Genomic DNA, 142606 nt, shown 5'->3' with positions numbered 1-142606 from the left:
GTGGAGAGCACCTGGCGCAGGGCAGAGAGCCTGAGCTCGGCCAAGTCCTCCCGGTGCCGCTAGGAAGCATGCTAGTAATAGTATTTTCTCTCATCAGCAAAAATTTTAGCAAAAACTTTAGATGTTTCTACTTTATCCATGGGAGCCTTGCTGACTCTGAAAGAGGAAGCTTGCTGCAGGTGTAGAACAGACGTGTTCCCCTCTGTCAGCATCAGTCACCTGAAATACCATCTCCAAAGAAATGTCTTCATCAAGACTGATGGTATTTACTTTCTGCCATGAATATGATAATAAAATACATCTAAGCACACTGTAAAAATGAAATAGGACATCCATTACATCACAGCTACCACGCTGCCAGGGCATTTGTTTTGTTGGATCCACAAAGCTTTAGCAGGAAAGGTTCTTAAAATTCAGTCAGCTTGTGATCCTGCAAGATGCCAGGTCATGTCCCTAAAATGTGTCATGTCCTTGTGCAGATTTGGCTTACAGGAGGTGAATGAACCAGCCACTGCAGCAAGAACGTGATGGTGTCTCTGGACACCACCACCTCAATGTTCTCCTACATGGATGTAAGGACACTGTTTGGGGTTGGTCCCAAAGATGGTGCTCAGTTAGAATTATCACAGCTCTGGTTTGGAGCTTGCTGGGGCTCACAAAGACCCACAAAAGTTTTATCATATTATTTCACAGAAACAAAAAAGGCTGGCAGCAACCCACTGGGCAGAATCCCCGTTGCTGGAGGATGAAGCAAAGAGAGGAAAGGCTTGGGCAGCCTCCGAAACCCCCACTGGTCATTGGTTGCTCAAAGCTGGGCATGCCGAAGCAGTCAGTGACCCTTCCCAGTTACAAGATATCAGCAGTGCTTGTCTGCACCAGACATTTACACAGCCCTGACATGGCATGAGGGCAGCAGTGCCCAGCAAAGGGTGTCAGTAGGAGCAAGAGCCTGAGCCCAAACACCTGAACACAGCTGCAAAGCACTGACACTTTTTTGGGTTGTCATCATCTGAGCTTTTCTCTCCATCACCCATTGCTAACATTTTTATTAATCCCTCCCACTCCACCGAGTGCTCTAGCTGACCTTAAATCCAGTCCAAAACTCATCGGAGCCTTTTTCCAGCCTCCTTTGTGGGGCGTGATAAACTTGTGCTAGTAAAACTGAACGCAAATGGCTTCAGTCTGACCTGATGTAGCTCTTCTGGGATCAGTCTGACTTGGCCAAAGAAAAGACAAATGCTCACCCCGCACACAAAGCAAGACAAAGCTGCAAAAAGTTGTTCGACAGCTTTTTGTCATACAGAGGCACTTTCAGAGTTGTCAGAACATGAAAGAAAGCACTATTAAATAATATTTGACTTGAGTATTATGTCACATGAAGTAAACATCATCTGTTGCCCTGATGGCTTGCTTCGGGTTGGAAAACAACCGCTGCTGCCAAGGCACCCAGGCAACTTTCTAAAACAGGCTCTTGCCCAAACGCTCGGAGCAGAGTTTTTCCAGCTCCACGCTGCAGCCGAGCCCCTGGCAGAGCCAACCTCCCGGCTGCGGACAGACGGACAGGCGCAGCGGACGCCCAAGCGGCTGCAAATCCTGTCGGGCTCAGCCAGATAAGCAGAGCTGCATCCCACTTGCACCCCGATTCCCAGCCCTGGGAAAAGCCGCAAAGCTCCGTGGGCAGCCTTTGGGGCTGGGCCCCAGGTTCCAGCTATGGGACAAGCACAACCAGTGGCTCAGATGGAGACCACAGACCTACAGCCATGGGAAATACGGTGTCGAGTATGCAGAGCCACAGGGAAAGGTAGAGGGGGCGTGCAGAGATTTTGGCTGCACAAGGGTCAGGTTTATTCAACATTATTAGCAGAGAAATTAAACCAGCAGAGGAGCCACTCCAAAAAATCACCTGGAAATAAAATTGCTGTAAGGGAGAAAAAAGCTGCAGGGGGAAGAGTCAAAACCAGAAGGTGACGTTTTGCCTGGGAGAGAAATTCTACATGATGCCTCAAGGAGAAAGTAAACCCAGGCTGGGAAAAAATCCTTAAAATGAAGAGCTGCTGCAAAGAGCAGTCTGGGGGGTGCACGCACCAGGAAAGGTTTTTGCCTCCCACTGAGAGTGTCCCCATCCAGGAGCCACCAGGAGGTGCAGAAGGACAGACACTGTCCCCTTTGGGCTGGCTCTTCCCTCTCTACAGCACATGGAGAAGACATGAGCATCAGGATGCAGCAATGATCTGCACGGTTACATGGACAAGCCCTTGAGCAAATCGGTCCCTAAGCAGTGTGGTGAGCAGCACGGTCACTCAAGGAACACCCAAAACATTGCAAATAATGGCAGCACCTTGAAATCAGGACATACAAAAGACACCTGAAAAAAAAAATCAGTTTTCTTGGAAAAATTCCAGCAAAGTGCTGTTGAAGTGACTCTACCCCAGGGAGGTTTTGTACACTTAGACTCACTCCTGCATGGAGAAGTCACAGTCTTGGGACACGCATGGTTCCCCCGGAGGTCCCTGCACCCCAGGAAAACTCCCACTGCCCAGGGAAGCTGTCAGAGAGTCTGAGCCGAGCCCAAGACAATGGGGTTGTCTTGGGAATCGCTATGATTTTTACAGCACTAAGTTTGATAGATTACCAAGATTTATTCTGTTTGTTTTTTTAAGGAAAACCTTTTATGGAACCCAAAAATATTTTGCTAACAAAAATGAAAAAGCCACTTACAGAAGGCTTTGTGAGCCACCACATAGACAAATGTTACTAAGCACAGCGTTTAAACTGGGATTACTGGCATGAACATTAAATACCAAAAGGCAACACAACCTTTAGCCTGGGAAGTCCCCAAGCCATCGATTGCCGTGAATCAAAATGATGCTGAGGGTGGTATCAGGGCACTCTTGCCTTGTCCTCAGACTTTTTCTCTCTGCATCTGCTCCATGGCCCCAGACACAGGCAGTGCTAAACTTTGGTCTGGCCCAGGAGAGTGGTCCTAACCTACGTGCAAACACCTGCCGCGTACAGCACTCCGTTTTGCGGTCAGATTGCAAACAACTCCTGGAGATACCGGGGCTTTTGCCTTTGGATTCAGTACAAAGGCCTGGTGGCAGTTCACAAGTCAATGCTTTAAACGCATGAAGTTTTTGTAGGAAAAGATGTTCTTGCAGGAAGTGAAGGAAAAGCAAATGTGAGCTAATCAGGGCAAAGTCAGAACAAATGAGTTCATGGCCAAAAAAACCCTAAATTCATTGCCATAAAAGATAAAAATTGAATGAGTAATGAGAGCACAGCTCTGTCACAGCGGGTGGAAAACTGCATAAAAATGCAGAGGTCTTTTCACCAAACAAATCTCTTCCACAGGAGGAAAAAGGGGAAAATATAAGAAATACAATTATCCATCAACTGCTTCGCCAATTTTCTTTTGGTGTCCTTTACAATAAATGCAATCTAACACTTTGGGAATACAAAGGGAGAATTGTGTACAGGACCTGACAAACACGTGACGGACGTTAGTAATGGAAATTCAAGTCTTCCCAGCCAGGCAGACATGCCCTGGGAGGGGGCCACACTGTTACTAATGGGAAAAGGGGAGAGAAGGAAAACGAGCAAAGAAATTTATCAGTGACATTGGGGGAACAAAACAACAACAACAAAAAATCTCTTAAATTAGGTTTGGCTACTCTCCTTGGTGTCTTTGCGCTGGTCCAGAGGGGCCGGGGAAGTCTGAGCATCTCTCCTAGAAGTGCTTATATAGGGCAGGGCGGCATCAAACCACACTCCAGAGGGGCTCTCCCAGCTGGGGTCAGCCTCTGCCAGTGCCCAGCCCACCCTTGCAGCAGACCCCAGACACTGCACATCTGGACTCTTGGGTGGTTTTATGGGAAATGATGTTTTTAAGGCAGATGAGGAGAAGAGAGCGGCTGCAAACCACAGTGGAGATGGAGCAAATGGGATGCTGGCCAAGTCAAGGTTGAGGCTGTGCATCATTGTAATCTATGCTAATGCTTCCCTGGATAACAAGAGCGTGGCTTGGTTGCAGCCAGGCTGCCCCACTGGCTCCCAGCCCCACTGGCCGGTATCAGTCCAAAAGCAAGGAGAAAACCACACGCCTGAAGATATCCTTCCCCGTTTATCCATTTGCATAGACTCCCTTGCATGCTAAATGATTTCCCAGGGTTTATTTTAGGTAGTGTTTTTCAATGGTTACAGTTGTCAGATGCTTTCCATGACAAGACACTGGTTTTTCATTTGCTGTTGCCAAAATTCAGCTATTGGGGCTTCAATTTTCCAAGTGAGCATCTGCTTCAGTCTAGATTTTAGGGGGGAAAAATCTCTTGAAATATGTCTGGTGTTTCATAGAATGAGCTCATGGAAAACAGGGTTGTTTTGTCTATGTTTAAGGGGAAAAAAAAGAAGAATCCTCACTGTTTCACAGAGCAACACTAACATTCCCATACAATAGAGTGAAACATTAAAGTTTGCCGGAGGAGAGAGGAGTTTGCAAGTTCAAAGCCGTAAGAAGGAAAGCATCACTGCTGGGGAGGCTGAGCAGCAGCCAGGATGTTTTCCCCATTGCTCCAAACAGGAATGTTCCATCAGAGAGACCCGCTCCCAGGACAAACCCAGCACCCCACTGGGGACCAGGGCATGCCCTCCATGGGGCAGTCACTACACCCTTGCTGGATGGAGCAATTGCACATGTCCATGTGTGCATCTGTGAGGCTCTCCCACTGATGTTTGGTCCGAGCATGGGCTTTTTCACAGGGCAAATGCAACATGGTGATGCCTGGAGTGCGCGCAGAGGTACTTTCAGGCAGGCTAGTTCAAGATGCAGCTGTGATTACATCATTCATTAATTTGTGGTAGAGACAAGTATCCCATAACTCAAGACCAAGAGAGATTTCTAGTGCTTTGACACTAGAGATTAAACAGAAATAAACACATGAGTATCAGTAAATGTGACTCAAAAATACCGGAGTGGTTAAGAACAGATAAAAATCAGCTATGTTAGACTGTAATAAGGATTTAACTGGCGGGAGGGGATATAGAAACCGTGGTAAATCAACAAGTTCTTCACTGTTTATGAGTAAAGGATGTATTTAAAAGAATAAAGAACATTTTTGGAGAGGGGAGGTGTGGGCAGGAGTATAGTTGTGTGTAGTCCATTAAGCTGAGCGTGCTGCATTTTAGACTTGCCTACCTTGAAAAATGGCTCCAAGGTGCCTCTTACCAGCATGTGCTGTTAAACCGAGCAGATCAGTTAATACCTTATCTTCTAAAGGACTCTTTAACAAATGATGATGTTTCCACTAGACTCAGTAGCTGCCTCCGAGGTGCACGTATTGGTAATGAAATCCTACTGCTTTCTAAATGTTTTGTGAAAAAGTACACGAAAAAGGCCCATAAACAAAGACAGTAGCAGTAGATACATTCTTCTGATTCTTTATAGCCTGCCTGGGAACAGTTGCTTATGGGTCTGCCATGCACTCCACCAGGGCTCAAATCCTAGATAAAGCAACGCCAAAACCATCACATGTTCCTCGGGAGCCCAGCAGCCAAGGGACTGACAAACCCTGTCCCTTTAGCAGCATCCCTGGGACCACATCAGCACTGCCCTGGTGACTGTGGCCAGCAGGACCTGCTAACTCCAGCTCCCCCTGTTCCACCCTTCAACCACTTTTATTTCTTTTTAAGATCAGCAATTTCAGTACTCGATAACGACCCAACCACTGTCTGTTTGTACTGGGGGGGGGTGGGGGTGGGGGGGCTGGGGCACTGTGCACTTGGAAACAGCATCTCCATAAGCTAAATATCAAACTAAGGATGCTGCACCACTCTTGTAGAAACAGAGACAAGCAAATCAAGTTTTAAAGTCAATGACTAACTAAACAAAGTAACTTAAAATTACCTATTAACCTTAAACCAAAAGGAATGTTGCAGAAAAACACTCATCTCTCTTCCCTAGCCTTTGAAAGACTTCAAATAAAGTCTTCAATACATAATGTGTTTTTTCTTGATTCAAAATAAAATAGTCTGTTTCATTTTTGGGTTACTCAGACTGTGTTTTCAAAACTTTTCTGCTTTTGAAATTATTTTTAGTGCTGACCTAAAATACACTCAAACCTGAAGGATGACAAAATGAAGCATAAGGATTTTTCAAAAGCTTGAGTAGAAAAATTAAAGACGTAACAAGTTCAGTCTCTGTTCACAAAAGCTCTAGACCTTCCAAAACCTTCTTTTAAAAATAAATGCGCCCTTCCCTTCAGTGATCCACCTGCCCCTTTGTGGTGTGTTATATGTAACACGATGAGAGCAAGACTCAGGGAAGATGCTCAGCACATCAGCATAGGCACAGTTCAGGTCCGTCTTGCATCTGCAGGACAACATCGTCTTGCTGAAGGAGGCTGGTGGCCCGGGAGCACCCACCGCAGTGCCGGGAGTGACTGCTGGCTTTGACAGCCTGCCGCAGCTTGCCCTGACCGAGGCAGCACTTCCCTACACACAGAAGCACATGCTTAAAAAACCCTCCAGGATTATGCAAAAACCATAAAAGTGCATAGGCCTGAGGAGTTTCACTGAAAAAAATGGGTATATTTGCATGAATGAACTTCTTCAGATTTTTCCGTGAGTTTTAAAGAAATGCCAAGAGTGTCCAATAGGAAAGCGCTCTGCTGCATGCAGGACCACGGGCTCCGTGTCCTGAAGAGCTCGGAAAGCATCAGGCTGCAGGGAGGACAGGGACAATTCCCCGGGCTGTTTTGAAAGAGTATTTTAAAAATATGGCCAGCACGTGGGAAAAAAATGGGCACAGCTTTCATAAAAAAGGTTTTGTTCTATCTGTTGGAGTGAAGATATTTATGGTGTCTGCTGTGTCATTCCAGATTTGTCATGGGCCATTAAATATCCACCTGGATATTGCATCATTTAACTACTGGAATGCGTAAGCATTTCTGCTGCTCGTGAAAGAGCAACTATTAGCTGTATAGAGCATAAGTGCTCTGCTATACTTTAACAAATAAATCAGAAAGCGGAGCAGATAATACAACTGTGTTCGGTTGTGGTAGACTGACAGTTATGTGTATTTATTTTTTTAACTGATCATGACAAGAATGTCAGTAGGGGCCACATATATTATTTCTGGCCTTCCCTGGAGTTTGTTAATCTTCTCCGGGTGTCAGCAGCATTTTGGACATCCATCTGAGGAGGTCCCATCTCAAACCAGACCCTGCACAAACACGGTCAGAAGGCAGCCCCTGCAGCCTCACACACAAGCAGATGCCTGGTATGGACAAAAGAAAACATCCCATCTCGCTTCAAAAACATGCTCTAGGCTTTGTGCATCCGAAGGTGGAAAGCCATTGCTCAGTCAAGGTGGCTCCGAGCTGTCAGGATCTAGAACAGGATTCTGAATCGGGGTCTCAGATTCTGCTTTTGTGCATGAAACGTCCACCCAACACCCAACCTTTTTTCAGAACCGCAATGCCTCAGAGATGTGTCCAGCCTTAGGCAATGTTTTTCGGGCTCACCCCTCACACTGGCTGGTCCAGCTGCTTCACACTTGTGTTTGAGAACCATCCCCCTCTCCTTAGTGCAGCTGGTGATGCACATGGTCCTCCGAGGTGGACTTTGGGAGATGTGCAAATTCACTGCAAACACCAGCGCGGTATTTAAAGAGGAAGAGAAGACTCATGATTACACAAGGCACTGAAATGGATATCTCCTAAAGAGAAAGCATCTGATGACGTATCTCATAGCTACAGCCCTCTTTGGTGGTCCTGGTTTATCCAAGGTTAAAAAAAGGTTTTAATGCCTCAGACTGAACTGTGGGAAACAAGGTGGGGAAACAAGGTGAGACTGCAGCTGTACTGCAGCTGGATGTTGGCACATGATGTACAAATCCAGCGGCCAGGGACAGCACTGGAAAGGGCTGACTCTGCCAAATCTAGGGGGTTTAAAATACATCCATTTCTTTCCAGTCCTCGGTGGGGATTGTGGAAAGGAACCTAAACCCTCTCAAAAAAACCCCAACCAAACAAAAAAACCCAACAACAACAAAAAAACCCAACCAAAAAGTAGCTGTAGAATGTTTTAGGATAATGAAGTGGTTTCAGTGGGAGGGATTTAGGCAGGCTGGGGGGGATGTGGAGTGTGGATTTGGGGGCTGGCTCTCCCAGGGCAGCCTGTGAGCCCAGTGCCCTGCTGGAGGGCCAGCAGCCCCACAGCCTCTGGCCACAGCACACATCATCTCACAGAGTCCCTGGGGGATGTGGATATTGGGAGCATGTCAAAAAGGTCAGAAAATCTGGCAGGTCTCTGCCCAGATGACATCAGTTTTGGAAGAACTTTGTAGGAATCAAAATCCTGCTGAGGGGGAAGGCAAATGTCTGCAGATCTGCAACTTCAGAGGGAGAAACTCTTTCTGCAGAAGGTTTTTTTGGTCGCTCTGCAAGTCACCCAGCACACCTAGCCCCATCAGATACCCACGTAATACCTCCTGGTTGTCACTAGAGTGGCAGCAGCAGCTGCAGAGGTGCAGGCTGGTCCCAAGTAGGATGTTCCTCCCTCCCAGAGCTGCAGGAGGGTGGGTTTTTTTGTAATTCTGAGGGATCAGACCCAAAATCTGCCGTGTTTCCTCTAATAAGGTGCTCATGACAGAGGCCCCCACCCTCCTCCTCCAATACCGGCAGCACAAAGCAGTGAGCAGGAGGTGGAAGGAAACTGAGCAAGATCGAGTTCCCTTGCAGAACAATTTTATCAGCAATTTCAAAGCCACTCTGCCCTCCCCCAGCCCAGAAGAGGCAGGTGCTCACAGTTTACTGTAAACCACAAGAGAAGCGTGAAACAACTTTTACAGTACTGAGCCATACGGATAGAAAATCTCCCTCCGGGACAAATATATTTCAAATAAACCCATCCTCAAGTCACACTCTAGGTTTAGGAGAAAGCAGGTCCTATAAAGTAAACTGTGCCACTCATCTTTGGAAGGGAGGGGGGAATTGTTTTCCTTGGCATTTCCCATCCATTTTTGCCTCAGTTGCAGACAGGAGGAAAGCAAAACACACGTGTGGTCCCCAGGATGGTGGTGGGGAGAGGAGAGGGAGAGTCTGCAGGCTGGGATTGGCATTAGGATGCCGCAGGGCTCTGGAGAGCCTCTCCAGTGCCACCCAGCATGAAACCAACAGTTCACTGCAATCAACCACAGCAAGGAGCACTGAGCTCCTCCCTTAAAAACAGATATTGCAACACTTAGAAAAGGAAAGCCTTGGTAAAATGCGCCAGCAGTCTGTCAATGCGAGGTAAAGAACAGGCAAACAAATGGCACCAAATAGGAAAACGATATATCAAAAAATCCCATTGTAACAAAACTACTGTCTCACTACTGCCTTTCCCACTTAGGGTATTACCTGACTTTCTCCAACAACCACCAAAGTCCGCAAGGTGCTTAAAAATGGTTATTCCTTTAGCTCAAATTACAGCAAAACACCACACGGCCAGGCATTTCAGGGGAAGCAGGAACATTGGCAGCAGGACCCGTCGTAGGGCAACCTGACCCAACAGCTAAACGTCAGCAGACAGCACCAGGTAAAAGGCTGATACTTGCTTTGCTTCTTTCCCAGGCCAAGATCTGACTAGTAACAGCTGCCTACTTTATGGCTGTCTCTTCTTATTACTTTATTCCTCTCCATGCCCCCCAAAAAAGGAGGGGGGGGAGGGGAAAGAATGGGTAAAATTTATGGCTAGAAGAAACCGATTACTGTTGGCAAGTGAACTGAAGGGATCAATTGTTCCATATGGCAAAAGCCAAAGAAGTCAGGGCTCTATTCACAAGGAAAGACTGATGTGCTAAAGGGCATGGAAATGCCACTTTTATTGTGTGGCGGAGAATTTTCACATTTGAATCCAAATTCCATAGGAAAGCGTGGTATGCAAGAGACCCAGCTACAAGGGCTGGCCAGACGGCATGTGTGAGCAGAGAGCATGTGCGCGGGGAAAGCATAATACCCTGAGCACAAAGGTTCTGTGTTCATGTCCTCCCGGCACAATGTCAGGCTTTCATGCAGGCAGGGGATTATGTGCAAAATGCCTGGAAGTCAGCGCCAAACGTGCTCTGAAATGGGCAAAGCCAGAGCAATGTTCTCCCCTTCCCCAGCCAAGCATGGAGCGTTAGGTCCATTGCTGGTGGTGGTGCAAGAGAACTTGGTCAAACTCCAGAGAATCTGTTTTAAGGGTGGAAAAGTAAACCCCGCATGTTTCTGTGCTTCAGGAGAAGGGGAGGCAATTCCCAAGCTGAGCAAGCTGAGGCCACATCAGATGGGAGCAGGGATGCGGGGCAGGATGAGCGCAGGCATCGCTTACGGCGTATCAGGAGAAGTCATCAGAGGTAGGACACACAGAAATACAAGACCCTTGGCTCGAGGACAGACATGCAAACTGTTTATGTATTTGTACCGTGGGGCATGTTGATGAAGCAGTTAAGCACGATGGATCCAAAGAAGCCAGTTCACGCTGTATTTTTGGACATGCATCAAAGGCAGCTCCCGATGGGGAAGTGGAGAGCACCTCTGCCATCTCGCCCCCACGTGCCACGCTCGCAGGTGCACCGTCTCCAAAGGCTTTTGGTGCTGGGTGCCGCACAGAAAATGGGAACAGATGACTTCAGCTCAATACCAGGGACAGCTATTAATGACCAGCTGATCTGGTGCTTTTCGATAGACAGCTGTACAACAGCAGAGAGCCAGAGCGGAATTTTGCTTTGCAGTTTTTCAAGCAGAAAATGGGAGTTGGGCCCAAATTTAATAAACCCCCCGATGACAGCTAGGCACCTCACTCCGCAAAAGGCCTTTGAAATTGCAGCCCTTGCTCAATTAAGTGAACAAAAAAAAAGTCTTCAGAACAGCCAAGTACAAATTCTTCTAAAGCAAATGCCAACATTTCCCAGGTTTTGTTTTGGGATGCTGTCTGTGGGCATCTGAAACTCAGGACACACAAATGTTTATGCATTTAGAGGGAGGTTCATGGCTAAATTTGGGCAAAGGTTTGTGAACTGGAGGAGGGGGAAAAAGCTCTGGGAATGACTTCAGCCTGTGCTAGCACAGACCCAAAGATCGGCGTTAGCAGCACAGCTCCCATCTGGGGCTGGCGCAGCGGGAGCGGGCAGTATCGATGGCTCCCTGGACGGCTGACAGCACAGATGTCCTGCAGCTTAGCCTGTGACTAATTTTAACAAGCTGCTTGCACGGTTACAAAAGGCAGATCTGTTGGCATTTTTGCTTTCAACCACCTGGTCTTGACAAACATTTTCTGCAAATAGCACATATGTCATGAGGCTGGACTCAGGAGACATGCAACGCAGGGAGGAGCTTAAATCCCGAGGGTGGAGGCAGGGGCTCAAAGTGATTGTGGCCAGGGTGTCCCACCATACAACCTAGGTCAGCATAACCAACAGCGGTCAGCAGGCTGAAAGAAGGCAGTATTCATAAGAAAAGGCAATGCTTTATATATATATATAAAAAAAATACAAATGATGCAGTTGGACAGGTCTACTGGTCGGGATGGACACGCTACCTTCTGCAGGTGTGAGCTGGAGCAGGAAAACCCACAGTGCGTTGACATAAGCCTTGCACCGATTCCTGTTCTTGCTGGGTCCATCCCTATTAAATGCCAGCTTGAGAGGGAAAAAGCCCAGAAGATGACACAGGTTTGACTCTTTCAAGGAGAACATGTTGATCAGTTTTCATAAAAGGCTTGTATTTAAAATAGGTCCCTCTGTGTTAAAGCCAGCAGGGGAGCACACAGCTACAGAGATGTGGTGCTTTCAGGGGTAAACCTGACATCCTCAGTTCATACTCTCAAGGTGGATACCTTCAGAGTGCCGCTGGGCTCCTGTGGGCAAGGCTACTCTTTTTCCATGAGATCCAGAGCACAGGCTGCTCTAAGGGACCTAAACAGCCAGCAGTGACCTCCACAGTTCTTTTCTCATCCGACAGTGACATCCACTGCCAAAATTCAGGGAGGAAGGGCCAGCGTGAATTAGCTTTAGAAATGAACATAGTAAAATTCAAGCATCATAACTAAGCACAAAGATAACAAAGGAGCTACTAGCACAGTCTCCATCCCTCGACATCTTCACTGGCAGGCCATTTTGGAATAAGAGTTATTGGGCTCGTTGCCAGGGTGACTGGGTAAATCCCATGATTCATGAAACGTAAACTTCCAGTTGTTGATCTTGTGATACTCTCTGCCTTTAAAACTATTCCAGCTGTTGACAGAAGTTTCTTCTGGTTTCCTGGGGCCTGGCACAATGAGGGAGATGAAGTGCAGGAGAATACGAGAGTACAATGTCAAACCGGTGGGGCCACGTCTTGGCTTGACTTATTCCTGGGCCTCTTTGTGCAGGTGAGGATGGTGAGGGGCTGCTCAAATGCTGGTCTTCCACCAGGGGAAGGAAGGAAGGGAAGGAAGGGAAGGAAGGGAAGGAAGGGAAGGAAGGGAAGGAAGGGAAGGAAGGGAAGGAAGGGAAGGAAGGGAAGGAAGGGAAGGAAGGGAAGGAAGGGAAGGAAGGGAAGGAAGGGAAGGAAGGGAAGGAAGGGAAGGAAGGGAAGGAAGGGAAGGAAGGGAAGGAAGGGAAGGAAGGGAAGGAAAGAAGGAGGACACCGAGTGGTGCAGAAACAGTTGCAATGAAATCAGGTTTTCCGCCTTTTAGGAGAATAAAGCTGGTTCTTCTCTCTATATTTTGAAATAATTTACATCCGATGGGGTGAGGAGGAGCAGAGGAATTATGACAACCCCGGAAATTTGCAGACCCATGTTCCTGTTTAAACGTGTCCTGGCTCACCAAGCTGAACTGTTCCGGCCTGTTTGGGCTGCGCTAGAGCCATTTTCAACCTTAAGGACAAACCAAAAAGTAAAACAGGCAAAAACAACCCAAGAGCTTATGTGTCAGATCAGCTGAAATTCTGGGTCTCTCCTCCCCAGAAAGCATTTCATATTTTTCCTGCAGGGTTACCAAAACGGGTCTCTGCTGACCTGTTCTATAAAGCTCATAGTCAAACCCAGAGCATTATAAACTTTCCACACACAGGCTCAGCCCCGAAAAAAGTCAACCAGAAGTTTCTAGTTGGTAAAACTTTTTCTAGTTGGTAAAACAGTTTCAGTTGCTGCCGCAACACACAAACTCTTCACAGGTCGCTTGAAATTAGTCACGGGACAGCAGAGAGGAATGAGAAGGATTTGAAATGATGGGGATTTAGGAACAAATGATAATTTATGTCTTCCAGAAAATGCAAGTCAAACCTTGCCTGTTCTGGCCCTTCAGCACTCCTGATGGGAACAGGATATGCGTTTAGCATATCTCCAAGGTATTCTCCTATGAACGTGACAACCAGGTGCCTACTGTGAGGACAGCTATAACAAATCACCCACATTCTTTTCAAGCCAACGCTGCAATTGTTCTTCTCGTCGGATCATCTGGCTTCAGTGTGGGCTCCCTTCAATTTCTAACGTGGAAAGTATTTCCAATAGTTGACAGATGTCTTTCCTCACTTTACACTCCTTTCTTACCCTCTTCGGTGTTAACCTTACAGGAAATACCGAGTTAATTGGAAAGATTAGGGAAGGTCTCCTTCAGCTATTGGAGGAGAAAGTGGGTGCAGGCAGAAGGCAGTAGAGGGAGAATCGTGCCTTTAATATTTTATTTTAGTATTAAACTTTAAATATTAAAAGCCAGAGGAAGGAAGGACTCTAAAATTATGTTGGATATTTGTTATCACTCAGCACAAAGTGACATGATCTCTCTCATAATTATTTTAAACTAGTAGCTTAATTCCTTGCCTACATATAGAAGACATTTTCCAAGAAGCAAGCATTTGTAAATAGTTACTAGAAATACAATTTGGTCATGCTGTGCAGTACCGCAGTGTATGGTCCAGCTCACTGGGTCATCCCACAGGCAGACCTCAGATTTTTTGCCTTTTAACTTCTCTCCCATGACAGATGCAATATTCATTCTCAGCAGCAAAAAAACACCAAAAAGAAACACACAGGGGCATTTTTGGAGCACGTGGGTAATGAAAATTTCTATAGAAGTTGTCCCTCATGAGCTTATTCAGTTTGGAAGGAGTCAGGGTTTGATGCCAAGATTTCTAAAGGATGAGAAGTCCTCCCAAAGGATCCAGGAGTGGGATCCAGGTTTTCACCCCAGCCTCCTCTCCCCCATTTAATTTTGCCTAAGAAATGAACACCCTCACACCAGTACCAGTTTGACCTGGAGTCTGATCTGTTCTGATTTACAGGCTATATTCAAGTGTGAGTGGTTCCAAAGGATTTTCTTCCAAACACACCCTGTCCTAATTATTTTCCTAAATGTACTGGGGCCATCTAAGCTGTTTGGACAGCAGGAGCCTACAGTTGTAACGGAGATATCTAAGCGCCTCTGAACTAAATATATTACTCCTTTGGTAGTGCTGCTCTTGCAGTAAGACAAGCACCATCCTCCTCAAAAAGAGATTTGTAATCAGAGGGAGAGGGGGGAATGGACACCTCTATCCTGCTGAGACCAGCTGCAAAATCCCTGCACGAGGAAAGCTCACCAAAGGAAAAAGCTCTGCATGAGCGATGCCGAACGTGAGCACTCCGCTCCTTAGGTCCGGTATGAGAGGATGCAGAGATCGGACACAGCCGGAGCATGGATGCATGAACAGATAATAAATTAAAAATACGAGGTTTGTATTTAGACCTAGATGAGGAAGCACAGACAATGAGCAAAGACGTGGTAACTCAAGGTACAAGTTGGTGACAGTAACTGCAGGGCCCCACAGTATCCTGGCAGGAAATGGCTTCATTAAGGCGCAGGTCTCCGAGCTGTTACCACCATTACAACTGGTGGGGATAATTTGGGATAATTTTCAAGATCGGTATTTTTTGTGTCATGCCAGCCAGCATTTATCCTGCAGGTCAAAACTCAGTGCTCATTTAAGAGACATTTCAAAGCATTACCTGCTCAGGCATCTGGAAGTGCTTAGGCACGTGAACCTGTTTGCTATTTATGCTGCTTAACTGTTCCCATGTCAGGGTGTGGTGGAAAGTTGGGTGACGGCAAAGGAAACGGTAAAGTGCAAGATCCAGCACCTTTCCCAAGGCAGGATGTTAAAAGTCCACTGGCAGCTTTGCTTGCTTTCTGGTTTCTCCTTATCTCATGTCTTGAGACTCCTGGGAAGCAAGTAACAGGGCAAGGGAAGGAAAACAAGGAGTAGCTGTAACTTCAGATGAGGAGCTGCCCCAATGACACCAGGATGAACACTGCCAAAGGCTGATGGAGAACAGGAGCGTCCAGAAGGGAAACTGCAAGGAACAAGACCTTAACAAAGGATGCCTCAGCTGAGGACACTGAACACATCAGATCCAGTGAGGATCTTCTGCCAGGAGCTGTAAAGCATTCAGAAAGCCCAGGAGAATTGTGATGAAGGGCTGCAAGAATGCTTCATGAGCATTACTGAACTGCCAAAAAGTCGTCATAGGCCTACGAGTCATAGGAAAACTACCCATGGCTCATCCTGGGTAATTCTGACTTCAAGTTCAATGCAGTTTTGTGTTAATAGATCAAACCTCCTCATGCCATGTGTGGTGGCTGGCAGAGGAGAGAAATGACAGCAGAAGGAAGGCCATGGTGTGTAAAAGCTCCCTAACAGCTGCACTCCAGAGGCACGACTGTTGCCTTATGCAAAGAAAACAACAGCAACCCAAGTCCAGCGCTGACAGAGGCAAAGCTGTACACGCTGGAAGGTGCTCACGTCACTGCGTGGGGCGGAAGGGGACCGGCAGCACCAAAGCAGGAGGATCAGGGAAGACCTCAGCTGAACACACAGGCATGGTGAACATGCCTCAGGGAAACTCCATCACCGAGAGCGACACGGAGCTAAGCAGGGATGTGCCACTCCACCACAGGACGCTCCATCCCTGGAGGACGCAGGGCAAAGAGGAATTCAGAGGAGCTGAGCAAACACTGAAGCAAGACAAAAGTTCTCTGAAGAGCCAGTGCAAGCTACCTTAAAAGGAGATTAAAAAAAAGGAGGAGAACAAGGAATCTACTTTCTGTTATCTGAAGAAAGCTGATGAGGGGGTTCTCTCTTCCTTCTCCCACAACTCCAGAGCTACCAGAGCAAGACCAGTCCAGAGGATGGCAAAAGGCAGTTTCATGCAGCCTTACCACTGGGACATGGAGATGACTACCATAAGATGTCACTGAAACTGCAGCCCCACTAGCTTCAGGAGACAATGCCAGGTGAAATATGTGCGAATATCCAGAGTTATCACACAGGCCCTGGGCTGGGCACACAGGCTACATCTTGGAATTATTACATAGAGCAGCTTTAGAGATGCTGTGCATGGATCTGCCTGCTGCAGTGCCCTCCCCAGCGGCAGGATGAGTCCCCCAGCGCAGAGGCAGGGGAAGGCAGCAGATGTGGCAGCGCTCAGCGCCATGGTTTAACGCTGCCTCGGTAAGACACGTGCGGCGGCATGAGGACAGACATTTGCCAGCTCCCAAAGCCAACGAATCCCTGAGCCAGAGGCAGGAAAACAAACAAATACAACAACGACTTGCCCCAACAGCAGCCTGGGGCAGGAGTCCCAGCTTGTCTGAAGTATCAATAAATTGTTCTTCGGAAGAGCGTGAGGTGTATGTGCTCTGAGAACACCCACACAAATATTCAGGGGCATGTATTTCTCCTTAGCTTTAGAGTAATTTTAGAACTTTGCTTTGCCACCATCCCTAGGCACGCAGCCCATGGCGGTGCTCCCCTCCCAGCCTGCTCCACTCTGCATGCCTCAATGTCCCCAGGGGATCTTCCAGCCAAGGTTGCCCATCATCCCATCTCCAGATCATTTTCCAGCTTGTGAATGGACGCAAGGCGAAGCCACAGCTCAGGAAATCTTGCACCAGCCTGACCTCCACATTGTGACACCAACCTAAAAAACCCTTCAACTTTCACCCTTCAGTGCACATTAACGTAATTCAAATTTCTATCATAAAGGTCTCTGTTTTCTTGTTTTGCTCCCCTCGAGTGCTCCACAGGATAGCTGGTCAGCATTTTTCTTTGCCAGGTCAGCTCTTTAGCTCTTGCTCTGCCAAGGCTTATATGCAAATCTCAGTTTTCCTTTGAATCCCATCTTGTAATTACCATTGTTATCTAATTCTTTTTCAAGAGAAAGGAATGCCCCTTGGTCTTTAAATCAGCTCAGATTTCTGACCTGACTTTAAAATACGTTCAGCTGAAAGCCATTAGCAATTATTCAATTGCCTTTGCTGTAAAATGGCTTAAATTACTCAACTTTGTCCGTTATTTGAAGAAAAAATATCAATTAAACCTTCAGGTTTAGAGAACTTACATTTATACATTAGAGGCATTTAACAGTATTTTGATTCTAAATTTTTTCCACCAGCTTCAAGCAGAGGCCTTACTGACACCACAACTTTCCCGCACGTGAGAAAACCTCCGCAAGCTTTGCACCCCCTGAGGTGATGCTGAGTCTAAGTGTGCCATGGACCTCAGATGATGCCAGGTCCAACAGCTTGCTGGGGGCCATGGCTGAGCTTCCAGCTGCGGGGCAGAGCACCGGGGCTGTGCAACTCCACCGTACAAACCTCCTCCAGCTCCACCGTGCAGAGGGAGCATCATCCAACCCCACTAAACACTCTGCCCCGATGATGTTGGCAGCGTGGTTTGCTGTGATGAAAAGATGGGGGGGGGGGGGGGGGATGTGTACGAAAAAAGGGTAAGGAAGGGAAAGCAAAAGGAAGGGGGAAAAAAAGGAAACAGTCAAATGACTGGTTGCGTGGCAGTGCTGACTAGAGCACCTGTCCTCCCTTCTGACTGCTGGCAGGGAAGAGGGCTCAATTTCCTCCCTTTCTGCTCTGAGTTTGACTCTTCTTCAGGGCCTGGCATGTTAAAATTCTCAGGTCCCAGCCCTTAAAATCACCAGTCATACACAGCACACCCACCTGGCACTGGCCACAAGAAAGGGTGGCTGTAATTTTAATGCAATCGATTTGATTTCAGGAATTCAGTTTTTAACACCCCTAAGAAACTCTGAGCTGCACTTCATCTCTGTAATCCATAGGAACAGATATCAAAATTTGCCAAAAGAGGGAGCATTCCCTAAACACTCGGAGATGGAGGGTGCGCTGTTCCTGCTGCCTCCACCCAGCCCAAAGCCTGCGAGGCTTTGCAACACGGGGAGCTGACAAAAGCCTACAGCTGGGCACCAGCGTGGCCATATATCCCAGCCCGTTACCATTGCAGGGCTCCAGGTCATCGCCGAGCGAGCCAGCGAAGCAAGGTCGGCCGGCTGAATTAGGTGTAAGGGGGCACAGACCAACCTGGGGACCACAGCACGCATCTGCCACCCCAATGGAGACACCTAGACACAAGTTCACCCTTTGGGGGCACCTGAGGCTGGGCACAACTGCTTGGGGCAGCCAGGCTGCAACACGGGGTGGGTATGGGGCAGGAGGCGACTTTGCACGAGGTTTTGGGCCAACAGCACCTTCTTTTGAAGAGATGCTCTGAAACCATGCTGCTTCAATAGCAACTTTCCCCTGCATCCATCTTCAGCGCAGTCTGAAGGCAGAAATAGTCAGTACCTTGATACAGAGCTGGTGTTAAACTGAAACGGAAGAAGGAAGATCAGGTACAATGCTGTTACAGATGCCATGGGTGATGCCACTGCAGAGAAACACTTGGCTCACAAATGTCTAATTCAAACACTGGGCCAAATTCAGATGTGGCTTCTGAGTGGCATGGACCAAAAGACATTAAACATTCAGAGAGACAGAACAAAAGTTTGCAAGGCGCTAACCTTCCCCCATGCCCTCCTACCAGCTCCATCTCAGATATTTTCTTAATAGCATTTTCTGGGGCTGACAGTCACTGCTGCAGAGGAGGCCAGCATGAATCTCTGCACCGCAGAGGTGGTTTGGCAGCTTTATGATGTTTTACATCACTTTTGCAAAGAACACCATAGCTATAAAATTTGTAGTTTTCCTAAACCCCCAGAATCTATTTAATCAAAACAGTCCGGTGGCCACACCAGGGCATAATGCAAGTGCATGGCTGCTTCTCCTTGGGCTGCCGGAGGAGGAATTTGCTGACAAGTCAAGATTAAACTTTCAGTTCCTTCTGCTCTCCCCAGTCATTATGTGCTGTTAAGAGAAATTTCAAGTTAATTAATTCAATCTCAGGAGAGAAAAATACATGCAGGATTTCTTTAATGTGGTGCAGCTATGGAAGGGAAAGGCTGAGTGTGTTTACTGCTGAGCGGAAAACAGTTCATGTTCTCTGAAACTCCCATCTCAGCTGCCACTGCGCAGGGTGTAGTCATGGGGTAGGCTCGTTGGAAATCATTTCACTTGAAATTAGTTTTGCAGCCTCTAAATGGATTTGCACCACCAAACCCCTTGATTTCTGAGCTACTTTTCGTCACACGTTTTGTTTTCTTCCTAGGAACCGCCTGCATTCATGGCCCGTAACTTGGCACGAGCACCAGGAGCCGCACCTCGCCGCCTTCCAAGCCAGAAACTGGTAGGCAGGCGATACAGCCCTATAAAACACAATTAACCTTTTCATTAAACAACAGCTCCCCAAGTGAAAACCAGGCCGTATTGAAAGGAATGAGGCTGCTTTATGTTAACGGCATGTCTCAAACCTTAAAATAAAATATTTGTGCTTACATAAATAGTTGGAAAGGTAAAAGTGTCATAACACTGGGTGTTTGTTATTGCAGCCGGAGCTTGCCTCCTGCCTGCAACAAAATGTCATAACAAAGCCCACGTTGGGCTCACTGCGTTTACTCCTCACTGCAGTGTTTAAAAGTCAAAGACAATCCCGAGCTATAAACAGATTGTGTGATAGCTCACGCAAAGGCTCCTGTCAAAGGGGGGCTGTATTTTTGCATGCCATGGACCCAGCTTCGTCTCAGAGAGCTGGGTCAAGGGCTCTGATGCTGCGTCCAAGGGTGCTGTGGACCTGAGATGATGCTGGGTCAAACCATGTTGTGGACCCAGCAGCTCTGCAAAGCTTTGCACCACCTGAGACAAGACTGGGTCTGCAGCTCACTTGGGACCATGGCCCAGAATCATCCCAGGTCCGTGGCACACTTGGGACCACAGGCCAGCTTGGGACCTGGATGAGCCTCATCTCTGCTCCATGGCATGCTCAGACCCAGTATCACCTCAGGTGCTGCAAAGCTGCAGAGCTGCTGTGTCCACAGCATGTTCAGGCCCAGCACTGTACCACACTTAGACCCAGCGTGATCTCAGGTGGTACAAAGCTTGCTCCACAAGCTTTGCGCCACCTGAGACAATGCTGGGGTCCATGACATGCTGGAGACCAGGGCTAATCTGCCAGCTGCAGAGCACTCTGCTGCTCCCCAAAGCCTGCCCTGAAACACCACCCTCAACAGAAGGTTGCCTGCAGACTCTCAATGCCCTAAAATCTGGCTTTTGCAGAAAGCATCTTCAGCCCCAGCACAAGCTAAGCCGGGCTTTCCAACCCACCCAAGCCCAGGGGAGGCTGGAGGGAGACTTTTATCACACTTGGCCAACAACAGCTTCCCAGCTGCTCGCAGCACCAGAGAAGCCAGGGCTGGGAGCTGCGAGCGCTCGTTGCAGCTCCTACCCGCCAGCAGGGCCCACCTGCTACAGCAGGATGGCTTGGCAGCATTTCAGCCGTGGAGTCAATTGATCCCATGGCTGGGAGAGGTTTTGGCCATGGAGGGACTAATAAAACTCAGGTGCGCTGCAGAATGGGGCAGGGGGATCTGCAGAGTCTTTGTGGATGGCCAGTGTGTCCCTGCACCTCTAAAGAAGAGGAACTGGGCAGCAGCGGAGCACGAGGGGGACTGCACAGAGCTCCCATGATCAGCTTTGAAGTAGCTCTGCCCCGATGGTTGCTCCGAGGCCAGGGCCACCCCCAGCAGTTCACTGCCACCCACCTGGCTCCACCGACAGCATGCAACCCCAGGCTTATGGGTTCCTGCGCCCCACGCTCGGTGGCTGTCCCTTTGGTTTCTGTGCCTTGACCCACCCTGGCCGTTCAGAGCCTGGATAAGAAGCAAGGAGAGGTGTAGCGCTACATAATGGAGGTGGGAAAACCCAGCGCGCATTCTGCCACGGCGAGGCTGGGCAGGGGGCAGGTAAATTGAAGGACATCTATATCCAAGAAGTGGCATCCTTTTTCTTCAAAAATTCTTTAGGTAACCTACAGCTTATGACCTGCTCTGCTAGCACAGGTAGGCACTGGTCACTGTCTTGTGTGAGCTGCATGCAAATGGTCTGGGAGGGCAACTGGCATTTTCCATAAACCCCAAAGCAGGGGCAGCCGTGCAGCTGTGCGGGACGACACAGCAGAACCTGTCCTTAGGGCTGCACCCGACCAATACACTCCTGCAGCTGTGAGCAGCCAAGAATTAACATTTAGCATAAAGCAGCATGATTCTCCCAGAACAGCTGTAGAAATACTTAGCCTAAATTAAATAAGCATTACCATAGCAGCTAGGTGCTTATTTACAAATGAAGACCTGGAGGCTGCAGCCAGACCTTCTTGCTCCAGTCCCCACAGACCCCCAGAGCCAGGGCAGGCAGCTTGCAGGTTTTGTGTGGGGACAGGACTGGATGATGGGTTGGAGGATCAGGGTTGTAGGCTGTACTGCCCTCTCTGTAGCTCTCGGGGTCATTCAAGAGCAGGGTGATGACCTCCAAAGGTTTGGGGACCTTTCCCTGAAGGGCTAGCCTGTGGCAGAAGCCACCCTGCCGCCCAGAGGCCGATGCTGTGAGCAGGGCTGACATCTTCATACAAGCAGCTCCGTGGAGAGGGAAGTCCTCCCTGAGCTGAGGCATCTCCCTGTTACCCACCCAAGACCCTGTCTGCTGAGCAAGCAGGTAACCCCTGTACCTGCACCCAGGACTGTCCCCTCTCCAGCTCCCTCTGAGAGGGACCCTGCTCTGCCCCAGCAGTCCCAGACCTACTCAGCCTCACAGTTACTTTCCCACGTCCTTTCCCCACTGGTGCCCTTGGCATGTATTTTCAGAAGCAGGTGTCTGTCCAGAGGCTCTTAAATCCACACAAAAGCCCCTTAAATCGTCCAGTTTCCAGAACCCCTGCCCACTCAGCAATCTGCTCGAGTCCCCAGAGAGGCATCAATCGTGGGTAGCAAAGATCTGCGGTGGAGCGAGACCCTGCAGCTCCAACCCCTCCCTTCGGGAAAGACCCCGTTTATTTGCCCAGCACAGTCTGCAGCTGCCCCACGTAGACCCATCTGCTGCCCCCCACCCCCCGGGTTGTGTGGGGCCAGGGAGCAGCCGCAGGCTCATCCCTGGATGGGGCGAAAGCAGGAGCAGACGTGCAGTGGTGAGCAGAGCGTGGCTGTGAGATATTGGGGCAACAAGCCGAGGTTTCTGTTGCCCTTTCCCACTCCACAGGAATTTAGGGTCACGTCATTCCCACTGGGAGAGGGCTCCACAGCTGTACTCCTGTGGGGCTTCCCTGGTCCCAAAAACCTGCCTGGCTGCAGCAGGGCTTCGAAAGGCTTCACTCCTCACCACCTGCCTGGCAAAGAGCAGAGGAGCTGGGAGCCAGTGACCCCAGGCTCCGGGACTTTAGCAATGTCCTGAGGGACAAAGAGAAACCCAGATGCACGGGAATGCTGATGGGTGAAGGACTTTCCCATTTACCAAGCTCAGCTCCCACCTCCTCATTGCATCACCTGGTGCCTTGAGGTTTAGTCAGTGCAAGGCTTCTGGCACAGCATCTGGGGGGCTCGGGTGGACCCCCGGGGCGATGCAGGCACAGGTGGGCAGCGCAGGTGGGGCCAGGGGGTGCCAGCAGCAGCCGGCTCCGGCAGGCAGGGAGCCATCGCCACTATCGCGCTGGAATCAAACCCTCTTCTGCAAAGCGCCTGGGCTCCAGCGAGCTGGCACCCTCCTATGGAAGAATGTGCTTGGAAGCTCTCCAGCCATCGCTGCACCAGAGAGTAACTGATAACCCTGCTGCCAGGCAGAGACCCCAGGATCGTCCTTTTCCTCCCCACAGGGAAAGGACACCTCAGACCCCATCCCCTCCGGGTCCAGCCTTTCAGTGTCTTCCATTTCTGAAAAGAAATTCCTGCACAGCCAGAAGACTTTACCACTTTGTTCTCAGAATATCATAATATTTTCTTTTTTAATTAAATCGCATTCCCCATCTGCCTTGCATACATGTTTTGGGTAGTCTACTTTTGCCAAACATAAGGTCAACATCCATGCTACTAACTTTCTATAAAAGCACACTAATGCTAGAACAGTGTTTTATCTAAAACCGATGTCTGTTCACAATTTTGACCGCACCCAGGCTAGGGCTATGTGACTTCACTGCCCTGGATTCCCATCAAGAGCCTTTTAACATGAGTTCACTCATTTAGCAGCATACATTGTCCTGCTTTCTTCATTAGCAAACTCAAACCTCACACAAATGATTTATAATATTTCCGTAACAATGATGAACTTGCAGAGAGGGGCTGCTGTGTTGGATTTGAGCTGTAAGCAAATGAGCAGGGATCTCCCAGACCTTAGTCTTAAAGCTCCAGAACTGACTGAAATCAAAGGAATCCAAGGGGAAAAAGTTAAAGAAGGGGCATTAATAAGGGAGGCTGAAGGGGACACAGCCAGGAAAAGCAAATCCCAACCTGCAGCATACAGACCAAAAGAAAAAAAAAGCCCATAAAGCTGGCCTGAAAGACAAATCACATCAATATTGACATAGCAGGGCTTCTGTGATAGATGCACTAAAATGAAAAAACTCACAGTACTCTTGCCCAGAGTTTCCAACATTTTCCAGGGGAGGCTGTAACCTCCAACTCTACTATTTTACAGAACTGAAGTGCAAATATTAATAATTCATACTGCCTTCCATCTATATCCTGCAGTATGGGAAGGACAGAAATGATCACGCACCGGTCAGCGCATTACACAAGTTCAGAAGCTGTGTCTAATCCACAGGGGAAGGACTTTGGACAAGAGCTCACCCATTCACATGCTGTTGGGAAGCACAGCGCTTTCCCTCCCCATCCCGAAGCTGAAGAAAAGACTGCACTCAGCTATAAATCTGGACTAAGATCTGCAAGGCCAAATCAAGATAAGCGCAAAGCAGAATGCCTGCAAGTATAAACTCATCTTCTTCAAAGCATTTCAGGCCCCAGCTGCAAATTGGTTTATTCCGAGAACAAATTGTTGCTCAACTGCTTGGAAGCAGTCTTCAGAAAACTTCAGGCTAAGTATCTTTGATTGAAAAAAACATAACATCAGTAATAAATATCACATGAGAAAAAAAATGGAGGAGGCCTCGACCACACCCCAAAGTGAGATAATTAACTACGAGACATGTTCTTTCACTTGCTGCTCCACACCAGCCAGTAAGTTGCCCAAGAGACTTCCCCATGGTATCGTACAGTGTCCTTCTTCCTTTGTGCAACTCATAACAATCTTCCTCCACCAAGATAAACTCACACTAAAGAAGGGCAAATAATCTCTGTTAACAGAGGGCTGGCTGGCCTGGGAATTTGGGGTGAGCTTCGAGGGTGCCCAGAATAAAAAAAGAGGGAAAAAAAAAATCCTGTCAATATAACTCCTGTCCTTGCCAAGGAGAGCACAGTCATACCCCAAGTACCTAACTCTCTTTGGGAGAGGAGATGTTACACAAGGACAGCTCAGGTCATCTGTGAATTCACCCTCCTTGTGGCACTCTGACTTTGCCATCAGAAACACCGAGGTCCTCCTGAGCACCCGCCACCTCCCACCTGGACAGGCATGACTCTGCTTGGACAAGAGGAGAGATGGAGACCATGTCTCTTCTCCTATTGTTCCACTCGGTGTTGTCCACTGACATGATCTGAAGTGCGTGTTTGGAGACTCATGGGGCTGTGCAGTCAGATGGCACAATGCTTTCACAAGTTATTGTTTTATTTTTCCTTTTATTTTTTCCTGTGGACTTAGAGAATTGCAAAAATAGTATTTTCTCTCCAACAGTCTCAGTTTTTTAAAGTGAACAAACAAGTGTCAAACCTGCTTCTAAAAGGCAACCATCTCTCCTCCTCTTCCATTCCACATGGGGAAGGGTGCATGAGAAGGAGGGACAGACAGAACAAGGGAGGACCATGGGGGGTGAAGAAGAGCCAGGAGAAAGACAACGTGAGAAGCCAATAAAATAAATAGAAACACATGAGGTAAAACATCCCTCACTTCATCACTAGACAGCTCAGCAGGGTCACAGATGACATAAGGAACAAGCCCAGCAACCTCAACCAAATACCATCCAGGTTGTGTTAAGACAAGAGACTTCCCCATCACAAACTTGGGTTTGCCACCACATTGGATTGGCCTGAGGTGGTGCTGCTGCTCGGGGGGTTGCTCAGCCATACATGTCCCACACAGGGCAGAGCACAGAGCAGATGCCTGTGCTAGCACAGTGCCAGTGAGCTCGGGCACCCCCGGCGCTTGCAGCAGGTCCATGAGACCAGGGTGACGTGCACACAGCTGGACATCAAAGTCAGCACAGCTGGGCTTGGCCCAGTGACTCCTGGGCAGCAAGAGGACCGTGCTGCAGGGGCTCACCTTTCAGGAGAGGTGCAAGATAAGCAATCTGCAGGCAGGACTGCAGCTGGATGAACAGCCCCCAAAGGCAAAGCCTTCCTTTGCATTTTGCTGCTTGAATTTTTTCAATGGAAGAAAATGCATACGAAGCCATCTCTTTAGGGATCAGGCTATGGGAGCTCTCTGGAGCAGCAGAGCATCACCTCCCTGAAAATACTCTGATGCTTATCAGGGAAATGAGAGATACAACAGGGCTGCATGGTCCGCAGCCCCTCTCCCCTCAGTGTCCACACGAGGCTGGGGGCCACATCTGGGGAAGAGCACCCACCTGCACTGGATTACTCTTTTGCACGTTGACCTCATTTTGGCTCTCCCGCTCAGCGTTTGAAGTTGCTCTGCAGAATCAAATTTAGCAAGGTCCGTACCTGGGCTGAGAAATATATGTCCCGTGGGCACTTCCCCCGCTGTCCTGGCTTTCATTAACCCAGCTTCTCCACTGTCCTTTTTTCACACCCATTAAACAGCACCAAAGGGAGCTGGCAATACATTTTCCTTTGCCCTTCTCCTTTGTGCTTCTCCTTGATGAATGGCTAAAGCAGATGCACAGTTGTCTTTGAAGGCTCTGGCGGATGAGCATGTTGAATCAATGATGGATTGGACCAAATGAATCCCAGTGTGGGAGAAAGCGCAAGGCAATGATTTCTAAGTGGCCTTCACATCTTTACACTTCAGAACTTGCTTTAAAAGCCTGTTTTCTTCTTTTTATCTGGTTCCAGTTTCTGCAGTGCCTTTGCATATGTTGAGGGAGGTAGGGGGGAAGGAGGGGAACCTTTACATGTAAACAGAAGATTCCACTTCTCCATCAGACAATAATGAAGCATTGTCATTTAGGGAGTTCAAATAGCTGGGAAACCACTTCAAGGCCATGCAAAACAACTGGGTAGCATCAGAAAGAACAGCAGTTGGCAAACCAAGCAGCAGAGTTTAAAACTCCAGTATAGCAAACTAGGGGGAAAAAAAAAAAACCAAACCAAACAAAAAACCACAGCTGGTTCAGTGGCCTACCTCCCCTCACTGGGACAGAAGAGCTGCTTCAGAAAGCAGCTTTAATGAAACAACATTTTTAGGATACGGTGATTGCCAGAGATTACTGGATATATAACTGCTGCTGCTCGTTCGCAACTGAAACCCTGCGCGCTCAGCCAAGTCCCGTGTGTCCCTGCCCGCAGCAAGCAGGAGGTCTCCAATACCTATTCAGAGCATCGGTTGTTTCCAGCTTGGCTGCTCTTGGGCCCTCCCTGTGACTGACGACATGACTGTGCTCATCAGATGGATGTTTTTCTCCCCACAGATACACCAGGGTGGATATAAGGAAACCAAAGCCACCGATTTTGCAGTGCTGCTAGGAGAGCGGTGCTGCCTTCCTGGGCACAGGAGAGAGGCAGAGTCTGTGGGAAATAGAGATTCCCTTTTGGGGCTGACAGCGGACAAGAGGGAGAAGAACACAGACACATACACACACACACACTTTCACACTCGGAGAATTGAAAAAATCCCAGCAAAACCCGATCCCCAGGCTGGAAAGAGGTTTTTATGGTTAAGCAACACGCCACACACGTTCACCTCCAGGTCTCTACCACTCTGCGCTGCGCGGGCACTTTGTGCCCGGATAACAGCACCACAGGGAGGATGCTGGGGGCTGAACCCTGCCTGGGCAAAGGTCTTCCCACACGCAAGCCTCTGTGGGATCTGCTTTATGTTACAGCTCGGGACGATGCCGCATGTGGAAATACAAGTGGAAGCTTGTTCAGACCACAGAATTTGCAAAGCCTGTTGGCTTAGCCAGAGCTAAGCACGAGCCAAGGACAGCTTGGTTTAACTTCCTTTATTCTGGATACCCCACATGAAGTGCTGCAGCTCCCACAGTAGCATGGAGAGGCTGCAGCAGCAGTGTTGGTGCTGGGCTGCAAATGCTGGGATAAGCCCATGGGGGAAAGTTTTGGTTGGTGCAGATCGAGAAGGACAAATGGGAAACTGCTCCCAAGGTGCTTCTTGGAGATGTGGTCTCAGCAGAAGAAGTTCTGTGAGGCATATGAAGGGCTTATTCACCCAGCCCTCTCCTCCCAGCGCTGCTGCTCATCACTCAGTTGCATTTGCATAGGGGCTGCCCATCCATCTACAGCACCAGCATCATCGCACATCCCGCTGTCTGCCTCCTCACCAGCAGCACCAACAAGGGACAAATCCCTCTGCCCCAGGGACTTGGATGCAGAAACTCTTCTGGAAGTCGCAGGCTTGCCCCAAGCAAACCACTGCCCTGACCTGTGCTCCCCAGCAAACAGCAAGTGCCGGCACCACAGGCAGGGACAGATCCAGCTGCAGCTTCCCAATAACTATTCAAAATTCTCTGTGGCCTGGCAAACAGGGCTCTGGAAATCACCTACTGCTCTCTGCACTGGCAGCGATATTTATGAAGTGCTATGAGGTTTGGAAGTATTGTTTTACCCATGGACAATGGAAGTCAAGATGAGCTGAAACACGATTTGCTCAAGACTTTTCCAGCCTAACACCAAGTTTATAATTGAAGCAGTGGAAAGGGTTGTATGAGCCTGTCTGTGGCCAGAGGACGGTACTGCAGACTCCAGCAGGAAGGGAAACTGTGAAATAGAGGTGCTTAGAACAAAGAGAAGCCTGTTAAAGTAAGAGAAGCCTGAATAAACAGTTTTTTCCCCAATACTACTTTCAGCTTCGTCCAGCCACAGCTTAAAGACAAAAGAAGAAGGAGCTGCTGGTTGTGTAAAGTCAGCTAGTGGCCCCGGGGGTGTATTTATTAAGCATCACAGTTGCACGACTGATCTGATGGGGACTTGGGCCCCATGTGCTCACAGGGGTTAAATCTTCCCTGCTTTGTGGAGCCCTGAAACATTCCCAGCGAAATGAAAGCTCTCCGGCTGGAAACCCCCAGGAGCACACTTCCCCGTCTAACCCCACAGACACAAAGACCAGGGCTGGGATGAGCCAGGGATGCTGCGAGCTGCACACCCCAGGTGAAGCCCTGTAAAACACAATATCCCCATCTCAAGGAAGCATTTACAGCTGTCCCCGCCACATTTGTCACCCGTTCTCAGTGCTTTCAGATGCACATACTGTAACCCGGTGGGATGCAGCCTCTGCTCAGCAACGCCCCATGCATCTGCCGGGCTACAGGGCACCACGCGCTTTGAAGTTTTGCTCCTCCAACAAGAGTGCTGGTTGGTATGAGAGCTCACATACTTATTAGGAGGTGAAGATGATTAATCGCCTCTCCCCTGCTTCCCCTCCGAGGGGGGGCTCCTTGACGTTGTCTCGCTGACAGTGATTTTTCAGGACCATATGGCACTTCCACATCCCATTAGTAACGCGCCTGCTGCACCCCGTCCGCTCCGCACTGAGTTTCGTCTTTCACTGGCTTGGGGAACATGAAATACCAAAGCTCCGACCGAAAACTTCAAGGTCGGAAAGTTGAGGGAAATTTGTTTTGTGAAAAACTAAGCTTTTCTGCCATTGACGGTGCTGGTGTCACACGGCACCAGCATCGCTGAGGTGGGGGGCACCAACTTCACCCAGAGAAGGGTCCCGTCTACAAAAAGACCTTGTGTGGGTGCAATGCTGAGATGCTCTAACAGACACCCAGCTCGCCCTGGCCAAAAGGGCTGGCTGTTCTCTGGCATTACAACATACTTTCATAAAAGCAACCGAGACCCTACTTTTGGTTCTCTTCCTTCTGCCCCCACATTATGGGGCTTCCTTTGGGGTGCACGGGAATATTTTTACTCTTTCTGGGACTGACAGCAATGCAGGGAATATGCCCCGATGCCCACAGTCCCAGGGAGCGGGGAACCTGCAGCCCTCGCGACCAGATGTGGTATGTTGAGGCAGCGCCGAGGTGCACGATGCTGTGAAGCTGCAGCTGTATTAACAAGTGGAGCCAGATTAAAACGGCCTCAAGTTGTTCGGGTTGTTGCTTTTGGTTGTTTGCTTTTTCACTCCTCACAGTTTGTCATTTCACATCTCCGAGCCTCTCTAACGGTGCAGCGCTGCGCTCACACCTGCTTGGAGTGGGGGCATCCATCTGATCGTGGATGTTATGGAGAGCACCTATGAGAGCAGATTCACAGCAAAAGCAAATCCTGCTCCCTGCTGCTCCCCACCAGTGCCCCAGAGGGACTTCTCCCAGCTCCTTTGCAGCAGAGCAAAGCACCCTTCGCAGCCAGGCACCTGCAGAGCAGTAACGTAGGTGCTCTAGTCCCAGTGGCCAGTGCATGCCAAAAGCCAGATCCCCCGGGAGAGAGCAGGCTGTGCTGCAGCGAGCACCACGGCCCGCTGCAGTAAAGCACACTCATGCTCAGTGGCTAATCTGCACTGCACAGCCCCCCTTGGCAGGCAGCATGGAAAATGCCAGTGCCTGCAGATACGGTCTCTAAGGAGGACAGTTTCCATAACCTAAAGCAAAGCAGGAGGAGCTGCCCCCGAGGCTGGGGGCCAGCACCCACCTCCTGATCAGCCGGCAGCTCCCAGTGGCAAAGGGCTGTGACACCCCGGCCCAAATCTGGCAGGCACTTGCCCTGCAAGCATTTTGCTTGCTTAGCCTATCTCTGGTTGTTGTTTTTACAGGAGAACAAGTCCGGCCAACTGAAAAATAAATAGATACAAAAGCCAAGTAGAGAGCAGCTTCCAAATGACATTGTTTTACTCGGTCATTCAGTTCCCATCACAGAAGGGAGTTGTTTTTTTCAAGGGAAGAAGCGGTCATTCACCTCAGCCCCATCCTCAGCTCCCCCTGCCCAGGAGCTGGGCACTGCCATGGCCAGAAAGAGCCACTGGCAGTGGCTGCCACCAGGTCTGGGACCCAAAGCAGCTCAGAGCATCTCTGCAAGCCCTGCAAGGACTGAGGACTGCTATGCCGACACTGCCCCAAACTGGGATCTGCACTGGGATTTCTGCCCTGTGGTCACCAGGAGGGCCCATGGCTTCCTGCTCCGCACATGGGATCCTTCTCCTGCCAGGCACCTGGCAATGGGCAGAGGCCCCTCAGCCATGATGCTCCTGGTCCCTCCACGGGGGAGGCTGGGAAAACCTTCCCTCAAAGACCTTCAGAGCCATGTAAGGGGAAAAGGAGAGAAAGAGGGTGAGAGGAAACCAGATCCCCGCTGAACCGTGGAAGATCGCTGCCGCCGAACCCCAGTGCCCACAGGACACATACCTTCCCCAGCCCTGCGAACGTGCCAGCAAACCTTGCCGCTGTCTATCTAATGTATTCCATATGGAGCGTGCACCCCCGAAACATTACTTAAAATGGGAATAAATCCTTCACGAGACCTCCGCGTGACAGATACCACTTGATTGAATTGCCAAGCGAGGCACTCTCATTTTAAGGAAAAATCTACAATTAACCTATTGTCACTCCACAGCAGGGGGAAGCAATAAACTGTATATGTCTGCTTTCTAGCCAAGTCCAAAAGGTTTATCCACAAGCCCTTCTTAGCAAATCTCTGCGAGTTCTTTTGATACCTTGTGGATTTGTTAAACATTTATAACATGAAAGTGAGAATATTATACACACTGCCCTGGCATGTGTGTATAATCACAGGTCTGATCCTCTGTATACACTGGCAACGGAAAAGGGACCTGGAAGGAGTAACAGGGTTCTAGGCTGCAAGGTGAATAGTTGGAGAGGTTTCCCTCATCCCTCCGTCCAGCACTAAATGCACACCAAGGTATTAGGAGAAGCTGGTTCCCCCAGCCCCTCCTGTTTTTCAGTTTTTCACCTGGGGAAAGAAGAATGAACGATCACTGTTAGACATCGTTGAGGTGAGCATACAGGACATTTAAGAAGTGGAAAAACATCTGTTTAGTCCAGATAGAAACCAGATGGAGTGGGGCGGGGGGGGGGAGGGGGGGGAGGTGGAGGATGGAGAAGCAGTCAAGAGGAAAAACAGAAAAGTGGTCAGGAAGAAGGCTGTGGGAGAAGAGAGACGCTTCCAGGAGGCAAAAGTACCACCTCACCAAGACCTGCACATTCTTCCTAGGGTGGGGGGCAAACAGCAGGGCACAGCTCTTCCTCACAGGATGACGAGCTGGGGGCCACTCAAGGCGGCTGATTTTGGAAACTCAGATACTGCCTGGCCACCTGGGACACCACATGGCCACCAGCACTGAGAACAGCTAAGCAGAAGTCTCACTGGTGGGAAGGATGGTGGACGTAGGTTCATTTCCAGCCACCAAAGAGACACAGACCTCCCTGGAGGTCTCCCGCTCTGCATTCCAAAACACCTGGACCAAAGACACTTCCTACAAGGGACGCACAAGATACTTTCTACTGCAAAGTAGGATGTTTAAAAAGGTAATCTGGCGCTATTGCCTGGTCCTCCCTAACCTAATGTTCACAACAGCAACCAAGTGCTTCTCTTCTGCCGTAGCACAGCCTATCGAGGGCTTTCAGAGACACCGGTGTGGAGCTTTTATGGGTGTAGCAGGGGCAGCAAATGAAAGTGGTGCCTGGTAGACAGGGTGCAGCAAGCAAAATCTAAAAGGGTATGGCACGAGGCCATGACAAGGGCACACAGACATTTTGGGAGATGGTTGTAGTGCCTTCAGGCAGAGAACGGTAAGAAACTTCAGCAAGAGGGCTGGAAATCCCCCAGAGCTGAACTGCCAGGATGCTGGGAAGAAACACCATTGCAACACCAGGGACATGTTATCTGTGGATGTGTTTGCAATGCAGACAGCCAGGTTGGAAAGGACACTACAATAGGACAGCGAGATGCAATGCAAAAGTTACCCCCAATCTAATAAGCTCTGTTTCCTCCAGGTTTTGTGTCTGACTTTGCTCTCAGGTTCCACTTTGGCTGGCAGAGTGGATGCGAAAAAAAAATTTAAAAAGCAATATTTTTTTTAAGCTGTAAAAGACCTCTCCAATAGTATCAAATGCTAGAACTCATGAGCAGTTTCCTCACTATACAATATTTTCCCACAGAAGAAAAAAAAAAAAAGTCATAACAAACTTTTTTTTTGCAGGAAATGTTTAGTTTTGAGGCCATTTGGATCCATTTTTTAAATCCAGGTGAAGTCTCCCGTTTCAGGGGAGTGCCAAAATTGAAGGTCCTTTCATGTTGCTGTTCAAGATGTGTCGGTTCCCAAAGTTGCAAGCAGAAAAAGGATCAAAATAACTTCCCCCCTCGCCCCCAAACAAAACTCAAGTGTTTGAACTTGGTCGCTATGCAATCTGAGAATTAATTGTTCAAAGGTCTCTAAAATATTCCCAGTTTGGGAAAACTTTCCCACTCCATTTTAAAGAAATCCATTACAAATGGCCTCAAGGTGTCTCTTAGCTCGATGAAAAGCTTTGTGTGAAAGGAGACCTCAAATGTCCAGAAATCATTTCCAAATAGGTGAGAACAAACCAACCCTCTGCTGACCAGGTCCTGCAGAGAATAAGGCAGGGTACAGGGCTGGATCAGGGAGAAGGAGGGATCGGTGCCTGAAGGAAGGAAGGCTAAGCACAAAAAGTAAACAGGATGGGGGGTGAAAGGTAGCAAGGTGGGTGTCTGTCTTTTCCCAGGTAACAAGTGACAGGACAAGAGGAAACAGCCTCAAGTTGCACCAGGGGAGGTTTAGAGTGGATATTAGGAAAAAATTCTCCACCGAAAGGGCTGTCAAGCACTGGCACAGGCTGCCCAGGGAGGCGGTGGAGTCACCATCCCTGGGGTGTTTAAAAGACGTGTAGGTGTGGCGCTTAGGGACATGGCTTCGTGGTGGGCTTGGCAGTGCTGGCTTAACGGTTGGACTTTATGATCCTCAAAGTCTTTTCCAAGCTTCTATGATTCTACAAAGAACATAGAGGTACCCCAGAAGATGAGCAGACCATGCTCATGTAAAGCCTAATTCCAGCCAGCCGCTGGTGCGCCTGCAGGCAGGACACATGGAGGGGTGGCATTTAGGCTGCGCTTTTGGATGCTGAGCTGGACAAATGAAATCCGAGTTCTCCAGTTTTGCAGTCTCCAACAGGATCTCGCCCTACCTAACCAAAGCACATCCTTCCTTGCAGACACAATACAGCTGTGTATTTATGCCTTCTTTACTAGAGGCAGAGCACTTACAAGCTTTTCTCTTCCCTGCTGGCTATTTGCACAAAACCTATGGAAACCTAGCTGTCCTGGAGCCCGGCACACATACAAAGCTCTCCTCCCGCCAGCTTCCTCTCCGGCCAGCTCCCAATTTGTCTGCAAACCACAAGTTTAATTGGAGTTGGCAAGTGTTTTGACTTCAAAAACGTCTGTAACACCTGGAAGACAACACTCAGGTTTAAGGGGGGAGGAAACGGGATGCTATCCAAATGCTATTGTCACGCTCTCAGCTGCCTGCACAAGAAGGAATGAGTAGCTGCAGGGTCTGGTGCGTGCAGGCAATACGCAGGCACGCACGCAGCTCTGCTTCCCTCCAGCTTCATACTGCAGCAGGCTTTTGAGGTCACTTTAAAGCTAGTTAAAAACCCCTTTCGCAGAAAAATAGACACACCCTATAACGTTTGTAGAAAATGAATTCCAAGAACTAGGAAAAGATGGTGATGTGTCATTCCTAGCCAAAACCAGAGACCATGAAGCAGACAAATGGTCTAGCAGCTAAGGGCAGCAGATGGGAAAGACTGTTCTGCTAAAGGATGCTGGGGCAGGGGGGACGACTCCCCCCATGGGTTCCTTCAGGATCCTTGCAAGCTAGACAGTCAGTTTGGATCAAATCCACAATGGTGCAAATCTGCACACTCCATTATCCTGCAAGACGTGAGTTCCAGCTGTCCGGACACCAATTTAATGGTCCACCCCGTTACAGCTTGCAATGCTTTAGGAGAAGAGGCACCCAAAGGAGCCCATCGGCTGTCATGGCTGGAGCTATGCCCTGGGAAGGTGTGCTGAGGGTCTGCCCTCCTGGTTTTTGGAAACTTTCTCTGAAACTCTGAGAGTGGCCACTGCTTGTATGACCTGCTGCAGGATGAGAAGTAACAGAGCCAGCTGCCATCGGAGCTGCCCCAGGGATGCTGGTGTACCTGTGAGTGTAGAGTTGGACACCCAGTTTACTCCCTTTTATGCAAGAAACATTTATGGCCAAGTCTTGCTTAGTCTTTTAAAGACAAGTTTAGGGGGAAAGATTTATTGCCAGTGGCTTTATTTTAGTGGAGGGTGGAACAGATTTCCCCTCACTGCAGGTTCTTGCAATTCAGTCAGTGATGCCCTGCTAGTTACCATGGCCTTTCTGGCCAGTAAGGTACAGCTGAAAACCCATCCCTCTCCTACTGAGGAGAACATAACCTTGTTTATCAGCTGCCCTCACCAGATTTCACCTTTTATTTTCAAATATTACATTGTTGAAAGTCCAAGTAATTTTTTTTCGGAAGGTCAGTTTGTGTTTATTTAATGAATATCTAGATAAAGAGCACACAAAGTTTCAAAGTGTGATACCAAAGAGGTGAACTGACTATTTCTGCAAGCCTTTCATTCAAACCATTTATCAAGCCTTCAATGAACAGGCACCAACATATGAGAAATGTTAGCAGAGAATGAATGTTAAAAAAAGTAAATGGTTTGCAAGGTGCTCCAACTACAGCCCCAGAGATCAGTGTGATTCATGTAACAGATTTCCTTCCCTTTCAGGGAACCAGTAAATTTGCATCCTTGTTGCAAAAAGGATACAGAGGGCTACTGACATGGTCCTGGTACAAAAGCAACACATGCAACTAGAAATCAAGTAGCTGTTTTATTTTTACCCCATGTCTTCACAAATTGCATCCCATTTTTACTTTTTTTTATTTATTGTTGTATATGTATACCTTTCTAGTTGTTCAGTATTATATTGAGTGACTTTCTTAAACCTAGGCAAACTCTTCTAAGACAGATTTTGGAAAAAATCCCATCTGGAAAATTTGAGTGATAATTAAGATTGTGACATTGCCACGTGAAGGGGTAGACAGTTTTGTTCATTAAAAAAAAAAAAAATCTCAAGAGCTTATGCAAGCAAGAGCAAGTATAACAAAAGCATGCACTGAGCTGTCTCCTATTAACAGCACAGATCAAATGAGCCAATGCAACTGCTTCTGCTTTGCCTAAATAAATGCCTGGATCAGTCATCAAAGTAGGATTGTTTTCCACAATACACTTCCTTGAGCAACCCAGATAGCCTTTGTGTTGGCCCCAGTAATGATGTAATGGGAAAAACTTACAGGCATTCTGTCAAAGCCATGCAGATTGCTCAAAATACTATTTCCCAAGGCTCCAGCTTCGCAGGTGTGGACTCAGCAGCCATCAAGACTTGCTATGATTAATGACTTTTTCCAACGTGTTGCCTTACACTAATACAGCAAGCTAACTTTTATTAAATTATGGATGATCTATTAGAGGATTCTAATCACCTGCAGGCTGCATATGCAAGGAAGCTGTCAAAACCTATGCAACCTGGGCATTTCAGAGACAAGCCAGTCTAAGCTTTGCATTACCTATATACATTGTGGTACATATACACCTCCTGTCTATATTGCATTCTGCCTGTTTGCCTTTTGCCCAGCTGCTAAAGGAAGACATTTAGGAGAACCACTGCTCCAGCCTCAAAGCCACCAGCCAAAGAGCCATAGGGAAACCATCAGTCCCTGTGGAAGCCATCTGAAAACGCCTTGGGCATTGGAACCGGCAACCCCTCCTGAACACATCCAAGGACTGGGCCCTGTGCAGAAGCAAGAAAGGTATCTGAAGTCCCAAGGAAACACTTCACACAGAGACACCAGTTCAAACAACGGAGTAGCTCAGATAAAGTCAACCAGCTATTCCTCCTCAAACTGGAGGTGAACAAACCAAAACGAGACAGTACTTGATAAAATATCACTTAACGAGAGAAGCAATTCTCATTCACTTACCCCTCACATCGTAGCTTGGGACCACCACAGATATTCCAAGTGTCATGAGACTCCACCATGCACTCAAAAACATCCAGAAGACCCCAGAGGCATTCCCTTCTGCCTCAAAAAAGGACAAGTCTTAGCACCAGGAACAAGGAGTCATCCAAAGTGCAGCTCTGGTATTTCTGGCAAAACAGCAAGCAAGGTCATCACATGAAAAAATAGCATCCTTGCACTTCACCCTCAAGGATCCCTTGGAAGACAAAAGCTTGGGGCAGCGTGTGTGGTGCCTGGGACGTGAGATTGGCAGTTGATCACTCACAGGTATTTTCTGCCCACAGGTGTAGCCCGTCTGGAAAGGCTCCGCAGAGGAGCTGCAGCATACAGACACCTGTAAACCCCATAAATGCTGGGGAGAACAGCCCTTACCTCTGCTGCATGGTCCTGGTTTAAAGGGAATGGTTGCATAGCTAAGGTCTTGTGTATCTTCAGCTGGTGCTGATGGAGCAGAAGGGAAGGAGCTCATCTCCCCTTCCCAGCAAGCCTGTGTCCACCCATGTCAGCCAGCAGTGAGCTCCTGCACAGGGATGTGGCTATTTACTGTGTTGTTGCCAGCTGGATTCACTGACTGCAAAAACACCTTCAACAGAGTGGGGTAAGCAGGAGGCAAGAGTGGCATTTTTTCTCCCCTTTTCTCCTTCCACCTTCTCATTGGGGGTTCCTCTTGGATATTGCCTGTTCTCTAAGCTGTCTTCTACAAGAACCCACACTCAGTGCCCTAGGAGTAGGTGATGGTGCCCTAGCTAGGTGAGGGGGGGCAGAGGTGGCTGGTTGATACGGCTCTAGCTTAAAGTTGTCTGGTTACGGATCATCCAAAGTAGAATAGATGATGCTGTTGCCCTGAGTAATGAGAACAAAGAGGCTCTGGCCAAATGGGATGGAAGGGGACTAACGTAGTCCTCTTAGAGAAATATATGGATGCTAGAGAACAAAAAGAAATCCTTGTTGAATTTGGCTCCTCTCTGGAGCAGCATAGCTGTGAGGCTAAAAGCTCTATGCAGCTTCCTCTAATCCAAGAGACAAGTTACATCATACTGGGGCATTTTTTCTCTCTTTTTTTTTTTTTTAAGTTGGGTGGCAGGGGGCACGAGGCATCTGGTGCATCTTCAAGCAGTGCTGCCTCTAGATGATGAGTCGGTAATGGATTCAATCTCATTTCTTCTGTGTGAGCATTTCCATTACAACGTGCCTTACTTCCAAGTCGATGGAAACCTCATCTCAAAGGCAAAAGGAATGTAATCCTCCTGGGATATAACGGAAACAGTTATTACGCATCCCTGCAACTTCCCGTGGTCGCTCACATCTTGTGGGAGATGGAGAAGGCGTGTGAGAAACGGGTGTTGCTGGAGACACACAGAGCTTATACAATCCCAAACATCCACTGCTGCATCTGTGGACAAAGTTGTCCAACTACTGCAATGCTTGCATGACGATGCTAGAGACTCATTCATATCCCATGGCAAAATCTGAGAGAAGTTTGAGACAGTTCCCATCTACTAGTTTCCCCCCTGTTTCTAATTAGTTATGGCATTGGCATAAAACAGGATCTGTGTCTATTAAGTCTTCATCTGCTCCTCCTTATTCCCACATGAAGTCATAATCCTTCATGTCATCCCAACTGTGCACTATGGAAGTGATTTAGAATGTCTCAAACCAGAGTATAATTACCTCAGGTACTGAATAAATAGAATAACTGTGGAGGAAAATGGCCCTTGTGTCACACACTGCTGGCAAGAAGCACATGCGTTAGCAGAGGGAGATGGGGAGAGAAGCGGAGGAGAGGCTGATGTCTCCACAGAAGAATTTGAAGAACAACCATGAGATTTTACACATGGCAGATGTCTAAGATATTTTGAGAGATTCTTCTTAGAGCCTCTAAGCCACAGCAGGGCCTCGCCACATATTTTGTTCTTCATATAATGATGCTGTGGCATTTGTATTGCACTATTGATGCACTCCTGGGTGGTACCAGCAGGACAAGAAGTGTGGTTAATATTTGGCTTCAAGGGCCAAACAGAAATATCAGCCTGCAGTTCAGTCCCTAGCCAAGAATGAGGCACTCAAGAGCAAGGAAACAGATTTCTTTTCTAAACAAGGGATCAAAGTTATGATGAAGCAGCAGACAAATCCTAATATCTTCCAGCCAGATGAAGCAACAAGAGGCAGTTTAGTAGCAATAGCCCCTTGTAATCACAGAGGCAGTAACTGAGTACCAATAAAAGTTGTCACAAGGTATCTTGTCCCTTTTCCAGTATGGATAAAGATCAAGTACAACAGTTGGAAAAAAACTAGCTCTGACCTGTAAGGCAGTGCTTGACTGCCAGATCCTTCCAAAGTCTGGCTGCTGTGGTCATTCTGCAATCATCTTCCTTTAATTGTTATATGGAATCTGGACCTTTGAGAACAGCCATAACTTGTGCAACTTTTGGCTAAACTTGCCTTAAAAATGCTGCCAGGCAGAGACCACCCTTGCTGATGGCACCCTTCCTCCGTAGTATGAAGCCTTGACAGTGAGCTATTAAATAAATATTCAGCTTGGCTCCTTTTTGAGAGGGCACCCTGCACTCGCTCCATCTGGGGTTTTCCTTATCAACCTTCTCAGCCCAGAGAGAGGTGCGGGTTGTTTTGGGGTGTGGGGGGGTGAGTTACCTTGGCTTGCTGTGAAAGCCGCTGAAAGTCAACAGCCATCAACAAGGAAATACAAGCTTTGCTCTGGAAATGCTTTGGAGCCCATTACTTTTATTAAGCAAACTAGTGGCTTGTTTTCCCATTTACGCTGAGGCAAGGGTTTGCAGTAAAACAAAACATTTACTGCTTTTCAGATGCACCTAAAGTCTATTGCCCTTTCTAGAGGAAGCTTGTCCAGACTGAAGAAATGGTCTCAATTTAAAGCATCCCTCTCTGAAAGAGAAGTTAAACTCCTGCTCCAAAATCTGTAAATCTTTTTCTGTAATTCTCTGGTCCGGGACAGGTGGCTCCTGTTTCAGCTGTAGCTAGATTCCAGCTTCTTTGCTCCGCTTGCATGATTTCATCTAACACATTCCTCTGGGGTTGCAAGAACTTCACACTTCCATCTCAGCCTAGAGGTGAAAGCAACAAAAAGAAGTTACACCATGTAATTATAGTTATTATGCCAGTTAATAGAGCTCTTCATACCATAAACACTATTAGTGCTAGTTACTGTCGGGAATAGCTGTGTCTCCAGCTCTGCTCTTGCTGTCGGAGGCTTGGCACAGATCTGAGTCCAAGCCCAGATCTGAAGAGCAAACCCTAATACCTGCCAGCTCATGCACGGGGTTTAGGCTCTCCTTGGACTTAGGGAAACAACTGGATTTTGGATCTCAAGCCTGATTAGGGGAGAGTAATGTGCTGAAACGTGTGATCCAAGCAGACAGTGTTCGGACTTCAGGTCTACCAGCTTTTCTCCTGCTCTTGGAGTTAGTACATAGCCTTGTCTACAAAACATGCTTTTAAGCAGTTGGGTGTAAGCTCCAGGTTCGAGTATCACAGGTTTACACTCACACCCTCGCTCTTACCTTGCATTTTGCCCACCCAGATGGCAGGTGATATTCTAGTGCTAACAGTCCACTTTTTCTCCCTGTCGGGTCTCAACGATAAATTGCTGTCATGCTTTTTTGATAGTCATCTTTTAAAAAGATGAGATAAATTCGCATACACTTATACAAAATTTTTAAAGCAAGCCCCTTGGAAAGGAAAAAAAAAAAAGGATCAGAGCTGGCAACGTTGTGACAAAACACGGATTTACTTAATTGGATCTAGCTATCTGCACCCTCTTTTGCTACCTGCCTGTGCCAGTCCCAGGCTGTAAAGCAGTTTAACTCATTGCCTGTGAAAAATCAAAATGACAGCAGCTACTTGAGTGAACTTTCAGATTAACGAAGCATGATCTGGTCATGATCAAAGACTTTATGTTCCTGGAGGACCAGAGTTCAAGCACTGGTCTCTGTTTTTAAGGGAAGAAAAGGCTTATGTGTCACTGCAAGGCAAACTCTTTGGCGTTTGAGCCCAAGCTAAACTTTGATGTCAGCACTGTTAGTGACTCTATACTGAAGCTTGGCTTGATCATCTTTTTCTTTAATTCTCACTGTCACAGGCTGCCTCCTGCTAAGCTGGATTGGCTTCACACATGATAGCAGTGAGAAGGGATGTTATCATTAGTCATTGCTGCTAGGCACTTTTGGATCACGTCATGCATCTCACAGGTTGTTCCAACAAAACTAGCTCTGAGGAGCAGGGTTGGGATCCAAGAGAGACAAAGACCAGCTTTGGGTGGCGAGATGCCATAAAATTGTCCTTGAAGATCTGGTGTAACCAGATTGACTAATAAGCCTCTGGAATGTTGATGCTTTGGTTGATCTGGTCATACCAGAGAAACAATCTCTCACAAGCTGGGTGCCAGGTCCCCAAACCACGCAGCTTGCCATGAGCAGCTAATACCAAAGACCATGGTTAGTTGTAAATGTGACTGTTTCTGTGCTGAATAATCACTATGATCTTGTATGCTGTCCCCACAACACACCTCCATTTCTCACCATAATAATGTTGATTGACACATCAGTGTACCAGGGTGACAGTATAAGGGATTGTAGCCGTGGGTATCAGACATTTTGCAAATCTCAGCACCATCAGTGTTGGGTAGAAAGCCATCACGAGCACCATTAAAAGATGACAGTCTTACAGAGAGATTTGTGGCCCTGCAGATAGAATCACCAAGCTGGAGTGTTGGAAAATTGTCAAATGCAAGGATAGTCCGTGTGAACTAAGGTCCATCCTTTTTTATTTCACTGCATCTGACCTTCAGGCGGCCCCAGGAGAAGTCAAACACATCCCTCACAAAGCCTGACAGCATTGCTATCATCCTCCACCCAGTGTGTCACACCTAACTGGGGTGCTCAGCATCATCATCAGGGCTCCTGTTCAGTGCTGGGTCTGGCTCTGAAAGCTGAGGCATCCATGAAAGATGACCGTAGATTCTAGATGGTTAGAAATTATTCAGAAGGTCTAGCCTGCAAATCTGATTATGGAAGTATACTTTTGCAGGAACCAGGAGAGAGAAAATAAGTTCACGTTAAAGACGAAGGGTGCCCCACGGTCAGGGCTCGTGTGAGTTCCTGGCTGCAGCCCAGGTGCACAGGGTCACCTAAGGTGAGTCATCTGGGGCTCCGGCTCCCCAGCTGTAGAATCGGGATAATACTTCTGTTCTCACCTCAGTTTGTCTTCTCTGTTTAGATTTCAAGCTCCTCAGGGCTGTGTCTTCCTACATGTATGTACAATTCCTAGCTTAACAGAGTCATGATCCAAACTGAAGCCTCCAGGCACTCCTGTATATTATATCATTACTAATTTCACAAGAGGTTGCAATCAAATTCCTTTACCGGGCAAAAAAAAAAAAAAAGCATCCTAGAAAAGAATAAAGCAAGCTATTAAAAACGGAGGAACATTTTTGCTGAAGTGGAAAGAATGGTACTTTGTCCCAAAATGTATAAAATATGTATTGCAATTAAATTCTCTATTGGCAAATTGCTCTACAATTAAAAAACACAGAAGCTTGAGTGAGGCAATTAGAATAATAGTAGAGTGTTAATTATAGCTTGATGGATTCTGCACGCTGTCAGCAATTACCTTCCAAGTGTGCACTTCTGAACCGACTCCAAATCCACAAAAAGACACGGGCAGAATTAGAAAGATCTTCCTTGTTGGCATGCATTTGCCATTTTAAAATTTGTTTTCATAAATACTTTTGTAAGCTATTTAATTAGGCTTAATGAGGCTCAAGGAAGAAGCATCCTCCATGCTGTACACAGACTCCTTTCTAGCAAAGGCATTGACTGGGGTAGGAGGGAGAGCACAGCTGAGCACAGCCTCGTGTCCTACCAACTCCACTCATCCCATTATTTCCAGTGCACAGCGATCTTGTGCAAACGCAGGGTGACTTGGCTCAGTTTCCAGGAGAGCTGCCTGTAGATTTCTGTTTTAGAAAGGTTATCTGAGGCTTTTGGATCTCTCTGACCCTGGGAAACCCCATGGCCGGCCTCTCAGCCTTGTCACGGGCAGGGGAGCAGCGGAGGGGCTTTGGGACAGGCACTGCGATGGCAGCTACATGGTGCCAGGTGAGTGTCCTGCCCTGAATGGGTGAGATGGAATCACTGGGATGGAGGTCAGGGGTTGCAGGAATAGCTGAAAAGTATTAAAATGAAATCATAAAATGAATTAAAAAGCTTGCTGGTCAAATTTGAAAACACTGTAAAAGAACCAAAAGCTTTTTATTTTCATGTTGCCTTCCCTACTGGGCAAGAGAAATCCGCTCCATAGAAGTGCCTTAAAATTTGTGTTTCCCACATGGAAGAACTAAAGACACATTCTTTTTAATTGGCTATTTATTTGTGTAAGGCTGCACTATTTTCTATAATACATCTACCCTTCCTGCCTCAGGTTCCCTCCCCAAGGACAAGAGCTCTTGCTCTCTGTTTGCAAACAGCTTTCCAATAAATTACAGGACTAAACCTAAGCCATTCTCCTGTTTTCTCCAGTTCTTGAAGGCTAAAATAAGAGCCTAAGCCGCAATAATGTGAATACATATTTAATTCCCATTCTGCTCCACCCCAGCCATAACAGCCTAAACCCCAAGTTTTACCTAGCGAAAGCCCCTGTCTATAAATAATCCCTATTGATTCTTCCCGGAAAGATTTAGCTCTGGCCCACATGGTGTTCAGCGTCTGTGCTGAGGGGTGTGCTTGTCATCGGGGACCCAGTGCGAGGCTCTGCCTGGCTGGGGGGAGCAGCGCTCCCCACCACGCTGCCCAGGGCACCGGTGAGCATCACCCGGGCTCAGCACACTGGGCGTTTGGTCCCCAGGAAGGTGTGGCTGGGTGGGATGGGACACCTAAAAGTCCCGCTCACCCCAGCGCTGAGTGGGGAGAAGCCTTTGCAGAGATCAAGTTTTCCATTTATCGTTCATCTCGGCAATCTGATACGTTCAAAGCTGTCCTGAAGGCCAAACAGTCATGCAGGTGGACTGTCAAGAGTAAATAGAGAAGAGGGAAATGCTATGCCAGTAATAGCTAACACTGCTTCTTGTGGTGTATGGTCGAGCTTTCGGGTGGGGATGCTGAAATCAGAAACTCTTCACCCTGCAGCAAGATCTTGTCCCGTCAATAAACCCAGTTTGTAGATTTCAGATCACGCCATCTTCCAAACCTAAATCTTCCTCCCTCAGGTTTTCCACACTTCTTTCCCTTTTTCTGATTTCTTTCATGTATGATTTTTGTACGTATAACTTTTCAGCAGTGCACGTTGCACGTGCTGATGCCAGAAGCTGAAGTAGCCGGGAGGCGTGGGGGCTGCTCTACGGCCCCCCCACATCACTTTCAGGTCCAGCAGAAGACTTGATAGCTGCCTGTGGCAGCTGGCTGGGGAACTTAGAAGATCCCTGTGCGTTATGTCAGATGAAATTAATTGCTCCATTGATGAACCTGTGAGAAATCCAGAGGAAAAGAAGGAGAAGAGGCAGGAGAAGGGGAAGTCCTCATCCAGAGTGATGGCTTCCAAAAACGTGTCTCCTCTCACTCTTTCCCCCACATCATCAAAGCTACATTTCACCACCGTGATGCTGTGGTGGAGCAGGGTCTTGCAAGGTCTTTGGTCCACAGACAGAATGCAGAAGGCCAGACTTAAAAAGCCCCAACTCTTCATCACTCTGAAGGCTGGTCTGTCATCTCCACCCCTCTTCTGTCAATTGATGGTGATGCTTCAGCATGGCGCTTCTCGGTGCTGCGGGCTCCCACGTGTGGGCATGGAGGGCAGACCCGGCTGCGGGCTCCTTGCGGGGCTCAGGGCTGCCCGGGCTCTGCGTCCCATGTAGGGTGGAGATGCTTCAGGCTTGGACATGGGGCTTTTACAGCCTGTGGTCCAAGCCCAACTTGTTCGCTTGGGCTTGCCAGCAAATCCGATGTCGCACCAGGTTTCTGCTTCAGCTGACCCGCTCTGTTCTTGAGATGACACCGATCCGGGTTTGCTGCCTTTCAGGGGATGGCATGTTTGTGCAGCCTGGGTGCCGCTCTGAGCAAACCTCCATGCAGTTCCCCTTGCATGTGCTGTTTTATATGAATTGATACGTGACTCTTGGAAGATGCGCGGTGTGATTAAAGCACCCTGCAGTGCAATGCCCCGTCTCATTACATAAAGGAGATAGGGCTCCATCCCTGCGCCAGGGAGGAACCTGCAGCAGCAGGGTGGAATCTAACCAAAGGCAGCGGCAGCAGAGCTGGGCTGTGGTGTGTGTTTCTCTCCCTAAAATATTGCACCTCCAGCTTCCCACGCAACTCCTGGCATCTGGCTCAGCTGGTGCTGGGTGCGCTGAGCCCATGAAGGGCTTCATCCCCTAAGTGCTGCATGGGCCACATCCAGACCTGACCAAAGCCAGCTGGATGCTCTCCCCTGAGCTCAGGAGCAGCCTCTAAATTCAGTCTTTAGAGCGTATTGACACCCTAAGATGAATTTTGCCCGTGAGGCTGCTGCTGCAGCTATCTAATGAGTCATGCTTCGACCCGCTTTAGACTGTGTGCTCCCTTGCATCTGGTGAGTGCTGGGTTTTCAGAAATAGGGGTACGTTTTGCAAGCGGATCCCACCTCCTGGGTTTGGTCTGAAACACGTGCAGGTATTAACCCGCTCCTGCAGTGGGCCGGTGGCAGGACACGCGCGTCCCTCGGGAGCGCGGCCCCGCAGCGGCTTCATAGCACCCGGAGGAAGGCGCGTCGGGGTGCAGGGGAGCGCCCAGCCCCTGGTTTTGCAGCAGATCGTCCGCACCTACGGGAGGCAGATCTGTCTGAAGCCGCTGCCCCGCGGCGGGCGCGGCCCCTTTAAGCGGGGCAGCGCGGGGGGGCGGGGCCGCCCGCGTTCACACCTGGAGTGGGAAAGGGGGGCGGGCCCCGGCGGCCCTGATTGACAGGCCGCCGGCATCAATGGGGCGCCGCGGCGCCGTGCTGGGAGGGGGTGCGGGGGGGCGGCTGCTGGCCAATGGCGGCGCGCGCGGGCCCGCCGGAGGGCCCCCGCCAGCCAATGGGCGGGCGCGCGGGGGGCGGCGCGGCTACATGTTGCGGTGTCGCCAACGTGGGTCCGCGGCGAGCGGCGCTGGGGCCGGGCGGGTGGCGGCGGGGCGGCAGCGGCGGTCGCGGCGGCTCTGGGCGGCTCTCAGCCCTGCGGCGGCGCACCGAGGAGGGGGAGCTCCAGCGGCCGCCGGGCCGGGGCCGTGCGGCGCGAAGGAGGAGGCGTTTCCCCTCGGCGGGGACGCGGAGCCGACTCGCCCGGTGGTGCCCGCCCGCCCGCCCGCCGGTGGATGCCGGTGCCCTGAGCGCCGTGCGGCCGGCGGCCGAGGCGATGCTGCGGGCGGCGGAGCAGCGCTGAGCGCTTGCGGGGCCCGCGGCGTTACCGCTGCGCTGCGCGCCGGGGCCGCTCCTGCCGCCTCCTCCCGCCTCGGACCTTCCCCGGTGCCGGATACAAAATGGCGGTGCCGTCACGGGCGGGCGGCGGCGGGGCGGCGGCGCTGCTGCTGCTGGGGCTGCTGGGCTCGGCCGCCGCCGGCTGCCCCGCCGGCTGTGCCTGCGGCGGGGAGGCGCTGAGCTGCGGCGGGCTGGCGCTGCCCGCCGTGCCCCGGGACCTGCCCCGCTGGCCGCGGCACGTGTGAGTACCGGGCTGGGGCATGACGGGGCCGGGGGGGTGTGGGCAGCGCCGCACCGGGGCGGCTTGTGAAACAAGAACGCCCCTCTAAAGGAGCAAACCCGCAGAAGTCGGGGTTATTTTCCAAGAGAAGCGAGCTCTGTCGCCGGGTAGGCGCTGGGCTGCGCGGCGTGAAGCTGAGCCGTGATGCGGGGCGTTCGCCGCTCCCAGGCCGGGCGGGGGGGCCGGGGCTCCCGCGCTGGGTTGACTTGTCTCGGGGGACGAGGAGCCGGCAGCGGGTTTGGTCTCCGGTGATGGGATCCGCTGGAGATACTGGCCAGCTTGGGCTCCCGAATCCTTATTAGGATGTCCCTCTATCCCGCCGTCCCGATCCCCACCGCTGCTTTTTGTCACCGCTCCCCCCGGCGTTCGGAGCTGCCAGCTGGTACGGTGTGACAGCCCCCGGGACGCTCGCAGGCTCTTGCGGTGCTGCTGGGTCGTTTAAAAATAAACTCCCTACCCCAGGTGTTTGCCAGTAAAGGCGGCGTGGCTGGCTGCCGATCCCTCGGTGCTTGTCCGGCTGTGGCAGTTATTAACCCGCGGTGTATCATATGGCCTGGGTGGCAGCTGAACGTATAGCCCAGCACCTGGCTGCTGGTACAGCCCTGTGGTTGGGGTTTCCCCACCCCCCCCCCCCCTCCCCGAAAGGTGTTTTAGAGTGTTCGGGTCCGTGGCCGAGCGCAGGACGGTGGGATGGCCGGGTTCTGCTCTGCTGCTGTCACCGCTGCGCTGGCCTGGTCGGGTCTGAAATAAACCTTGGGATATGTGAAGCCAGGAGGTCCCGAGGGAAAGCCAGCTCGGCTTTGACAGCTCCAGTCGTTTGGCAGTGCTGGAGGACTGGGAATATGCACGTATGTGCTCCCAGACTTATAAAATAAGTGTCCTCAGCTGTTAGCTAACCTTGGGGACATAAGGGTCCAGAAAGGGGAAAGTGTCCCAGCGCTTCTGTTGCTGGGCTTTTCTGGTCTTTGAATAGATTTATAGATTATTGAATCTATAAAACCCCTGGTTGTAATAGATACTCCTCAGCTCTGCCAGCAGAGAGAATGGTCACTGAAGTGTTGCTGGAGATCATCCAGCTCCTTATTAAGAAGAATTATTAGAGGTTTGTCAGCTTCTCCTGGTATTAGTCGGTTTTGGCTTCAGAAGTGCCTAGTTTTACACGAAATTAGCAGGTGTCGTACCCAGAGGAACGTGTGGCCTCTGCATTAAAACCCTGACTCATCCCGTTCACCTGTCGCCCTGTGCTGTGAAGGGTCCTTCCTCCGGCCCTGGACACCTTTCAGAGCAAGCTTTTAGTTTTCTCAGCATAATTCCAGCATCCCCATGCACCTCTTAAAATAGGACAGTGTATATTTGCTCATGCAGAGAAATGCATTAATAGCCCTGTCTGAACAAATTTATTGTTGTGTTTTTTCGGGAGCACTAATACCCAGGAGTGTCTTTTTTTCATATGGAACAGATTTTTGAGTGTCTTGAGTTCAGTTTAAATTTTATTGGTGAAGTAATAGTAGGTATAAATCTCCTGCTATGGACCTGTGGGTTGTTGATCTTTTAACCACTTAGACAGAATATGGTTTGTAACTTTGTAAATTCTGAGCTAACCAAAGAATTAAAGTGGAAATTTGTGATGGCTTTCATATCTGACAATGCAGAATTAAGAGTATTTTTCCTTCTCCATAGCTAATAGAAAAAGCGGGCATTTAAGCTATTGCAGATAGTTTTGTTTTTAAGGCAGTATTGTTTCTAATTGCTAAAAATCACTTAAATTGCTTATTTGAGTTTAAGGCCACAAAGCTGAAGCATGTTTTTCATGCTTGATAGGATCATAAATGCTAATTTCTGGTGCAGACAGTTGCCAAGTCATTTTTTTAGTAGTTGCTTAATGTTCTTTATAAAAGCACCGTGTGCTGGCGAAAAGTTACCTCTGTGCAGCTATCTCCATTGCTTGTTGGGTTTTGTGTGGTTTTGTTTGTTTGTTTGTTTGTGGTTTTTTGTTGTTGTTGCTGTGTTTTTTAATGTGCCCTCTTAAAGCCACAGAAGGCAAAGGGGGTTTAGAGTGGCCCTGGGAGCCTTAATAAGGAGCACAGCCTGGGGGTGCGGGGTAAGTTGGGATGAGAAGGGAGATGTCAGAGCTGCGCATCCCTCTGGGCACGCTACATCTCCCACCGAGGGTGTCTGCTTCCCCGGGATGATAAGCTTGGGCAGGTTTGATCGCTAATTGAAGATGAGGTAGGTCCTGTTCTCAGTGACTCCTGGTGACTGTGCTTTAACTTCGTTAAAGTGCTATTGAAAATTCCCTCCTTAGCAGTTTATCTCTTACTCCTGATGAGTGCCACAATGCTGAAGCAGTGCTCGGAGTGGGTTTTCAGTGTGTTGGAGATAAAGCTGTTGTTTGTAGGGTTGGAAATGTGGCTCGGCACACTAGGGAGGGTTCTGGAAGGGACTTTAATTGCGCTGTGTATTTTGTCAACAGGACTATCAGTGCTGAGGAAAAGCACTGGGATCTTTGGAAACTATTGTTATTTCTCTGTTGGTAGTCGAGCTCAGAGTTGTAATTTTTCTCCCTAGCTTTCAGAAGGCCTAACTGATATGCAGAAGGGCTGTTGCACTGCAGTTACTCACGGTTAATGCAGCATGGCACAGATGTGCATTGGTTTTTTTTTCCCTTAAAAGCAACAGGCAGCTGAATGCTGCATGCCAGTTTTATGTAAATGGGCAGGACTTGCTGGCTGAGCAGCGCTGTGTAGGGCATGTTGCAACACTCTGGCATGACCCATACCCATCCTCAAAGGAGCTGCAGCTCCGCAGCTGTGAAACCCCCTTGGTCCATGGGGAATGCCGGGAGAACTGAATTCTGCTGAGCACTTCCCGTGCAGGACTCCTTTGCAGTGTGTCTCCCTTCGAAGCTGCTGGGCGTGCTTCGTGTCTTTTGGTGTTGAAGTCTGAAGCTGGTTGGTTTTTTACATCAGAGTGTAATACGTGGCATAAACTTCAGGGCCGAGCTTAAGTATGACAAGCCAGGCGTGGGGTGCCAGCGGTGCTGGTGATACGGTACATCCCCTTCATCCTCTGCTTCTGTCTTTCTGTGCATCTTAATTCTTGAGGAGTGGTACAAGAGAGATTTCTTCTAGGCATCGTGTAGGAGAGAGAGGGCTTTTTCTTCCTTCTTAGTGACAGAGCAGTATATTTTGGGTACAGATTTTAATGGTGAGAAGGCTTTGGGGCTGTGGAAGTGCAGTTGGATAGTTAATTCATTGCTGGTATGGTCTGGAGGAATGGTAGTTTTTATTTTAAACAGATGTGTGGTTTTTGACCCAGAAAACTAGGGGAAGTTTTTTTGGGATACTGGTTGTCTGTGCACAGGCCCTTCTGCCTCTGGATCAGTGTTTGCCTGGCATGTCTTGGAAAAGGGCAGTGTCCTCGAGTGCCCAGGAGAGCTGGGCTAAGAGCTGCTTAGGGTGTCCCAGGGAGGCTCTGGGGTTTGGCTAGGTGGGTGAGTTGCCTTGAGGCTGTTTGCACGGTGCTGCTGCTCTCTGGAGAGCTGGGCAAAGCATCTGGATGCTTTGGAAAATCCTGTGGGTGCCTGTCAATGGTTTTGGGGCCTGGAAGTGGGTTTGAACTAGGAGTCAGGAGCAGCCTCTTGCTGTGCTCAAGTGCATGCACACAAAGAGATGTTGTTGAAAGCAATGAAACTGAACATTTGTGCTCGAAATTACCTATTAACTTAAATTTCATGCTAAACTGGACTTTTAATGTGTTGGGTCTTGTTTCTCTGGTCTCACGTGTTAGGGTAGTGGCTTTGCTTGCTTGGTAGAGCAGAGTGGGGCTCTGCAGAAAACTTGCTGTGCTGCTGCCGCCATGCATGGTGCTCGTTGGAGATGGACATGAGTTGCTCCTGGGCTCCGGAGTAACTCCTGCTCCTCTGAGGATGCAGGGAAGGCAGTGGGGGGGCCTCTCCTGCTGACGGTGCTGGGAGGGGGAGAGTGCTGTTGGCAGTTTCTCGCCTGCATGTCCTACTTCCAGCCCTGCTGAAATAATGGAACAAAGATTAAGTAATCGTCACCCTGGGCTCGTGGCGCTTGGCCCCGTGCAGCTGTGGAGCCCTCGCGGTGTGCCGGCTGCCCGGGGGGCCGCTGGGCTTGGAAGGATGGCTTAGGAGAGAGGGATGTGGGTTGGTGCAGGTGGCTGGTCCCCCTCCCCCCTGTTGGGAAAAGGGAATGGAAACACAAAGAAATTCTGCAGAGCCAGCAGCTCCCTCTTGGGTGGTGGTCCACGGAAGGTTTCCCACTCAAGCGGGACAGTCCTGGGACTGGTGGTGCTTGTAAAAGAAATCCTGCTTGGCTTGCAATGACACACTTGCTCGGTGCTTCCTGGAGCATCATCCTCAGCGGTGGCCCTGCTCGGGGAAGGTCTTCAGCCCCACGGCTGCGGGATGGCTCTGCACCCTGTGGGCTTGCAGCTGCTGCTCTGGAGCTTGGCTCCGGTGGGGTAACAGTCTCTCCTTGCAAAGCTGTGCCTCTCCAGGCCTGCTGCTTATGCACAAATAAATATACACGCACTTGCAAATAAAACCACCCTTCCTGTGTGAACGTGTGTCGGTGGATTCGCTGACCACCCTCAGCATGCCGCGATATTTATTGGTGCTTACTGGAGAACAGCAGTTAACAGCAAGCCCTTAGCAACTGCTGTCTGATCTTCTCTCCTTAATCCCTGATTTGAGCCACAGCTGGGGCAGAAATTATCTCTGTCAGACTAGGATTAGAAGTACGTGTGAGATTCATGGTGAAGCCTGAATGGGATAAAATAATCCCCACCAAGAAGCTTTTCTGGCTCTTGCAGAAGCTTCAAGTGAAAGGCTCTAGGACCCCCTCAGCCTCCTCTGCATATTCCTCTCTCCTTTTGAGAAACTTCATGGCATTTAATCACTTCGTGGCTTTTCCTCTCTACAGTGACTGCAATTTGAAACGCAGGGGTCCCATACAAAAGGAGCAAGTGCTCAATGGGCTGTGTTAATATTCAGTGCCATTTACAATGGGTGCAGTTTGAAAAGGGGAGAATGGATGGTCTGGGAGCTGGGGGAGGAGGAGCCGCAGAGGGAAAATTCCCAGGGCAGGGGAACGAGCATCTCAGTAGGCAGCCGAAAAACCAAACACACCATCAATTGTTCTCTAGGAAAATCAACCATTATGATGTGTTATATACAGCTTAATATTTTTTTTTCTTTGCTCGTGCAAACTTCTTTACAGTTCTGTGGAAGTAAGGTTTGGGGTTGCTGAGCCTTGCAGGACTTCCTCCTTGGAGTTTGAGGGATGAAGGAGCAAACGTGAGGTTGATTGCCTTCCCAGCTTGCTGGCATCAAAAGGCTAAAGGTGGCAAACAGATATGTTTGGGAGCCCAGACACTTCAACAAAGCACTTCAGGTACTTAAATGCTTCCTTGAGCATGGGTGAGATTTCACTTCCCTGCTGAAAGTGAAACTGGTGCTGGAGTCTTGCCTTTGATGGGGATTTAGGCAGATGCAGAAAGAAGCACTTCACTTCAGTCAGCTTGAGGGCAGTCCTGGAGCGCTGGAAGGATGCTCCCCAGTGTGTGGCTTCAGCAGCGTGCTGGAAGGATTCAGGGTGGCTTCGTGTTGAGGCAGTGCCCCAGGTGCTGGAGAAACACCTTCCTGACTCTGTGCGTACACCTGGGCTCATGAACAGAAGCGCAACTCCCACTGGCTCTGCAGGGCAGCTGGGGATTGCGGAGTGCCAGGAGGCCCTGGCCATGCCCAGGCAGTGCCTGCCTTTGGTTCCTGGTTGCTTTGGTCCCCTGAAGAGGGGTTAAAGTTGTATCTGGAAGTCCGAGTGGCTGCAAAATGGGATGATGGCTTTGATTCCTCAGTAGCCAGCTCTGAGAACTTGTGGATTGTCCCAGACTTGTATGTCAGCTGTACCCAGCAACTCTCAGGGCTGCAGGGTTTTTAATTGATCTTGTTGTCTGCCCCTGGAGGCACCTTGGATTGAGTTAGCTCAGCTCATCAGCTTTTAACGTAATCATTTTGTGCTGCTAACCTAATCACCTGGTGTGACTCCCTTGTTTTGCAGTGTGGGGCTGGATGGGGTCATGTGGATGAATGGAGTAGAGATAACTTAGGCTAATGCTGCTGGGAAGGGCTGTCTGTAGAAAATCCAGGCTCAGGGTTCATCAGCCCTGCAGGACCAGGACTCTTTCAGGGCAAGATCGTGGCTTTGGTGAATAACCGTGAATAGAGCCCCTTGGTCTGGGTTGTGGTTTCATGCAAGCCTGGGAGGCTGGGCATCCACTAGCAGCTCTCCTCTGAGGTCCCTTGCTAGCTTTTAGGGGCATGTGAAGCAAGGGGCAGAGCGTGAGGCTGTAGGAAGAAACAAAGGGCAAATAAACCCTCTTTCCCGGTATGTCTAGCTATTTAGTGATGTACTATGAGGGGTTTTTTTTCTTTCATGCGTAGGGGCCCAGGATGCCGTTGTGTTAGTGCACAACACAGAATACCTAGTATTATTGTAGTGAGTCATCCATTAATAGTTAACCAAGTCCTGCAATGCAACCCAAGTCCTTCAGCCCCAGCCCCTTCCAGCGTCAAAGCAGGACCAAAACATATGTAATATGTTACGCTCCTTCATTACACTTTCAGCACGTTGTCTCTCAAGCCACAACCATGTAATTTTGGAGAAGTCTAGAAGCAGGCCTTGCTATTTTGGGGGCACCTTTCAAGACATGAAGACATGTCTCATCCAATTCCAGGAGCATGGTTCACTGTTGTATGGCTGCATTTGTAGTTGGAGTAAGAACTGAAGGATGGATCTCAAACTGTAGCCATCTCCCTGGTTTTTATTAATGTTAACTATGCTGGACGTGCAGGCAAGGCGGTTGGTTATGTGCACTTGTCATGGCAGTTTCGTAGTTTGCTGCAGTGGCTTTGCATGGGTTCCAGCAGAGCAAATATCAGAGGCCCTTTACAGTTGAACAGCTTCACACAGAGCTACAGATTTATAAAACGTATACTCCAGTGTCATGTACAAGTTGCACTTAAAAATGCATTAGCTGTCTAAAGCTTTGTGTGCAAGAGAATTTGTCTTTTTTTTTTTTTTTCTTAAGGAGAGAGGTAAGTAGTCTTACTATCGCTGCTCATTATGAGCAGCAACTTTTATTTGTGGATTTTCTTTTGATGTCTTTTTTTGGACCCCCTGGGGCAATGTCATTAATTTTGGAAATCTGCAGAGGTGCAGTCTTAAACACATTTATTGTAAAGCCTGCTGTCCTATACAGGCTGTGTATTGCAGATGTTTCCCTTTTGTTGAAGATACCTGGTTTTTAGATGAATCCTTTCAGATTAGAAAACACACCCCTTCAGTTCTGTGGAAATTTGGCTGTGAAATCTTGAAATAAGATGCTTTTTTCCTGGACTGGCACTTCCAGCTGGCAGGTTTTTTTTCTCTCTGCAGAAAGGCAGGACAAGCCTTCAGGTGCAAGAAGGAAATGAGAGATGCAAAATGCCAAGTCAGGGCTGTGCTGGTTCCCTCTCCCCACACATAGGTACATGGATCCATCGTCACCACTGATGTGTCTGTCTCTCCCTGGTTGCCCAAAGCTTGTGCTTTTGGGATGGGCACCTGCCAGGATGGGACTGTGTTGTCTTGTGGTGCTGTGAATATTCCTGCACTGGAGAATTTGCCATCAACACCAGCTGCTTAGTGACCCTCTCTGCAAATACTGCCCTGCAAGTTCAAAACACGTTTTGCCTAGCCGGTGTAGACGGGGCTGTTTTATAACTGCACTTAAAGTCTGTTTTAGCCTGCTGCGTGCCAATATAAACACAAGTTTTCTGTTATCTATCATCTAAAAAATACTTCTAAAAAGTGACGGCTGGCTAGCAAGCCAGTGCTGGCGGTGTGTGCAGCGGCGCTGGGCTAGTGCTGTTGGATCACCAGTACAGATGGGTGCTGGGGTGAAGGTGTTGGACAGGATGTGCCCAGGGCTTGGTGGGGGATATTCAGATGGAGATGGCAGGTTTTCTGGGCGTTGTCTTCTGGTTGCCTTTAGGGATGTGTTGCTGGCGGTGTCCCGGGTGCATAGGTGCTCCGTCGGTGGGGCTTGATGTGGGTGATGTCCCCATAGGAGTGGGGTGGTGGAGGCCTTATGGATGGGGGAGCTGCTGGTCTGTGGGTTGTATCATGGGTAATAAAATGGCTGTTGTAGGAAACAGCCTGGCTGGAGGCCCTGTGAAAAATCACCCCCTAAATGTGTTCCAGTTGTCCAAACACTGGTGCCTCTCCTTCCTCCACTGTAGTGTGGGGGGAGGCTGGAGCTAGCTCTCCACCGCCGCTGCCTGGGGAGCAGCCCTGAGCAGCCTTGGCTTGCTTTTTACTGTGTCTGTCAGCTGCGGTCCACCCAGGTTCAAGAGCTGTGGAAAAATCACCAGAAGGCTTCCTTTAGCACAGACCTAAAAAATATCCTCTAGCAGTCTGGACAGCATGGGCTGTCCCTGCAGCAGCCCGGTTTATGAGCAGGCAACCTGGATTTGGCTCTTCCCCAGCACAAGGTGGTCGCTTTGAGTTGGAGCTGGAGGCTGCGTGGAGCCTGGGGAATTCCTCCTTTCTCACTGGGCTTTGCAGCCCCAAGGGGATGTGGGGATGGGAGTGCTTGTGGCCCATGTCAGCAGTGACTTCGGTCACTTGCAAAGGGTGAGGAGGTATCTCATGATGATCTGGGTGGCACCTGGATGTTTCCCCACCCTCTTCCCCTTTTCTCATCCCCAGTTACTTCATTGGTCCCACACCTGTCTGGTGATGGCATGGGCAATGCAGACATGCCCAGTGCTGATGGCATGGGGCGGTTGGCTGGTGCTTGTCCCTTTGCTGCCTGTGGTCTGGCTGTGCTGGTGAGCCAGGAGGGCATCCCGTGCTCTGTTTGTCTGTAACTCGCCATAAACCTTTGTCCCCTGGTGAACCAGGGGGCAGAGTTGCATCCACACTTGTCTTTCATTTGTTTTGGCAAAATGGGGAGACTTGTCCTGGTCTTAGGAGATTTAAACAATGTTTTATTTTGAAAGGTGTCATAATACTTTCCACTTTTCCTTTGCTAAGCATATTTTTTGCTGTTCCTGTCTATGCTAGTCTATAAACAACTCTGTTCCTCCTTTTTCCTCCTTAAACAAGTCTTTTAAGTCAGAATTCTTGGCTTTCAAACACCTTTGGATCATTTCTGGAGTAGGGCGCTTTACCCAGGTTTGCTGAGAAGGGAGGCTGTGCGATGGTGCCGGTGTCTTTTCTCTCCCCCCAGAACTTTTGATGTTGTTGTCAAACTTCAGTTTGAGAAGTGAACTCAAACTTGAAATGCCTACCTCTCCCCTAGGCAGCAGGCTGGGCAGAGTGGCTGTATCCCCACTGAGGGAAGGGAAGCAGTGTGAGATTATCCCATATGAGACATCAAAGAATCTCCATGGGGGAGAGGAGTGCCATTAAATGATCCCCGCAGGAGAAGTGTCTAACGGAGGCCCAGCTGTGAGATGTGGCACTGCTGAGCACCGTGCTTCCTTCTGTTCGGAGGTCAGTGAAGAAGGGGTTCAGAGTCGTGCTGGGATGGTGCTGGCACTAGCTGATGGCCGTAGGTGGGAGCGGAGGGCTTGGTGCTGGGTTACCCTGTGCGTTGTTCCTGTGAGCAGGGGATGCCGTGGGAGGCAACACCTGAATTCTGGCCTCTTTGAGGACCAGTGTGGTCATTTTTCTGCTTATAAAGTGGTAGCACACATGTGGTGGGGGCGTCTCAACCAAAGCAGCAAGCCCTTCTGACTGCCGTGGCCCCAGCTGGGAATCTGTTCTGGTGAGTTGCTGCTCCTCTCTTTGAGCAGAGTTTCCAGGAAGATGTCTTCGTGGCCTGATGGGTGTTGAGCAATCTGCTGCGGGTGGGAAGCAGTGGCACTGGTGCCTGAATTTCTGCTCCCTGGCAGCACTGCGGCAGGGCAGGGACGGCTGCCCGGGGCTCTGGCTGCTCTCGGGGTCTGGGCTTTGTAGCAGGAGTGGGGAGAAGGCAGAGCCATGCAGCTGGGCAGCATCCTTGGGAGATGCCAAATCGCGGCTGAAGCTGTTTACTACAGCATTTCTGTCTCATGGTTCCTAGCACTTGTGTCTCAAGTGCTACCACTTTGTGGTCTGCTTAACAGGAGCCTGACAAGCTGTCCTTTCAGCTGGCAGGGACGCTGGGGCTATGCTGCATCCCTCTGCATGTCTCCCAGGCTTGCTCCAGCTCCCTTTCCTTGTGGTTTTTTTTTTGGTTTTTTTTGTTTGGTTGGTTTTTTTCCCTGGACTGAACAAGCTTTTTCCTGACACCTTCCCTGCATGCCCCTTGCCCACCCCATCCTCAGGTGAGGGTCCCTGCGGGCAGCCCTGGTGCTGCCAATGGGCCGGTGGTGTGCGCGGGCTGCTGGCCCCGCTCCGGTTACTGCTTGTTTACTTTGTTTGCTTCACTTTCCAGCTGTGAATACTTGAGCCAGCTCGAAGGCGAGGTTTTCAAGCACCCTGTGTGCAAGTCGTAATGCCAGCATGGGGCTTGCTGGGGAACAGGCTGTGCGTGATTAAGCCATTTAGGCTTGTCGTAAATTTTTTTTTAAAGGCAAAACAACACAAATCCACCTTTTTTGGGGAGGAGGAGGTGGCAGCTGAACACTTCGGGGGCTGCGTGTGAATTCATGTTGCTTTGTTTGTGAGAGGCATGGCTAAAAGAAGACGAATTCAGCACAGACTTATGGGCCTGCACATTTGGAAACAAAATGGGGAAGTTTCCCTGTCCAACAATTTCCAATTGCTTCCTCTATGGTTTCCTGAGTAATTCTGACCGCCGGTTATAAAACAGTCTGCCTTGCCGTTGCAGGATGCATCATCCCTCGGATCTCCCTTTGGCCCATTGTCTCCCTGGGCAGCTTCGTCCCCTCCCTTCGGGCTCCCTGTGCTGTTTGCAGCTGGTGGCAGGAAAATTTCCGACCCCCGGGAAGTCAGCTTCTTGACACTGCTGTGTGATAGACAATGACAGCAACAGCCCTTGTGGGACTGGGGTGGGATTGGGAGTGGATGGAAAATGTGCCTTAAAATGTTCTGGAGAGGTTATGGTCTGTTGCAGCTGAAATGCCTGTTGATGGTTTTCCTGCTTTTTAGGTTTGAAACGCAGAACCCTGCTTGGCTCATTCGGATGGCTTTGGAGCTGCCTGGCTGCACCTACCCGGAGGAGCAGAGTTGGTCCTTCTCCTGGTGCTCCCGTGGTGTGGGAGAGGGGGTTGCAGGATGCCGGTTTAGCTCTGGGTCCACAGAAAGCAAAGGCAGAGGACAAGCCGGGAAGGAGCCCTCCAGCACCGCTCCCTCTGCCAGCCCTTCAGTTCTGGCTCCTTTGTGCTCCCTGTGGCCACCTCCACCGAGGGCTTTTGAGCCAAGGTGAACCAGCCATATCCCCTCTAGGTGTGTGTGTAATACCTGCTGGTTTTTTGGGGCCAATATGTGACTGTTTAACGCATGTCTAGACTGCTGTAGGGGTTGCTTCCCACCCTTAGTCTGCATTCGGCCTGGTGTCATGATGCTGGTGTCCCACAGCCTGGCAACTGGAAGCTGAAGGCATGCCTCCAGCCCTCATCTCGGGATGTCTGTTGGGACTCGTTGGGGAGCCAGGCAGAAATAAGTGACAAGCTGATGTGGCAGCCGCGTTGTTGCCGCAGGATCTGGGCCTTGTTTTGGCAGCTGCCAGCAGGTTGCTGTCTTGGGCAAGGCTCCTCACCCTGAAAAAGGTCCTGTAATTAAAGCGGTAAAGATCTGTCTCACCTAATGTAAGCCTATAAATAAATATATTGGGCTTTATGGATAAGCTGGAGATCTAGTTTTCTCAGTTTTGTGGAATGCAGTGGATATTTCTGGAGGACAGCTCAAGTATTGTCCCGGGAGCCGTGCAAACAGGAGATCAAGTGCATGTTTGCCCTTGGGTGCTGGTGGATGGGGAGATGTTGGGAAGTGGGTGGATCCTGTCTGGGGAGAAGAGGCTCTCTGCCCAGAGCTCTTTCACAGCATGATTGTGTCTGTAAAGGCCAAGAAAACTTGATCTGAAAGTCTGTTTTATTTATTCATTCCTAACTCCAGCCCTGCTTTGAGGGGAGCACATGGAGGCCATCAGCCTCGCTAGGCACGTGGGCTGTCCTGGCACAGCCGTGTCCCTGTGCTGGAAAAGCGTGTTTGGGGTGATACTTGAAATGCAGCAGCAAACCCACACTTCCTTCACAGTTTTGACTCTTGCATTTTTCATCTTGGGCAGACTTGAAAGTTTTCTGCAGCATTCAAGAGAACGTTTTGGTTTCCCTTTGCCCACATGTCAGCATTCCTGAACAAAGCAGCCTCAAGATTTGTGGAACAGATTCTTGAAATTCTGCAAATGTTTAAAGCCAGAAGATGTTCCAGAAACTGCCTGACCTAACAAAAAGGGTTGGTAGGACTTGGGCACGGCTTGGGGAAAATAAAAAAGGCATTTTTATCCCTCTTTAAATGAAGATCATTCCGATCAAAACCACCATCCCTGGTCTTGGGAGCTGTTGCTCTCTGCCACCTTGTTGCTGTTAAACCACAGCTGTGCTTATTTGAACAAACCAGGTAAAGCTATGCTTTTTAAAACAGGGTTTGTTGCCCTGCTCTTGCACTGACTTCCCTGGTGATCCTGGCATCATTTTTGAAGGGTAGGTCTGAAAAGGGGGTTAGATATTTAACGATGGACTTGGGTGAAAGGGGAGCAAGGGTGTATGGCAGCTCGTGTACCTGCAGGCGCCACAAACGCGCTTATGCCTGCGGGGATGTTCTCCTGCACGTGGCCAGAGGTGATTCAGTCTTGTGGTCACCCCATAGTTTGCATCCCACAGCACCTGTGTGTTGCTGTCCTGGTCTGCTGTGGATGGTCCAAACGTACATTCACGATGAGTTGTTGTAGAAGAGTTCAGTGGGAGCTGCTTTTTTTGCCCAGAAATATGGAAGTGCTGCCTCTGCCCTGGGGCTGCGTGGCCAGCAGTGGCATTTTGGATGGGAAATGGGATGGCAAGCTTTGCTCGCTGCCTGCTCAATTTAACCGTGTTTTTGCTGGGCTTGGGGTTTAGGCGTTGGATGTCTTTTCCCATGAGTGTTTTATTCCAGGTGTGAGTGACTGGGAAGGGGATGCGGCGTTACACCACTCAGGGCAGTGTTGAGGGGTGTTGGGAGGCAGGAAGGTTCCTGTGTCTGGGACCCTTGGCCCACGTATCTCAGAACCTTGTTTCTGAAGGTGAAAAAAGCAACCCCAATGCAGCCCCATTGCTGTTTGGACCCAAATAGGGGTTTTGTTTTGGGTGTTCTGGTTTTGCTAGCACATTTTGGTTGTGTCGGGGGATTGTGGTGTTAACATTTTCTCTTCAGAGAAGAGGTTTGACTCGGACCAAAATTGCTGGTTGATTCCCCTTTTTGCCCTCCCCCCTCTTCCCGTTGAAGTCGAGAACCACTTCAAAGGCTTAGATGTGTTGGTGCCAGATGCCACGCAGATATTGTTAGAAGAATCTGAAATATAATAGAAAACAAACCTTTGTTCAGCCAGGCATATCTGACTGGCTGTAGGCTTTCACTCATGACAGAGATGGGTGCTCAGCCTCTTCTGCTAGATTTGGTGTCTACACACTTGTGGCAGATGAATCGTCTGAATTCTCTTACCTCTGGCAAATGTCAAATCCATAAAGTGCGTATTTTAGGGAGATTTTTTTTCCTACCTAGGAAATCATGTGACACTCAAGAGCTACCAGCATATTTCTGGAATTAATTGCAGTAATAAAATACATCAGATTGATCTTGGCAGGCTGATTTTGGTAGAGATGCTCCAAGTCCAGGTTCTTCTGTTTGGCAAACACAGAGTTGTCCCAGTTCCTTTTAAGACTTTTTTTTTTTTTTTTTTTTCTTCTTCTGTGAGATACAGGATATTGTTTGATGTATGAAGCATGGATAAGACAATGTCAGCATTTATTTTAGTTTTGTTTGGTGTGAAAGCAGAGGCTGGTGTTAATTCTCTTGGTGAAGCCCATGAGGCTGGAGGCTCTGGAAGGAGCCCATAGGCTTCAGGTGCTTTGCACGTAGCAGCTCTCACTTGCCTGATGCTGAGTACGAGCTGTTTGTAAACTGAATCTCACAGGGTGTGAAAACATGGTATGTGTTTGCAAGACACACAGTGTATTTTAGGTTCCTGTTTCTTGTAGTCATTTCCTATATATATTTAGAAGAGTGCGCCAGGTCTGTCCTGCATCAGAATTTGAAGTCCTCCTGCACACATTAATGCAGAGTATTGCCCTGGGACTCGGGTGCTACCATGTTATGCACATACTTTGCATCACTGCTTGGACATCATCTTTTCCCTTCTTGCTGCGGGTACTTGGATTGGGCCCTCCTTAGTACTGGGATGATGGTCTGAGAGATGCTAAAACCATAAGTACAGCCAAGAGTAGGGAAGCACAGCAGAGTGCTGGGAGCTGGCTTCCTCGTGGAGATTACTCCTGTAGCTTAACTTGGAGAAGTGGGTCCCTCTGAAATGGAATAGGTCCTTTAGCTGCCTGAGGGTTGCTGAATTTGGTGTTTCTTTTCCTTTTAATATGCCTCCCCTACCAAAAGCACTAGCATCGTTGCATATGGCTGCCTGTCTGTTGTTTATTATCTCTGTTACACTGTGGTTAGTGCTCACACATGATATTTCTTTGGTTTCAGTACAGACTGAGCGGGTTGTCCGCCACTGGATCCAAAAAATGTAAACTATTTATAAATGAAAAATACTCTTCAGTTCTAAAGTGCTGCGTTGTCCCCTCTCCCTCCAGCATGTGCACATTTGGCTGATCTCATGTAATCCCACTGATGTAAATCCAGATCTCTAACAATTTATGGGACTGGGGGCCGCCTGGAGAAATTTTCAGGTGACCTTGTGCTCACGGGGGGAGAACACAAAGCAACAGTGATAAAAAGTAATGGAAAAATGTTGTTTGGCTGTGTTGCATTCAGTGCAGATATGGGCCCAAACTCAGATAAACCTTCCTTCAGAGTTCAGGGATTCTTGATTTTCGTTTTTCAGTTGGGCTCATCTCCATCATAAGCAACTCTTGAAAAATTGGGACAGAAAATAATTAATGTGGCTTAAAATGACCTGAAACAACTAGAGTGCTTTTTTTAGTACTCCTTACAATTAAACTCTGTTTGCTCTGCCTTTTGAGCATGTACTTAGTTTTATATTGAACTAACAGCCTGTGTTTAGTCTCCCAGGGAAGAAAAATAAGACGGGATTTAATAATATATTAAGGGAGGCTGGAGTAAGTTTTCTGTGCCTGTTTGGAAAGCAGGGTGGGAGGTGATGGTGGGTGGGCTGGGGGGACAGGCTGGACCGGAGACTGAAATGGTCAAGCCGGAGGCCAGGAGCAGAGGAGGCTGTGAAGTATACACACACATATAACAAGTGTTTAATTGAGGAGCTTGTTAGCCAACAGCTGATGCCTTGTTTTTGTAGAGAAAACCAGGGACTTAAGCTGAGTTTGTTTCCTGGTTGGGATGAGTGTTGTACATGGATGGTTTAGGATTGCTGGGACATTGATGGAGCTGGTAGGAGTGAGGGGTGTGCGGACCAGAGCTGTTCAGAAAGTGCTCCCGAAAGAGCAGAAGTTACTTTGATCTATGGTGACGTGATTTTCCATGCAACGGTGGTGACATTAAACGAGGCAGGGCTGTCGTGCTTCCTGCTCAAATCTGGAAGATTGGAGGATAACTGAAAAAACAGGTGGGATTTTTTTGGGGAGAGTGTTCATAGCCTCCCAGGTAGCCATCATTCAAACGAAAATGGTGGAAACTTTCTCATTGCCAGTGCATTTAGGCAGCCTTTGCTGTGTAGCTATGACTAGTCAGTCTGTAAATTGTGCAAAAAATTAGTATTGTAGCTGGTGCATGAAGGAGTGAAGCGTAACAAGAGTAAATTCAGTATAGTTTCCAAGTTTCCTCTGGACACAGTTTGCATTGATAGCAATAATCCCTTGTTCTGTAAAACCCAATTGGTAATAACTTTTGAGGTTTATGTTTGTTTTTTCTTTTGAGTGTTTAGGAGCACCTAAACACATTTGCACTTCTGTCCCTCACAAGACAGCAACGGCTGGAAAAGGCTGTTACAGTCTAGCTGGGACTGTGGAATGAAGCCTTTAATGTACTGATTGCATATTAATGAACAGCCAAGCAGGCGGGACGGTGCCAAAAAGCAGAGAGTGAGAAAGCCAACAATATCAGCGTGAACTTTGCACTCTGGGAAGTGTGAAGTGATGTTGGTGAAAGGAGTTTATTGCACAAGTGGAACACTGTGGTCCTCTTTGATGCCCAAATTTCTGTGCTAGTAAACCGAGGCAGAATAATTGGTCGGTGGAGCTCGGTGGGTTCCTGTTAACCTGTTCTGCGCCCCTTGAAATGCTCCCCACTCTCAAGTGTGTTTTGGCGGTGTGGGTGCTCGCTCGCTCAGGTTTGGCGTGCTGTGGCTGGCATGGGAAGCTGGAATACCTCTCGGAGCGCATGGAGTTACCGTCCACATCTGGTTTGTATCACCTTCAGTGGGTTTTATTGCAAGCTGTAGTGCTCCATCTGCACCCTTCTTGCCCAGTTCTGTCCCACAGCATCAGGCATGCGAAATTCCAGCCTGGAAAAAGCTACAAAATTGGGCCGATGTATGAATTAATATAATGGCTACTGATAGTGGTATGCTTTTCCTGGTATTTGGTAGAAATTGGATATCTTGGCTCTTACCTCTTCATTAGCTAGGTTTCTGAATCCCCAGCTCATTACCAAGTCCGTGGGATGTGTTGTGTGTTTTATTTTTTTTAAGGGCTCCCTGCCTGCCTCCTGCAGAGGCTTCACTGCAGAGCCCCAGACCTGCCGTGGGTGAATGCCAGTGGTGGCACGTCCCCACGGGGCGCTCGGGGACAGACCAGCACTCGCATGTGGTGGTTTGTCAATCGTCTCGATTATGTCTTTCTGCTCCGCAGCTCCCTCCAGGAATGTGCAGTATTCAGCGCGGGGGCTTGTGTCCGCTGTGCAGCTGGGGACTTTTCCATCAGGAACATTGGGAGTATTTAAGATGATCTTGCAAATATCTTTATTTTTTTTTAATTGGCCCTGGGCCAAATTTTGCTTGTCTCTGATGCATAAAGTGGGTTTGAAAAAATGTTGTTGTTTCTCCCTCTCCCCCCATTTAAACATTTCAGGAATGTCAAGTCTTGTCAGCCTTGGCTTTGCTGGGGGAAAAAAAAAAAATCCCTTGAGGAGCTTGGGGATGTGTTTTTTATGTGATCTCAAAACCCTGAGGGAAGGTACAGGAGGGAGGGAAAGAGCAGGTCATTAACAAAAGCTTCCTTTATCCCAAATTTTAATGAGGCATTGCCATTAAATAGTGGCAACCACACAAAAATTCAACCAACCTGCCTTGGTTCTCCGATGTTCAGCCCCTCCGTTTATCCCATGCTCTCACTTTGCTGGTTCCCCGCTATGGCTCCTGCTGTGTTTTTTCGAGGCAGATAAACCCCAAATTTGTAATGTAAACCTGTTTGGACATACCAATGGATTAAGAGAAGACTTCATCAAATCTTTTGCTGCAGTTACTCATAATCGCCAGTAATCTGCATGGAAACAGGCACACGAAGTCTGGGTTCCTGAGGATTTCTGTCTCCAAGGCTGTCTAACATTGTAATTGACTTCTGCAGAGTATTCCTGTTGTCTCTGCACTGGGTTTTAGTATCACCTTCCTTCCCCACCTTGGCTGTCCATGGTGTATTTTAGGCATGTGTGTGGCTGCCCGTTTACCATAGCAATGGGCCCAGGTGATCCAAAGCCAAGGGCAAAGGCTGTGCTGGCCCCTGGCCACTGTCCCTCCCTTGCTGCCCCCGCTCTGCAGCCCAGAACTCACTCGCCCTTCCCACCCCTCTGGATTCATCTCAGTTTTAGACTATTTGGGATGAGGATGCGTGTCTGCAGCTTTGTCTTCCTTGGGAGCAAGGCTATGAACAAACTTCCCCCAATTCCTTGTTTTTTATGTGATAAACAGATTTGGTGGCTTCAGTGCATTTATCCTCTCTTAGGGGGGTGATGCTTGGGTTTTCACAGAGCCCCTCTCCCACATCCTGGGCGTTTTTGTGGAAGGCTGCAGTGGATACCTGCACCTCCCCCCCCCCCCCCCCCCCCCCCCCCCCCCCCCCCCAGCTTTCCTCTCAATTCTCCCAGTGCAACGGGGCCAGTGTGCCCCGTCACCACCACCAGCCCCCCCCAGGGATGCTTTGGGGGGGCTGCTGGAGGCGGTGGGGAGCGTGCCGAGCTGTCAGAGCTGGTGGCTACACCTCAGCCCCATGCCTGCCGCCTGGATGGACTTTGGAGCCGAGCTCTGGACAAGCGGGGTGGGGGAAACCCAGAAGAAGAAGGAGGAAATGTTTGTTTAATTCCTGACGTAGTGTAAGGTTCAGAGCGATCAGATTGTGAAACAGCGCGGAGCAGAGAATCGCTTTGCCTGCGGTTTGCAGATAACATGTGCAGAACAGGCAGCCAACGTGGGGCTTGAGCTGCAGCAGCCGGGGGGCGGGGAAGGCTAGGGGGTTTATTTGTTTGTGCAGTTTGTTTTTAATTTAAATAACCTTTATAATCCCCCCTCCCTCTGAATAGTAAGTGATTCCTTATTTATAAAGGCCTCCCCTTATTATTTGGCCTGAAATACAGGCTGTACTCCAGCTTTTACGATTGGGATTAATTTTTTTAATGGGCGCAGGCAGGGGGTGGGCAGGCGGGGGGAGCAGGCAGCGAGCCCCCCTGTGCTGGCGTTTCCTCTGCTGTCATGGGGCTTCGCCTTCTCTCGGTGCGTACCCCGGCCCCGGGGCCAGCCGCCTGCTGCCCTTGCAGCTCTGCTGCTATAAATGAGGCAGCAATGTGTTCCCAGCTGGAGCGGGGCTGGCTAATTGCTCTGGGCAGATTTATGGTGGGGAGGTGCGAAGTGCCCGCTGTCTGTCTGCCCCCCGTGGAAGCGGCTCTGCGGATGGGCTGGGAAGGCAGTGGCCAGGAGCCTGTCCCTTTTTCCGTATGGTTTCCTTGCCATGGAGAAAGGGGAGCTGGCTGGAGAGAAAGCAGCTGTGTTATGTATCCCCGGCAGGATGCTGGTTGAGAGGTGTGGGGCTCTGGTGCCCTTGCCCACACTGAGAGCACTTGGAGAAGCACACCGGGATGTCAAATTGCAGCTCTGGAGTTTCGGACTCTGCATTTTACTTACTAATGAGGAGAAAGAAAAGGTGTCGAAGGAGCTATTTGCAGACTTCTCATAAAAACAACAGGGATTTCACAGTCAAGTGCAGAGACCACTGAAGCTGGTTGGGCATACCAGAAACTTTATGAAATGGTTGGATTTGATCAACACTTAATCACTCTCAGGCTGCTTGGCCCAGTCCCGCTCGCCCTCTGCCCCGTCCCGGAGGTGGTAGGGGGTGCAGGAGTCATCCTCGTGCCCCTGCCGCGTGTGCCTGTTGGCTGGGCCCATGGCACAGTAAGTGCCCAAGGTAAAGTTCAGCCGGCGTTGAGTGCGTTCTCACCGTAACAGGAAAGCAGTCGGGCTGCAGCAGGCTGCTGATGCCCCTTTGGGTATGGGACAGTAGGTGAAATGCTTTCGGCCGCCTCCACGGAGGCGTGTGGAGCATTGCAGAGGGTTTGCTTTTGCAGGCAGCCTTCGGAGCTTTTTCTAAGTGGCTTATTCAGCTGGTGTTTAACAGGCGAGGGTGCCTGATGGGAAGGTTTTATTTGATACTGTCCCATCCATTGCTGCTGCAGGCAGCCACCTCCTTACCTGCTGCTCCCTTGGCCAGACTTGCTTGTCAGAGCCTCGTGGGGTGAGTGTAGGACAGCAGTAGGTGAATGGCAGAGTGGATTCACTGTGGATGATGCCCTTAATTTTAATTGCCAACGAGTATTTTGAGCGTATGCTTTCCTAAAACCCCTTGCTAATGCTTCCCACTTGTCATCTTTGTGCAAGCGGTTTCCTTGCTCCTGGCTGTCCAGGCTTATGGTGTTTCTTAGGGACCTTTTCTCCTGGGGTTTAGAGGATCTCTGTTTCTGCAAGCACGCATATGTGCATGTTTTTCTTCACCCAAATCCTTCCCAGCCCAGAGCTGCGCTGCTCTTGCACTACCTTGTGGGCTAGTGTCCAGTTTTGAGCACGAGAGAGAGAGATGTGGTTTTGGTTCTTTGTACTGAAAACCAGCCTGTTTTTTCACTAACAGAACTAAGCAGAAAACTTCAGATATAGGTAGGAGTTTCAGTTAATTTTATAAAGTTACTGGTAAATAGGAATGGAACGTTTTTCAGCAGCAGCAACTTTTTAAAAAAGTTTGCCTACAAGCAGTTTATTGATCTAGCAAATAAGTGGATAGCACAAGCCTGGAGGTGTATGATAGTTAATGTGTAACTGTTAAATAGACTTATTTGGGCACTTTTTATGTGTTCACATAGCAATTAAAGCTTATAAACCTGTGGAGAGTGTTTTTATGCGGAGTAAAATGAGAACCTTTATCCCAGAGAAGGTGTTCGTGGAAAAGGTACAGTTTATGTAATTGTATTCACGTGACTTGACGTAAGCGTGGGGCTGCAGGGAAAGAAAAAAAAAAAAAAAAAGCTTCTTGAGCAAATTCCCGAGGCCAATTGCAGTATTGCTGTGTACTGGCTTCCCTCCCAGTGGCCAATTTAGTATATTGAAATCAGTGTAATTCTGTGGGGGGCACTTTATTGTGAGCCTCCTGAACAAGAGTGTTATGCCCTTGCTCTAGATGGATTATTTTTTGGTTCTTGCCCCATGTTTGGTTTAGGTTATGAGTGGGGTTTTTTTTGTGTGTGTCCTGGAGTAACTTTGGTGGTGGCGTCATATTTGCTGAAAAACATGAAATGATTTCCTGCTGGCTAACCTGATCAAGCAGTAAGCGTGTCCTGTAGCTCTTGATAAGCTCTGTCCTGGTTAAAGCAATTACACAGAAATGCAAGCTTTGTGGGAATGTGGAAAAGGCTTGGTTTCTTTTCCTTACCTCTTTATTTCCCGTACAACTAATTTGATAGAAAGCAAAGACAGAGTGAGATGTTGGGGATTCAGTAGGTTGAGTATACATGTAAGCTATAGCTCCTCTTTTTTTACTAAAAGAAATGAAAGCTGAAAACTAGACTTGTTTCAGGCTTTTGCAGCAGCACCTTCTCCACGCTGGAGCATGTGGATGGCGAGGGAGAAAGGATGGAAGGCAGCCTGGCTCGGTTTGTGTAATTGTGATTGCAGAGCTCCAGGCAAATATTGACACCAGATTTCTTGGCAGATGTGCCGTTCCTGAGATGCCTTGGGAGTAAGAGATCCTTCACTGGTGCTCACTGTTGCATGAAGCAGCCCCTCCTGGGATGGTGGAGGTGGCGCGTGAAGGGCGAGAAGCTCAGTCAGTGCATGTGGTAGAGCTGAGAAATGTGATGTTAAAGGGGTTTTCACGCAGAAATACTACGGTATCGCATTATGAGGTCTCTAACAAATGGGCAGTCGGACAGACGACAGAACTGGGACACCTTGATATGTCTGCACTGCCAATCTGGCACAGGTCCGAACGCAGGGAATGCATGCATCTGCTTTGCTCTTTGCACCACAGGACAACTGTTACATTTTCACATCTTTAAAAAACAAAGTAAAAACCAACTACCAGCCACAGAAGGGGAAGATTGTAAAATGCTGTTTTCCATCAGCAGTTGGCTGCCTGGGCTTTGTGCTGTGGTAAAGGGTGTTTTGCTGAGCATGTGTGAGATAACCTGCTTTCCCTGCTGCAGTTCTAGAGAATACACCAGAGGATTGTTAACATCAGCCAGATACCTCTGTAGTATGGCTTTGTAGCATAGTCTGGACAAAAGGTTAAACCAGGCAGTCGTTTCTGCAGTGTTATTTCCTATACAACACTCTGGAGAAAGTTCAGTATCACTTAGTTAACTTTTGCAGAGCCATTTCCTGTAGGTTTTGTTAGAGAAAAGCTAGATTATGTGTTTCCAGTTGCAGTAGAGTTATTTTCCCCTATAAAATGCACTACAATTTATTTTTATACAATTTTCATTGGTTTGCAAAAGGCTTTGGGGGGGAGCTTGTGTGTTTGGAAGATTTGGAGGTTTTTATTTCATACCTCGCTTGCTGTGACAAATTGAGGAAAATGTGGGTTGTGTTGTGTGGTGGGTTTTTTTTTGTTTTTTAATGTGGCGTTGCTGTAGTCGAGCCAGGCTTGGAGTAGAGAGCCTACGTTAGCGCATGCTCCCACACCACTGTGAATAGCAGCCTGTCTAGCCCAGGGTCCTGCTTCTGACAATGCCGTGTTTTAGGAAGGACTGAGAAAGCTGTGCAGCTAACAGCCAGGCTTAACCTTCCTGGAGGAGGAAAACCTGTCGCCTCCTCGTGGCTTCACAGATGTGGTAGTGACTTGCATGGGTGTTTCTTTCCTGGTGTGTTTTGTTTGGTTTTTTTTTTTTTTTTTTCAACTATGTGATGTGATGGGACCCTCTGATCTCCTTGGACTTGTCCTCTTTCATCTCTCCCATGGCCTGACTAGTGGGGTGCTTTGGGTTCTCCATCATGGTTCATCTCAAGATTTCATCTCTTGCGCATGAAGTGCTGCACTCTTTCATTGCTGTCTGTGCTTAGAGCAGCAATGTTTTCCACGAGTCCGAAGAATTCTCTTTTTCCAATTACCTGGATATGGTGATATTCCTTATCCTTATTCTCTTCATAGCGATTAATTTATCTACTCTCAAAAGGATGTGGTTTGAATTCTCCAAGTGGTGAGTGCACCTGTGGCCCTCCCCATGCAATAAGAAACCTTGGGAGTGCCTTCTGCGTTCATGTTTTTCAAATAATTGCTTTCTGGAGCCCGAGGCGTTGGTGTGAAGCCAAGGTTCCTTTTGCCCCAAGAGAGGTGCAGTGCGAGTAGTGAATGGTGAGCTCCTTGGCATGGCGCCTGGGCTCACAAGGACCACTCAGAAGAACGAAAGGGTATTTCTGTTCTTGGTCTAATTGTAGTGTTAGCTTTTCTATTTTCGATGCAGCAGGTGGCCACCCACCTGGGAATGTTGTTATGGGACTTTTTTTTTTTTTCTTTTTTCAGAGCCCATCGGGCAGTTTTAAGATGGCATCTACTTTAGGGTATGCCTGAGTGAGGTGGGTTCCAAGCAAGAGGGAAGGAGATGCCTGCCTTCTAACATCTCCCTGCAGAATTTGTTGTTTGATGCAGCTTTCTTTCAGATCAGGTGGTTCCCTGTGGTTGAAGCTGGGACTGGAGCCTCCACTGGCATATATGTACCTTCTGGTGGGCAGAAACTAAGATAGTTATAACAAAAAATCTGGTCTCAAATGCCAAGTGGAGAGTAATGATTCCAGTAATAATAGTTAAAAGAAGATGAAATGAGCTTATCCAAATACCTTCTGAATCCAGCAGTTTTGCAAGAGATTGGGATACTTAATTGCTTCCAGTAGCAAAAGAGTAGGGAACTTTTCCCTTTCCCATCCATCTACAACATGGAAAGGATAAAAAACTATAGAAGAAGTTTGCTTCTTGATTCAACCTTAATAACATCGACCCTCCCTTTGAATTGGCTGTGATGCTTTTAGCTGAGAAACTGCACAAATCCAAGGGAGTTCCTTGAATAATAAATCAAGGCATCCATCCAGCAAAGTACATCATAATAGCACTTTGAAGTAGATAAAAAATACTGTCCTGATCTGAAGGTGAAGTGTGTGCTCAGCTTTGGTGCCTGATTGAGGCTAATGCAGGGTTTGAGCTTAGCACAGGTGCCCCAACAGGGGGTGTGGGGAGCAGGAGCAAGTGTGGGCTCATTAACTGGCTGCTTCACCTTCGCTCTGCACAGAGTCCCATTTACCCAGGGCTCCTGAAAGGTTGAGACAACTGAAGAGCAAAAACCTGCAGCCACTGGAAATAGGGGCTGTCTTTTAATCTTGGGAAGTCCTGAGATACAGGACTTCAGAAGAGCAAGCTTATTTGAAGAACTTTCTAAAATTTTATTGGCTGTAACTTTTCTTCTTTCTGCAGTTTGAGTTGCACTGATAAAGAAGTCTGGCTTTGTAAGTGGAAGGAGTTGAAAAATAGCACCAATAAAACCCGTAAAGCTCTCAAACATTTTAAAAATAGCGCTTCTGTAAAAGATGTGGCATTGTATACTGGGGCAGAGTGTAATAAAGACTTTTTACTAGTGCTCTTCGCAATTCAGTCATAAGCTGTACAGCTGTCCCACACTCCTGATAAAGCCTTTCTACCTGTACAAGTCACTACAGCTGTCTTGCCTCGTGCATATACAGAGGTGTGCATGTTTATGTGTGTGTAGCTGCATATGCATCTGTAAATTCACATAGTGAAAGTCACGTACATGTGCAAGTTATTTAAGCAAGAATATATGCTCATTTGTGATGTTCTGCTGTATGTATGGAATGTGGAGACTGGTGTGTGTAATGGAAAGCAGCGATAGATTTAACAATCCCCTTTACTACTTTGCGGCATTCTTTGGGTAGAGACTTGAGCACCAGCTTCATGTGCATTGAAATTCTTGCTGGTATCCTGCCGCTGTCCTAGCAGTAAACACTGATACAGGAGCTGTGCCAGAAAGGAATGAATGCTTGTACTTACAGATGGCCCTGCTCTTAACACAGAGACAGGAATATACCTTTCTATAGCACATCATGAAATAAAGAGCATCTTCTGGAGGAATGTCATATTCTAGGTCATACTGTTTGACACAGTAGGCACTTGTCTAACATTGACTCTACACGTAAGTGATCACTGTAATTACAATAAGTATCTGACCTGCTGGCTTTCTCTGGAGGTGCTCTGTGGACTACCTTTTGGAAACTCCTGCACGACACCATTGCGTCTGTGATCTGCCTCTTCAACCTCTTGCTAGCCCAAGGTGATAATATAGCTGTCTGCCATCGAGTGCTATAGTTTGTGACAAGGTGAGGGTAGAGGAAGCCATCTCTGCTGTTTTCAGGCCATGTGCAGAGAAAGAAGCTTATCAAGGAAAGTAAGTTTGCTTAGGACCTAAAATGTGGAGTAAATTAACTTGAAACTCTCTTCTGGCTTTTCATTGTCAAGTGGAAGGTGGTTCCGTGCTAGATTTATTTGCCTTGTTTTGCAGCAAATGCATTATATATAGCCTGGCTTTTATTTCTGTTGATCTAGGTGGAAATGGCTTCTTTTAAATGCAGCCTTTCCATCTTGAAGGTCAATTAAAACAGGTTGGAGGTCAGATAAAATAAAAGGGACAGAACATTTACTTCTTGGTGTATCTATTTCTGTAATGTTATCAGTGCGTGTGGTTTTATTTCTAGCATTTTGTTCCAGGGCTTCCTCTAAGACTGAGCAAATTGAATCAGTTGGATGCAGTACAGCTTCCAATTTGGGGTTAGAAATCCATTAAATTGCTTGGTGCTTTATCGGCAATACAAAAGTGCTTGGGATGAAAGTGCGTTATGATTGGACATTGATTACTCAAAAGGAGAGGTGAATGCCTGTGTAAGCCACGTGCGTCCAACCAGGATGGCCAGCTTAGGGGTTTTTTTAGCTTAAAATGTGCCTGTTTTGCCCTTAGAATGCTGGTCTTTGTAATAAAGAAGAAGGATTTTTAAACTGGAAATGGAGAGCTGCCTGCCGCCGTGTGTTTTTCACACCTCTGGGGGATTAGAGCTGGCCCTGCCGCATGCTGTGCTGCCAGGCATTGACTGCCCCGTGGGTAACCAGTCCCTTAGCTGATGCTTTGAGGTGATACACATCGTTCCTTTCCATGCACAAGATCTCTGGGTTTGGTCAGCCCCTCAATTTCAGCCCATGACATTGAAAAGTGCCAGGAGTGTCCTTGCTTGGGTGGATTTTAAACTGAGTAGGTTTGCAGTGGGTGTAGGAAGCCATCCAGTGTTGTAGTTGCACTCAGACTGCTGCTAGCATCAGAAGGGGATCTATTTCCACTGTACAAAGCTGCAGAGGTGTCTGGGTGTGTTGTGAGATGGAGTTATTGCCATGAGGTGGAAGCGGGAAGCAGAGCTGGGAGCGATGGCCAGTGCCGCCGTCCTGGCAGGTACAGCTGAGCTGGCTGCTTTGGTTAGCTTGTTAAGCCTCCTAGCACATCGAATGCAACAGAGCTTCAAGTCAGTGTATCAGCTGAGATTTTTTGTAGATGACAGCACAGCACATGCACTGGGTAGCTGATTAAAAGCAGCCACTGGTGACACAGTGGTGTAGCATGGCCAGCCTCGGCCGATGGGGAGAGAACAGTGGTTCTTCCTGGGAGATGCCTCCTTGCTTTTGCACTGTTCCCCTGTACGAGGGCAGGAGGTGATGCAGCCCCTCTCTGCGGTGTTAAAAAGCAGCACCGAGTGCAGGAGAATCAAGAGCAAGCTGGTGAGCCCCCATGCCTGAGTTGCAGGAAAAACTTGCACAGTTTTTCTAAGAATTCCCCCCTGCTCCAGCAGTTTGCCTGACTAGTTTTAACCAGTGCACAAATACTCCTTTGTGCCACTTCCAAGCGAGTGTGTTTTTTTGGAGGGGGGGGATCGGGCCTTCCTGATTAACTATTAATAAGGACCACTGCGAGAGAATGAAGCGCCGAGCAAACACCATGGGAGCGGGCTGCCTGCCCTCTCCTCACCATTAATGATTGACCGGGCTCTGCTCTGATGCGGCTGGGCGGTGCTGTGCCCTGCAGAGGTGTGCCAGAGCTTCGGCATTGGGATTTGGCGCTCTCCCTTCCCGGTGTGCAGTGTATGGTGCTGCTGCTCAGCGGCACCGCGGGAGCTGTGCCTGGTGGCGTATTTACAGAATGGGTATTTCTGATAAACTGTGGTGTTAGAGCAGTGGAAAACTGTCTTCTCTGCTAGTTACGCACCGAGCTTACCAGAAATGCTTGCGGACATGACTGAAACCACTTGTATCCTCAGGGAGCACAGCACACTACAGTTCTGTGTTGTGGGAGAAAACATATCTAAAATATGGGTTATTGGATATTATTGGATGATTGTTGACCTCGAATGTTTTCTTTAATTGTGGAAACTTCTGAACAGTGTTCAGGGAGCTCCTGAATTATCTCTCTTTTCCATGTACACTCGACTTGTAACCTACAGCTGGATGTTGCAAAATCACGTGGCGGGAGGGTTAGGTTGCCAGCAGTTGAACGTATTGCTGTGGGTCTTTCCGAGCATCTCAAAAAGCCAAAGGTTTAACATGGTTTATCTGCTTGCTGTAAGTACTTGTGAAAAATTGTGCAACTTTCAGATGAAAATATTTGCTTTGCAGAAGTAGCAGTTTTTGAAACTGTAAATAGCACTTAATGCTGATCTATCAATGTAGCTCTTGTTATCAGTTAATGGAGGCTTAGCAGTTGTTCTAAGGTAGACACATATAGTAAACTATATAGTCGTTAATCCTCAATAAATCGGTTTAGTATGTTGAATACACAGTAGGGAACCTTAATTGAAAATGTTAGTAGAGAAGTCATGGCCTTTATTGATTTACTGGAGAAACGCAGTGGTGATGGACGCAGGAGCAATATGTTTCATGACTTGTTTTGTTTGAGCTAGGACTCCAGCCCTTGCTTCAGCAGTTTAAGACACGGTGTACTTTACTTTGTGGAGGCAAAATGGCTGAGAAAGAAATTTGCCATCAAATTAGAAAAAGGTGAGTTTGCTCTTACACAGTGGAGCAAACGTTGTGCAGCCTTTTGGGTTTAGGGTATGTTTTTTCTCATGACAGTAGATAGCACTTCAGTTAAAACAATAAACCCAGAACAAACCCTATGGGTGTTTGGGCAGGTGGAGGATGGAGTTGTATTTGTGGGTTAAAAAAACCTTCCACATCCTGCTTTTCCTTCCAACTTCTTACCTGTCACAGGTGGCAAACCAGGATTGCTTTATATTAAATTAAATACAGTTATTTTTATTTAGGTGTCCATGGCCCCTTTGAAACGTGTTTTTGCTTTGAGGCAATCCTTGTAGCTGATGGCTCAGTGTGCTTTGGAGAAGATTGGTCTCCTTCAGGCAGTGCAGCTTAGTAGAAGCAGCAAATAAAGTGAAAAATTAGCGTGATTAAATGCTGCCTGCTCTAACCCTTGCAGCATCCCCTGTTCCTGCATACAATACCACCTTTGACTGGGCTGTCTTGCTAGGAGCAGAGGAACATGCAGTCCTAATGGGGAGGGTTTGTAGCCTCAGTAACTGTGGGCAGTGTATGTGCTGCTAGTATTTTTTTCAGAAGCGGAGAAAGTGTTGTTGAATACCTTATCATTCATGCTTGCTTTGTCCTGCCATTTTCTGTTGGTTCAGGTCCTTACTGGGTGCCAGGAAAGGCTGTATGTGTCCCCAGCCACGAGTGCTGCTGGGGCCGGTGGGGCACGCTGCAGAGACAAGGGCTCATAGTCCTCCCTCTGCCATTGAGGCCATTGGATGATTTTCAAATTACTTCACTTCTTAAAATCTCACTTTACTTTTTTTGGAGCATGAAGCAGTTGAAATACTGAGAAAACTCTTATTGAGTAGACCAGGATCAAGCCCTGGTGAAATGAGTATCCTTGTGTCCTTCCTGATGCTGCAGGGGCATAGCAAGAGATCCGTAAGCACCTGAGTTAGCCAAGTGCTTTGCACATATGTTGTGATGTACTTGCATATGTGTATGGTTGTGTAGATTAAGTTGAAGCTGATCTTCCTTTTTTTTTAAAAAAAAAAAAAATTAAACATTTGGGGTGTTTTGAAGAGATAGTCTTCCAAGCAAAATAATAAAAAAAGGGCAGAAAGGATCTCCGCTTTAGTTTTGCTAAGGTTATTAAAATAGGAGGAGATGGGATCCTAGGTTTTGTCAAAACACATTCACGTAAACTGAGCAGGGTCTAAAATAACCTGATACTGCCCTTTTTAAAGAGACAAATAAGCCTGTAAGTGTTCCTTGTAGGAGATGTAGAAGCCCCAGCAGCAGCTAGAGTTACCCAGCACTCCTGCTAAGGGCTTCTCTGTCCTTCCTCAGGCACCGAGAGCGGGGCTGCCTGCTGGAGCCGCAGAGCTGGCAGTGATGGAGACATTTATGTTTGCAGCCTCGTGCGAGCAGACTGGCTCTGGTGGTCACTTACCAGGCTTGTACACGCAGGCGTCTGTACGTGCCAGATGTGTGGTCTCTGCGCGCTTGTGAGCGCAAACAATTGTGAGCTCGGAGTGGTGGAGCATGGAAGGCTGTTGCTGGAGATGTGTCCCTGGAAGTTACTTGAAGATAATTCCCTAATCCCTTGAACCGTATCAACCACGTACTAAATTAAATTGTAGTCCGGCACAATGTTTCTCAGTGATGTGGTTTTAATTAGTATTCTTTGCGTTAATGACTGCATGCATCTGCTGGAATTGACTCTTTGGTGATCATGCTACAGGAATTTCCTTTAGACAGTATTGTTGGTCATGACTGAGAGTGATTCATGGTGCAGTTTTCTTGGTGTCTGGATGACCTCTCAAAGTTTGTCTTCACTGTCAAATTAGCTCATATTATGGCTTGAGGGTTGCCCTTAAGTTGACTCCCTTCTGCACATAAAGCCCCTTATATGAGCAGGCTGTTAACCCAAGCTAATATGATGCTGCTGCTGCTAATTTGAGCTAGGGCATAAGTAAAGCCTGAGTGAGCACATTTGCTTAGCCACTAACAGGACCTCTCAGTGATGGGGCACAGCTTCACCCGTGTGGGTGTTGCTTGTCCTTCCCGTGTCCTGCAAAGGGCCCTTCCTCTCTCCAAAGCACTTTAGAGCAGCAAGCTGGGACATTCACCTCTCTGGTGCCCTGTGTTTTGTTGCTGTTACCTCCTTTTAGGAGGTCACTCTTGCTGATGAGGGGACGTTTCTGCACCCCAGAGGTGTCCCTTCTCTTGTAAGCTGGATGCTTTGCACAGACAGGCAGAGCTCGCCGGGGTAAGCAGTAAAAGAAACCATGAGGGGCTTGGCTTGTTGCGGCCATGGGTGCCCCAGAAACGTGAGCATCCCAGAGTCCCAGTCAGTCCAGGTATTGCTCAGCAGCGTGGGAGCTCATGCTTGAGGCTGGCTGAAGCACAAGGCGTTGCATGGGTGTGGAGCCCTTCAGTGCATCCTTCAGCAAAAATCTATTTCTGTTCTTTGTCCCTCCTGACCGTAGGCAGGTTACGCTGAGTTCAGGAGCAGTGGAACAGAGGTGAGAGCGATGAGGGGGCTGAGGGGCATAAGAATCTGTGGTTTTCTATCAGTTTAGGAGGCAGATTCAAGGGAAAACCCAGGAATGGTTGTGGTGGGTTGGGTGAGTGATTTCCCCAAGTCCAGGCTTTGGCTTCTGGCAGTGAGTCAACCACTTCAAAGGAATCTGCAAGAAATCCTCCAGAAGGTAATTAAGGACTTCATATCTAGTATGTGAAAGCTCCTTCTACTCTCATCGCTGTGGTGGCTTTTGCAACTCCATTTAGTGGCCATTTTTTTTAGGGGAAACTGAAAAAAAAAATCCCATTTAAGGGAAGGTGTTGCCGCGCAGCGCAGCTGTGGGTAGTTGGCACCAGCAGCAGTAGCTGTTTGGCTGCCTTTGCCTCATGGGAGCAGATTTTGGACTTGCCCTGCATGCAAGAACCGAAAATGGACTAAAGCTGCTTCTTTCTGTCCTTATGGTCCATACAACCACCTGAATCTTTGCAGTCTAGTCGATGGCTTTGTGCTTCAGTGTTAAGCCTCGCATGTCACTGCTTACAGGGACTCTGCCATCTCCCAGGGAGCTCACGAGCTTGTTCAAAAGAGAAACTCGAGTGTGCTTTCTTCCCCGCACAGCTGTATACTTTTAGCATGGGCAATGCATTCCCTCTCTTGTTCCCCTGGCCCCCGTCCCCAAGCTAATTCAGCTGCAGCCATGCTTTTCATACCCAATCAAGTGTGCATGGGGCCTCCATTCCAGCGCTGTAAAGCCATCTACAAACATGTGGGAAGAGGATGGTGCCTATTCAGTAAGCTGTGGACTAGGCAGCTATCTTTCGACAGATTAGCCAGAGGAATTTCTGTTGCAGGGCTTGATTGTTCTGGGCCCTCGGCTCCCTTTTGTGCAGGAGCAATGAAAAGTTGTGTTATGACAATGGTTGACAAAGTGTTTAATGAAAGCCACAGTTGGCAGTGGCAGAACTTCGAGCCATCCTCCTTTTCTCCAATGCCTGTAATCAAAAGGTGCAGAAGCGCTTTTGACATAATCTTCTGCACTGACAGATAAATGGCTTTGATGTAAGGGTTGGAAACCTTCAGCTCTCTGAACAGAATTCAGCCATCATCATGGTGAGCAGAGACCAGGAGCCACGTATGTCTTCCTTTGTCTGGCGAGCCAGCCAGACACCTCTGTCTTTAAAAAGAGAGGTGGCTTTTCTCTTCACTGGTTAGGTTCCCAAAGCAGAGCCAAAACTTCCACATGAACTCCCGGTCTACCCCGCACCTTGCCCAGGGAGGCAGGATTGGTGTTTCATGGTTCAGAGAGCTGATTGATACCTCCTCACTGGCAAGCAGGACGCTTTATGTGACAGCATTATTACTTTCAGGAGGTGGTTTCAAGGCAGGCTATGTACCTGGTTATTCAACAAGGCTTTCCTTTCAGGCTCTGCAGTGTTCAGTGATCCACAGTGCCATTTTCACAATGCTAACTGAAGGCAAACACTGCCTTCTTGTTAGAGACTGGAATGGATGAATAGACAGAACAGGGCCCTTCCCGTATTGATTTAACAGGCTCTCGGTTCCTGATCATGGGCACCTTAGAGTGACAGGAGGGGAAAATCCCTACGTTGTTGGGTTAGCCAATACAAGGAAGACTTGAAGTATGTAATGTATAAATAATGTGCAGAGCACTTCTCATGCTACTAATTTGAAATAAAGTTTAATAAAAACCCCCATGAACTTCAGGTCAGCTTCTGTTCAACAGGGGGAAGAACAATCTGAACGTTAGGGGCTACTCAAGTTGGTGGCTCAATTGTGTATTCTCTGCTGTCTGTGGAAGCTTCTGACCTTGGTAGAATGCTTCCCTGAACTTACAGCCCAGGCCCTTGTCCAGGATTTGTGTTGGTTGTCTGACTTGCGTTTTCTTTCCACAGTTGCTTTGGAGGCATCAGAATACCCTCCCATGAGTAATTCAGTAGAAACATGTACCCATGAGAGGAGCAGGTGGGACATGGGGCAGCCTGCTTTCCGTGTGGGTATGCCCTCACTTGGGCTCAGCTAACCCTGCTTAGGTGCAACTGCTAGAAGATGGGCAGACCCCGCACACCAAAGACATGGTCTCTTGGGACTGGCATAAAACACTTTTATTATTTTATTATTATTATAAAAATAAAAGGTGATGCTTTATAAACTGCTACTTTGAAGAGGTGCCCAGCACCTGAGATAGCTTGGATGGGTTGGGGGCGTGCTCATTTGGGAAAGGACAGTTGTGTTGGCTTTGCGGTTTGAGGACTCTTTTTTTTTTTTTTTTTTTTTTTTTCTTCGAAGAAGACATTTTAAAATACTGATGGCAGAAACGTTTGCTCAGTGATCTGTTGCACTACTGCATGATGTCAGACTAAGGGGCTCCTTGAGAAGGAACGTGTTCTGTTGTATGGGAGAGCAGAAACACGACAGTTTTCAGCGATGGGACAGCTGTACCCCCACGCTTGGCATCTCCAACCAGCCTGCATTGCTGGGCTGCTCAGCTTGGAGAGGCCGAGCTGATGGGGACGTTAGAGCCCCTGCAGCATGCACTGCCATATATGCGGGACCTGTACTTGGCGGTGGGGAAGCATCATGTTGCACCCATGACCTCAATTTTTGAGTTCCCTTCTTTATTTGCATTGCTGGAGCCCAACCAAGATTGAGGCCTCACTTCATCAGCATTGGGCAAACCGAGACAATACCTACCTCAATTTTATTTACAGTCTAAATAGACAAGACAGACAAAGGGTGGCGGTGGAAACAAAAGCTCTGAAGAGGTGATGTGACATGACCCGGTCACCCCAGCAGGAGACTGAGAGTCAGGAATAGACGGAGGTTTCCTGTCTCCCAGTCCCAATGATCTATCTATTGGAGCACGTTAATTCTTTCTCCTGTTTGAATGCTGTGACTAGCATGCCAAATACTGTCTAGTGAGGGGATCTGCGTTCTGGGAATACATCCTTTGATTGCTAATGAATGCTTCAGGCTAGAAATTCTTGAGTGTTTTAATCTAAGTTAAAATACAGCTAGTCTCAAAAATTGAGTAAATTGTTTATTTTTGTGTATCTGTTTAATTTCAGGTCTCCTGTTTATTTTGCACTGACTCTCTTTCTAGCTTTCATTTCCTCACCGATTTTTGAACAATGTATTGTATGGTTGGTGAGGGTAGTTGGTGGTTGGAGTGGGTAGCATGGGGAGGACTGAAGACTTTGGCATGCAAGAAGGTGGAGTTCATCTGCATTTCTGCAGCACCTGTTGGGAAGTCTTCCTCTTGCTGGAGCAGGCAAAATACGGTTGTGCTATGTGAAGAGCCAGCTACTTGTGCAATGACTTTGATGTTCAAACTTCCTGAATGGCAGCAACAATAATCAGAAAGTCACTTTGGATGATGTTGAACTGTGGGCATGAAATCCTTTAATTTACAAAGACCTTTGTTTTTTCATTTGTGAACTTGTGAGGTTCATGTCAGCATCACTCAGAGCTTGAGCACTGGCTAAACCAGGGCTCTGGTCCCTTTGACAAGTGTAGGGACGATCAGTTTAGTGCCTGTGATTCTCAGTTCTTGATTCATAAAATAGGTTCTTAGCCTATTGCAAAGGAATGTTTTGAGGCTAAACACCTTAAGAAACGCAAAGATTTGTGGCGATAGAAGGCATAGAAATACTTGAAAACATATGGATTCATGTACAGTCATGACCGTGGTTGTATTTCCCCCCCCCCTTACAGTTTGTCACTACTATTTCTGTGTCAGGTTTATCTTTATTGTGTTGAGCCTGTAGGATGTTGCCTGTTGTCTTTTCTCTTTTGCCTGTACATCAGGCAGGGACAAGCTCCAACCTGATCTTGCTGTGTGGTTTAAAAACAAACAAAAAAAAAGGTAGTAATGTAATCTGTGGGCAAATTGCACTTTAATTCGTAATTGTGCTATGAATATGGACTTGGCTTTCAAATGCACTCTGAGTTTAAACTGCAGTTTGACTTTTATTTAGATAAATGCCTTTGAGTTCATAGTGAAATGGATATCTGCTGTAGGCTGGTATTGATTTAAAGGTCTCTTGAGTGTTTTAAAAGGCAGTAGGGGCTTACAGGACAGCATATTTTAAAACTAGATGCTTGGTTAGGTTGTACACTTCTGTGTAGCTTCAGGTCTAGATTCAGTCAAGAGGCAGCCTGTGTTGTTGATTTGTAGAGCCTTCTTTCACAGCAGGTATTGGCAAAAAATTTGAACGTTTTAGGCAAAATGTAAGGACCTGTCTCTAGAGCTGGCTGCACTGACATGATGGAGAATAGCATGTGCATGAGAGCTATCAAATGGTTCCTGCATGCAGGGGAACGCTTTGAGGACTTCCCATAAATGCATTATAGGAGGGCAGGTGATCAATAACAGCTTCTCAGCTCAAAAGAGGTGTTTATCGTTTCCTGCTAATCATGCAAAGTTGGTAAGCTTTGTAGTCTTTTCAAGTCTTGTATTTGTAAGGTTGCTGTGGACCTAGATTTCTCTTCACGTTACCTCCCAGTCCAGTGGGTTAGCAGGAGCACTTCAAACAGGACATCTCCATCTGTGGTCTTCTGACAGCTGCCCTTTTTTGTGTCCCTCAGCTCTTGGGTTGCGTAGCATGGGTAAAAGTTCAGTAGGTGCCTTGGTGACTTAGGTCCTCTTTACCTGCTTGGGCTCCAGACCTGCTTGGAATCTGTGGGCACAGCTTCAAAACAAAGAAAATACACAAACCAGGGAAGATTGGCCACTTTTCTAGTCAGACTGGCTTGGTGGTTTGAATAAGCAGCTGAATGTTTGAGGGCTTATCTAAAATCAGGCCATGAAGCTTTTGGGTCATGTTCAGAGGTGCAGTAAGAGGGTGTAACCTCCCTGCAGAGGAGACAGGAGGGTTGAATTTTACCCAGGATAATATCCTAGAGCAGGGTGTGGAGCAGCATAAAATTAATGTAGGTCCCCCTTACAATTTCCTTACAAGTTATTGTGGTTGCTTTTCTGCTACCACCCATCAATTTGCCTCCTCCCTCTTTAGATTACACACTCACAGGAACATGCCAGCACTGCATACATCATGTTAATTAGGCCGTTTGTTAATTTTCACATCATTAGGCACTTGGTCTTAATTGATCTGTGCTCTCCTGGTAAGTCCATAGCTGCAGGTTTGACCTGTCAAGTGTGGTGTGCTGACAGTGCCTATCTTGGAGGGGAGACTTTGCTGTTGCATCTGATCATCTGCTACAGCAGAGCATGGCAAAGCTCTTGCTTGTGGTTTTCAGAATCGGTACTTTATTTGCATTATATTGTCTGTTTGCTGTCCCTGGCGATCCTCACAGTGAGTTCCTTCCAGAAGCACATTGAGCTCTGGCTGTATTTCCAAACAAGGGTGTCCTGTGAAGTCTGCTCTCCCACCAGGCTGCTGTTGGATAGTACAGCGTCCGTGAAGTGCTATAATACGATCTAGATTTGGGCTGTTGGGTGGTGGGAAAGTGTTGGTTGGGGTTGTTGAGGACCAAAGCGTGTGCTACTGCGTGACTGGCTAAAAGCTGTAATTGCTGATTAAAAAACATTTAGTGATATACTCATAATATCATCATCTTAGAAAATGTAGAACACATTTTATGATTACACATAGTAAGTGTACGTACCTGTATCTGTCTATTTTGTATGTGACACACACTGGGATACAAAAATGCTCCATGTGAATATAGCTATAAAATATTTAGCAGAAGGTTTGTTGATGGTTTTAGTTCAGACTTTAATTTGTCAGGAAATATCCTATTCATCTGTGATTAGTTTTGTGGTTGTGAATAACCAATAGAAGAATAATAAATGTAATTGTGTAATATAAAGACAAATTAAAACCACACTAATGCAAAAAAGGAAAAAGCTTGGGGAGAGCTAGATAACATTTTGATCACGGAACTAAACTCGCTCACTCATGTATTCAGCAGGAAAGTGCTGCTCTGCCATGTTTAAGTGCTCTTGTTAAAAAAAAAAATATCCACCCACCCAGTGCAATGCAAAATAATTAAGACAACTATTTTGCTGAGCACTGTAACTGCACTATGCTGATCCCACTTTTTTTTTTTTTTTTTAAACAGAAACCTGAGCTACAACAAGTTGACGGAGATTGATCCTTCTGCCTTTGAAGGGCTCTCGATCCTGCAGGAAGTGTAAGTATTCTTTCAAAGATTTTAAATTGAATTTTGCCAGGGCAATTTGTGGGCCAGAAGGGAATTGTGTATAGTTTCCTTCTTTTAGTACCTTAGTATTATATAGTGTATATAGTAACTTCCTTTAGGTGACTTGAATGAGCAGATCTGACTTGGTTTGGAGGGTTTTTTTCCCCTCCATATTGTACCTGTGCTGTATTTTCTTTGTTAAAAGTAATCAATGAGCAGAACACAACATCCCAATTAAGACAAGATAAGCTGTTATTGGAAATCATTGGAGTTTGCCTCCCTCGGTCTTGTGCAACGCTCGGAGGGAGCAGTTCAGCTAACACACCTGAACATACACACAAAGCTCCTTGCTGAAAGGATAACCCTGAAGCAAGGCAGAGCAGCCTGGACTGTGATACCTGATGCCAACCTAACCCAAATCTCCCAGGAAACAAAGGTGTAGTGTAGTGGATAACAAAGCACTTAACTGTGTCTCCTCCTCTCTCAGACATTTGTGCTCCTTTTGGAACGAGAACAAATTCTGTTTGAAGCTTGAAGTTTGACATTTTTAGGAGAGGCTAAAACAGCAGAGGTGTCTTCTGCTTTGGTGGGGGCAGAGAAGGAGCTGGTGAAGGTCTGAGTGGCTGTACCAGGCCGGCCCCCCCTTGCTGGTACAAGAAGCCTTCTTTGGGCAATCGCAAGTTTTTCTAGCTCCTGATCTGTGTAAACGCTCTGCAGTTACCCTCGCAGAGGAGCTGTGCCTGTCAGCTATTCGCAGTGATTCCCGGAGCTCCGATTTTGGGTTTTGAAAAACGAAAGTGACTAAAATTGCAAGCGGTGGGTTGAGGTAATGAGCTCGCGTTTGAATGTTGAATCGCTGGCATTCTTGAGGTTTGGGCTCTGTTTGAAGAGCTACTGATGCCTCATGGGAAACTGAAAAAACATTTCCTTTCAGAAACAATACTGTGCTCTGTGTATATTGTGCCTTTTCTCTTGTCCTCTGTCTGTTTTCATTAAGTGTTGGCTCTGGGGTGGCTCGTGGAGGGGTCAGATCCTGTGATTCTTAAATAGGCAAAAGTTTTTGCTACAGCAGGAGTTCTGCCTGACTGATGCCTGCAGGATTGGACCGTGGGGATTAATGTAGCATCTCTCCCCTGATTGCCTCTGGCTCCCCTGCTTACACTAATAGTAGGGATTTACAAGGGGTCATGATTAAGTGCGGAATATGGATCAGGAGTGACTGCAGTGCTCTGGAATCGGTTCATCATGATCATCCCAGAGAGCAGTCAGGAAGGGGAGAGAAAGTGGTGCAGATCAGCAAAATGCTGCCTGTAGGATCTGTTTTCTCAACTTTTCTTTAAACTCTGGAAAGCCTTAAATTACTCTGTGCTTAAAGAAGAGAATTGCAGCCCTGATCCCATGAGACTTTAGAATTATCCTAACATGATTGTGGCTTAGCAATAGCTTTTATTTGTGGAAGTGCCTGAAGGCTTGTGACTTCAGGGAGCGTGAGGCTGGGAAATGCATACGGTTTCTGATCTCTTAGGTAGGGAGCTCCCTTGTGCAAAGCGCTGCACCCTCGAGAGCAAGACGAGCCCTGCACTGAGCAGTCAGCTGCTAAAAAAAGGTATCAGGGTTCGGGGGAGGTAAGTAATACAGCCCGCAAAGTAATGGTGCAGATAAGAGCTGTTTGCCGTGTCAGAAAGGCAGGGTTAGGGAAAAGGGAGAGAGCAGAGGAGTGAGTAGGAGGGAGAGGGAGCAGTTAGAAACGGGAGACTGGAAGGGAGGCAGAGGTCTGGAGCGAAGCCTGGAAGGCAGGCTCTGGAAAGTGTGAGGGAGAAGCCCTATTAAAAGCCCTATCTACCAATCTTGGTTGCTTTTGAATAACAGCTAAACCACAGACCACTGAAATAAACTGCATTTCACAAAGAGAACCACATCTGTACTGCCAGAGCATCTCCTTTCTGAGTTTTTTTTCTTAAGCACTTTACAAACATTCATGAAATAAGCATCATGCTGTGGCATGTCTTGAGAGCAAGTCAGTGTTTTGCTGTGCGCGCTGTGCTGGGCAAACCAAGTCACCCTCAGGGAAAGAGATTGCCCCAAATAATAGATGCATTGATAAGACCTGAAACCTCCCATGATGCTTCAAACACAGTGCCTGTGGTTCCTGAGCGTTACAGATGAGGCTCAAAGCTCTGTGTGTGTCTCTGTATGTGAATAATTAGTGTGATATATTTTGAAGACCTTTTGTTTTCCCTTGATTTAAAGAAAATGTCTGCATACCAACAGATGTAAACTTCATAGATTATCTTGGATGCTCTGTTTTTTACTTTACTGAGTTTGTAATAACATAATAGCTGTTATTTCCCCTACGCTTTTCCCTTTCCCTGCGTTTAGACAGCTGTTTGTGGATTATTTTTTTGTTTTGTTTTGTTTGAAAATCTTTTTGCTTAAAAGTTTTAAGTCTGTGTGGGATGAAATTTGACTCAAAGTGATATGAAACCCTGTGATCCCAGATGCTCTGAAATAGCTAGCTTTGTGCTGATGGAGGCTCAGGTGGTAGGGGCTGGCACGGGACATTACTTTCCTTCAGGACACCTATGCTTTCCCTCATCCCCTTTGGTGGCTCCCTCTAATGACAGACCCCTGTTCTCATACCTTAGTTGACAGAGTGGAATGGAGGGTGGTGCTGTGGGGTCAGCCCTTTCTGGCATTTCCTCGGGTCTTACAGATCATGGCATCCATGAAAAGTGATGGTTGCATGCCTCTCAGGTTTTCCAAGCTCATTTGTAACAAAGAAGTAGCAACTGTGCTAAAATTCCTCTCCCCACAACTCACCTTTTATTTTCCAAAGTGCCTTTCACTGAAGACTCTGGAGAGCTGTGCTATTTTTGAGCAGGCTCCATTTCAGCTTGACACCAGCCTGGCAACTGGACCGTAAATATTTTATACGGGAGGCCCCCCTCCTCCTCTGCCTTAGCATCCAGAGGCAGCAAGTTTGTGTTGTCAAAGGAAGCAGGGCTGGGGAGGAGAAAGGAGGCTGAAAGCTTAAATTTGTTGAGCCTGGCTGTTCTCTTTTGAGGTTTTTGCTTCTTTTTTTTGTTTGTTTGGGTTTTTGTTATGTGAGTGAAGGGGAAGATGAGAGGGAAATCCCAGGCAAATATGGAGCTTGGCTGTCTCTTCTTCATCAGCAACTGGTGCCTTTGAGCCAAGAGCGAAAATGAGGTGGCAGAGCCACTTCTGACCTGACAGGGGGTTGATATATGAAAATCACACTTATGTCAGAGGAGGGTTTGACTAGTTGTTAGATGCCAGTCAGTGTCAGAGCTTAACCAGAGCTGACCCAGGCTAGCAGAGGGTGGGCCTAATTATCCTTCTTCTCCCATGCCTTTCCACAAGATGCTCAGTTGGATTTTAATGAAAACATGACTCAAATATAAGCCTGTTAATGCTCTTTCCAGCTTGCTTTGTACCTTTGAAAGCTCTAGACCCTGATATAATACAAGCAACAATGAGCTTTTAGTTGCAAAGTGGAGCTCCTTGCTAAATGGCAACACATCTGGCTTTTTTCCCTTACATTTTAAGGTATAGGTATAATGTCAGAGGCAGAGCTGAGGCTGAGGAAAGCTTTTATCCCGGCGGTGCCTGGAACTCCTTATGAAATCAAATCTCTTGCCTGCTCTCGGAGGAGTCAAAAGGAAGTTCTGGGATGGATGTACCGCTGTCCCCTCCCACCTGCCAAAAATAGTTTTAAAGGAAAGAATTAAAAAAAAACCACCAAAACCCAAACCCACCATAATTTCAGATTGCCCCAACTTGTTCCCACAGCTAGCGCACTGTGCTCCCCTGCCTGCCACAGGATGCTTGGCCTCTCGCACCCAAATTGGGATCTTTTTGAGATGCCACCACAGAGCCCTCCATGATGGGAGCAGCTCAGCGGTGGGCGGTGGCAGGAGGGCTGGGGGGCTCTGCCTGCAGCCATCGCTGGTCAGGGGCGGCCGGGGGTCCTGAGAAGCTGCTGGCGGTCCTGGGCAGCCACTGCGTGCTGCCTGCGTGGCCCCACTCGCCCCTAATTGCTTCAGCATGCAGGGTGGGGGGGTGGGGGGGCAAGATGGCTGAGAAATTAGGTAATTTTCAAGCAGGCGGGCAAGCGACTGTTACAGTAATTAATTGACTAATTCACCATACAAACAAGGGCTCTTTAAACCAAGGAAGAGCCGGTCACATGGCAAGGATCTGTTTTCAGTCAGAAAAACACTTCAAACATTAGGCCATTGAAAAGGACGTTTTTGTACCAGCGCTTGCAGGGACCCGGCCAAGTCTGCAATTGAGGGGGGCTGCCTGGTGCTCCCCAGCTGGCTGGCCATGGCAGGTCACCTGTTTTTGGTGACATTATTGTGCCCAGTGCTGGTTTTTGTGTGTGTGTGTTGCTGGCTCAGGATTTCCAGTGCTTGGCCTGGTGTGGAGAGGAGGCCTGAGGCCCCCACCGCCATGGCATCCTGCTGGGCCCTGCGCCCCGGCCTGGCGTGGAGGGGCGAGTAGGGGCTGCCACTTCGGGAGGGAATGAAATTCGTTGTCCTGAGGTAGCGGGACCTGGCTGCCTCATGCTGTGGGTGCAGACAGGACCTGGCTGCCTCATGCTGTGGGTGCAGACAGGCTCCTGTCTCGGGTTTGCCTCAGCGGTGACTGGAAGCTCGGGCTGTAGCACAGTGCCTTCCTCGGTGGCACTTCACCGTTTCAGGCAGTGGGTGGAAGGAGAAGAAAAGCATTACTTTTTTAGAGATACTGCAGGACAAATTATGGTGGCTCTCCTTTATTAAAGGGTTGGGTGGGGAGGGTAAGGTGGGACCATCAGAGAGAGCCAGACAAGCCCCTTGAGATGGAGGCCTCTGCCGGCATGTTGGTGTTCCTGGAGAGTCGGGCAGCATATGGGGGTGCTGCAGCCGTCCCCTGCTCCTGCGTGCTTGGTCCTAGGCTGCTGGCTTCAACAATTCCTTGCTGTTTGTTGCAGGCAACTGAACAACAACGAGCTGACCGCCATTCCCTCCCTGGGACCCGCTGCTTCCAGCATCCGCGCCCTCCACCTGTAAGTCACTGCTGCCTCTTTCAGCTTGTCACTCCGCGCTGCGTGTGGGGTAGGTTTAGCTGCTACTGAGAGTTTTGTCTGTGTCACACCCGTTTCTGCTGACTCTTCAGGTTTCATTATCAGGCTTGTTAGCACCTTAATTAAGAAACATCTTCGGGAGTCCTGCGATTTGTGCGAGGTTGGGCTTGATTGATGTTGTGCTTGTGGTCATCGGTAACTTATGTCAGTAAAACTCCACAGGTTAGTTGCATATTGCCTAATATTTTTTTCTCATCTATCTTTGGGTTTCAATTATTATGTCATACTTGTGCTGTTAAAGAAGTATATTATTTTATCTTTCATTGTTTTTGGCCCTGTTCTGATAATTTCTTCTTTTCTCTTAAAGTCAGAGACTATTCACATCTTAAGCTTTCAGGGAGCTCATTCCAGACTCGTTTTTATGGTCTCTTTCAACTCTTTTTACTTTTTGAGAGAGTGGTTGGTGATCACAAGGCTTGATCTGCTGAAGCTTTGAAGTTCCTAACTTCAGTAGTTTAGGTGCCTGCAGAAGTGTTAGACACCTGAGAGCCCTTGTGTGTCTGCCACCAAGGGTCTCAGATTGAGGATGCTGCTGAAGGGAGTAAAGACGTTATAATATCAAACTAGTACCTTGAGACTGTAGATTTCTAAAATTATTTTGCGTGTCTCTGCTTGTAATACGCAGAGAGGAGGAATTTTGCTGAGGTATGCATAATACCTCCCAGGTTCCTAGGAAGGGGAAGTGGTTATAGCTAATATGGGCTTCAGCAAAGTGCTTGAGCAGTTCAGGCAATGGCTTCCAGCACACATGGCCTTGCAGCATACACCTGCAGGCAGGTGCCTGTGTTTGCCATGGATTTGCTTCTCCTTGTAGTGGAAAATGGCTGTGTCCATACCACCAGGTGATTGGCTTCTCGTGCTCAAAAGGCTCTGACATACTCTGAGACACCTCGATCTGTTGACTAAAAGTACATTCCCGTTACTTAAATCAAGGACAGAATTGAGTGAAATGAACTGGCACTGTTCCTGCTCTTCCATTAGGCGGTGTTAAAATATGCAAAGCAGAACAGCTCCCTCACTGTCTTACTTCAGTTTAAGGATCTTAGCTTCAAACTGGTGTCCATATCTCACTCCTAGTTTGAAGCGAGTTTAGCTTTTGTTTGAGATATGGTGCCTTTGATCTGGTTCTTGGGTATACCGTGTTCCTGCAGAGCTTATGAAGAGCTGAAGTGCTCCTCTGCTATCATCAGTGCTGGATCTAGCAAGTGTCTCTGTTAAATGCGTAAGTAACCACTTCACCTCCTGGGTGGAGGGGCGGCTTGTGTCTCAGCAGTTATCGGACCTGTCAGATATGTCACATGCAGTTGGTGTGAAACCATCTTGTTTGATTTCTGCCTCCTGCCGCAGCCTCTCCCTGCTTGTGTGACCACATGTGAAGTCTGGATGCATGACCTGGGGGCTGCTGGCCACAGAGCAGGGCAGTAAGTCCCTCTGAGCAGGGTCCCTTGTCTAAGGCACGATCCCCTGACATGAGAGGCCATCTGCCTGCCACTTGAACTGAGCTTACCAGGCTGCTGCATAACTCAAGTGTGTTAAAAACTCAGAAATCTGATTTATGGGTGGAAAGCTTGCATACAATTTACCATCCAGGATATAGTTTTAGGCCCCCCAAATCGGCTTTTCTTTCTCACGAAGTCTATAAATGATCTGAGTTTCACAAGCCCCTGTTGTTGTTTTTGCTATTAATTTAGCTGTTGGCAAAGGACCAAATTGCTAGAGCTTTGGGTTTTTTATTCCTGAAATGAAATAAGCAGTTTGGAAAGGAGGAATAATGACTGGTGGAAGGCAGCAGATTTACAGCTCCTCTGAAATTTCAGAGTGGTGCAGAAGGAAGGGGAAGGTACAAAGCCAAATGATAAAAGGACGGTATTTTAAACAGACCTGCTTAGTATCACTTTCCAGAAATCTGTATTGCTTTCCTCAGCTGCTACACATAAATAACTCTGATAGTGGGATTTGTAATGCTGCTGTCATACCGCTGCAAGAAGGATCTCTTTGTTTAGCGTGTGTCAGAGAATGCCACTTTTTTCCCCCCTTGCATTTCCTTTTAATTTTTATCAGAGGTAAAAATAATCTGAAAGATGTTTTAAAGTACCTGCTTTAATCAATGTTGCTGACTAACACACATTGGAATGATTTGCTGAGGAAGTGAAGCTTTCTCCATTCTTGGGAGTCTTTAAATCAATTGGATGGCTTCCTAAAAGATGGTCCTTTAGTTCAAGTCTGGGTTAGTGGGCTTGATAGGCAGATTGTTGGGTAAAGTTCTTTGGTCTTTTGTGATGTAAGGAATCAGATTATATGGTCATACTGGTTTCTTCTGGCCTTCAAATCTGTGAAGTAATAATTGGGGACGCTGCCAAACCAAACCCAGGGTGAATACTCATAATGAAGACTGTGTACTGAGGAACTAGTTTATGTTTAAGCATATAGTGTTACAGTGTATTCTTTCTGCTAAAGAAAAATAAACACATTCTCTTTTTTTTCAGTGTTTAGAAATGTGTGAAGTATGTTTACCTCACAAACCTCTGAAGTAGGTTTTGTATATTGCATGTGGTTAAGTATTTCCAAAGGGCTGTGAATGTATTATAAAAGCAAGGGTTGTATATTTGTCACTCAAAATAGCCCCTTTTGAATGAGTTACTTCATCTCCTACTCTTCCTAAACTGGAGAAGAGACCTTTTCTCCTCTGGGCGCTGGGAGAAAGAAATCTGCCATACTGCTAAACTCACATTTTCCATAAAGATTTTTTTTTTTTTTTTTTAAAAATGAGCTTGATAGCTTTGCATTCCCTGGTTTTGGGTTTCCCATACCTGTCTCCATTACCAGAACTTGCTTGACCCCACATGTGTGTGGACCATGGGCCAGTTATGTATATATGTAAGCATGTGGGAATCTGTTGGAGAGAGAATTCTCAAGGCTTTATGCAAAACTTTGGATGTTACAGGCTGCAGATGGATGCAGGCATAACATATGTATCAAACATTCTATGCCCTAATATACTGTTGTGAAGTTTAGTTTGATTTAATTATTCCTTGAAGAGTCGGTTTGTTTGCCTTGCATGTTGAAAATACTGCCAAAGTTGTTCATCTCAACAAGAGCAAACATAAGGGACTTGATAAGGCTTTTAATAGAACAGTAGGGAAAAATAATCTATGTACGGGTTACCAAATAAAGGCAGACATTAAATGCAAACATCTGCTAGTGCAAACAAAAGCCAGGAAATTCAGCTGGGAGGGGGAGAGACTGAATCTGGATTCATTCCGAAATTGCATTGGAGTAGCTGAGAGGAGAATCTTGCCTGAAATTCCCACAGCATTTGTAATTTAGCTACAGTTCCTAGACTTGGACATTTGGGAGTTGATGGCAGGATGTTTTCACTGACATGCTCTTGGCTGAGGATTTCCCTTCCCAATGTTCTGCTGCAAGTCAAGTGTGTTAACTCTGTAGGCTCTTGAGAAGACTGTGTTACCTGATCTGCTGGGGAAGGGGGTGATGGAAGAAACCATTTATTTGCAGCAGAACTGAGCCTGTTTACATGCAGCTTCCTCAGTAACTTGCAGGGAGAGCCTCTGAGCCTTGCTATTGTGCCAGGTAAAAGGAGGACCTGAGCTGCAATCAGCTCTGCTTTGGTCTGTGACTGCAGGTTTCCCACAAACCCCTGTGCAGGCACAAGCCCAGCCCTTACTCTGGGGCCTGTCTGCCACTGCTTCATCTTCCTGCACATGGGTAAAATGCATCCTGGAGGGCTTTGGGATGTCTGCACGGGATGACAGAGGTGGATCCTTGTCCTCTGCCCTGACTCCAAGGTGGTCAGCCTGAATCAGGCAGCAGCCAGTGATGCAGGCACACCAGCACAGGCTGTTACACAGCTGTAGAGCTCAGCAGAGAGCCTGCTAACCAGACCTCTGAAGCAAGCATGGTAAACCCAGCACACTGTGCCACATCCTCAGCTGGCTAGGAGTTAAGGAAGTTAACAGATTAAACACTTAAAAATAACTTTCGTTTCTTTCACTCTAAGTCTTTTAAGCCCCCAACCATTTAGGAACAAAGGGGATAATGACCCATGACAGTCAGCTGTGTGTTAGCAACAGTTAAAGCTGTTTGAGATGCTTTGGCCCCATGATGTTGCTCTGAATAAGCACAGATAAGGAAGTCAGAATAGGGATTTTTGGAGCAAGAGTGTGAAATAGGATTAGCTGATTCACAGGGGATGCAGTGACACTCTGCAGTGTATTTACTGGGGAAAACGAAATCAATAGGACTGCTCTGCTGCCAAACTGAGCATAAAAGTCTCTTGAAGAAAATCAATCTTCTTTACAGGCTCATTAATGTAAAGATCAATTCACATTAAACTGTAATTAAACAGAGAGGGCTAATAGGAGAAGGGTAAGTGATCTACTGTGCCACAGGCAAAATATATCATGTAAAATTTGAAAACTAAATACGTGGAGAATTGGAAGTTGGGAGTGGCAGGGAACATGCTAGGTCAGCTTGAAAGGGCTGGTGAGCTCAGATGCCAATTGGGGCAGCGTGGCCCTCATGGAAGGGAAGGTACTCTGTGGTATTCTGTCTGGGTGTCAGGGGTAAGACAGGTCAAAGACTGCAGACAGCATTTCTGCATCAAAAGTAAAGTTTCAATTTGAGTTGCATGATTTCTTGGAGAGCTTTTCCTCTTAAGTTGGGGATTTCATTATAACTTTGGTTAAACTAGTCATGTTGTTAAAGTGACCCTTGTTTCTTGTCTGACTTTGGCTTTAGTTTTCATTGTATCTCATTAGACTTTTTTACGGGATTAGAGTTGACTGGTCTGGGAGATCCCCAGTGTGGCAGAATTGGGATCATACTATTGATCCCTCCTCCTGGTGCTTTGCCTCATGCGTTCTTAGTGAAGGCTTGGGAAAGCAACTGTTGTTTTAGTGCTGTTTGCACTGCTTCGCTGGTGCTGTGAAATGGTGTTTGCAGAGACTTTCTAAAGACCCACGTGGTCCATTAGATTCTTTGAGCTGCTGTTTCGCTTTCATCTGAGACAAACGTCTTTTGCGATGTTAGCTGAAACAATGCTAGCAGTTGCTGTACTCTGCTGATCCAAGTGTGATCTAGCAAATACACCTTTGTTTCTGCAAGCTTTTCCCAGGAACTGAAATGTTGATGTTGAGATGTATGACTCCAGTTCATCTTTGCTTTTGAAGTTAAGATGCTGGAGACTTGGCAGAGTGTCAAGAGAAATGCAGCTTAAGTTCCTGCCCATGGCAGCTTCTCTGGGTGACCCCAGTTAAGAGGAAGGAGCTCAAAACTGCTGCATTGGTGCTGCTCATGGAGCAAGAGCTGAAGCCTGAGGCGGACTCGACTTGAGATGTGAGCTCACTTCATGTTCCTGACGAGGCCAGAGTATAAACCTCTGTGTAGCTGGAGTTGATAGTTGGGAAGTTTGGGCTTAAATGAAGAATTGAGGTTTGAGCTAACACAATAGTATAGATGTAGCCTTGGAGGCCATTTGTGGCCTGGGATCCTGCTGTGCTAATTGCTGTGCAAACAAAACAACTGCCTTGACCCCCCAAGAGGCTTAGTCTGCAAGTCATCTTTGCTGGAGTTAAAAAAGCATGATCTAACAATTAGAAATAAGGAGAATACTCTGTTAATTCCATCTGGGTCACAGCAAGCGGTTTTGTACTCATAAGCACAAAATCCAGATGACTCAGATGCAGCCGTGTGCAGGGTCCAGTTGAAGTCAGCAGGCTCTGCTTGTGTGCAGGACGTGTCTTGCGCAGCTCAGAAAACTGCACTGCCTGCCATGCTGTGTAATTCGAAAGAAAACTTTCTCCGGTAAGTAAGGCAAAATGGTATATGCAGATGTAGGCCCATCAGTGGGAGCAGATTCACCCCAGCTCCTGCTTGCATCAGTTCCTATATGGTGTAATGTCTACAGAGAGCAATTCTCCAGTGTTTACTCAAGCAATTCCCCTCAGCAGCTGGAGAGCGAGTTGCTCTCTGAGGATTTGGTCCATGCTACAGGCTACACTACCCAGCTTCTGGTTTTGGATGTGAATATATTGATGTAGAAAGGTGAACAGAAGGAATACTGGCAGTCAGGCTGTTCAGTATGCAAGCAGCATGCAAGTAACGTACAGGCATAATATTCTGAAACCCACCTCTCCTGTTTGTTTTGCTCAGATTTCATAGTAAGGCTCTGGTGTGCAGAGTCTGCTAGTTTTTGAGGCCAAAGGCTGCAAGAGCCTTTCCCAGTGGAGGAAATTCTCATTAATCATGTGCTCCCAAGCACCAGAAGAGGTGCTGTTTTGACTTCTCTTTTGGGCCGTTGGAACTGTTGTAATCATTTGCATGTCCTCAAGCTTTCAGATACAATGTGAGCGCATGGAAATGGCAAAGGATCTGAGGCTATTCCAGGGAAATGAGTAATCATTTCTTCTAGAAAAGCAACAGCAGTAAAGCCTGTAGTCATCAGAATCAACTAAAGAGCATTGGAAAGCATTCTGGGCATGTATAGAGCAGTGTAAAAATTGGCCAGAGGAAAAAAGATAGTGAAAGTTGGTGGCAGCTCATGGAATACCGTTTACCCTTTGAGGCTACTTGATTATGTATTTACTACTGAAGTTCACTGTTCTCTGCAGCTGTGGCAGCTTCTTCGGTGGGTAGAGAGTTGCTTCGAGCTGGGCTAGGTCTGCTCAGACATCGTTGTGCTGCTTAGCAGGCCATGCTAGGTTAGTGTTTGTTCTGGAGGAAGGAGAGGACACAAGTGGTCTTGCGGGACAAAGCACAAGATTAGGAGTTGGAATGGTGGAACCGTGTCTGTCTTTTTTGTGTGTGTCCCACATACTTATCACGCTCCGAGACCAAGTTAAATTCTTGTTTGGGGAAGAGCAGGTATTGCCCCAGGGCAGATGTACCTCGTGAAGGTAAAGCATCTTCTGGTGGGTTGTTCGAGGGCAGGTGCGTGTCATGTACAATGCACAAGATGGTTTCCAGGTTCTGTCCCTCTGCAGACCAAGTCTAGATTTGTTGTTAGGGTCATTTGCAAACATGATCTTTTGTTAAGGTCAATATAAAAAATAGCCTCATATTTGAGCTTTAGAATAGTCCAAACTTGCTGCTATTAATATCTATGGTAGATTGACTGTCTCATTTAATGGCATATGGCAAATAAAGCACCTATCTACAAAAGCAATTACTTTGTTGGTCTTCACAGGCTGAGCAGATTTCAAACATAAATAACTTGCTGAGTGTAAAGTTTTTTTAACATACTGGAGTTTCCTGCCTAAAAACTGCTAGTAATGGCAATTTAGGTTGTTCAGGGGTGAGTAAAGCTGAGTTGCAGCTGCAATAAAAGCAAGTTAAATAATTTATCTTTTTTTGTCTACCTGTTTTTCTCTCTGAAAGCTTGGCTGATTCAGTTTTGTAACTAAATCACACAAAATCGGGGAACTATCAGAATGTGTTTGTGTTTTTTCTGTGCTTTCCTCCCTCCTGAGATTGCCCCGTTAGTGCTCATTACTGGTCATCAGTTTATCCTGGTTGTTAGACTGGTGGTGCTTGCTCAGAGCATCAAATAGATGCCTAGTGAGGAGCAAGAACAGGAGTCGGGGTAGAATTGTAATTTTAATTTTTATTTTTTGCGAAGCATGGTGCCATAAAGCACTTTCAGAATCTTTCCATTTTGTTTACTTTCAAGCATCCTGGAAGTCTGGGGAACAGGCAGTGTCTTTTAGTTCCTCTAACAAGGCTAAAACTGTTTCAGCAGAGGTGTTAAAAAATGAATCCTGCCCATGTGGTTCAAAGCCCAGAGAGTAAAACATCAGTTTTGCCATTTACCTTCTGCTCTGTACAGTGCTTAGCGCTTCCATCATTGCTTCCACTAGCACCATTAGGAATAGTGTGTAATTCAGGGTGAAGAAACACTAGTGTAAACTGTGTTCACTAAAATGTGATCCTGCCATGTCTAGGTTGGAAAAGTTTAGCAAATAATCTCTAGAAAGCTTATTTTTAACTGAATAAAAGCTGGCTATGTGCTGGATTTTTTGTTACTTTTTACCCATGTTGAATTCCCCAATTAATTGCAGAGGTGAGCAAGAGAGATCACATCAAATGTTAGGAACTTACTCTTGCAAAAACAGCCCTTCTGGGGTATGCGGGGTGGAAAATCTGATTGCTGCTTGAGGTAGATGAGAAAGTGATCGGTCATACCTTTAGATGAAGTGATCACTTAAGAAGCCACCCTCCCTTCCAAGTGTGTGCATAACTCTTGCTTGTTAACAGGAATTCCATGTGAATATTGATTGGGGATAAGTGGTTAGGTGAGTACATGTTCTGCCTGTCAAACCATTTAATGTTCAATTGCACATCAGGGAAAATAGCAACAGCAGCTGGAAAATGAAACAGGAGTGCAGGGGCGTACAAGTGAAAAGACAACTGTTTTAGTGGTCAGATCTGAACAGAGAAAAATAAGTTGGGGAGAGGGGAAGAATTAAGAGTTGATGGCAAAAGAAAAAAAGTCTATAAATGGCTGATTGTTTTTAGACTTAAAATGTTTTTCCTGTCCAGTCCATAATGGAAGGAGTTGCCGAGCAGAGGGGTGATTAGTGTAAACAACCAGGGAACAGGATTGGACTTTCTGTAATTCTTCAGGTGCCCTGGAAAAGGAACACCTTTTGGTAGTCTTACTGAAGGTTTTGTTCCCCCCCCCCCCCCCCCCCCGCAGTTTATGCTTTTGAGGCAGCTGTCATCTTTTTCAAAATAAGAGGAGTTTAATAACTAAATTATCTTATTAAAGAAGCTTGAAGAACCTATTGGCTGAGTGATGGTAAAGGCTTACTGCTGATTTTACAAGATCTGCTCTAGGGAAGCCTGAACAGGTAGTGTTTTACACCAGCCTGGCTTAGCACAATAGCAGTTCTACTTCAGAGCTCAAACTTTCTATTCCCTGGACCTTTTGACACCTTGTTCTGCAGTTTCCTGAAGCCATCCTTCCTACTTGGCATGCTTTGTTAATAACAGGGTGCCTAGACTTGTTAAGAGCTGTTTCCTTTGCTAACTTGACCACGGCTTTTCCACATAGGAGCCATTCTTTCTTGCAGGCTGAACAGTCTCAGCAGAGCAGAGCTCACAGTGAAGCCTGCCCAGAGGCTATCCCTGTTCTGGTGACCTTGCTGACAAGACAGATAAGCCCTTTCAACAGAGCACAAGTGTGTGTCATGTTGGAACAGACTAACCAGCCAGCCTATCTACATCTCTAAAGTGTTAACAGAAGTTCTACTGGCCAGTCAAAAATGTTTCTCTAACTGCTGCCTTCTTCAAGGAGCAAGTCTTTTAGAGACTTCTGCTACAAGTTCCATGAGACTTTGAGAGTCTGGAGAGTAGGTATACTCAAGTGCGTTGTCCTTTATTTACCTGCCTTAGCATCAGGGTCACAGAGCTCTTGTGTAGTTAAATCCACCTGTTTTCATTGTGCTCCTGTCAAAGGTGGGAAAAGCCCCTGTGTCACATCATGGCTTTCAGGCATAAGCAATGCATGCTATCAAGAAGTCTGCTTGCAATTACAGTTTGGATTAATCTTATAGCATCATGGGCAGAGCCATTACATTTGGTTTGCACTTAAATTGCTGCTCCACTTATGTATTTTCTCCTCCTCACTCCTGCAGAGAGACAAAAGCAAAACAAAGCCATCCACAAAACACATGCACTCACTAGGCTGTGGTGGAGCTTCTTTACTTTGATCATTTATTACACAAAGAGAAACTAAAATCAGCATCAGGGTTTAAGGATAAAAGTGCCTGCATGCCCTGTGATCCTGGACCCTATTGGCTTTCAAATGAAAATGCTGCCCTTGTTGATTAGAAGCACAAAACTTCCCTGCAATGAAAATGAAAAGAGGCTGCTGTCTCTGCTTGCAAGTGGGACAGGATAGTTGCCCCAGCCTCTGCTCTGGGCTAGTTAAATTGATATCTGGGCTGGGTCTGATTCTTGGTTTCTGTTCTTCCTTGTCACAAACCTGACTCATCTGAGGCCAGTGATAAGGGTGTGGGGGGCGAGGCAGCAGCCCTGACGTGGAGTGGCTCCTTGTGCTGGGTGCTGTGGAGAGCAGGAACTCATCAGAGCAGCAGACTGGTGCGGGCGAAGCTGAGCCCTTTCTTAGCTTCGAGGACTGGCTTACGCGCTTAATTTATGATAGAAAATTGAGTTTGGCTGGCATGTATCAGCAGCAGAAGGAAGCCCTTGAGGTAAAAGTGCAAGAGGGAAAGCCAGTGGCAGAGCAAGAGAGTAGTGGACCAAAGACATAAGATACAGAACATAGCAACACTGACCTGACTGTCATCTGCCAGCAACTGAATGACTCCTTTCAAGTACTGATGTAGCCCTTCCTTCAAAGACGCTCTGCTGAGCCCTACGACCCCATTCAGAGAGCTGGTGCAGAGCCATGTGGTTTCCTGCGTTCTTGTATGAAAACTGCCATTTTACCTTATATGACTCTCTCCTTTCTATTCCCATAGGACAATTCTGCTCCTTCTTAGCAGAGTTCAGCACTCAGCAGGGCCTCTCCTCTCCTGTGCAGCCTTTCTCAGTGCTTGCTCCAGACTGAGGTCAGGGAATGTGAGAAGATGGAGAGTGACAAGAGCAGTGGTTTGGACTGAGAACTGGAGAAGAAGGGGCTGAAAGACTAGCACAGCTATGAGTGTTCACAAAGTGGCTGTTTCAAAATGGCATGGGTTATGTTCAGTGACTTAAAGGTCTTCTCCCCCCCTTGTGCCAGAGAAGCGGTCAAACTGCATTACAAGTTGGACAGTCCCTGCTGAAGATACCTGGCCCCAACCCTAGCAGGTGCATCATCCCATTGAGGGATGCACACTGTGACTGAAGATAATCGTGGAGATATCTTGAGGTAGAGCTGCATGCAGGGAGATGAGATTGTGCTCTGGTGTTGAGTTCATAAAAGGTCAGGAAAGCTCCTTACAGAGAAGCTGTGACAGACAATGAAAGGTGCTTTGCATAGCCTTCTTAATGGATCTGTGCTCTTTGTGAATACATCATCTGAAAGGCCTCTGCAGAGCACATTCTTCATGAAACATCCAGTGTAACCAGAAGAGAGCAGAAACTCTGGTCCTCTTGGAACCACCCTGTTGCTGATGAGGGGACTGTGGCCATAACAGAGGCTGGCTTGTCTTCATGAATCTTAATTTGCTTTGATGTCATAACAGGTTGTGTAATCTGCTGAAGAGATAAGACAGCCTCTGTTTTAAAGATGACTAACTTCTAATCTTGCCTGTCCCACACATTTTGCTCTGTTAATGGAATGACTGCCAAAGGCCTAGGAAGTTGCGTATTGCAAAAAATATCCAAAATCATATGGTGGCAAGTCAAAAAAGCCTAGTGAGAATAAATGCTGATCAAAGTCAGGGAGAAAGCTTTTAAAAATCACATCGCTTACCTCAGTGGATCTAACACACAGCATAAGGTCATCTAACAAGTCAGAAAGTTTACGTAAACATTGCTAGTGCAAATATCCTCAGAGAATATGTATCTCACTAGATGTGGTGGTTTTGGTTACATTAGAAAAAAGGCTTTGCTTTTTGCAGTTTATACTGAACCCAACAAAAGCCCTTAATGAATGTTCATCAGATCCAGGCCCTTGCTTATGTCCAGCTGCTAGGAAAGTCAGCTTCCAAAGAGCACGCTTGAGCTCTGCCTAACTCTTATCCATGTGTCTGCCTTATGAAAGAGCTTTGAGGGTGTGCCTGGCAAGAGGATAACATCTGCCCATGATTAGGTACCCAGGGCCTGAGGATGCTCTCAGGCCACACTTGGCCTGCACCGGGGTCAGTGGTTGCAGTCCATCAACGTGAGAGGCAGATGAGTTGGGTCCTGTGGGTGGCCACTGCATAGTCTTTAATAGATAGTGAAAACATAGCCCTTGAGTCACTCTGGTCTCACATGAATAGCCCTTTTGACTGCAGTGGAACTATTTGTGCAATAATTTGCTTGTGGGAATAAGGAGTTCGTAACACAGCCCTTTGCAGTGTCGTTGACTTGACTTGCAGGTGGCTGCAGTTCCCAGGTCCAAAGGGGATGAATTAGCAGATCTCAGCTCCCAGACTGCTTTCTGACTCTAAACATCCATGACCTTGAACAGAGATGCAGTCACTTCTCCATGAAAGGTTGCATTTTTTCCCACCCCCTCCTCCTTAAAGGGGGAAAAAAAAAAAGAAAGAAAAAAAGTAAAACTATTGGTTTTTGAACCTCTTGTCTGTCCCAGCTTGCGTATAGCTGTGGTTTGCTTCATGCTTGTCCAGCCTAAACCACCAACGCAGGGCAAGAACATGACCTGATGAATGAAAGCCCCCTGAAATATATCTGTTTTGAAGCTAATGTACAGCAGATGGAGAGATGTCTTTGGACTTTCTGCCATAGTTTGATACAGTTGGAATAGCTCTGTCAGTCTGTTCTTGCTTTACACTTCTATATGATGTTTTAAAGTGAAAAAAGTGTAAAATAGTCACAGATTTTGTTTGCTGCATCTTAGAAAGATCTTTTTCTGAAGGAGTACTAGGGAGAGGGTAGATCCTGACATACAGCCTCAGGCACAGCATGTAAACCTTTCAGAGAAAGTTAGGATACCTGTAAAAATTACGCAAGGGGATTTTTTTGGTGGTATGTTGGGTAGTTTGGTTTTGGGTTTTGGGTGTGGGGGGGTTTTGTGTTGGGGGGGTTTTTTTGGGTGGTGTTTTTTTTTTGGTTTTTTTTTTTTTTTTTTTTTTTTGTGGCTGACCCTAAAATGCAGTGGCTGGTTGGCCTGCCACTGCTCTGCTCTTGTTGTGTGTGCAGCCAGCACCTGAACAAACAGAGCTGTATCTGCAGCAGCCTGGGAATCCGCCAGGATTCCTCAGGGAAGGAGTGATTCAGAGCATCTGAGAAAAGTGGGGGCTGCTTGCATGCATCCTTGCTTCCTGCCCGGACAATAACCCATGCAGCCTTACTCTGAACTGACAGCAGAGCTGTTCCTGTAAGCAAATAAGTGCATGTTGTGTTGGATAAAAATGTACATTCTTGTAATGGTACAAAAGTTTGCACCTCATGGATTATCCTGGCAAGGCTGACATGACAGTGCAAAGTGTCCTATAGCTAGCGAGGCTTTCCTGGAGCAATTGGGAAGCATGAGGACTTGTTAACTTTGGGCAGTTCAGTTTTTCAGGGAAGGTCTCATGTGAAGAACTAGAGGATGATGTGCCACAGATTTCCAGCATGTCACCTGCATGTTTGCTTCATCTGCTGGTGCAGAGAGAGCTTCACTGCTCTGAAGCAGATCTTTCACAACTTACAGTACAGAACAGGAATTTTTCTGTAAAAAAAGTCTTTGGAAGCAAAAAAGAAATTTACAAGTAAAATGTTAAGAACGTGTAAGAAGTTCTGCATTTGAAAACTGTATGAACTTTGAGTAGAAGCTGATGTCCAGGTCCCAGTGACATTGTCAGTTTTCCTTCTTCCCATACGCTAATAAGAATTGCTTGGGACAGACCTTCAGTTATTGATTGTAATAAGGTGACCAGAAAAACCAGAAACATTTCTGTTGTTGCTGTTGTAAACACGAATGCGTCTTCCAGGTTGTCGGTTTCTCTTCATCCATGTTGGGAAAATTGCTCGGGCATTGCATTTGGCTCTGAAACTGTGATTTTATTTTATTTTATTTTTTGTGTGGGTGATGGGCTAAAGTCAGATGGCAGATCATCTAAGGTGAGGGTTTAGGAAACCATGTCTTGAATCTTCTTTAGTGTTTCCAGGAGGATCAGTATTAGATCTCCTCTGAGTTGAGAAGGTGGAGGAGGGCAGGTAATTCCAGGCATGGGTTAGTCACAGTGTATATGATCCATCTCCTGTTACGGTGCCTTTGATCTCGCTCTCTTTGCATGGCCTGTCTCTGACACCAAACCTTGCCTGTCCTTCAGTAGCAAACCCCGTAATTCTTTCTGGCTCCAGCACTTAGTTTTTTCAATACTTTCCCAGTATGGAAATATTAACCAAACCCTGAACTTCTTAATCTCTCTGTTTCTGGTCTTGTGATCTCCCTTGTATGCTAATTTTGAAAAATGTGCTGGCATATTAATAGAAACCTACCCGAGGTGCAGAGCCTCTCTTTTGAAGCTTGATTTTATTTTTGATGCCTATAACAGGTGTTGGTTTAATAGGTTTGCTGTACTACGGCTTGCCTTTTTTTTTTTTTTTTTTTTTTTCTTCAGCCCAGCCAGATCTGTAAGCTGATACCACATGAAGGCCAAGCATGTGACTTCTCCCTGCCTTTAGCCTCACTTCACACCAAACATTTGCTCTGCAGACTCCCAGCAGCCAAGGCAGCCTTAATTCAAGCTTTGTCTAAACCAGGAGGTTTTGTGCTGATTGTATTTAAATCGGTCCCACCAAAGCCCCTCGTAGGTTCCCATCTGAGGGGCTGCTTGCTTTGATTTTCCGCTGTCAGCTTTCTAACGGGCAGCTGCTGAGGGGAAGTGAATGTGGCTCGAGCAACAAAGGAGCATGTTTGTGCTGCTCTCTGCATCGATTTCACACAAGGAGTTTGAAGCCACGGTCTAAATTAAACTCATTAGTGTTCTCCAAAGGACAGACTTGCTGCAAAGAGGAAGGTGAATTCTTCTCCTATTAGGTTTGGTGGAAAATGTTTCACAGCCTGTTTATCAAATACTCGCAAAGATGTTTCAAACGAGGAAACCCACCGGGATTAAAGTGTAACTTTACCTCTAAAATACAAGCCGAGATTCCTGGAAATGCTGCAAGCTTTTGACTTTGTGCCACCTGTTGTTTCCCTGCCACCCCCTTCGGCTCCCTCCTCACTTAGAGCAAACCCAAACACGCTTCGGCTTCGCTGGAATGTTCTGCTTGTTTTTCTGTCTTGCAGCAGCCCAGAGGAGCACAGAGCATGCGTTTGCTTCCTGACGTGGTCCTGATGGGCTTGGTTCAGCAAAGAGCTGGCAGAGGTTAATCCAAATCTCCTGTAGTCCCGAGGGGTCTATTCAAGAGCGGTGCAAAGTGCAAGGGCTAAGGGGCTGCGCTACCTCAGGGTGTCAAACTGGGGTGCGGGTGGGTTAAGCAGCGATGGCTGGAGGGTTCCTTCCCCCAGCTCTCCTCTCACTGTTTGAGGCTGTAGCTGGTGCTGACCTGAGGGCAAAGCAGTTCCTGAACAAGTGCCATATGTATGCAGCTCAGAGTGTGAAAGCAATCTCTTGCTGACTTGGAGTTACCTTAGTTTGGCACCAAGATGTTACAGTTCAAGATCTGCATTAGCTGCAAATGAGGTGTCTCTGGGAATGAGGTTGGGTATGAACTGGGAAATGCAGCTGGTTTAGCCAGATCCTCCCATATTCACAAGCAAACCCAAATGGGCTTGGATGGTCTCCTTAGTGCCTCTGATTTCTTTTTCCCTTGAGCTGCTTTCACTCCAAATTCTTAGCGGTGCAGGCAGTCCTGCATCATCCTAGTCCGTTCCCATACACATTGGTAAAGCAGAGGCAGAGAGGGGTTAAGAAACTTGCCCAAGGCAGATGAGTCAGTGCCAGAGCTGGGAATAGAAACTGGGAGACTTGGCTCCCGCTCCAGGCTCTAATTGCACAATCTCACACCGAAGCCCTGTCATCATATAGTCTTGAGGTAACACTGGCTGAAGTGAGACAGGGAAAGCTGTTTCTAGGCTGTGATACCTAAGGAGTGGGGAGAGGAAAAGACACCTGAAGTCAAATTGGTTGTGGAAGCACCACTAATTTGTGCTTTAAAGCCTGCTTTCGGCAATTGGTACTAAAATCTGATCTGTCACCTTTGAAGCCAACGAAGCTTAAACTAAGGAGCTAGTTGGGAAAAATCCAGCCTTTTTCCAGTCACTGCTAAAGGGGAGAGGCAAAGTCACTGGGCTTTTTTTTTCTTTTTCTTTCTTTTTTTCTATAAAACACTCTTAGGATAAGAGACTGGGAAGGAAGGCAGGCGAGCCGAAAGGATCGAAATAATAGCAGGAACGGTTAAATCACATTTCAGCTTTTACTGAAAGAATGAAAAATAAAATGTAAGCAAGCTAGTAAAAGGTTTGGACGATGTTGCGTTCATATTGCATGCTGTGTATAGGAAAAGTCAGCGGGGCTGGTTTTGTTTGAAGTGCAGTGCTTTGAGAGGGTGCAGCGCTTTGCAGCGAACTGTCTGACATTCCCCAGCTGGGACTGGCGCTGGGGATGGTGTTTAGAGCTGAGAGTTACATTTGGAGTCAGCCCATGTTTGAAGGAGATGGAGAGAGGGAGAGAAACGAGCCTGTTTTTTTCCTGTGTGAAATAATGCATCCATCTAATCTGCCAGCTGTAGCACATGAAAAGCAAGAGGCAAATGGACAGAAGTCACCTGGAAACTGCGAACATGGCTCAAATGAAATAGTTCTTCCTTGTCCTTTTCTTCCCTTCTTAAAGCCTGTCTTCTGGGATGGGATATCTGGCAGGCAGGCAGATTGGATGTATGTTGAGCAATTAAAGCACAGAAATATTAATACTAAAAAAAAAATCCCCACATTGGCTTCTGAAGAGCACTTCATGTCCAAACCCACTCAGTGCTCTCAGTCCCTTGCAGACTTAGTTGCCTTGCCCTGGGATTGTTAGGTAATTTATAGATTCTCCACAATCATTTGTACAAGCCTTCATTTCCTGTTAATTCACAGCCAGATTCATCTCAGCATCACAGCCTAGATGAGATCAGACATGAACTCGGAGCCCCTGCTTCAGGAGAGCTCCAGAAAGCGTGCTTGGGCTTTGCTTTCACTTACGTCTGTGTTGAGGTACTTTCCTGAATTTCCACTATAGCATAATTCACTGGACCTCTGTTCTGCTGTGTACGCAGATGTGAAAATTATTTATTCCTAGCTGTAAAAGAATCTTGGTCATTTGGATAGTAGCTGTATCATTGTCTCTTAGACAGTTTGTGGTTGTAGAGACTTGTGTGCCTGTAACACATGGAATAACCACTTTGGGGACATAAGTTATGACTTTCCTTTGATTTTCTTGACACCGTTCAACATTGTATTATCAGCATGCTGCTACAGTAGTGTAAAATTTGTTTGTTAATGTTTTGTGGGCCTGCACCAAAATTAAGTAGCGTTTAAACTCTTAAGCCCGAGCAGTATTTCTGCGAATGCTTCCCCAGTATAAGCGAGGGTCATGTGCTGGCTGTTTAAAGGGTGAGCATCCAGAAAGGGTATTGTTCTGGAGATGGAGTTTTTACCCTCTTCCTATTACAGACACCAGCAAATGTGGTGGTGAAACAATCTGGGTTTAATAATAGGGAGGGTAAAGGAGCGGATCACAGTGCAGGGAGCAGGTCCCTTGCCGTGTGCTATTTCTTTTGGGAGGAGACTTTTCTTTGCAAGGGGGGTGTCTGAACCCCTGGGAGAGCCTGAAATGGGGGTGAAGCTGGAGAAGATGGGCTCCTAGACACTCATCAGCTTCAGTGCCTGGAAGGCTGTGGTTGGCTCATCTGTTAGCTTTTTGTTTCAACGGAAAGAGAGCTGGGATGTCCTGGTTTGCATTCAAGAGTGCTTTCACTGACTGCTGTATCCTCGTTTGGTTACTCAGTAGGTAGCAGGCTGGATTAAGGCACAGTACTTGTCTGAAGCCTCCCTACTATCTCTTATTATTCAGCAAGTTCTCAAGTGTCTGGTGAGCGTCTCTGTTTGGAGTGCCTCACAGCCTTGCCAGTAATATCAGTGACTGGTCTAAATTCACATCAGGCATGTGCTCTACTTGTGACTAATGCACCATGTATTTTTTTTAATTGATTACTGTTCTCTCGACTGATTCAGGCCAGGAAGGAGTCAGAGGAAAGGACTCAAGGGGGGATTTTTAGTTAGACCTTGTTGAGTACAGATGAGGAGTAGAGTATTTAACTGTTTGATGGCTGTGGAAAACCTGAGGAGAGTTTGTATTACCTTCTCTAAAGAAAAATATTAGATTGACTCCTTCAGGCTGGTACTGGTAAGGCAGCAAACACAGGTGATGGTTACAGGGCCTGATCCTGCGGTCGATGCTTGGGCAGAGCACTGGCACTACAGAGTTGTCCTAATTGCACAGTAGGGCAAAGGCAGGAAAAGATGAGGAAACATTTGCAATAACATTTGCAGCCCTCCTACACAGTTTCTGTGCATTACAGATCAGCGTAATGTAGTCCGAATTTGGGAGTTTTCAGAAGAACCCTCAGGAATTAAGGAAACGTTGTTTTGTAACTTTTGCTGAGATTATATTTACTTACCTGTTTTCTGCTCTGAAAATCCCGTTCTCTGTGTGAAACATTGGCAGGTTGCTTAAACCATTGATAAGTACTCCTTGCCTGCGGGATTAAAATCCAGCCCTGCAGTCTTTGCATGTAATAAATCCATTCTGGAGGTGCAGGCTTGTAGGCGACTGAGCCCAAATCACTGGAAGAAAAGCTGATGAATGGAATAAATAGTTCTACAGAAGGGAGAAGTCTTATACCATATTAGAAAAGTGTCTGGAAGCTTGCAAATACCTGTGAGCTAGTCTCTCTAGCCATAGAAACAGCATGGGATGAGGGAATGTCTCTCTGGTGTGGGTTTCTCCTCAGACAAGCTGTTGAAGAAGCACCATAAGCCTAGGTACGAACTCGGGGGCCAGCCCATGGGCCTGCTATGGCCTCAGTTATTCTTTCTGTTTTTCTAAGAGAACTAAGTTGTATCTGTTTCTCTTCCTGACCGTTTCAGGCATCACAACAGGATCCGCAGCATTGAAGCAAGTCAACTGAATCCCTACGTTACCCTGGAAACGTTGGACCTGAGTTTCAATGACATCACGGAAATCCGAAACGGCTGCTTTCCACAGGGACTTCACATAAAGGAGCTGTGAGTTTTTCTTGTTGGGAACAGCTTTTGTTGAGTTACCACAGCAGAGAAAAGGGCCTCAAACCTTCGTTAAAAAAAGGAGGGGGAACGAACATACAAACTATGGGGTTATTTGTCAGGATCTTAAGGGCAAAGGAGAATTAGGAAGCAACATGTTATCCCTGCTGTCAGGTTATTTTTTGAGCCCTGTCTTTTTTGGTTTCTGATGTATGTGTAAAAGAATGCAGATTATTACTGATGGTGTTGCATGGGAATGTTGCAACAGAGAAAAGGTGTCCTGCATCCTTTAGGTGTGGGTGTCTTTACAGCTGGAAACCTAGAAGCCAGAAATCTGCAGCAGACCTGTGTTTCTTCCCCAGTGAGAAGTGTATATGCTGCTGTTTCTCAGGTCAGCTCATGTACCTCTAGAAGAGAGGAGGAGGGGTGACAGTTTCATCATTGAAGTGGCTACTGAATGTTAAGACCAGAAATCTCTCTTTGGTTATTTGAAGAAAACCAGGGTTAAACAAAGTAACACCCTCCCAAAAGAGATGTTTGGCTGTTCAGGGAAATCTAAAATAATCTGTGGTTTAGATACCTTTGAAGAGGCGCAGACAGATAATCTGCTTGCATTAGAGTTTGCACCTAAGTGCCTGCCCCGGTTGTAAGAGGGTATAAGAGAGTGGTGTTGTGACTGATATTTGCCTGTTGTCCTGTTGAAAACAGCCTCTGTGGCTAAGACTAAGGTCCAGGTAAGAAAGAGCCCTGGGGCAGATGCGGAGGGAAAAATGGGGAATTTATTAATAGAGTCATCCTGCGCTGGAATATTCTCCAGTTTCTGGCTTCCACTCCCGGTTGTCTTGCTGAAGTAGGAGGGTATCAAGGAGCTCTTGGGAAGTGTGCTTCACATTTGTGACATGGCTCTGGGGAAAGGCGCTGTGCTCCTTGTGCTGCCAGAAAGCCAATTGATCTGAAACCACCTTTGTAATTTCACCAGCCTGTCTGGAGACCACCTAAATGCTGATAAAAGGAGTTTGTGACAGAACTGTTCATTTCTTTGCTGTGATTTATTGCAGCTACCTGGGGAGCAACAGAATCAGCACCCTGGAGCCTGGTGCTTTTGATAGTCTGTCACGGTCCCTGCTAACACTTCGTCTGAGTAAAAACAGGATCACTCAGCTTCCTGTCAAGGCGTTCAGGCTACCCAGGCTAATACAACTGTGAGTAGAAATGTGCACCTTAATGAAGCTCAGTCACACTTTATAGAGACGAAATGTCCCTGAGGGATATACACACCGAATGTCACCCTTCCTCACCTGCTGTCTATAAAACTTCGAATGCACAGTGCAGTAGTCCTCTGCCAGCACCTAGTAGAACATGTTGGGAGAGGCTCCTTTTTGTCTTCTAACTGTTGGCTTTTCAGGCCATTCTTCTGATGAGGTGGGAAGGGAGGGATGCTGCAGCAGGCGTCAGCATCTCGTGCGCTTGACAGCCTAAGACAAATCCATTCCCTTGAAAGCTGCTGGTGTCTGTTGCACAAGAGAGGTTTGGAAGATGTTTCTATTGCAAGTAACAGCGCTCAGCTACCATGTTAGTTTTTCAAGACCACACAGGCACCTTTATGTGGCAATAAAAAAAGCAATGACGGAAGGTTGTTAAATTGCATGGTGATGTTTGGGCAGAGAAAACAGCAGTCTAGATGAATTAACGCACATGTTGTTGTGTCCTGCTTGCAGTCCATATGGCAGGAGCTGCATGGGGATGCAGAGACATTTGCAGCTATAAATATGCTTTATGTGTTAGATAGTAGCACTAATTGTTTAGCTGTTCCCTTCTGCTGCTGTTGGAGAACTGGGCCCAGCCTGAGGCCCATTGCAGCCTTTCCATCAAATCTGATAGGCAAAAGGTTAACGTGTCTGTTAGCATGAAGTCCACAAAAGCTGTTGGAACTCACACCTCTAAATGGCAACCTCTTGACCGAGAGACCGATCCTTAAGCCAAGATGTGTCTAAGGAATGAGTGTGCATTTGTGCTTACACACATGGAGGATTTATAGGCAATTTGGGATTAAACAGTGTGACGCAGTAGCATATGCATCTTAAGTCTGTTGCCTCTCAGTTGGAAGTTACTGTCCATTGGCTGAGATCATGTGCAAAACTGCAATAAAGAAAAGGGTCAACTCGGTCTGTTTAGGAACACAGTTTTCACTGAAAGTTGGAGTAGTTGGTGCTCTTGAAGACAATCTTACAGCTCGTTGTTTAACCCTCTAAATAAACTTGAATGAATTGCAAGTTATACAGACTTGATTCATTGTAGAATTTGTGTACAGTTCTTCATCTGGCAAAGCATAGTTCACTAATAGCCTAGGAGGTGCACTAAGGCAAGGGTCTTCTCCAAAGTTTGCTTACTTGACTGTAATTACACTCGGGTGCAAGTTCAACGTTGTTTTTTTAGGCAGTTAAAAAGTAAGTTTAAAAGTTTCTGCGGCTTCCTCATATTTTCCAAAACAAGTTCTGATGATGTAACCTCCCCCATTTTCTTCCCCACAAACACTGAATAGGGAACTGCCCTTAGGTTAGTCTCGTATGTGTGGAACGGTATCCATTTTCAAAACCTCTCTCTTCAGCTTTAGTACATTCTGTCGATGAAGTTTTCCACTGACTTTATGGAACTGGGTTTTCACTTGGTATGTCTGGGTCTAGCAATCCATACGACTGTTTGATATAGGTGATGTTTGTATTGATATTCAGAAAAAAGGTATTCCCAAAATTTAGGAGTCCCTCCCGACCCGAGGGGGCAGGGGGGGAAGAGAAATGTAATGAACCAAGTCAGAGATCTTTGTATACACAAAATACTAAGACTGCCTTGTTATTGGAAACAACTCGTTTCACTCTTTATTAGTTTCTTACAATAGGAAAAAATGTGAAATTTGTCAGGGGAACTGAAAGCTTTCTTTTCAAACTTAGCCATAAAATTTCCTCTTGGGCTTATAGTTGTTATGGCACCTGCTTGTTTCAGAGCACATTTTTACCGGGTGATCACAAGTCCTGTACAAACAATGGGTTGTAGGGGAAATAATGCTGGTGTTTAACTGTATTGGTTCAAATGGTGTCTCTGCTTGAGAGAAGATGAAGTGTGAAAATTGATGAAAAGGATAAATGGCTTAAAAGAAATGCAGAGAGAGGGGGGATGAAGAGGAATTACTACACTCTCTCTGTTATTTCTCTATAGTGAAAGTCTGTCCCCGGGTGAGTTTATTTAAGCGATCATACCCAGCTGACTTCCCTGGCTGGCTCTGGGATTGAAAGTTTCCGGTGTGGTTCTGCTGTCTCCTGGGAACCGTTGACAGAGGAGTTGTTGGCATTGCTGTCCCCATTGTATGCTGCACAGATGATTTCGTGAGAAAGGACTGGGATTTAATAAACTTGTATGGCCTTGGTGATTTCAGGGAGCTGAACCGGAATCGCATCCGCCTGATTGAAGGCCTGACATTCCAGGGACTGGACAGCTTGGAAGTCCTGAAACTACAGCGGAACAACATAAGCAAATTGACTGATGGGGCTTTCTGGGGTCTAGCCAAGATGCAAGTTCTGTAAGTTGGAAGGATGGGCTGTCTTCCCTTAAACAGCCTAGACTTCACCTGCTGTCCTGTCCTTCTCTGCATTTTGGCAAGGACTTCCATCCAAACCTGTGGGCACCTGTGCCAGCCCTTGGGCTATGTCCTGCATGCACAGAGCTCTGCTCTGCTACAGCAGCTTTTGTTTAGCTGACCCCAGTTTATTAAAGCTCATTGCTTTAGCAGGTGTTTGACTAAAAAAAAAATGTCCTGTTTTTCAGGCTGTGGCGTTATTCCTTTGAAAGCCTGACGATTTGAACGTTCAGTAAGATCTCATTTCAAATGGTCTTTAAATAAAAGGTCATCTGGCTTTTGCAAATTTGTTTTGATTGATAGATGGAAACTCTGTGTTGCAGACCTGATTAATCTGCCTCTTGGGATACCTAGAAACCAAGCTGGCCTATCGCAGTGATGTAGTCTTTCCATATGAAAGAACAAATTGAATAGTCATTGCAAAGAAATGCTTGAAACTTCCAATGTGGTTGGCTATCAAGTGTGTTTGCAAGGTCACAAGTGATCAAGGCAGCATATTGCTGGACACTGCTGTCACACAACTGAAACTCTGCAAATACGAACATGAATGTGATGCTTTAAGCCCAGTTTACTTGCAGTGGAGCGTACCTCTGCAGTCACAGTTCATGCTGGGAATTTCCTTTGTGTTGTCCTTGAATTTCTGTCCTTCACTTGCACAAGAAGTGCCAACACATGCACCTATCCACGGGTTATCTAGAAGGGTGTATAGGAATGTCTGAAATGCTAATCTTTGTTGGAAGTTCTTCAGCATTTGACCAGTGCTTCTTATCTATCAATTCCTTCTGATTTTTCTCCACAGCCACCTGGAGTATAACAGCCTGACAGAAGTAAACAGTGGCTCTCTCTATGGCCTTTCATCTCTGCACCAGCTTCACCTCAGTAACAACTCCATATCCCGCATCAACCCTGATGGCTGGAGCTTCTGTCAGAAGCTGCATGAGCTGTAAGTTGGTTTCTTTTGCAGTTGGTTGGTTAGGTTTTGATGCTAATGTAACATTGGCAGGAAAGGGGAGTAAGGATTTTTCCTAATGGCATGGCTGGCAGCTCCCGCTGTGTCAATGCCTGTAGAAGTGCAGGAACTGCAGCCTCCTGTGTGATGCCCTTGTTATTCATGATGTTATGACCTTCAGAGCACCTGACTAAAATACGTTTGCACCAGAAACAAAGACTAGAACCCACTAAGTGCCAAAAGACCTGGAGAGTTTGTGATCTGCGGCTTGCCAAGGCTTTTTAGCTAGCTAGTTACAAGACATTCACGGCTTGCCATATAATGGCTGTACAGCCTGAAGGAAACTTTGCTTTATCCTCTGTATTTACAAAGAACAATCATGTTTTTAACCAGCAGAGATCTGGCCCTTTAAAGGCAGTTCTCCTTGTTTCTCCTGTTTACACTTTACCCTTCCTGTAGGGCTCAGTTGTTGAAAAGTAAATACATCGACTTTGCTCTCCTGAGATTTCCAGCTGTGAATACAGTCTCTTTGATAAATGAAAGAAAGCCTTGCTGCTGAGGACAGCCCCACAAGGGTGTCTTTTGGGTCTGTGGCACTGCTTAATGCTTTTTTGAAGAGACACACATGGATGCTTGCAGTATTTACAGAAGTAGCTGTCATCCCCTCGGTGGGACTGTGGAAAGATTAACTTTTTTCTTTGGAGAACTTGACACATGTGGTTAGCGGAACTGTAATTCATTCTGCTGGATGCTCGGAAATCTCTTGTTAAACGTTGTCGGGGATTCTCCTATCCACCATAAAGCAGTATGGTAAAGCAGCTTCCCGCTTTCAGAGGTCTCACTGTGGACTCAGACAAAAGGTTGGTATCTCTCTCCCCAGCTGTGAGAGCTGTGAGTCCCTAGTGTTCTGGGATGTGGATTCAGAGATAGGTGAATGTGACACATGTCATTTCTTGAAGTTAGGAACTAAAAGTGTTAGTCCAGTGACCAGTCATCATATTCTGTTGAACCAAGATCATTTGTTCAGATATGGATTATTTGGGGGGGGGGGGGGGGGGGGCACAGAGAAATACTTTATTTTTTGTTTTGGTTAAATATTTGATTGTTTAATTAACCTGATTTTTCAAATTGCTGTGAAACTGCCTATGCCTGAAGGGCTCCTTTGCTTGGCATAGTGCTGTAGAGAGCTACAGTTCCTTCACGTGCAGATCCTCAAGTGATACTCTACTAGGTTAAAGCAGTGTCAATGGGGAAATCTTCAAGGCAACAGATCAGAATTGACACCGTGCTCTGCCCATGGTCTGCAAGTGAATGCAGCATCAGAAAAGGGGAGTCTGCCTTCCTAAGGCATGCGCAGTTGGATCCCTGGAATCGCTGTGCAAATCACTGGCACTGTGTTAGTAGCACGGCTCCGGGAGCTTTTTGCTCTTAGGGACCCAATACCTGGTGCCTCTGTTAAAGCTTTATTTCAGCTGGGGTTCAGATGGGAAGGGTAAGCAGGGTCTGCATCTTGCAGACCTGATCTTTTAGGGAGAACTATACTTGTCTTTTCTACCTGACGCTGTCTTTGCAAACCCCCAAGGTTTAGATTGGAGGTTGCATGTCATGCTGAGTCCTTTGTCAGGTATGGACTGGGATCTCGTGCCAGCAAGTAGTGCTCACGGTGAGCTGTCCTGGCCTAGAGGCCATCCTCTGCAGTAACTGCAGAAACCCAGTGCAGGACTCACTTGCCCTGGTGCAGAATGGGGTAGGTTTGGAAATGGGTGGTGGGGTGAGGTGGTAGGAGCCACCGGGGCGTGCTCGGCCTGACAAACAGGATTGTGCTAGAGTGTGAGGCCAGAGACGACATTAGCTGAGATTCGACAGACGATTATGTGGGTGTTAGCGCAAATCTCTGCAAAATATTACAAGCTCTTGCAGGTGTTGCCTTTAGGGTAAGGCTGCTGCAGGGAGCCATCAGATACTCCTAACTGAAACTCCCACCGCCAAAGAGTACTTGTAGGAGAGATCTGCTCTGAAATTGAAGGGTGAGGAAAGGAAGCGTTAGATACCTCTAGACAGCCTCTGTGCACTTCTTTGAATGTGTATGTTTTGTTCCTAATTAAAAGATCCTAGCTCACCTCCACTATTGCTAAATCTGCTGGGTTTCAGTCATCAAAAAAATAGTCTGTGCTGGTACAGGGAATTAATTTCAAAGTTCTTGACCCAAGAAAGAGAGGTGGCCAGACCCCTGCTTATCTGTGCTAAGGAGGTGGTCATCTGAAGGATGAGTTGTCTTTCCTTCAGTTGTTGGGAGAAAACGTGACCCCATGCTCTGGTCTGATGGAAAAGCTAACAACGAAAGAGAGCTCTTCCCTTATTATGGGCCTGAGAAAGGGCTGATTGTATTCACCAGTCAGGTGGCAGGGCATCAACATCATGGAAAAATTCACAATTGGAGCATAGGATTTCATTAGAGGTAAATGATGACTTGGCTGCTGGGTCTTTCCTTTCACTTTTTACCTATAGTTTGGTCAGTGGGAGTGAAATGTTTTAGAGATACCAGGTCCGGAACCGGCTGGCAGCAGGAGCCCCAGCTGCACAACAGGTTTCTGGTTAACCCCTTTGTGTATCACTTTTTACACGCTGCTTTCCCACTTCCTTGCCAGGCCGGAAGGCGTGTGTAGACGAACATCTCCACTTGTTTGTTCTAGTGTTGTCTCACTCGTAGAGAGATGACGAGGTAGGGGAAGCGACTTCTTGCTAACTTCTCTCTACCCAGATAATCCAAACTGCTGAGGAGGGAAACATACTGATTTGTAAGTTGGCGTGTCCCGTTGGCAGGGAGCAGAGCCCTTGCGTGTTGAAGGAAGCCACTGCCAGGTGCATTAGCTCCTGAAACCTTCCACCTTCCGTCTGGATACAGCCATTGAGAGAGTCCCCTAAATACCGCTGCTGTCTGTCCATCTTGAGGTGACGTTAGAACGAACAGAGGGGAACATGCCTTCACCAGTTGTGGCAGGAACTCTTCTATGTAGAATCAAAATGAACTATTTTTTTTTTTGTCAGCCAGGTTTAGGATTACTTTTGAACACTTTTTTAAAGCAAATTCTTTAATCGCAGGTGAGAACATAATTTTGACTGGATGCCAGTTCTTCATAACTAATGCTACAACTTTTTTAGGAATGAAAGTATGTTGTCCCGTACCTTCTTCAGACTCATTAATCTTTGCTGATTTTTTTCCAAAGCTTGCCCTCTGCCCACTCACACAGCTAAAAGATGGACAGCTCGTTTGCCAAGTAAATGACACTCAGTGCTTTGGAGTATGTGTCTGTTTTGACTTAGGTTTTGGCTTTGCAGTGACTTCCATGCAAGCCCGAGACACATTTTTAAGCAGGCTCACTAACAGGCAGTAAGAAGAGGAATTTGGAGATCTGGAACTCAGTGAGATCTTTTTTTCTTTTTGTCTTTACAATGAAGGATTTTAGCGCTTGTTCCAAGCTGCCTAACCCCGCTTTTTGGGAAGTTCAGCAGCCCAGACCCTCACATCTTTTGAAGTGATTTGTGCTCCGAGGTTGTTACGGTATTTTCAAAAATCCTATGCAACTGCATTTTGTAAAGAGAAGCTTGAGAAAATGTGAGTAGCGGCAAGTAGTTGAATGCTCCTTTTTAGTACTCCGCATGTCAGTGTGCAGGCAACTTAAAGCTGAGGCTATTGCTGCTCACAGTCACCTGGCAGTAGCCCTGCAGGGTTTACCCAGCTGCAGTGACAGCCAGAGGTGGGGAGGAATTCACTCGCAGCAGGGAGTAGTGGGTGAATGCTTCAGGCTGAAGATCACGTACCAGTGACTGCCTGCTCCTACCCCTCATTTGATGAGCCAAGCTGGCCTTGAACATCAGCAGCTCCGCGCCTTTACTGCTTGCATAGAAGGTGGTTGCACAGTGTGTGAGGTGTCTGCAGTGGCTTGTAGCTTCCCGTGGTCAAGTCTCAGAAGCCTCACCTACACTCTGTCTGGGAGAGAAAACCAGCTTTCTTCCTAGCAGCTTCCAAACTGCAACAGGACTAGCACTTCAAAAAATTTCCCAAAACTAGAGATAATACAGGCAAAAGGAAGAGAGTTGGAAAACAAGGAAAAAACCAACCAACCAACCCTCCAATATTAGTCACTTGTAAGTGGAGATTCAAGCAGACTGTACACTCCTTAACAAAGGGGAGCAGGAGGGAAGGCAGCTGGTTTACAACAGGTACCTCCTTCCTGTGCATGAAAGGAAGTGTTCAATTGCCTTGTGGTGAAATGCTTTTGGCTCTCAGCTGGGGTGGAGCAGGCTGTGCAGACATGCACACCCAGACGCCTGGGGCTCGCTGTGCCCAAGTGCAGAATGGTAAGATACCTCCTGAATACAGAAGTCTGGACCCTGCCAAGAGCGCGTGTGAACTTCAAAATCCATCTGTTTGATGTTGCTCCCCACCTGGCAGGGTGTGGGGAAGGAGGGGAGTGCTTTTTCCTGTAATCTCGGAGGGAGTCCAAATGGAAGTGAGGACTGAACACAGCCAGGACTGGTGTCTGTTACCTGTACATCCAGGGACTGAGGGGTGGTGCTCCCAGACCCCAACCTAGCCGTACAGGAGGAAGAGTAGCTCGTCCCTGCCATAACTGACAGCATGTGTATTAGCTTGTTGCTCGTTCATTTCTGGAGGAGCTTCTCTCTGTTGCCTGTACAGGAGACTTCCCTATAGCTGGGTACCAAATGCCTCCTGCTTCCTTAGGTCATCCAGGCTGCCCCCGGGGTAACTTGTGGGAATATTTGCAGACTGCAGGCTTGCTTCCTAATCGAGATGTTATGTATCCACCCAGTACACGTTGCCTCTTGTAAGGTGGTTGTGGAAGGCAGGCACTGGTTGGTCCAGAGGAATTTGGAAAATGCCAGTTGAATTGACAAGGGATGTTGTTGGTTCTTTTTCCTCAGAATACTCTCTTACAACAACCTAACCAGGCTGGATGAGGGAAGCTTGGCAGACCTTGGGGGACTGCACGTGCTACGACTGAGCCACAATTCCATCAACCATATTGCAGAAGGTGCTTTCAAGGGACTCAAAACCCTACGTGTCCTGTAAGTTGCTCCCAGCTTTTGTCAGCTAACACCCGTCTTCCCTCCAGGGTTTGTGTTCCGCCAAACTGTTCTGCTTTGTAGTCATTTTGAGTGCCAGTGTCCTCAGCGTCAAACTCCCCTACATGCTGCTCTGTTATCTTTAGCAGTTGCTGTGTTTACCCCATTATTCAGCTTCAGTGAACTTGTAATTTTTAATTAAGAGTAGTTAGGAGAATTGCAGTTGGGCTGCTCAGTGTTGTAGGGTGCTTTCAGAGTAGAGAGCTCTGGAGTAAAATTTTAGGAGCAAAATTTTAGGAGCATGGGACAGGATCCTGAATCTAGCCTAGCTGAGCAAAAATCTGAGGTTTCAGTCCTTCAGCTAATAGCTGAATTTCTCTTACTATCATACTGAAATTCTTAGAAAAGGACAGCTTCTGTTGGGTCGTTGCGCATTTGAATATCCTCTTAACTGTGTTGTTGAGCATTTTTGCATGCTGTTACTAGTTTGTTGGGGTTTTCTTAATTATCAATATAAAATTCTGGGCTAGGATGGTGTTAAGAAGGAAAAAAAAAATGGCAAAAGAAATGTAGAGCTTGGGCTTGGGATCTGATTATACCAGAAGTGTAAGAACACATGAAGCTTTATGTGGTCTTGGGTCCAATCGTGGGAGCAAGAAGCAGCTGCAGGTACCATGAAAGTAACCAGAAGTCTTTCTCTTTAATGCAGAATTGGGCTCGCTTGAGTCATTAAATGTTCTGTTGCTCTGACTTTCTTGGTAACCCCTGAACAACACAAATGCTACCACACTATCAATAGTAAAATCTCTTGTGCTTTAATATTGAATGGCATAGTAGTACATCCAGTGATCGCTGAGGTCATTTACCAGAGAATTTTAAAGTCACTGACACAACATAAACCTGGAAATGTCGCGCTGGAAATGAGCCTGCTAGTCTGGATCCCAGCTTCCAAGATTTTAGGGGCTATTGGAGACCGTGAGTCAGATCAGTGTGACCTCCTCTGCAATGCCAGCTACTGTTACGCACTGTTAAACCCAAGAGTTACATTAGATTGAAGTACATCTGGGCTTGGCTTAGAAACATCAGAAGATGGGGAATCCAATTCTAATCATTGTCCTTTCTCGCGGCGGTGTTGCCTCTCTCCCTTATTTGTACCTGCTGAGCTGCTGGCTGCTCTCCTCTCCCCAGAGGCTGTGGGCTCAGCACCTTCAGCTGGCACACCACAAAGTTCTCACAGTCTGTGTTACAGCACTGTCCACGCTCCCAGGCTGGTTGGGTTCAGCAGGCTGATTTAATTCTTCTTTCAAAAGAAAAAACCCCACTTTGTTACTTTTATTCCTCTTCAGAAGCCCATTGTGGCCTGAGTAATTAAAAGGAAACGGGAACAGAGAGATCTCCCCTCTTCACAGTACTTTGCATCTCACTCTTTCCTTTATTGAAGTTTGCAGTGAAGGAAGTGACTGGAAAGTGAGTTTGGGTTTTGTTTGCTTTTTTTTTTCCTTTTTTTAAACTTAAGCCAAAGCCTTTCAGCCACTGGGCATTCAGAAAGGACCTCTCTGAGGCAGCTGTCAAGACCGGAACTAAATGTTTCCAAAGAAAAATGGAGGGGATGGGGAGCTGGTAGTTCTCTTTGCTCTGCAGTGAATGTGGAGCCTCTTTTATGTCTGGGGGAGGGGGGGAAGGGACTGTGTGAGTGAGCTCTAATTTAATAAAGAGAAAGGCCTATTGGGTCCTGCACCTGGTGAAAAAGACCCGAGCATGCTTTAATTATGGCCTATTGTTGGGGAGCCTTTGGTGGGTGTGAAACTGCTGAAATGTGGAGCTATTCAAATAGAGGTCAGGCCCGAGACCTCGGAGCACAATGATTAACAAGGCTGCGAGCATTCAAGCTCAGCCAGCCAGAAAGAATAGGAAATTGGCAACAGGGGCTGGGAGAGGAGTTTGAATACAAAGCGAGCTAGGCCAAAATACCCCGCTTTTTCTCTTTCTCTCTATTTTCAGTCATTTGTTAAAAAGGTTTTTATTCCTCCTTTCTAACACTAAACCTTTGAGTTGCCTCTGGATGAACAAGCAATACCATTTTCTTTTCCTTTTTCAAGAAAACACAATGTGTGGCAGTCAATTAATAAAATTGTGTGTCAGAGAGCTTCTACAGGCCGTTCCCACTTGTCTGTCTCCGCCATGGGAAAGGGTTTGCTGGTCCAAAGACAAGTAGCCAGTGGTGGAACTGAAGAGGAGAAATGTCTGAGAAGAGATTTACCCTTAAAAAACAAACAGAACAACAGGCATTGGCTTGGTAACCATAGGGGAAATGTAGAAACCTAGCTCCAGGAAGGATGTATTTGCTCCTGCCCGGCTTGGATAGTGCTGAAAATGTCAGCACATCAAAGCGTCTCTCCTGGACTTGTCTCTTGTGCCACCACAGCATTATATGCGCCCATACCCCATGGGGATGTTGAGTTTTTATCCATCCCTTTGGCACAGACCGACTCACAGATCACCCTGACATCCATAATGCTGCTGGCTAAGGCCAGAGTTCCCCAGGGACATGAGATTCAGGTCTCACACTGAAGCCAGCTGAGAAAGAGGAATTGTGGCTTTTGGCCATCTCCCTTCACATCTTCAGTTCACACACCAATGCCAAGAAACAAGCAAAGACTGCAGCCAGTTTAGGTTCTGAGAGCAAAAGTCTCAGCCCCATCTCAGCTAAGGAAAACAATGCTGATACTGAAACTAGAGGAATTACTAAATTTTTATTCTCTTCTTGTGTATTTGTGCTGCATAGCCCAGAAGGTACACTATGATGTCTGTGTCTGGAATGTTGCAAAATGTAGGGGGTTGTGGGTTTTTTTTCTTTTTTTGATCTTAATATTTTTAAACCGAGAATGTTCTGATAATAATCTTCAAAAGGTGCGAAAGGGGTTCAGGGGGTTATCTGGATGGCTAAGTTTGCTTTTTGTTGGGTTTTACTAGGTTTTAAATCAAAGTGATGTAACAAAACCAACAAAGCCTATTTATTTTTTCTTTCTTTTTACTTAATGTTAGAAATGATAGATTTCTGTCTGTGCTGCTAGGTATTCATTGCTAGCTGGAATTAAAGCTAGGAGGGAAGGATTTTTAAGCAGACTGTTTAAACAGCTTTTGTGGATCTCTGTGTTTGTTCTCTGTGCTTGTTTTTCTTCAGACCTCTTTGACTTTTGTAATGGATGGTCAATTTGAAAGCCAAAAGAAGCTAACTCTGAAAAGGGAATTCTTATTCGTGGTTTTTTGTTTTTGTTTGTTTTTGTTTTTTTTTTAAAGTGGTTAGGTTTGTGCAAGGATGATTGTGTTTTCCTTTGTTAAGTTTTCAAGGTCATTGCCAGAAAAAAATGCAGCTTCATAGAAAATACACCAAGTCATCTTCCTAAAATATGGCTGTAGACAAATACATGTATACATTGGAACAGCCAAAGTTATCTTAATTCATGATAGTAGCATAGCATTTAAGGACAGCTGTTTCTTTCAGTTTAGCTTTGGGACTTTCCACCTTCTGTTTGGATGCACAGAATTGGAAAAGGACTGAAACCTTGTTAAAAAGTAGCTATGTGCTACTGCTGCTGTCTCAGAAAAGGGACAGTTTCAGCTAGAAAGAAGCCAGGGCTCTTTTTGGAATGCAGCATCTCAGCATGGGTCAGTGCAGGAACATGAGTAGTGCTGCTTTGCTGTGGGACTCTGCTTTTCCTGAAAACTGTCAGGAGAAATGCCACCTCTTCGTGTGGCATTCTCAAACTCTTTACATTTGTTTTTAATGATGAGCCTAGGACTAAGACACTGATTGTGAGCCGTCTCTTGTCCTCTCCCCAGGGAACTGGACCACAACGACATCTCAGGCACAATAGAAGATACCAATGGAGCCTTTGCAGGCCTAGAAAACCTAAGCAAGCTGTGAGTAGCCCTGGGTTTGAAGTTCTGTAAAGCAGCTGTGTTGGGGGTGGGTCTCTCCTCTCTGACACAGCCTTCCTCCCTTTGGAACAAGATAAAACTCAACAGAAAATTTGAGACATACTAGTTTTGCAGGCTCGCTGCAAGAGTGCAGATGTGGTTATCAAGAAGCACAGGCAATTATAGTCCTTTCAAAGCAACGAACAGACAGTGCCACATACTGTAGTTCAGAGTCGCAGGAGAAACTCAAGTTGTTTTAATCTATAAGCTTCAGTACAACCATTCCTTGCTTCTAAAAGCAAACAGCAACAAAAAAGACCCTTTGCAGTCTTCAGCGAAGCATTGATTGATGCAGCAAATAACAATAAACAGAAGAGAAAAATCACCCCACTTCCTGTTACAACAGAGGATTGAATCAGGATTCGTTTCTGTGGGATACTCTGTCTGAGAGTGATCTTTTGGGCTTGCTTCCATGTGCAGCGACAATAAAAGGCGCCATGGGGCATAGGCTCTTAAAGAGATAAAAAGAAACCTAAGGCAAGCATGCGCCTTGCAAATGTTTATAGCTTGCTTCGCCTTCGCAAGTATTTTCACATTGCTCTGTACTTGTTCGTTATCCATTTGAAATCGGCTATATAAATCAGCCCTGTCAGAGAAGTCTCTGATGGCTTGTGACAAATCAAGACTCTTTCTAATCATTACCTCTTGCCTTTGTTTAAGTTCTCAGCACCCCCCCATCATGCTGTCTCTGATGCTGAGATGGCACAGCCAGAGGTGCAGTAAAAGTACCTCGATGGATAGCAGATGGCTAGAATGAATCCTGGCAGGCGGTATATTGTCGTGCTCTCATTAGAGACTCCTGGGGGAGTGGGAAGAGCCATGGCAGGATTTGTGGGGACGTAATGCTTAGGCAGAGAAGAAAGATTTGAAGTCACAGACATTTGATCATTGCTGAGAGGAGTCACTGGATCCAAGGAGACCAGAACCAAGTTGTAGCTGTGAGTAGAGTAAGGCAGAAAGCAGAGAAGGACTTAAGGATGGGGGGAATTGGGCAGGGAGGCAGAAGGAGCGTGGGAGACAGAGGTGCCAGTAGGAATTGGTGTGCACGTGGAGCTGGGAAATCTTCCCATGAGTTGCTAGAAAAAAGGCAGAGGAGCAGATGTGGTGGGTAGGACAGTCCTTGTCTGCTGTTGGTGAAGGTTTTGGTTTGTCTGAAGAAGCCAGTGAAACCACTTGAGTAGTTAGAAGGGTAGTGGGAGCAGAGGCTTTGTCCAGAGGGATTTGCGGGCTGTAGGATTGTGAGTCTGTAGTGGTGCTTTGACAAGGGAGAGGAAGGAGTGGCGAAAGAGCTGTCCTGGTGGGACATCCTCCCTAGGGCATCGCTCCAGTGTGGCCACTGGCACGGGAGCAAGAGTAGTGGACCGAGCGATTGGGATTATGTTAGAAATGCTGTGTGCGAATAACGGGAGAGAGGTTAAAAAGCCAGAGGAGGCAGGATTGAAGGGAAGAGTTCAGCAGAAGGATTGACTCAGCATCCAGGAGAAACGAGCACTGATGAGATGTAGGGGTCAGACAGAGGCCAGGAGGAGGTACAGCAAGGAGCAGGGGCAGGAAGGAAGGAGCAGTGGCAGCCTGCGGGGCTGTGCGGGTTGTGTGTTCAGAGCTCCCCTGTGAAATAGCTGTGGCCTGATCTGATGTTTTATCGGCCAGCACAATGAATGGCTTCAAAAGAAGGACCGTTTTGTCTGCCAGTAGCAAAGGATGCGGCAAGGGCTTGCCCAAGTCTAAAGAAGCTGGGTTTGCATCTTTTTTTCGTGTTGTTGACCTCTTTCATTGCACATGAACTTGGGCCGGTTGTGAGTCTGGCTGAAGGCAGGGAAGGACATGTGCCTGTGGTTTGTGGGAAGGATTGCGCGAATTTCATAGCCTGGAAGAGCGTGTGGATCAGGTTAGTCTTGGGCAGACAGCAGTCGTTTGATTACCTAACAGAGTGAAACTGCTGCAGGACAGACAGGTTGCTGGGATCATTTGTTGTCAGCCGGAGTGTAAAGCTAGAAACACCCTCAGAATATGAGATTATTTAATTATATGTCCTGAGGTGGTCTGGGGACACTTGGGAGTGGTCGCTTTTAAAGGGATCTGCTCAGGTCTGTGTTAGCTCATCAGCCCATAAATCCCAAACTTGTAATTTCATCTAAGGATGAAGCAAGTATCATTCTTGCTGGCAGGATTTTTTCATAAATAAAATAAAATAGCAGCCTTTACAGCAAACATTTCCTGCATGATTTAGGGTCTGTGTTTAAACCATCAACCAGCTTTAAATGCATTAGCATACAAAAAAAAAGGGCACTTCAGAGGAGACCTTCCGATGAATTAATAATCACCTCAGCTCTGTGGAGATTGCCTTAAAAGCCATTCCCCTTTGATCTGGCACAGATTAGCCTCTGAAAGGATTTAGCACGGAGAGGGTTGTTCGCTGAAAGGAAGGTGTTAAACTGAGAGGTGGGGAGGCCGGTCACTTTAGCCTTCTCTGAATTATATATGAAGCTCTCCAGCAGACCTAAATTAAAATGTTGCTTCAAGAAAGGGAGAGTTGAGAAGCATCAAAGCGTAAAAAGCATCAGTGGAATCGCTGGGGAACAGCGAGTTTCCTAATTATTCAAGCTGCTAAATGTAACCCTTTTTTTTGATGGCTTACTCAGTGACCGAGATCTTCCTGCAGGTGCAAAACTGGCTGGAGCAGAAAATGCCGCTTTCTAATGAATTGCGTGCCTAGCGTGTAATTACACTTATGCAATCGCCGGGAGAGCATGCTTGTGCCTAGCTCTGCCGGCAGTGGAGGAGCGTTTCTGGACTGCAGCAGGCAGGCTAATTGTGGAGCTGCATACCGCCGCGTTTGCATTCCGGCATGCCACAGCCCTTTGAAGGGGGCCGCTGGGTTCAAACCATTTCAGAATTGCAGAAGTGGTTAGTTGAAATTTGAAAGGCATAATGATTTTAATGAGTTTGCTGGGGCATGGCTTTATTACCTTACCCACTGTTACATATTTTTCATATATATATCTAGCCGTAAAATTGTATGCACCTATACAAGTGGCGTATGCATCGTGTATTCACATCCCCAGATGTACTGCTTTTCTCTGCACAGATAAGTAAACAGATATAACCAGTATCTCCAGTTACCAAACCCAAGCTCAGCATAAAGCCATCAGCCACTAACATGCCTCTGAGAGCTGTCTTTATTCTCACCTCAAATCAAATAATTAACGAAGGAACACAGCTATGAAAATTGAGCTGTGGTTTTGTACCAAGTTAACTCTGCCTGTAAGAAAGGGCTTCAAGCGTGTGTCTCGCTGTGGGGGCTGGGAGGTTGCTGTGCCTGGATTCGAGGCTTTTGGTTGTTTTGCTCTAAAATGGCAAGGGGCCACAGACCTTTTGTATGGAGCCAGGGGTAACCAGCCTTTCCTGCCTACTCAAAAGTTAGTGATGGCTCAGTGATTTGCAAAACCATCAGGACGACTGGTTTTGTGAGGACTTACTCGAGGTCACAGTGTTGTCCCAGTGGCAGGCACCCACATTCCTTCCAAAGGCAACATGCTGCAAGGACAGATGATGATACAGTCCCGGCCCTTGCTGCTGTAACAGCATGATGAGCCCCAGTTTTCCTTTCTACCCATTGTGGCATCCACTGCTTCATTCACAAGGAAACTGGGCTTTCTGGGCTCCGGCACTGAGAAACCAAATTATCCTGGCGTTTGAAGGGTGCTTTGTGGAAAGCTCTAACAAGCTTCTGCAAATATATTTGCTCACGTAATGGCTCCGCATGCTCCATCTTGTACCCCAGCCTCCTTTCCCCAGCCGGTAGCAAGCAGTGGGATCATAGTTGTAGAACCTTTTAGGGTGCAGGTATAGGTCGCACCCTATATTGAAGGAAAAACCTTGAAGGAAAACTCAATGAAATGCAGCACCAGATGAGCCGGTTTTTACCTGAGGTGTTAGCAGTGACTTGCACTGGACACCATGTGAAGCAGGTGGTGATAAAAGATGCACCTGGAGGATAAACCTTAGACAGAGAGAACCTGGGGAAGGAAAGCATTTCCTCATTAATGACATGGGTTGATATTTTATTAAAACAGGTGAGGAGACTATCCATTTTGCATGAACCCTGCCCCTGGCAGATCACCAGTGGTCAGTATTTATAGAGAACTGTTACGCTGCAGCTAGCAGCTGGGCTGTGCTTGCTCCAGCTGGCTGTTGCCTGCTGATAGTCCCCGTCTTGCCGCTGCGTAGCACTGTCTGCTGATTCGGAGGAATGCTCTCTGGTCACAGATGCGAGAAGCACGCTTCTCAGCTCTGTACATTACCTTTTCTCTTCCTCCTTTTGCCCCTTGAAATTGCTGTTACTTACTGCATTATATTACTTTGCTGTTGTATCTCTAACACGGCGGGGGAGGAAGTCGGCAGTCACTCGAGTTAGCTGCTGTATAAACGTGCAGCCAAGCGACAGCTCTCAGCCCTGGTGTGTGGATGTCCTCTCAGGCCAAGCAGCAGTGAATGAATTACCACTCTTTTACTGTCTGGGAGGAAGTCAGAAACGAAAAGTGTTGCAGGGAGAGACCAAAATCTTGTTAAACTGTCATTGCACTTAATCCTGTCCACAGCCAGCCTGCAAAGAATAGAGGGGACCTTCTGTTACTCAGCAAGCTGGTTTCCAAGCACTGGAGCAAACCTGTCTTTTTACATGATATGGCACATTCCCTTTTGTGCTGTCATCACTATTAAATTCGAATGCAGATAAAAGGATTTAATTTCAGGAGCGGGAAAGTGAGTGTATTTCAGCCCTCTTAATCTCCATGCAGTTCAGATTTCCCGGGACTTGCACTGAGTGCGTATATCAGATAAAGCCACACTAATTGTGTTCCTTCGTTTTCTGCCCCCCCCTCCCCGTTTTCTTTCTTTCTATTTATCTGGCACTGGATGTTTGGAAACTGCAGAACTCTGTTTGGAAACAAGATCAAGTCGGTGGCCAAGAAAGCATTCTCAGGGTTGGAGGCCCTGGAGCACCTGTGAGTAACCCACCATGCCTCGGAGTTCGGGAAGGGGGGTCTGCCAAAAGTAGCTGCTTGAGAGATCTGCTAGCAATTTAATAGCGTCTTTGTAAACTGAGAAGCCAGTCCATTTGTGGGGGCCACCTGCTTCCTTCTCATTAGAAGTCCGCCTCAACTTTGGCCTTTTTTTGTGCCAGGAACAAAGTTATAGAACATATGGCAGATCCGCATGCTCTTAATTTTTTGATTTGTTCTTGGATAAATATCGCCTTGACTTGCACATTGCTTCTTCACAGGCTGGTAGCAATGAAAATACGCTATTTCAGATGTAACCCTCTCTCCTCCTCCCTTGCCCCAACTTCCTCCTAAAGCCAGGCGCTGGCAGTGACATGTTGCAGAGGACTTGAACATCCCCATTCAGCACAACTGCCTTAGAGCGATTTGCAAGAAGTAAATTTTGGCTGCCACCGTGCAGCTTTTTTCCTGTGTCTCAAGGCTGATGACTCTAGCAGTGATTCATGAATAACTTTCTGAATTAAGACAATTTAAAAGTATATGTGATTCTGCTCTAGATGTTTTATTGGCTGTTGATTGTGTGAAATGTTATGACCATCGAGAGCATACAGAAAGATGGGGGCTGCCTGACTGGGGGGGTACATTCGCAGGTAAATGTTCCCTTATTATTGCTGTACCAAGATTTTTCTCTACAAGCAGCGCTTGTCTGTCCTACGCTTCACTCAGTAAACTTCAGTCCTAAATCCAGCACTACCCTGTTTGAAAGGACATGTAATTTTTCAAGTAGCAGTAGTTGTGAGGGAAGCTTTTAAGAATACCTCCTTTTGGAAACTTTGCAGTGTTTTTCGAACACAATAGTATCCTCTCAAAGTCACTTTCAAATAACTTCTCAGATGCCGTTTAGTGCAAGTATTTGCTTTCTTTATGTTTGCTGAAGGTCTAGCCTGGGTTATGACATTCCTGACTATCTTTGGTTATGGAGGGGGCTGAGGAATTTCTGAGCTATGGCTGGTGAAGGTAGCTGAGACTGAGAAAGCGTAGTGAGAAGATGGGGTATGGAATGACGTAGTGGTTTATATCAGTAATTTTTGCTGGTTGACTATTGCTCGGCAATACTTACTCAGTATTAAAGCGTTTTGTGGAAAACCATTTTGATGAGCTGTAAGTGCCTCTGGCCTTAACAAGGAGCTACCAAATTACCTGCTACTGGAGTCATTGCTTGAATATGGAGAGACTTTGTCACAGCCATAGCATCCCTTTTGTTCACATTGCCTTTGGTTGTGTTCTGCAGGAACCTGGGGGATAACGCCATCCGCTCAATTCAAGCAGATGCTTTTGCTAAGATGAAGAGCCTGCGGCAGCTGTAAGTAATTGGACTGTACACACCGTTAGGGAGGCAGGGATCCTTCTTGCCTTGGACGTGAGAAGCAGCACGTTGTTTCCAATGGAGTGTTACCCGCATTACCACTCATTTATTTCCTCCTCCCCTCTGTCCTCCTCTGCAGGGTATTTTTACACATGAGTAGATGTCACGGGGAACATCTTGCATTCAATAGTGAGTGAAATTAGATCATTGGAACAGGTTCTTCCAGCAGGTTTGCATCTGTGCAATTATTCATCTCCGCTCAGGAAGTCCAGCCTGGGTCCTGTTAGACATCTCTCCTTCTCACCCTGCCACTGATTTAATTCCCAGTGGCCCATCTGCTCCTTTGCTGTTCCTATGTTTAGGATTCGCATACAGTACTGACATTTCAGTGATAAGCACCATTTGAACTGGATCCACTTGTCATCCAGCCTTCTGGTGTAAAAATACGGATGTGTTATCAGAGCTGCTGCTTGTGCTCTAGGCTGGGACTCTGCACTGTTATCAGACACTGTTTCCAGTCTTGCCTGGTTTCCTTTTCTCCTCTTCACCATAAATATTTAATCCACTGTCAGTGCATTGCTACACTCTGGAGTAGTGCAATGTCTGTGGAACAAGAAATCACTTATTTGGTATTTGAGCGGCATCCGAGTCTTCCTCCTGACATTAGAAATGGAAATGGGAATGGGATGGTCACTGTTGGCAATGACATTTATTTAATACCAGTGACTGGGGAATAAATAAGATAAACGTTGTGAGTCTGTTGTTTTAACCACTTTATCTTTTGCACTGGCTCTTGAAAAAAAAACTGAGGTGAAAGATTGATCTTATTGGAGAAGAGTTTGTGGGATCTCGGATATTGTGAAGGAACCTTTATAAACCACGGAGAAGGTGGCTTTCAGATAAGGGACATACACATGCAGAATGCATTGTGCTGAAGTCTTCAACACTGAAGGTCTCTCTGACCTGTCCCAGCTACCTGCAGTGTTTACTCCATCACGTGTATTAGGGGCTACACATCTTTCTAGGACAGCAAAGCGGACAACTTTGGAAAAATCAGATCCCTCCCTCGTTCCCTCCCTCTCCATTTCTTTCTTTTCCTATTTCCTGGCTAGTTCCAGGCTTTAGGATTTCCTGAGCTTATCAGGTGGAAAAACTGGAGGAGATTCACAGCTTACAACACAGTGCTGGAGCTAGGATTCTGCTGAGGTCCTGATAACCTGCTCTTGCGCAACTTGCAGTATTGCAGGGCAGGACTTCTCTGTCCAGGGCCATTTTCCCAGTCTCTGAGGCATCCTCACATTTGGTTTGAGGGACCAGACTGGGTTTTCCTGGGATCCTGGACCAAACCAGACCAAAGTCTGAATTCCCTGTTGGTGTAAACTTGCAGTTCTTCACTGGCCTCAGAGCTATGCTGAGCCACAGTTTGGCCCACAATATTTAAAAAAGAATCCTGAGGCTCCCCTTTTATTTTCCCCTTTTTCACAACTCTTTTCTTAACAGAAGGTGCTAAGTTACTGTTAGGATGCTGACAAAGTAGGGAGGTTTGTGTTTTGCTTTCCAAAGTAGTCTCTGTTTGCATTGGCTTAGCACAAATGTCTTTGGTAATTTCTGTTCTACTGCTTCTGCTAATCAGTAAACACAACATCAGCCACACCTCCCATCCCTGGTGATGCTGGTGGGTGAAGATGTACCTTACGGAAGGCAGGCAGGGGCCTCTCCGCTTACTCCACTGCTGCTGGCCACTGAGGGAAATAAAGGTCTTACAGGGGGAACTCGGCATCCTCTCCCTGTTTAGTAACTTAGTCCTGAATTCAGTCCCCAACAAAGATGCTCAAACCAGAGAGGCAGAGAAGGAGCACGCACAGTAATTAGATAGGAGAAGCGGGATCCGGATGGGCTGTACTGTTGACTTGTGCCTCTGCTGCTTGTCTCCTTTGTAGGTGATCCGCCTCTGTTTCTCTCACTTAAGCCAGGGATGACATTGCTCATCTGTTCCAGGGGATCACTTTGGAAGCTGGCAAATAGATAGAAGGTGCTTGAGAGTGTCACCACAGTACAGGAGTGGGTTGCTCCTATGGGGAGATGAAATGCTGTTTAAATGTGTTATGTATTTAATAGCATTAATGCCTCGAGATCAACCTGCAGTCCTGTGTTCTTTCCTTCCACCCGTGCTGGGGGCAGGAGAGAGGAATGTGTCTAACATGAAAGGGCCGTGAACTTTCCAGCCTTCTCTCTGTGCGGGACTCAGAGCAGGCTTGCGTCGGTTTTGTTTCCCTGCAGTCACATAAACAGCGACAGCTTCCTCTGCGATTGCCAGCTGAAATGGTTGCCCCAGTGGTTAGCTGAGAAAGAGCTGCAATCCTTTGTGGTGGCCACCTGCGCCCATCCTGAGTCACTAAAAAGCAAGAGCATTTTTGCCATCCAGCCAGAAAGTTTTGTGTGCGGTAAGTCTTGCTTGTGTGTTTTGGGGTTGTATAAAGGGTAGAACTCACTTGGGAAACATTTTCTTTGACTACCAGCATGTTATTATGAGAGGGTTTCTGTTTTGTTTTGTGACTCAATGGGATCAAAGGAAGCCCAAGCCTGCATTTTAAAAATTTGTCATTGGCTACAATTTATTTCCCACCAAAACCACACAGCGCATTGCTTGCATCTAGCGTATTCCTTACAGGGCTCCCTGAATATTAAATCAAAAGGGACTAATGCTTGTTCCAGTTCCAGATGAGGCTGCACAGAGACCTCCCCTGTCTTCTTGGTTTGAGACTACCAAGGCTGCAGCTATATTTTTTTTTTTCACTCTTCAGTGTTCTGAGCTTCTTCTGTGGCTTTGTGTTCTTCACTCATCTTTTCTCCCTCTTGGAAATAACAAAGGGTTAAAAGCAGAGGAGAATCTCTCCATCACAGCTCCTGTTTTTGGGCCAGTAGGGCATTACCCTTGAACCATCTGATGGTTAACAGTTGCATTATAATAATTTTTTTCTCCTACAGCTGTTTTTTCTTCTAAACAGCACCTACTGCTGTTCTCCCACCCAAACACTGCAGTTGACTCTGCACCTGAGCTGTGGTTGCAAAGCAGCTTAACTTTATACCCAGCACACACAAACATCTACTACCTCTCTCGGAAAGAAAAGAAATATAAATAATCAGAGGAGGCCAAAGCGATGCTGCTCATGCATCCAGCTTTTGGGGGAAATAAAGGCCTGGTTTGGTGAGCTGTGCTGTGGAGCCAGCCAGTGTGGATCCTGGGTGGAGCTGCACGTGGCTGTTTGATGAAGAAGAAAAGCGCTTTTGAAAACACTGTTTAACCAAGTTGAATGCGTGACTGGCATTAACACGGAGCAAAAGCTTTGTTCCAGCTGCTGTCCCATGTCCCTTCTGATCCCAGAGTGGCAGGGCTCTGCCTAGGTGGCCTCTGAGCGAGTCTGGGAGGCTAGCCGTGCTCATCTGGAAGAAGAGATCATGAAGGCTCCATCCCCACAGCAACATCACAAAGCGAAGACAGCTTTGCTTCTCCGGTGCCTGCCAAGTCCTCCAGGCACTAGTACTCCTGGTTCCAGAGGCCTGGCTGTTTAATTAAACCTTAGTCAAATATTAAATTACACCATTTGTAGAAATCTAATAAATGAATCTGCTTGGAACCTTGCTAAAACTAACAGTCTTCAGGGGAGAGAGAGACTGTGCAAAGCTTTCCACCCCAGACGGGTGGCAGGCAAATAACAGCTGCTTCTGCTTTGACACTGCGTGCTGCACAGAGCCATAGAATCGTTTAGATTGGAAAAGACCTTTAAGATTGTTGAGTCCAACTGTTAACCAAACGCTGCCAAGTCCACCACTAAACCATGTCCCTAAGTATCACATCTGCACGTCTTTTAAATACCTCCAGAGCTGGTGACTCAGCCAGTTCCCCGGGCAGCCTGTGCCAGTGCTTGACAACCCCTTCAGTGAAGAAATGTTTCCTAATCCCCAACCTAAACCTCCCCTGGTGCAACTTGGGGCTGCTTCCTGAACATCCTACGTGGGAGAAGAGACTGACACCCACCTCACTACAACCTCTCATGAGCGTTTATGCCTAGAGGTGGCATTTGCAGCCCTTCCATGTGTCTTCCTACTTCATGCTAATGCAGGCCTGGAGGTGAAGTTTTAACTTCAATATTGCGCTTCACGCATGGGTTGTACCAGGAAAGCTATTTTCTTTAGGCCATAGTATCTTTCTGAGGTTCAGCTACATTGGTGGAGCCAGCAAGTCATCTTTAGGTGTCTGAGGTCACGAAGTGACCATCTCAGTCCACTGCTTACAGAAGGAGCCAGGGGAGCGAGAATCCTAACTTAGACCAGCTGCCCAGCGGAGCTGCGCATGGCACATCTGCACTGCAGAGCCACTCGCAGTGGTGGAGCGCTTTGCAAGAGCAAGCTGCTTTCCTGGTGCAGACAACAGTGGATGTAAAAGCAGATGTGCAATAATGGCCTTTGCTCACGCACTACTCATTTCTCATTGCATCTCTTTGCTTGTTCCGGTCTTGCCTCGTACTCCAGAACTAACTCTGCCTGCTGTTTTCTCTTAGATGATGTCCCCAAGCCACAGATCATCATCCAGCCTGAGACAACAGTGGCTGTCCTTGGGAAGGATATCAGTTTCACTTGCTCGGCAGCCAGCAGTAGCAGCTCCCCCATGATGTTTGCGTGGAAGAAAGACAACGAGATGCTGCACAATGCTGAAATTGAGAACTATGCCCATGTGCGGGCAAAGGATGGCGAGGTGATGGAGTACACCACCATTCTGCATCTCCGGCATGTCACCTTTGCCCATGAAGGGCGTTACCAGTGTATCATCACCAACCATTTTGGCTCTACCTACTCCAACAAGGCCCGGCTCACCGTTAATGGTGAGTAGGAAGCTGCTTCCTTGTTCCTTTCCTCAGCCTGAGCCAGTAGGATTCCCCGGGACCCGCTTTTGCAGGCAGTTCTCTTGAGGGTCTGCTCCTGATGGTCCGGAGCTCTCAGCCTCTTCACACCGGCTGCCTGCATCTCTGGATGTTGAGAAGCGCCACGCGAGGAGCATGTGCCAGGCTTGTGACGGCTGCATCCAGCCACACGCCTCAGCGCGTGCTCCATGGCTTTAGCTGACTCTCTTCAGCTGTCGCGGTAGGGTCTTTGCCCATTTCACTGGGCAAATGAAAACAAAAAAAACCCAAAAAAAGGACACAAAGAGGGACTATAGTGATTGAAAAGTCTCCGTAGGAGGGATAACAGGGTTTCTTTCCAGGTTAATCACAGAAGAAAATAAGCTTTGATCCCAGCTCTAATGATCCTGGGGGCATGGGGGGGTGAGTCTTGGACACTTAGGTGGGCATGTGCTGTAGGAACACAGGGTTAGTCCCCAGCAGTTCAGGTGCATCCTGCAAAAGCAGCTTGCCATCCTCTTGCCTGCGGGTATTTATCTGTTAATCTCCTGCCCAGGAAGGAAAGCAGTTAGAACTGCCCAGGAGATGGGTGTTTTCCCCATAGAATTGCTCATCTCTTTGTCTTGTTTTCCTCTGTCAGTGTTGCCCTCGTTTATCAAAACTCCCCGCAACATCACCAGACGGACGGGGACAACGGCGCGGCTGGAGTGTGTGGCTGAAGGCCACCCCACCCCACAAATCGCCTGGCAGAAGGACGGGGGCACGGACTTCCCTGCAGCCCGCGAACGCCGCATGCACGTCATGCCCGATGACGATGTCTTCTTCATTACGGATGTGAAGATCGAGGACATGGGCGTGTACAGCTGCACAGCACAGAATTCTGCAGGGTCTGTGCTTGCAAATGCCACCCTGACTGTACTGGGTAAGCTGCGTTAGTGCTCCAAGAGAGCAAGTGGTCTGGAAGCAGGCACTGGAAGGGATTGCTGTTCAAGCTCTTCAGCAGGTGCAGATACAGAAGAGGGAGAAAGAGGCAGTGCTCTGCATTAGTTTTGTTTCATTCTTCTACACTGTAATTAACTAATGAAAAATACCCCGCTAATGAAGAGAAGGAGCTGTAAGTTGCATTTCCTCTTGTGCCAGGGAAGCCCCTCCAACCACCCTATTTACTGTCTGGGAAAATTACTTCAAAAAGCAATTGCACTCCATCTCTCTCGCCCGACAAAGTAATTCCCGTGTGTCAGCTGTTGGCGCTGATCCTCGCGGGTTTTTTTGTTGGGAAGAGTAGCACCAACTGGTTATGGGAAGGCCTTGGCTGCGAGTGTTAGATCTGTCGCAGTTTGCAGCCGCCGTACTCCTGAGCGTGTGGCTGCGTAGTGCATTGCTGTATATTTGCAGGAACACCAGTTACATTTCGTACTGTTAAAAGAAACGCTTTGTTACACTGGCCCCAAGAATTAATTTCTGTGATTGTTGTCCTGCAGAGACACCATCTTTGATTCATCCACTGGAAGACCACGTAGTGTCCGTAGGTGAGACTGTGGCTCTTCAGTGCAAAGCCACGGGGAGCCCATCTCCCCGCATTACCTGGCTGAAAGGTGACCAGCCCCTGATGGTGACAGAAAGGCATCACTTCACCTCTGGCAACCAGCTGCTGATCATTAGGAACGTTGTCTTGGAGGACGCTGGGAAATACACCTGTGAAATGTCCAACACCCTGGGGACAGAGCGTGCGCACAGCCATGTGAGCATCTTACAGTCTCTCGGCTGTAGGAAGGACCGTACCACCGTGGGGATCATCACCATTGCCGTGGTGTGTAGCATCGTGGTGACGTCTCTGGTCTGGGTCTGCATCATCTACCAAACCAGGAAGAAGAGTGAAGAATACAGTGTCACCAACACAGGTAGCTCTGGTCTCCTGCTCAGGCTTCCTCTAACCTTCCGTGCTGTCAGACTTCCCAGTGCGGCTGAATCGGCACGCCAGGTAGCCACGCGATCACACTGGGAAAGCAGTTGGCTTATCACGATGGTTCTCCTGGCTTGCAAAGCTGGAAGCAGCTTTCACTTGCTGCTGAAGCATGTTCAGAGCTGCTTCTCTCCCCTTGGCTTGCTCTTCAGAAAGGCCTTTTCCACTTGGCGGTAGTTCCAGCCATTGCTTTGCTACTTTGATTTTCCATGACCATAAATGATAACTCTTGAGACAGTCTGGATTATGTCCATGATGCTGGGAACCTGTCTTCTTGGGAATATGTATTTTCAAAGACTGTATTCAAAACTTGAGAAATTAGACTTTGAAGCTGCAATCCCTTTTTCCACGTTGCCCGTAAGAGCTGTTGTAGCCCTGCTGATGAGGGGTACCCCTCACCTTTTAGGGGAAGAAGCAGCATTTATTGCTTCTTCCTGATATTCAAAGGGGATAATTTGGTGCAGAAGTGAGTGTTGCAGTGAGAATAAACTCTCCTGCCCTCAGCGCTGTGCAGCCTCTGCACAGACGTATGGAAGAACCAACCCCAGGCCTCCCTGCCCAGCCGGGATTTGCAGCCTTCCTATATTAGGCTTAGCTTTAGAACCAGTATGACGTAGGGGTTTAAAGACAGGGGCTAGGTAGGGACGCTTGGATACCATCTGACCAGTGCGATGTGTCAGTGGGATTCCCCGCCTCCCACCCCTTGGGTTTTTTTCAGTCCTGGAAGTCTAGGGCTTCATGCCGAGCATAACTGAGTTTCACTTGGTTTTGTGTGACAAGGGAAACAGAAATTGCCTGATATAAAATGGAGAAAACCAGGGATAGTCGAGGGGCTTAGACGTACTTGCCTGCTTAAATGTAGTGAAGATGCTGTTCTCCAGAAGTCTTTTACTCACGACTTTGGGAGACACAGGACTTGAGTCAAACGAGGGACTCTGGATTTCAAGGGAAGAGGAAGGATTTACTTGTTCTGAAGAGACAGTTCCAGTTCCTCCACCACCTCCCTTGCACTGGCCGTGCCAAACGCAGACACTCGAGGTGGCCTTGTCAGCGCTGTATCGCACAGCCTTAAGCTTCGAAAAATCAGGACGGGGGCTTCTGAGGGGAATGGAGTATTTAGACAGTTCCGATTCCATTGCATCTAGAGAAAATACCAAATCCCAGATCCCTCTTGCAAACGTGATTTGATGTGCCTTTGAAGACGGAAGCCTTTGTATCTTACTAGGAACTGACATTTCTCTGCTCCCATTGCTGTAGATGAGACTATTGTGCCTCCTGACGTGCCCAGCTACTTGTCTTCACAAGGGACTCTTTCTGACCGGCAGGAAGCGGTCATCAGAGTAGATAACCAACAGCCTAACGGGCACATAGACAGCAACGGTGAGAACCGGTTTAATTATTTTTTCTGTAATGCTGTATCTGAACCTGATAGGAGGAGGTAGAAATCACAGTACGAAGTACTTCTGTGCTTGTTACGAGTTATCTGAACGATCTTCTTAATGTAATCCTCTAGCTACTGCATTTATGCAGAACAGGGATCTTTCTTTCACTTCACAAAGCTATCCTCCCAGTAATAACAGTGTTCATACAAGCAGACTGCTTCAGAGACTGCTCAGTCAGGCCCTAAGGACTATATTTTTGCTAATTTTGGATTAGGTTTTTGGCACCAGAGTTACCCACAGTTAAGCTCTACTAGAAAATACATTAGCATTGCCTGTCCCTGCCTTCAGGCTTAGAAATTAAAAGTTGGGATTTTACAGCATTTAAACACAGCACGTTAGGAAGGAAAAGTTAAGCGTTCTGAACTAAGATTCTCCTGAGATTGTACAGCATTTATTCTGTTAAACATTAGCTTAAAATTATCTATTATCTCCATTGCTATTTTTTCTCCCTTTTACAGCTTTTACAGTAGAAGTAAGACTTAACAAGTCATTTAACTGAGAGCAGATGGTTGTAATCTTTAGCCAGATGGTTTGTTTGTTACAGGTATGTGTCAGACTGATGCTGGAAGGTGTCCAGATGTTGAAGCTCCCACTGTAGGTTGTAGACAGCCAAAGCTGTGTATCGGCTATAATAAAGACACTTGGAAAACTGAAGACATGGCTGATGGAATGCTTGTTCCAGATAAGACAGGTACAAAACCCATTAATCTGGAAAGGTATTTCGTGTTTGTACAGATCAGAAGGCCCTCCAAGTCAGGCAGCATTAAGACAAGAAATTGTTACCTTCAGAAAAGAAAAAAAAAAAAAAAAAAAAAGCCCAGAATGATTCTCAGGTGTGAGCACAGTAAATTTACTTTCCCCTACTCGCTTTGATCCTCCATCAAGCTTGGGTAGTTTAAATTCAAGGAACCGTCAGAAAGAGGCAGACTAAAGCTCACGATTGCCATTCCTTGCAGCTGGCTGATCGGTATTTTGATTTGAGCTATTCCTAAAATGCGAGAGCACTTTTAAACTGAATGTGTTAAAATTTGTCATGCTCTTTAAAGAGGCTGTCAACTTCAAAGCTCAGCAAAAGCTGAGCTTTTTTTTTTTTTTTCTTTTTTCATTTTCAAAATTTAAAAGTTGTTTTGGGCATTACACCTGCCACTGCTCTTTGCCAATTTCTTGAGTGTTACACTCATACTTTTCTAATTTTAGGATGTGTTTTCTGTTCCCGTGCTGTTGTAACATACACAGAAAAACAGGCAGTGAAACAAATTTTCTCTCCAGGAGAAACTGTAAAGTTTAATAATGGAAAGTTGTCAGGTGCACTGGGGAAATTAACTTTTGACATTTAGAAACTCCTTCCTGTTTGCTGCTTTGAATTCTGCTCATCTGTTGTTACCACTAACAGTAACAGCATATCTTGAGATAACAACATTGTGAGTTGACAGTGATTCCTGCAAAGCAGCAGCACAAAAATGGGAAAGGTAACTTGGTATTTTAAAGCAGGTACAGGAAAGTTCCACTTTCTAGTTCTGCCCTGACCAGAAAGCCTGGAAAAGGAAATAAACGCACAGTTTGTTTAAAAAAAAAAAAGGAAGTCACAACTTCTTTGGAGTAAAAACCCCCCAAAAATCCAAAATGCAACCAACTAAACCTATTAATTGGAACTACCTATAGGGATAGCTACAGAGTTCTGAAAAACGCAGGTACTTACTAGCCCTGTACAAAACCACGAAGCGTCCATCCACAGTGCTCAGTGAGAGTCCCACACTGCCGAGGGACGGATGAACTAAACAGAGCTGCCTTTTCCTTCCGCTACTTGTGAGCTTGTGCTGACAACTTCCAGCTGGTTAATCTGCGTTTGTTGCCATCTTCCCTTCCTCCCTTGAAGGCTATGGCCTGCCGGTTGTGTGCACGGACTGCAGTGGCAGCACGGACAGCATGAACGTCCACATTTACCCCAAGGAGTCGGAGTACTATGCTGAGAGCCTTAAGACTATGGACAATACCTTCCCAAACGCACTGAGCAGTAAGGAACGAAGTAGGAAGAAGGGTGCAGGCACCAGCCTTCTTCATCCTCAGCCGTGCAACGGGATTGCCAGTGGCAAGAGGATGGAAACAGACGGGACCCTCTACCCCAGCAACCACGACAGAATAAGACCTGTGAGCACGACCAGCCCGCTGCTCGCAGACAAACACGGTACGTCTTTCCGTGGGGATGTCTTCTCCTATCGGCTTTTCTAACTGGCTCAAAGGCATGAATGATAGTGGCGGGGTTGGTTTTATGAGGAGCGCTGGCGGGCTCAGCACCGACTAACCACACTGGTTCTTTGGCTTTTTGCAGGCTCTTCGCAAGCCGCAGCAAAGCCTTCAGAGCTTAACAACCTTAATTTGGTGAGAGCTTCACCAGCAGGAGGGTCACTAAAGCAACTGAACGTGCTTCCTGAAATTTCCCCAACACTACTGGATTTGCAGAGCGAAGCCGAAGTGAAACAGGCTCTCCTGCCCAACGGCAGCGCACCCAAGCTGTGCGACTCCGTTCGTGAGTTGAAGCCACCAAACACATCGCTGGACTGAGAGGACAGACTGCCACGTGCAAATTAACAAATACGCTATTAGTTTTAAATTTTTTTTTTTCTTTGCACAGAGTATATAGGCTACTTACTTCTACCTCAAATCCTGAACTGATGACCTGTCAAAGGCAAAACAACTGAGGTATGAGAAACAAGCTTGTATGGGGAACAAACTCCTGTTCGAGCGTCATCTGTTTGTACATAGTTTAAAACTTCCCTGAGAAGTATGAAGTGTTCAAAAGTTGACTTGCATATGAAGCACATAAATGCAAGGGGTTATTGTGTAAAGAGAAAAGTATTTGATACAATTGTACATAAGAGTTTTCATATATAAATATATATATATAAAAATATATATATATATCTTTTACAGAGGCTATTTTAATCTTTAGTGCATGGAAAACTGAATGAAATTTTACAATTTTGGCAATATTGTTTTCAGTATCAGGTTGCTGTTAAACTTTGTGAGAGAAATAATTCTGGTGCCTTAAACGCATAAGCAGAACTTTAAAAAGCCAGACTGTTGCAAAGGGATTGTCCTCTTTTCAATGGAAGTTCCTTTAAATCAAGAATTAATCGGGTTACTTAGCACAAATTTCCTTCCCCTTTGAAATTTATTGCACTTAACATGTTTAAACAGAGATCTTCAGCTGTTTCAAATGAAGTTTATACGAGAAGAACCCATGCAATGAGAAATTACATAGCAACCTGATTTTTTTCCTGTTGGTGGAAGAACTTAAATTCCATTATTTTTCAAAACTGCATACAAATTAGTATATGAACTGTGACTGTGTGATACGTTAAGAGTGGACCACACAAGAGGCACTAAATAATTCAGCAACAGTGCAGAGCCCCGAAACAGCCAGACAAAAAGGCTGTCGTGATTAGTGAGCAGTCATTACCAAAATAAGTAACTCATGCAGTAAACTGTGGGGTGGTCTCATGTTGCACCGTTCAAAAACTTCATAGCAGAGGGCGTTATCTGCCTGTAGATGCAGTTACAGCGCTGATCACCTACAGAGCTAATTGCAGACATTTCCCACGTGGATGCAGCTTTACCTGTATAAGATGCATATCATTACACAGCCCAGCCCTGTTTAGAAGGAATAACACGTGCCAGTAAAATGTGTTTTCACACCCAAAAAATGACATCTGTTCTGGAGGGGGTTTGAAACCATAGAGCTGTTTTGACAACAAACTAAAATCACACTCCTGAGCCGACAGCTGTACCGTTAATTCATCTGATAGTTACTTTTTTCCTGCAAAACACCATTACCCCCATCTGCAGCCAGGCTCTTTATATGAAAATATCTGCCTTGTGTAGCAATTCTGGGCTACTCAAAAAAATACTCGTTTAGAAGGGAAACTATGTAGTTATGGTTGAAAGTACTCTGTTAAATGGAAACGTTCCAAGTATTTTTACGGGGTCTTTTAAGTTAAGTTCATCCATGAACGGGGGGGGAAAAATGCCCACATTGGTCAATCAGATCCTTGTCACTTCTCACTTCACTACAATGCTTTTTATTTATAGAAAGGCTGCTTTCTGTTGGTGTTGGTACCTGTGGATGGAGGACTCCCAGTTATTTGTAATTTGAGTTCTGCTAACATCAGGTTGCTAACTCTGGTGATGACTACTCTGGGGGAAGGTTTATCGGGGGGGGTTGTTACTTTTTTCCTTAGGAGCAACTCAAACGCCAGTTCCACTGAAGCCGAGTCTGGTGGAAATCCACTTTTGCTAGTACTGTGGCTCAAAACAAGCACCAGAGGTAAGGGCAGAAACATTAAATCCACCGCTTGGTGACTGCCCGAGCGCTGCCACGCCTGCAGGGTCTCGGCGAGCAGGGACGAGCTGCCTAGCACCGGGATGCGAGGTGCCTGTTTGCTCTGTTACCCGCTCGTCCATCCCGCCTCACCTTGAGGAGCCACCACCTCCCGTAAGGGAAGGACCTCCGCCTGCTGCCCGGCAGCGGAGCCCGACCTTGACGAAGCAATGCATAATTCAGCCGGGTACCTGTCTGTATCAGTTCCTGACTATTGACACGTTTGCACTTTGAGACAGGTGGCTGATTATGTTGAGTGCCAAGTTTATTCCGAGCAAAGGAAATGGATGTTAGAAAGCTATAAACGGAGCGTAATTTTCCCCTTACTGAAAGGGAAAGTATGCTTCGGAACTGACTCGCAAGGTGAAAATAGTGGAACCGGGGACACGGGGAAGATGGGAATGATTTAACTGACTCATTTTGCTGGCGGAAATGTCATCACCATTGCAGATACAAAGCATATTTGCCACATTAACATTTGAAAATAATGTTTCTGAATAAAGTTAACTGCCTAATGTTATGACTTCCACTAAATATGTGAATTTGCTGCTTCTAAGAGGCAATGTGAAAGAGGAAGTATTACTTTTGTGTACAAAGTTATTTATTTATTAGAAAATTTGGTACAATGTTGTACATTGAAAAACATGTAAGATATTGAAGTGTCTAACGAATGGCATTGAAGTGTCTTTAATAAAGGTTCATTTATAATATTACAGCTGTTTTGTTGAGTGAGCTTTTGGGAGTTTCAGTTGAAAATGAAATAAAATTCTAATCCATTGCTATACTCTTTTCTGTCTTTGTCTGACGAAAATGCAGACGGACTGCCCAAATACCCGCTCGTGAAATTGGACCCACGACTTTAACATGAGATGCTGTGGATCAGCATGAGACTGGCAGCCCAACTTGCAGATGGGGTGGAATTTGGGGGCTGTATCGAAAGATACAATAAAGAGCTCACAAGAAATACATTTATAATATATCAGCTCGCTTAAGTATCTGGCACTACCCTTATCTTGGCACTGAAATCAGAACAGATGGGGTGTGCACATGTGCAAGTACGTAAGAAAAACGGGGCCAGGACAGCACCAGACTCAGCTGCAGTTGTGAACACCTCTGGCTTTCTCAAACCCAAACCCCACCCTGTATGGAAATTCCAGAGGCAGCTTTGGAGATAAGCTTGGATTCTTGCTTTAACTAAAAATCTCAATTCAAATTTCTGACTTTTTTTTTAAAAAAATCAAATATAATTTCCTCCTCCAAGTTAGGACTTTGGGTATAAAGCAGATTTCCTGAGATTGTCTCTTAACACATGCAGGAGTTAACCTGGCTGTCCGCTGGGGCTCTGGCTTGCTGGCGCCGTTCCCGCGGGGTGCCCTGGTCCTTCCCGTGGCGGTCTGGGCTGCGCAGCCACTCCAGGACACAGGAAGGGGAAGCGCTTGGCCTCCGTCTCTCCTCCCCATATTGTCGGCTAAAACAATCTGGCTAGTTATTTGCATTTTGGGGGTTTTGTTTGTTTTTTTCGTTTTAAACAAAAAAGCAGTGATGACAAATGATTATGCAAATATTAAGGAAAGCCAACAAAAATGCGGTATTTGGACCCAGTGGCTTAGGAGGCGTGATTATTTTCAGCTCAAGTAATTAAATGCACCAACTGCAGTGCTAACCCTCTCATCATGTTTAAAAAGCTTTAACAGAAAATACAAACTAGCTTTTAAGGCAGAGTATTAAATCTCCTGCCACACAAAAGCCCCTAAAATTGGTTCTGTGAGACACACAGATATATACAACTTCATAAAAGAGACAACCTTTAAAGTGGCAGGAAGGAGTGCTACACCACACCATGGAACGGGCAGAATTGACCAGCCAATACGGGCTTGGCTGAAACTCCCCATTTTAATTGAAGATTATTTTTAAGAATGACATCCTTTGTTCTGTAAGTTTTACTGGTTTGCCCATCATTTCCTAAGTTTTGGCCTCAGAAAGGTCTTACTACTATGTCATGGGACGACGGTGTCATAGAACATTCAGCCTTAGTAAGGCTGAGCAGCAGCCCGTGCTCTGGGCAGGGGCTCAGGCTCGGCACGTGCCCCCGGCCCTGCGCATGCACCAACCTGGTTCGTATTTGTCCTCCCTCGCCGCGGGACTCCCTGCACCCGTACGGCTTCCTAACGCGGAGAGCCACCTGGAAGTGAAGTTCTAGCATCCCAGGAGCGTGTCACCACGGGTACGACTTCCATTGGGCCAGAAGCCTTGCGATGACCTGGAAGGAGCCGGCACAGAGCGGCGGGCCCAGGCATGTGGTGCCACCAGCTTGAAGCCGATGGCCTCGGTGCCGCTGTGGCCGCACGAACCGGGCTGCGCTGCCCCTCTCAAGCCTGCCGGCGGGCACTCACGGGGCACGAGTCCCGGTGCACAGCCGCCCTGCTCGCCCCTGTGTGGCTCCCCATGGCCCCTGCGGCAGCCAGCACCTACCTCCTCCCCGCCATGCGCGAGGAGCCCCTCAGCCTCCGAGCAGCAGGGGTGAGCCCCTGTGAACCGCCACCGCCTGACCTGGCCCCCTTGTAACACCGCGCCGGTACAGCCCACCGAGGGGTCTTTTCGCTCTGCAGCAACTTGGCTTTGCCGTGCCCCCACAAACACTTTCCACACCTAACTGTTTTCAAGCACCACTTAGCCAAGTTGCTGGTGTAAACCTGGGGGCCCCCGCCCCAGACTCCGGTGGTAATTTTAAGTGATTTCAACAAGGCCTTTACACCAAGCTCATCCTTGCACCGTTTTGGCTGCTACAGCTTCTGTTTCCTAACATGAGAGCATTTGCTCTGCCTGCCAGCAGCCTCCCGAGAGCCCTTGGGATCCACCTGTACGTCGGCAGGAGAACCTGTGTGTTCTCTCTGCCCTGCCTTCCCAGCCTCCCTCCTGGGCTTCGGGATTTCCAGCCTCCTGCTCCTTCAGCTGCTGAGGGAGGATGACCAAAAGAAGGCAGAGCTGCACATCTTTGCACAAGCACAGCTGTGAAATAATATAAACCTGTGCTTTTACTGGAGAAACGTGAGTCTAATTAATAAAGCTGCACTAG

At 47.1% G+C, this 142606-nt stretch overlaps 2 protein-coding genes across 2 annotated transcripts; both read left to right on the top strand.

Moving 5' to 3' along the window:
• Nucleotides 1-45572: 45572 nt before the first annotated feature.
• LOC129736094 (uncharacterized PE-PGRS family protein PE_PGRS44-like) lies at nucleotides 45573-46014 on the top strand. Its single transcript, XM_055710437.1, is given in 2 exon segments — nucleotides 45573-45659; nucleotides 45661-46014. Coding segments are annotated over 2 exon segments (441 nt in total).
• A 97-nt stretch (nucleotides 46015-46111) lies between these two features.
• On the top strand, nucleotides 46112-140243 carry LRIG1 (leucine rich repeats and immunoglobulin like domains 1). Its single transcript, XM_055706881.1, has 19 exons — nucleotides 46112-46290; nucleotides 82713-82784; nucleotides 87787-87861; nucleotides 106694-106831; nucleotides 107887-108030; nucleotides 110259-110402; nucleotides 111259-111402; nucleotides 116356-116499; nucleotides 120340-120420; nucleotides 125412-125483; nucleotides 126772-126843; nucleotides 129127-129290; nucleotides 131409-131729; nucleotides 132388-132669; nucleotides 133229-133648; nucleotides 134968-135090; nucleotides 135697-135843; nucleotides 137029-137337; nucleotides 137482-140243. Exons 1-19 carry the CDS (start codon nucleotides 46112-46114, stop codon nucleotides 137712-137714), a joined length of 3264 nt encoding a protein of 1087 aa, XP_055562856.1. The 3' UTR covers nucleotides 137715-140243.
• The last annotated feature ends 2363 nt before the right edge of the window (nucleotides 140244-142606 follow it).

This window comes from Falco cherrug, chromosome 4 (assembly GCF_023634085.1).
Source record: "Falco cherrug isolate bFalChe1 chromosome 4, bFalChe1.pri, whole genome shotgun sequence".
Lineage (NCBI taxonomy): Eukaryota > Metazoa > Chordata > Aves > Falconiformes > Falconidae > Falco > Falco cherrug.
This window is presented reverse-complemented; position numbering and strand designations above follow the sequence as displayed.

Coding starts and splice junctions, on each gene's coding strand:
- LRIG1 (XM_055706881.1), top strand. CDS start 46,112: ATGGCGGTGCCGTCACGGGCGGGCGGCGGCGGGGCGGCGGCGCTGCTG. Junction 108,031..110,258: donor CTACCCAGGCTAATACAACT/GTGAGTAGAAAT, acceptor TGGTGATTTCAG/GGAGCTGAACCGGAATCGCA. Junction 137,338..137,481: donor GCTGCTCGCAGACAAACACG/GTACGTCTTTCC, acceptor GGCTTTTTGCAG/GCTCTTCGCAAGCCGCAGCA.